At 43.2% G+C, this 141,385-nt stretch overlaps 2 protein-coding genes across 6 annotated transcripts; both read left to right on the forward strand.

The window, feature by feature from the left end:
* Nucleotides 1–21,920: 21,920 nt before the first annotated feature.
* On the forward strand, nt 21,921–45,924 carry LOC140457977 (nuclear transcription factor Y subunit beta-like). Of its 4 annotated transcripts, none has more exons than XM_072551874.1 (7): nt 21,921–21,941; nt 31,818–31,911; nt 34,545–34,678; nt 39,572–39,769; nt 40,540–40,624; nt 43,030–43,109; nt 45,379–45,924. In XM_072551874.1, the coding sequence occupies exons 2-7, from the start codon at nt 31,818–31,820 to the stop codon at nt 45,409–45,411; spliced, it is 624 nt and encodes a 207-aa protein (XP_072407975.1). In that variant the 5' UTR covers nt 21,921–21,941; the 3' UTR covers nt 45,412–45,924. The 4 variants fall into 4 exon arrangements, with proteins under 4 accessions (XP_072407975.1, XP_072407973.1, XP_072407976.1 ...); XM_072551872.1 differs by lacking the exon at nt 21,921–21,941 and adding an exon at nt 22,074–22,226; XM_072551873.1 differs by lacking the exon at nt 21,921–21,941 and adding an exon at nt 23,305–23,327.
* Nucleotides 45,925–70,951: 25,027 nt separating this feature from the next.
* Nucleotides 70,952–105,055, forward strand: LOC140457979 (thioredoxin reductase 1, cytoplasmic-like). 2 transcript variants are annotated; one of them, XM_072551876.1, is made up of 14 exons: nt 70,952–71,114; nt 75,393–75,508; nt 80,590–80,662; nt 82,086–82,205; nt 85,266–85,408; nt 87,021–87,136; nt 90,795–91,020; nt 92,116–92,208; nt 92,449–92,525; nt 95,746–95,902; nt 97,503–97,610; nt 97,688–97,783; nt 100,166–100,300; nt 103,226–105,055. In XM_072551876.1, the coding sequence occupies exons 2-14, from the start codon at nt 75,422–75,424 to the stop codon at nt 103,286–103,288; spliced, it is 1,494 nt and encodes a 497-aa protein (XP_072407977.1). In that variant the 5' UTR covers nt 70,952–71,114; nt 75,393–75,421; the 3' UTR covers nt 103,289–105,055. The 2 variants fall into 2 exon arrangements, with proteins under 2 accessions (XP_072407977.1, XP_072407978.1); XM_072551877.1 differs by lacking the exon at nt 70,952–71,114 and adding an exon at nt 74,742–75,105.
* Nucleotides 105,056–141,385: the final 36,330 nt, after the last annotated feature.

Consider the following 141,385-nt stretch of genomic DNA (forward strand, 5'->3'; position numbering starts at 1 on the left):
AGGAAAATGCTTGTTTTATTTTTGTCTAAAATGATTTAAATGCATTTATATTTTAAATACAATTAGATTTGGTTGAGTCAGAACTCAATAAACATTAGGGAGGACGAAATGAAAGCATGTGATGATTGAGTTAGATAAAAGGATGATCCTTTTATGGAAGATGTTTTTAAAAAACCATCTTGAATCATATGGCTTGATTGGCCTGTGTCTGTGCTATAGATTCTAATTCAATATGTAAAATAGCCTCAACTTGACCAAGTTTGAACAAAGATTGGATTTTTAAACCAGCAATTTATCTGGTTAAATCCTAAGTTTTACTGCTGACTTAAAAATATATAAATATTTACTGTATATGCTGGAGCGCTTGCTTAGAGCATTTCTGAGATCCAGATTCTCGCAATGTGAAGCATTGGTCAGTGTGAGATGGCACACGGGCTAGGGCAGTTTTGTAAACAGTATGCAACTTTGCAGGAACTTTTTGCAGGTTGCCAACATTTCAGGAAAGGACTTCCACACTGTTTCAGTAACACCATTTAGTATTTTTAAAATGTGTATTGCTGCGTTGGTGTTTGTGGTAAATGTGAAGGCAAGTATGTGTGAGGTGCTGGTTGGCCTTTTTAAATAGTTGTATGTGTAAATATAACATGACAAATATTTACATTTCATGGCTTTCCCAGCCATTTTGTGACCTAAGTCGCAGCTAAGAAGAAAATTTACTCTGCTTTGGTGGCATAGCCATCAAATTGGAAGTTTTAACTTCACTTATTGAGACACAGTTATGCAAGATGTGATGGAAGAAATTAGGCATTCGTTTTAACCATCCAAACTGTTGTAAGTCATATTTCTACATTAAAATAGGACATGTTCCAAGTCCTTTATAGTTGTCGATCAAAGTTAACTTTGTAAAGGATTTTTAAAATATAAAGAATGGCTCAAAATAAGGTGAAATTGTCAGAAACATTAGTGAATGTTTTGCCAACTGCTCAAGAGTTTGGCCCTTTAGTTACAAAACTTGTAACTAAAGAACTTGTGTTCTTCAGCTGGTATCATTTTTTACAAAACATTTGAAGAGCCTGCACTTTCTGGTGCAGCCGAAAAATGCTTATATACCACAACGTGGTGCTCGGGTTCTAACTTGTATATATCAAGCTGTGAAGCTGCCCATCTTTAAATGAGCAACATGATAGCACTCATGTCAGGTAAAACACAGCTATCAAAGCTTTGTGTTTCACCAGGAAAAGTGTAATGTAGATTTATTTCTTTGGTCATATTTTACTGCTTGTTTGTGCTTTGTAGGAAAAAGTATTATCTTTGTACATTCTCAACAGTTTAAAAAAATATTGCCAATAACTTTTTATCCTACTTACCATTTTCTCTTCTGTCAGTTAATTACACAAAAATAAAGGATTTATATTATGCCAGTGTTTGTAGTATCCCATGTTTCACTGTCTTCAGTTTCTTGAATATTTGTCACCTATGGACCTTCAACACAAACTGGCGCTCTCAGGAAGCCAAGTAAGTTTGTTACGAAAAGCTCTTCTGAACATTTTTTTAAATACAGTATTGTCTGATTGGTGTCTTTTAAAATTCAAAACAATTGTACTTCCTTATTGGTTTTTAACTGCGGCCTCAAGATGTTTTGGACTAAATTACCAATGTATCTGTCACGATCTATATTTGTTTCTAAGCCAGCAAAAAACACTGATCACATCGTGGTTGTCACATTGCTATTCATGGACCTTGGTCTTGTACACATTATTGTCCCATTTCACAGCCACAAAAACGAGCACAAATCCAATCCAACCATTTGACATCTCCTCTGAAATGCAATGGAAGGCATCACGGACAGTTTTATCAAATCTTGCCAATAACCTGCTTGCAGAAGCTTCTTTTGGGTTTTACCAGGACTATTCTGCTCCATACTTTATTGCAAACTCGATCCAAAATTCGGAGGAAAAATGGCTGAATTCTACAGGTGAATGTGCCTACCCTTGATAATCAAGAGCTTTCTCCCCTTGACATTACCATCACCGAATCCTTGTCTACATTAACAACCCAGGACTTATTGGTCACCAGCTACATAAATGCTAGTTTCCAGAGCAGGACAAAGTTGGGTGTTCTGAGGTGAGTAACTCCTCTAATCTGCCTTCCAGTCAGTGGAAACATTTTGAATCATAAATCAGGAATTTGATAGAATACTCCCTGCTGGCCTTGATGAGTACAGCTGAAATAACACACTCAACGCACCATCCAACAAAAAAGACACTGTGTTCACCACCTTACACCTTCTTTCTTTTCACTACACTGTGGTTAAATTGTAACTATGTACAAGATATGCTGTACAGTGAGCAGAGGGATGAATATAAATATTTCCTTCATCCTGGTATTAACATTAATCTGTCTTTTTTTCTTGATGCGATTAGTCTAATCTCCATACTCTCGTCTTTTCAAACATTGAAGTGCACAATATGTGAGAAATAATTTTGAGAAAATGGAACTGGTGATTACATGGTTTAAAAACCACACAACACCAGGTTTGAGTCCAACAGTTATATAGACGAAAGAGCAGTGCTCTGAAAGCTAGTACTTCCAAATAAACCTGTTGGACTATAATCTGGTGTGATTTTTAACTTTTTCCACCCCAGTCCAACACTTGCACCTCCATATCATAATTATTACATGTTCTAACTGTTAATTTCTAAGTAGTGATGAGAAATGACAGGAGAATTTATTTTTAATTTTGTAAAGGATTTTTTAAAAATAAAGTAGGGATTAAAAACAACTAGTTCTAGTTAACTTTTCTAATTGATACCAGTCTGAGGATATACAGAAGGATGAACTATCCAGGAGCTAACTGTACCGATTCTAGGTTAGAGTTGTGCTGGAAAAGCAGAACAGTTCAGGCAGCATCCGAGGAGCAGGAAAATCAACGTATTGGGCAAAAGCCCTTCATCAGGAAGAGAGGCTTAGCTAACTGTACCGAGCCATATCGACTGATCAAATGAGTTGACATGCTGGACGTGATTCTGATATGTGTAGCCAAGGGTAACAGCACCTGCTCAAATAAGTCAGGCCAAGTGGTGCAGATGAGTATAACTTGTGTACTTCAATATCTAACCACAAACTATATTTACTGCCTATATAAATCTTGTATAAACTATGTTTACTTGTAAGCACACTGACTCATCAGCACATTTACTCTTAATTTTGTCCATGTTATTTACTCCAAGAGTGACCACACTTTAAAGGCCACGGCTGTCATTGGCCATAAATCCCTTTGGAACATCATGAGATGCACAGTCTTGTCAAACCCTCCTTTTTTTTTCTCCAGGACTATTAGTTGTGGCTTTATTTGCCTGGGTCCCTGGAACACCTCTACTCAAAATCTGCATCGTTTAACAACAAAGCTTTTGGTTCTTCAAACACTCAACTGTTTTTGACTCGGGACTAGCCTTTCGCCACATGTCTGTGAATTACTTTCCAAATGCATTTTCTGTTAAAGTTACTGTATAATGCAAAACGTGGATCAGGGATGGACAGGACTGGCAGCTTAATATTCCAGGATACAAATGCTACAGGAACAACAGAAAGGGAGGTAAGAGAAGGAGGGGGACTGGCGTTTTTGATGAGGGGTAGCATTACAGCTGTACTGAGTGAGGATATTCCCAGAAATACATCCAGGGAAATTATTTGGGTGGAACTGAGAAATAAGAAAGGGATGATCAAGTTATTGGAGTTGTATTGTAGACCTCTAATAGTCAGAGGGAAATTGAGAAAAAAATATTTGTAAGGAGATTTCAGTTATCTGGAAGAATAATAGGGTGGTTATGGTAGAGGATTTTAACTTTCCAAACATAGACTGGGACTGCCATAGTGTTAAGGGTCTAGATGGAGAGGAATTTAAATGTGTACAAGACAATTCAGTATGTGGATGTACCTACTAAAGAAGGTGCCAAACTTGACCTACTCTTGGGAAATAAGGCAGGGCAGATGACTGAGGAGTCAATGGGGGAGCACTATGGGGCCAGTGACCATAATTCTATTAGTTTTAAAATAGTGATGTAGAATGATAGACCAGATCTAAAAGTTGGAAGTTCTAATTTGGTGAATGGCCAAGTTTGACGGTATGAGGCAAGAACTTTCAAAAGCTGATTGGGTGCAGATATTCACAGGTAAAGGGACGGCTGGAAAATGGGAAGCCTTCAGAAATGAGATAACGAGAGTCCAGAGAAAATATATTCCTGTCCGGGTGAAAGGAAAGGCTGGTAGGTATAGGGAATGCTGGATGACAAGAGAAATTGAGGGTTTGGTTAAGAAAAGGAGGAAGCATATGTCTGGTATAGACAGAATAGATCAACTGAATCCTTAGAACAGTATAAAGGCAGTAGGAGTATTCTTAACAGGGAAATCAGGAGGGCAAAAGGGGGACATGAGATAGCTTTGGCAAATAGAATTAAGGAGAGTCGAAAGTGATTTTACAAATACATTTCGGACAAAAGGGTAACTAGGAAGAGAATAGGGCCCCTCAAAGATCAGCAAGGTGGCCTTTGTGTGGAGCAGCCGGAGATGTGGGAGATACTAAATGAGTATTTTGCATCGGTGTTTACTGTGGAAAAGGACATGGAAGATATAGAATAGAGGGGAAAAATAGATGGTGATATCTTGAAAAATGTCCGTATTACAGATGGGGAAATGCTGGATGTCTTGAAATGCATAAAAGTGGATAAATCCCCAGGCCTGATCAGGTGTACCCGAGAACACTGTGGGAACCAAGGGAAATGATTGGGCCTCTTACTGAGGTATTTGTGTCAGCGATAGTCACAGGTAAGGTGCCGGAAGACTGGAGGTTGGCTAACGTGGTGCCACTATTTAAGAAAGGTGATAAGGACAAGTCAGGGAACTATAGATTAGTGAGCCTGACGTCGGTGGTGGGCAAGTTGTTGGACGGAATCCTGAGGGACAGATGTACATGTATTTGGAAAGGCAAGGTCTGATTAGGGATAGTCAATATGGTTTTGTGTGTGGGAAATCATGTCTCAGAAACTTGATTGAGTTTTTTTGAAAAAGTAACAGAGGGTCGATGAGGGCAGAGCAATAGATATGATTTTTATGGACTTCAGTAAGGCGTTCGACAACGTTTCCCATGGGAGACTCGTGGGCAAGGTTAGATCTCATGGAATACAGGGTGAACTAGCCATTTAGATACAGAACTGGCTCAAAGATAGAAGACAGGGTGGTGGTGGAGGGTTGCTTTTCAGACTGGAGACCTGTGACCAGTGGAGTGCCACAAGGATCGGTGCTGGGTCTACTACTTTTCAACTTTTTTATAAATGATTTGATGTGACCATAATAGGTACAGTTAGTAAGTTTGTAGATGACACCAAAATTGGAGGTGTAGTGGACAGCCAAGCGAGTTACCTCAGATTACAACGGGATCTTGACCAGATGGGCCAATGGGCTGAGGAGTGGCAGATGGAGTTTAATTCAGATAAATGCGAGGTGCTGCATTTTGGAAAGCAAATCTTAGCAGGACATATACACTAAATGGTAAGGTCCTGGGGAGTGTTGCTGAACCAAGAGACCTTGGAGTACAGGTTCAAAGCTCCTTGAAAGTGGAGTCGCAGGTAGATAGGATAGTGAAGAAGGTGTTTGGTATGTTTTCCTTTATTGGTCAGAGTATTGAGTACTGGAGTTGGGAGGTCATGTTGCAGCTGTACAGGACATTGGTTAGGCCACTGTTGGAATATTGCGTGCAATTCTGGTCTCCTTCCTATCGGAAAGAATGTTGTGAAACTTGAAATGGTTCAGAAAAGATTTACAAGAATGTTGCCAGGGTTGGAGGATTTAAGCTATAGGGAGAGGTTGAATAGGCTGGGGCTGTTTTCCTTGGAGCGTCAGAGGCTGAGGGGTGGCCTTATAGATGTTTACAAAATCATGAAGGGCATGGATAGGATTAATAGACAAAGTCTTTTCCCAGGAGTGGGGGAGTCCAGAACTAGAGGGTGTAGGTTTACGGTGAGAAGGAAAAGATATAAAAGAGACCTAAGGGGCACCTTTTTCACGCAGAGGGTGGTGCGGGTATGGAATGAGCTGCCAGAGGAAGTGGTGGAGGCTGGTACAATTTCAACATTTAAAAGGCATCAGGGTGGGTATATGAATAGAAAGGGTTTGGAGGGATATGGGCTGGGTGCTGGCAGGTGGGACTAGATCGGGTTGGGTTGGGATATCTGGTCGGCATGGACTGGTTGGAACAAAGGGTCTGTCTTCCATGTTGTACATCTGACTCTAAGAAGTTGAAAATAACACATTGTGGACAGATAAGTGGGAGAGATACTGTAGGCATTTTGTAATTTAGGCAGCCTTCTGAAGTGTCTACTCTGTTTAAAGAATTAATTTATTCCATTTCCTTCTAGTTCCCTAATTGTCCAATGGCTAGTCTTGAATAAAAATTATTAAAGAACTTAATGATTAAATGCAGCACTTAGAAAGTTTCTTCTGTGAGCTCCTTGCCAGGGCAATCTGCGCCTCCACCTGTTGATGTGTTTAATCCTTTCTTCCCCCTTCATTGCCTGCACAATTCAATTCAGTTTTAATTTTTAAATGTGTATCATTGTGTGTTTCGTACCATCTCCACAACTTGCATTAGTGTCGTACCTTTTAACGTAGTGAAACTTTCTAAGGCGTTTCACAGGAGTGTTCTCAAAAAGATCTTATACTGCAGTGGTAATGTCCCTACATCTAGGCCAGAAACTCTGATTTGAAGTCCCACCTCACAATGTGATGGCCATAAAATGTCCAAACAGGTTGATACAAAATAAAATGCTGATCCCTTGCAAGTGTTTTCAATACATCCTTATGCTTTACCTTCATGAGACTGTAACAAACAGTCCACTAGCGGTCACCCACAATTTCTAACTCTGCTGCGGAACTGCCACCATCCATCTGAATAATTGAGAATTGTTGAGTCAGAAAAGAGTTATACCAAAATTGTTTGAGGTGGATTTAGAAAACTACATCATTCTGCAGGAAACTCTGTATGTGTGTTAGCTTAATAGAGGAATAATAGTGTATCCATGTGCATCTTTCTCAGACAAATCAACTCACCCTGTTATAATCTAGAATAATGCAAAAAATGGACTATTAATGATAGATATGGGTGAGTGATGAAGTCAGTGCGCTAAATAGATGGAATGCATTTATATGATGCTTTTCATGATCCCTGGAGCAATAAATAGTTTTAAAGTGTAATCACTGTTGTAATTATCAGGGCTGTCAATTTGGACACAGTAAACTCCCATAAAAAGCAATGTTAACATGACCAGATTATTTGTTTTGTGATGTTGGCTGTTTTCTCTGTTTTCTTAAATAGGGCGACAAAAGTATTAGGTCTCCCTTTTAGTGCAGATCTAAGCAGAAGATGCAAATCAGGAAACAAATTGAAGTGTTGGCATACTTTTCTGCCACCTGTTTTACTTCTATAACTGTAGCCTGCATGATTTGCATGACTAGAAGTGTCTTCCAAATATGCAAAACCCTTTTCAAAATGACTCAAAAGTAGCTGAGAAGAGCAGTAGCTATTTGACAATAACGGCTTACTGAGGGAGGAGCATCAAACTGATTAAACAAGGTGCTACTGCAGAGAACAGCAGAGAACTGTGAACATAGCCCAGTCCATGACCAACACCAACCTTCCTTCCAGTGCCTCCGTCCAAACTTCCCACTGCCTTGGGAAAGTAGCCAACATCATCAAAGTCCACGCTCTTCCATTGAGTGCAAGATACAGAAGTTCGAGAAAACTTTCCAACAGATTTAAGAACACTATTATCAAACTTCTGAAATGGACGTTTCATATATTGTTGATCTTTCTCTGCACATCCTCTGTAGTTGTAACACTGTATTCTGTGTTTTGTGTTCTATTATCCTCATATATGATGATGATGATAATCAAGTCGCATCCTCCTTTGGATAGGGAAAGGTTCTACAGCACATCCATACATACTGTAACTGCAGCTAGTCATTCCCACTAACAGCATGCATTAATGAGATCACGATTACAAAGGCTCACATTAATACCTGCATACCCAAATGTGAGAGGAGAGGCTGTAATTCATCTGGGAAAGGATTGGCAAACAAACTGCTGGTGAAAATAGCTTAAAACTAATGGCTTAAGCACAGTCAGAAGTTCATGTTACAGAATCACAATTGTTACAGTGCAGAAGGAGGCCATTCGCCCTATCATACCTGTGTCGGCTCTTCAAATCAGAATAGTTATCCAGTGCCAATCTCCTGCTTTATCCCCAACCCTTGCACACTATTTCTAACTGAAAGACGTCTTGAATGCCTCTATTGAAGCTGCCTCCATCACGTTCCCAGGCTCATAGGCTCCGACTGATGACGAACTTATGCTTGAAAGGTAGACTCTCCTCCTCAGATGCTGCCTGATCGGCTGGGCTTTTCTAGCACCACACTTTTTGACACTGATCTCCAGCATCTGCAGTCCTCACTAGCTGATGTTGTGGTTATCACAGAGATATGGTTGTAAGAGGAGCAGGGCTGGGGATTAAATATTCAAGAGTACATATTCAAGGACAGACAAATGGGCAGAGGGGGCGGGGTTCCCTTATTCATAAGAAATGAAATTAAAGCAATGGTAAGAGTCCGAAGACATAGAATCTGTGTGGGTGGAGTTGAGGAACCACAAAGGGCAAAAGACCCTGGTGGGTGTTGCATTCAGGCTCCTAGCAGTAGTCAGGATGTGGGGAAGAAAATAAATCGGGAGAGAGAAATGACGTGTAAGAAAGGCAGTATTAGAATAATCGCAGGGACTTCATGTGGACTGGGAAAATCAGGCTAGTAGTGAATCTCAAAAGGAATTCATGGAGTGTCTATGAGAGAGTTTCTTTGGAGCAGCCTATGGTTGAGTCCACTGAGGAACAGACAGTTCTGGATTTAGTGATGTGTAATGAGGAAGACATGATGATGCAGCTTCAGGTGAAGGAGCCCCAACCGGACATTGACCATAATATGATAGAATTCACTCTGCTGTTTGAGAAAGAGAAGATGGAATCAGATGCAGCAGTAATACAATTGATTAAAGGTAACGACAAAAACATGAGGCAGGAGCTGGCTTGGTTAGAAGGGAAGCCTAGCAGGGAAGATGGTGGAACAGCAATGGCAAGACTTTTGCGGTGGAAGGGAGGGTATTTGGGATGACCCACAGAAATTCATCTCAGGAAAAAGGGACAGACGAAGGGGAGGTTGAGGTAACCGTGGCTCAGGAGGGAAATCAGGGACAGCATGAAAGTGAAAGAAGAAGCATACAAGGTGGTAAGGATTGGTGGGAATCCAGAGGATTGGGAAGTCATAGAGTCTTAGATGTGTGCAGTATGGAAATAGACTCTTCAGTTCAATTTGTCCATGCTGACCAGATATCCTAATCTAATCTAGTCCCATTTGCCAGCACTTGACCCATATCCCTCTAAACTCTTTCTATTCATATACCTAACCAGCTGCCTTTTAAATGCTGTAATTGTACCAGCCACCACCACTTCCTCTGGCACTACACTCTGTGTGAAAAAGGTGCCCCTTGCGTCCCTGCTCACCCTGAACCTATGCCCTGTAGTTCTGGACTCCCCCCATCTCGGGGAAAAGACCTTGTCTATTTATCCTATCCATGCTCCTCATGATTTTATAAACATCCAAAAGGTCACCCCTCAACCTCTGATGCTCCAGGGAAAACAGCCGCAGCCTATTCAACCTCTCCCTATAGCTTAAATCCTCCAACCCTGGCAACATCCTTGTAAATCTTTTCTAAACCCTTTCAAGTTGCACAACGTCCTTCTGGTAGGAAGGAGACCAGAATTATATGCAATATTCCAAAAGTGGCCAAACCAGTATCCTATAAGCCTGCAACATGACCTCCCAACTCCTCTACTCAATACTCTGACCAATAAAGGAAAGCATACCAAACGCCGCCTTCACTATCCTGCAACTCTACTTTCAAGGAGCAATGAACCTGCACTCTAAGGTCTCTTGGTTCAGTAACACTCCCTCGGACCTTACCATTAAGTGTCTAAGCCTGCTCTGATTTACTTTTCCAAAATGCAGCACCTCGCATTTATCTAAATTAAACTCCATCTACCACTCCTCAGTCCATTGGCCCATCTGATCAAAATTCCGTTGTAATCTGAGGTATTTTTCTTCCACTACACCTCCAATTTTGGTGTAATCTGCAGACTTACTAACTATATCTCCAATGTTCACATCCAAATCATTTATATAAATGTTGAAAAGTAATGGACCCAGTGGACTGAGCCTTGTGGCACACGACTGGTCACAGGCCTCCAGTCTGAAAAGCAAGCTTCCACCTTCAAGCCAGTTCTGTATCCAAATGGCTCGTTCTCCCTGTATTCTGTGAGATCTAACCTTGGTAACCAGTCTCCCATGAGGAACCTTGTTGAATGCCTTACTGAAGTCCATAAAGATCGTGTGCTTCGCTCTGCCCTCATCAATCTACTTTGTTACTTCTTCAAAAAACGCAAAATGAAGTTCATGAGACATGATTTCCCACACACACAGCCATGCTGACTATCACTAACCAGTCCTTGCCTTTCCAAATACATGTACATCCTGTCCCTCAGCATTCCCTCCAACAACAACATCACAGATGTTAGGCTCACCAGTCTATAGTTCCCTGGCATTTCCTTCCCACCTTTCTTAAATAGTGGCACCATATTAGCCAACTTCCAGTCTTCCAGCACGTCACCTGCAACTATCAATGTTATAAATATCTCAGTAAGGGTCCCAGCAATCACTTCCCTTGCTTCCCACAGATTTCTCAGGTACTGGGGATTTTTGATTTTGAAACACTTTTATGTGTTTCAAGACATCCAGCACCACCTCCTCTGTAATATGGTAATTTTTGAAGATGTCAGCAACCTCATCAAAGGTACAATTGAGGTCATTTAACAAATTGACAAATCAAAGAGGCAATACAACTTTTAAATATTTAACACATCTTTTTAAAATATATCTTGAGAAAATTGTCCTGTGCTGCTCAGGGTTCTGAAAGCAAACATGTCAAAATAAAGATCATGTTCTGGAGTTTCCCCTCTCAACTTGTCATTCTGTTTCTCTTTCCACCTTTGTGATGTTCCTTAGAATCCACCTGCTTAACCAAGCCTTTGTTCGTCTTAGAAGGAGAAAGCAGCAGTGTGGTAATTTTACTGGACTGGTAATGCAGCAGCTAATGCTGTGAGGACATGGGATAAAGTCCCAGCATTGCAAGAGGTGGAATTGAAATGAAGTTCATTAAAACCTGGAACTGAAAGCTCATCTCAGTAACAAGGCCACCAAAAAAATCCATCATCAGTTGTCTTAAAAACGCATCTGGTTCACTAATATCCTTTATGGAAGGAAGTCTGCTGTCCTTCCTGGTTTGACCTACGTGTGACTCCAGACCACAGCAGTGTGGTTGACTCTTAACTGCCCTCTGAAATGGAAGAGCAATTCGCTCAGTTCAAGAGAAATTAGAGCTGGGCAGCAAATGCTGGTGTTGACAGTGACATTGATATCTCATGAAAGAATTGAAAAGGGTCTGCTGCAATTTATCATGAAACTCAGTGCTTTTGAGAAAATTTGTAGCTCAGGTTGAGGTTCTGGATGTAGGTTTGCTCACTGAGCTGGAAGGTTCATTTCCAGATGTTTCATCACCCTGCTAGGTAAGATCTTCAGTGGGCCTCCGGATGAAGCATTATTGATAATTCCTGCTGTCTATTTATGTATTTGGGTTTCTTTGGGTTGATGATGTCATTTCCTGTACTTTTTCTCAGTGGGTGGTAAATGGGATCTAACTCGATGTGTTTGTTGATAGAATTCCGGTTGGAATGCCATACTTCTAGGAATTCTCGTGCGTGTCTCTGGCTTGTCCTAGGATGGATATGTTGTCCCAGTCGAAGTAGTGTCCTTCCTCATCTGTATGTAAGGATTCTACAAAACGACATGACCCTCTCAGTAGTATCCTTACATACAGATGAGGAACGACATCACTTCGATTGGGACAACGCATCCATTCTAGGACAAGCCAAACAGAGACATGCACAAAAATTCCTAGAAGCATGACATTCCAACTTGAACTCTATCAAAAAACACATCGAGTTAGACCCCCTCTACCACCCCCAGAGAAAAAGAACAGGAAATGACATCAAAACAGGAAATGATGTCACCTCAGGAAAGGTCATCACCAACCCAAAGAAACCCAAACATATAAATAGGAAGCAGGAATTATCAACAGTGCTTTGCCCAGAGGCCCACTGAAGATCTTACCTAGTAGTGTGACAAAACGTCTGGAAATGAACCTTCCAGCTCTGCGAGCAAACCTACGTGAAACTCAGTGTTGTATACTATTTTATTATACCGCTGTGAAACGCCTTGAGATGTTAAAGGTGCTACATAACAGCAATTCATTACTGTTGAAACTGATTTCTTTCCGACTAGTTTCTGAATAAAGCAACAAGGCCACACTGAAGTCATCACAACAATGTTAATACGAGATCTTCATCTGCTCACATGAAGTTCTCCACCATTTGAAAGGAGATTGTAGTTTAAATAAGTAAACCAGAAGTGGCAATTGATCCCTAGTGGCCCTATAGTTTTCTGATGAATCAGCTTTACACTGTTCAGAATATAATATGAAGAAAACATAACCACGCTGATGAACATCTCATGAAGTTGGATATCACTACAAGGTCTTCATATGCTAATGGGAAACTTTCTGTTAATTAAACCAAACACCCAGAAAAGTTCACCTAGCCTCGTTAGCTGTTAAAATATGAGGGACCGAGAACTCTCAAATTCCACTATTTAAAGAAAATAATACCATTTTATTCTTTAACTCTAAAAGTGAACATTAAACAACAACTACTTACAACTCTGAGCCCCCCTTTCTCTTAACTGCTTGTTATCTGCCTCCAACTCTATAACTGTACTGTTCCAATAAAATTACAACAACTTAATTTCAAAACTACACAGCGGCTGTTGTCGTCGGTGTTTGTATTCTTTTGACAGAAGACCTCCTTGGGTCGTTTTCTGTCATTTTACTGTGAAGATGGTTCACATGAGAAAAGGTACCTCTGATAGAGAGTGTTTTTGAATGGCCGTCTTTCTTGATGGCAGTTACTCTCTGTCGGTGACAGTTACTCTCTGAAAATAAGTAAAACAGAAGTGGCGATTGATCCCTCGTGGCCCTATAGTTTCCTCAAGAATTTGCTTTTCACAGTTCAAAGCATAATATGAAGAAAATGTATCAGCGTTGATGACCATCTCACGAAGATGAATGTCACTTCAACAGTCATATTGCCCAAATAAATCTTTTCTTCAGAAACAGTAACTCTCAGCCATTAAATGTCCAGATAAAGAGCAGAGTCTTCAGAAATGCTTTTCTGCTGGAACAGCATCTAAAATTGCATGATTATAAAACCTTCAGCAACTTCCTGTACTTTTCAGGGATTGTAATCTCCTTGTCAGTCGTCTGTAACAGTAAAAACACAACTCCTTTCTCTTTTGTGGCAATTCATCCTGAATCTACCACACAATAGACCACTCTGTTCAATGCATTCACACACCAGTTCATGTTGTACACGAGCCTCCTCCCCATTCTCTTCAACTAGTCCTGTCAGTGATTCCTTCTATCCCTTTCATCCTCACTCTTATCCAGCTCCCCAGTAAATGCTGGTCGCCTCAATCACTCCACATTTTTCCCAATGTCAGGGTGATGAGGTTTGCTCTGAATTTCCTGTGTGATTCAGAGGTGCCTGCCTTATTTCTGTGTCAGAATCACAAACCCTAGATCACATCTGAATCCTTGTTTCTCGCAGTACCAAAATGGAGCTGCACAGTTGTTGGAGACACCCTTCAGATGAACCAAGGTGGATGCCAAAACTCCTGTGGAGCTGGTCAATGAGAAGGCAGATGAAGAGGTTTCCCGGCACAACAATCAAAATATACCTTCAACCAATATTGGTGAAACACTCATTACCTGCCCTCTTCACATCATTCCTGGCTATTGGACTGGTCTCAGTATTTACCAAAGCAATTTTTAAAAAAAATCATTTATGGGATTTGGGCATTGTTGCCTCTGCCCACATTTATCACCTCCCCTTAGCTGCCCTTGAGAAGGTGGTGGTGAGATGCTTTCCAGAGCTACTGCAGTCCATTTGGTGTAGGTGGAATGTCATCAAGGAGGAATTACAGAATTACAGTGAAACTAAAGGATAGATTTCCAGTTCAGGAAGGTGAGTGACTTTGACAGAAACCTGCGGCTGGTGGTGTTGCCCATGTTTCTGCTGTCTTTGTCCTTCTAGATGGTAATTGGTCTGGGTCTGGAAGGTGCTGTCTGATGATCTTTGGTGAATTTCTGCAGTGCATCTTGTAGATAGTACACACTGCTACTGAGTGTCAGTGGTGGAGGGAGTGGATACTTGTGGATGTGATGACAATCAAGCGGGCTGCTTTGTCCTGGATGATGTCGAGCTTCTTGAGTGCTGCTTCAATCCAGGCAAGTGGGGGGTCGTTCCATCACACTCCTAACTTGTGGCTTGTAGATGGTGGACAGGCTTTGAGGAGTCAGGGTGTGAGTTACCCATTGCAATATATCCAACCTCTGACCAGATTTTATTCATTTCATAATCATATATTGATATGGTTAAAAATCACACAACACCAAGTTATAGTCCAACGGGTTCATTTTGAAGTACAAGCTTTCGGAGTGACCACCCCAGTCCAACACTGGCACCTCCACATCATATATTGAACTGACCAATGGAGTTGTATTTCTGGTCAATCAAAAACCTCAGGATGCTAATAATTGGGGATTCACTAATGGTAATACCATTGAATGTCAAGGAACAATGGTTAGATTCTCTCTTGCTCTGTATGGTCATTGCCTGGCATTTCTGTGTCTCGAACATCACTTGTCACTTTTCAGCCAATTCTGGATATTTTCCAGATCTTGTTGCATTCAAACATGGGCTGCTTCAGTGACTGAGGAGTTGTGAATGGTGCGGCACATTGCGCAAACATCAGCGAACATCCCCACTTCTGACCTTACGATGGAGGGAAAGTCATTGGTGAAGCAGTTGAAGGTGTTTGGGCCTAGGACACTACCCTGAGGAACTCCTGCAGAAATGTTCCAGAACTGAGATGACTGACCTCCAACAACCACACCCATCGATGGGCCGAATGGCCTTACTTCCACTCCTACGTCTTATGGTCTTATACGGGGAGAATGTGGGTAAGTGGAGTTGAAGTGCCCATCAGCCATGATTAAATGGCGGAGTGGACTCAATGGGCCGAATGGCCTTACTTCCACTCCTATGTCTTATGGTCTTATGGTCTTATCTTCCTATGTACCAGGTATGATTCCAACCAACGGGGAAACTCCTCCCACTCCTCCATTCGCATTGACACTTGTCTTGCTCAGACCTTAAATGCCACCTTCAGTTGGATGAGCCTAATGCTGTCTCTCTTTCCTCAGTCCGGGGGCATTTCAGTTGTAGTTAATACATTTAAGATTATTGAGAGAGTGGTGTAATTATAATATTTGAAGTTTCAATTTGCAACCCTTAAGATACCCTTAGCAAAATACAACTGCAAGTTAAAATCCATAAATTACCCAGATTTTTGATAATCTTTCCCCCAGTCAGTCTGTTCAGAGAGGCCATTACACACCTGGGAATAAGTGAGACTTGAACCAAGGTTTACTGGTCCAGAGATAGCGACACTACCAATCTACCACAAAAACCCCTTCTGCAATCAGTTGTTATTTGAGCCTTAGGCAGGTTCAATATTTTCATCTAAAATCACTTAATTGTGATGAGCTTTGTTTTTATTTTACTTTTATTTTAGTCATGTATGATGTCTGTCGTTGATGTAGGCATTATGGTGGGGCAAACGTATAAAACCTTTCACTGTATTTTTCATGTAAACGTTCACGTGACAATAAATTTCTATTCGATTTGCTTCCGTCTCCAATGAACGGCATCTCAGTAACAGCATTCCCGTCTGAGCCAAAGATGCTGCAGAGATATATGGGCATGGTCTAATTGGACGCCCCAGTGTGCTCCTGAACTGTTGGAGATGCCTCCTTTCGGAGGTCTCCTCTCAGTCGGAATTAAAAGGTCCCAAGATCACTATTTAAAGAGCAGCAGAGCAATTCGCCCTGGTATCCTAGTCAATAATGACTCATCGATGTTAAAACAAATGATCTGATCCTTATTTCACTGCTTTTATGGGAGATACTATTGTGTGCAACTTGTATGCTGCATCTCCTGTTACAATAGTCGCTGCACTTCACAAGTGATTCATTGGTTGGAAAGCACTTTTTGAATGTTCTGAGGGGTTGAGAAAGGCACCATACAGCTGTACATTTTTCCTCTCCTCCTCCAGCTCTTCGGCCATGCTGTTAGGGTAATCAATTCTCATATGTCCTTAAATTACCAAGACTCCCTAGGCCATTTGGACACTTCCTGGACTTTATTTTCCAGCTCACTCACCATCCTGACTTGGAAATATATCACCATTCCTTCAATGTCACTGGGTCCAAATCCTGGAGTTCCCTGTCTTACTAGCATTATTGATGTATCTACACCAAATGGACTGCAGCGGTTTCAGAAAGCATCTCACCACCATCTTCTCAAGGACAGTTAGTGTTGGCCCAGCCAACACAGCCCACATCCAAGGACAAATAACAAAAGACTGGCAAAGGTGTCCATGTTTCCCTTACCGCTCCGAAAACCAAAACATGAGTCAGGTTTCCATAAATACAAGGACAAATAACTCACCAAGAATAGAACATGTTCATCAATTGCAAATTCACAAAAGGTAACCTCTACCTACAGCTGTTATAAGGAAAAAAAGAGTTGGTTAGCTCAGTTGGCTGGATGGCTGGTTTGCAACACAACAGTATGGGTTCAATTCCCACACTGTCTTTCCTTTATTCATTCATGGATGGGGGCATTGCTGCTAGGTCAGCATTTATTGTCCATCCCCAATTGCCCAGAGGGCAGTTAAGTGTCAACTACATTGCTGTGGGACAGAAGTCACAGGTAGACCAGACCAGGTAAGGATGATAGTTTCCTTCCCTCAAGAGCATTAGTGAACCAGGGTTTTTCTGACAATCAACAATGGATTCATGGTCATCATTAGATTCTTAATTCCAGACTTTTATTGAAAACAAATACCACCATCTACTGTGGTGGGATTCAAATCTGGCTCACCAGAACATTCCACAGCTACACTGGCACCATTCCTCCGCTACATCGATGACTGTATCTGCACTACCTTGTGCTCCCATGAGGAGGTTGAACAGTTCATCAACTTCACAAACACCTTCTACCCTGTCCCCAAGTTCACATGGACCATCTTAGACACCTCCCTCCCCTTCCTGGACTGCTCCATCTCCATTTCCGGTGACCAACTCAACAGGGACATCTCCTTCAAACCCACCGTCTCCTACAGCTATCTGGACTACTGAACATCGCAGATGGACTCATTTTTCAAGGGCCGCAATTTCCCCTCTCACATGGTCAATGATGCCCTCCAGCGCATCTCCTCCACTTCCTGCACCTCTACCCTTGAAACCGAGCCCTCCCAACTCAACAAGGACAGAACCCCCAATCCTCACCTCCCAACCCACCAACCTCGGGATACAACGCATCACCCTCCACCATTTCTGCCACCTACAAACAGACCCCACCACCAGAGATATATTTCCCTCCCCTCCCCATTCTGCGGTCTGCAGAGACCATTCCCTCCGCAACTCCCTTGTTGGATCCATGCCCCCCCCCCCCCCCCCCCCCCGCCAACCTCCTCTCGCTCCCAGCACTTTTCCTTGCCACCACAAGAGGTGTAAAACCTGTGCCCACACCACCCCCCTCACCTCCATCCAAAGCCCCAAAGGAGCCTTCCACATCCGACAGAGATTTTCCTGCACTTCCACACGTCATTTACTCTGTCTGCTGCTCTCGATGTGGTCTACATTGGGGGGACAGGATCAACTTGCAGAATATTTCAGAGGATATCTCTGGGACACACTCACCCAACAACCTCACCGCCTTGTGGCTGAACATTTCAATTCCCCCTCCCACTCCACTGAGGACATGCAAGTCTTGGGCCTCCTCCATCGCCGATTCTAACCCCCCGACCCTGGAGGAAGAACGCCTCATCTTCTGTCTTGGGACCCTCCAACCACATAGGGTCAATGTCGATTTCACTAGTTTCCTCATCTCCTCACCCCCCACCCTATCCTAGATCCAACCCTTCAACTCAGCATCGCCCTCTTAACATTTCCTACCTGTCCATCTTCCTTCCCATCTATCTGCTCCAACCTATCACCCTCACCTTCATCTACGTATTGCATTCCCAGCTACCTTCCCGCCAGCCCAACCCCCCCCCCCCTCCCATTTATCCCTCAGCCCCCTTGGGCCTCTCCCACATTCCTGATGAAGAGCTTTTGCTTGAAATGTTGATTCTCCTGCTCCTTGGCTGCTGCCTTACTGGCTGTGCTTTTCCAGCACCACACCTTTTGACTCCCCAGAACATTCCCTGGGTTTCTGGATTAACCGGCCAGTGATAATACCACTAGGTCACCATCTCCCAGAAGCCACCATGAAAGTTCTGCCTTCTCAACCTCACCCCTCGCCAGAGGTGTATTGACCCTCAGACTAAAATTACCAAATGTCGTCTCTCTCTAATGAGACAGCAGCCCTCTGGGAATATGGAGACTTGAACTACCGGCAAAGCAATTGATTGCACACACTTCTGAAAACAGACTTTGGACCAAAGGAACACAGTAACTTGCAATTGCACAAATCGGTTTCACTGAGATTTTCACACGCAAAACCAGCTCCGTCTCTGTGAAGCTCCTGAAAATGAATGAGCATGAATCCTCCTGAAGAACAGCATGCATGAAGCACCTCAAACTTTGGCCTGAAACATTGCTCCATAAAATGAATGAGTGTGTTCAGGGTTTAACCTGGAGGGCAGTGGCCATCACAATTCTATCATGAGGTTCCAACTCTGAGTGGAAAATGTGTTGCTGGAAAAGTGCAGCAGGTCGGGCAGCATCCAAGGAACAGGAGAATCGACGTTTCGGGCATGAGCCCTTCTTCAGGAATCCTCATTTTCTCCTCCAATTCTGAGTGATCCATCATTGACCAAGTCCCTCAGGTGCAAAGGACAGGCCAATCTCAATCAAAACAAAATTATGGAGAATTATCTGATAGAACAGCAAATCTGCATACTGACAAAACTGCCCCGACCGAAACTCATACGTGCAAATCCACGATTCGCTGGTGTAATTGACAAACTGTACTTTCATTTGCAAGACTTTTGCCACTCACCGTAGCCTCCTTGTGCCCTCTTCATAACTTAGTTGAGTCCTTTGTCACATTCTAGCTGTCACGGATCAATAGACTGCTGGCTCTGGTTCATGACCAACGTTAAAAAAATCACATAACACCAGGTCATAGTCCAACAGGTTTAATTGGAAGTACAACTTTTAGAGCACTGCCCCTTCATCAGGTACCTGAGTTTTTCCAGCATCGGTCTGTGTTTGTTTCAGGTTTAAAGCATTTGTAGTATATTGCTTTTATTTGAAATTGGCAAAACTCTCCACACATATGGCGTTGAGGAATGACCCTTAAAGACACCCATTTATAATATTACAAAAAGACCTTAAAAATGTTCAAACAGACCTTTAAAGTATACTAGTCTTATTCTAATAAACATAGATATATTATTTCTGTGAACTCTTTTGTCAAAGTGTAAAAGTAAAATCCTGCCGATGCTGGAAATCTGGCATGATATCGGCCACCCTGATTTCTTTACTCCTCTCACCCTGTGTAGCCTGTCTCCTTCTGAACTTGCTGCACTCTGTTCCCTCAGCTTATTATCAAAGCTGCTAATGAGGTTACTGCAGTTGCTGTCTGACATGCTGAGCTCTATCTGGCAGAGCCTGAGAGCCAACTTTCTGTATCTTCCTTCTGTCTCCCTGATCATGACCCCACCACCGAACATCAGGCTGTTTTATCCAGGACTGGCACAGGGCTTACCCCCTCCGGAGATCCCTCCTCCCTGGTTTCCCACCTTCATAGTCTCCTAGCCCTGCACACTTCCAGCTAGTATTTCCACTCAGCATTTCTATCTCTTCCAACTTACCATCATCAGTCCCTTCAACTGTGATGATGCTGTGGCTTTAAGAGCCAGGAAGCAATTTGTGAGGCCTTGGTTTTTTTTTTAAAAGTTGGAACAACATAAGCAGCCTGAACGGGTGGGGTCAAGTTCCCACAGAACCACGGATTTTAAAGTTTAGCTCTCAGCAGTTGCTGTTGGGGTCTTGAAGAAGTGGAAGCTATTTATTTTCCATCTCTCAGTTGTAGCCAAAAGCTCGGGGGGGGGGGGGGGGGGGAAATCTCTGTCTGCTACGGGAGTTGTATGTGAAACAGTCTGTTTTCTGAATTTGCCTTTTTCCAAGGGTGGTTTATGGGATGTTACTATTTTGGAACAGTTAATCAGTAATAGTTACTATATGTACTATTCTGTTAAGTTTTCAAATAGACTTAAGTTATTCCAATTTTTCCTTTCTTCCCTACCAATCAACCCCACTGCCCCATGGCCCAACTTTTCAACTCCCCCTCCCACTCTGCCGAGAACATGCAGGTCCTGGGCCTTCTCCACCACCGCTCCCTTACCACCCAACGCCTGGAGGAAGAACGCCTCATCTTCCGCCTTGGAACACTTCAACCCCGTGGCATCAATGTAGACTTCACCAGTTTCCTCAATTCCCCTCCCCCCACCTTACCCCAGTTCCTAACTTCCAGCTCAGCACCACCCTCATGACCTGTCCCACCTGCCAAAATCTCCCTTCCCACCTATCCACTCCACCCTCCCCATTGATCTATCACCTTCATCCCCACCCCCATTCACCTACTGTACTCTATGCTCCCTCATCCACAGACCCCCCCCCCCCCCCCCCCCCCCATTTATCTCTCCACTCTGCAGGCTCCCTGCCTCCATTCCTGATGAAGGGCTTTTGCCTGAAACATCGATTTTCGTGCTCTTGGATGCTGCCTGACCTGCTGTGCTTTTCCAACACCACTCTAATCTAGACTCTGCTTTCCAGCATCTGCAGTCCTCATTTTTGACATAGAGGGTGAGCCAAGACTGAAGCTCCGAGCTGAGGACATAGAGGGTGATCCAAGACTGAAGCTCCGAGCTGGGGACACAGAGGGTGATCCAAGACTGAAGCTCCGAGCTGGGGACACAGAGGGTGATCCAAAACTGAAGCTCCGAGCTGGGGACACAGAGGGGGAGGCAAGACTGAAGCTCCGAGCTGGGGACACAGAGGGGGAGGCAAGACTGAAGCTCCGAGCTGGAGACACAGAGGGTGATCCAAGACTGAAGCCCCGAGCTGGGGACACAGAGGGGGAGCCAAGACTGAAGCTCCGAGCTGGGGACACAGAGGGTGATCCAAGACTGAAGCTCCGAGCTGGGGACACAGAGGGGGAGGCAAGACTGAAGCTCCGAGCTGGAGACACAGAGGGGGAGGCAAGACTGAAGCTCCGAGCTGGAGACACAGAGGGGGAGGCAAGACTGAAGCTCCGAGCTGGAGACACAGAGGGGGAGGCAAGACTGAAGCTCCGAGCTGGAGACACAGAGGGGGAGGCAAGACTGAAGCCCCGAGCTGGGGACACAGAGGGGGAGCCAAGACTGAAGCCCCGAGCTGGGGACACAGAGGGTGATCCCAGAGCTGGGGGGAGGGGGGGAAATGAGGAGAAGATAAACTGCAGCTTCGAGCTGAGGTCCGAGACCAGAGGAGCTGGAGGTAGAGCTCCGAGCGAAGGGGCTGTGGAGGCGAGGGAGCAGCCTCGAGACGGAGCTCCGCGGTGAGGATCCGGTGGGCGGGGGGGGGGGGGGGGGGGGAGATGGAGCGGCCTGGAGGCGGGGCTCCGGGCTGAGGGGGCGGGCTCGGTGTGGGGGATGGGGACGGGAGGCGGGCCCGCAGGGAGATGGGGAGGAGCCGGAATGGCCGGGCTGGCGGAGGCGGCGGGAGGAGCGGTGGATCCTGGAAGTGCAGCTCCGCGCTGGGACTGGCTCCTTCGCAGCCATTTTGTCCAACCACAGCCGCCTCTGCAACTAACCAACCAGGGCTCCGGCAGCGCTTCAATAAGGTTTGTCCCCGGCTCGGCCAATGATTCGCTACCGATCGCTGCAGCTTCCCGCCCGCCTGCCCGCCCGCAGCCCGCGCGACCGCCCGCCAACCAACCCCGCTCCCAGCGCCGACCCGCCTGCAGCCTCTCGGCCTGGAGCCGCACTCCGAGCCCGAGGCCTCGGCCTGTCCGCCAGCCAGCCCGCCCTGCCGCGGGGCTGCATCCCCCAGCTCCGTGTCCCCCCCCCCCCCCCGGACACGGGCAATGGGGCAGGGGCTCCCAGCGGAGGGGCCTTTGTGTGTGAATCATCACATCCCCTTCCCCCCGGGGGGGACTGCTGTGGGACACCGAGGATGGTCGGTGGTACAGACCCCCCCCCCCCCCCAAATACACTCTTCCCCAGACTCTCTTCCCCATCCCACCCCCATCCCACAACCTTCCTGGCCCCACTCTCCCATTTGTCCCCACACTCCCCTCCCCATTTGACCCCATGCTCCCCCATTTGACCCCATGCTCCCCCATTTGACCCCACACTCCCCTCTCCATTTGACCCCATGCTCCCCCATTTGACCCCACACTCCCCTCCCCATTTGTCCCCACGCTCCCCTCCCCAATTGACCCCACACTCCTCCCCTCCATTCAACCCCACACTCCCCCATTTGTCCCCACTCTCCCCATTTGACCCCACGCTCCCTTCCCCCATTTGACCCCACGCTCCCTTCCCCCATTTGACCCCACACTCCCCTCCCCATTTGTCCCCACGCTCCCCTCCCCCAATTGACCCCACACTCCTCCCCTCCATTCAACCCCACACTCCCCCATTTGTCCCCACTCTCCCCATTTGACCCCACGCTCCCTTCCCCCATTTGACCCCACACTCCCCTCCCCCATTCGACACCTACATTCCTCTACCCTATTCCCCAGATTCTCCCTTCTACCCCACTCCTTCCCCTGCCACCGTATTCTTCCCCAATACTCACTTGTCCACCATTGTCTGCTTTTCTTGCCAATATTTTGCAAACCATTTGTTATCTATAGCATAGTGGTTATAATGTTACTTCTGACTGGGAAAGAGTGTTTAGAAGTGACTTAAATTTCAAACTGTATGGCTGGTGGAAGGAGGTATCGAGCAACTACTTAATATTCAAAGTGCTGGAGAAACCTAGGTCTGGCAGCATCTGCAGGGCAATAAACTTAACGTCATGCCAGTGACTACTTTGCAACTATTCTGAAGGTTATATTTGTCTCGACATTAATTCTTGTCCAGCAATGCTGCCGTACCTATTGATCTCTCCAGCACCTAATGTTTTTGCTTCAGACTTTCAGCATCCAGAGTATTTTGCCTTTAAATAAGTTAATGGAAATGAATATGTGTGAAGACATATTAACTATTAATATTTTTGTGCTACATTTTCTCGATTAGGTTATTTAACCTGTTGTGCTGCCAGACGTTATGTATTTGTGCTTGGAAATTCCTAGATGTTTTTATTTAAATGAAATAACTCACCATAACAGGAATAATTAATTTAATTCGTGTGTCAAAAATGTAATCTATTTGATTATTGCTAACATATGAAGTGCCTTACAGGCTGGGAGTCATTTTTGAAGTACAGTCACTGTTGTAACAAGAAATACAGGGGAATAAAAACACATACAGAAACCAACTTGCACCCAGGGTACCAAATTCTTTTCTCTGCTGGTTTAAAGGCAAATATTTGTTGGGTTGTCAGCAAGAATTGTTCCTCAAAGTCGCGATGGGATCTTTTTCGGTGTACTCAAAGAGTAGTTGGGATCTTACTTTAATGTCACTTCTGAAACAACTAATCTCAAACAGTCCTGCAGTACTACACCTGGGTGTCAGCTTAGATAAAGTGCTGAAGACTCTGCTGCTGTTTGACAGGTGGGAGTGGTATCGCTGAACACCTTCAGTAGAACAGAAGGCAGTGTTTTTTGATGGATTTGCTGCATTTGTGGTTCATGTGTCTGAAAACTCAACTAAAGTTTGGTTACAGGTGTATCGAGGGTAGAGATGGAAAAACTGATCTGATGGTCTTTTGTGAATTTATATTTGCAAACATTTTGTTACAGGCTACATGATGGGGCACAAGTAGGAACTTAAATTTTATTAGTAGATTTTACAACCTCCCAGTGTTCCAAAGAGTATGAATTACTATTAACACTGTAAACTGGTCTCCGTGCTCACTCACACAATGTCCTACAACTGGCAATAATGTGAATAGGGTGGCTAATTGTTTATGGAAAAGATGGTTGAGAAGGAAATGTTCATTGGGATGGTGGGAGATCGATCTCTTGTGCTTCCTCACCCCGCCCCCCCCATCCTTCTGAATTCCAGTGAGTAGTGTCCCAACCTGTTTAATCTTTGCTCAGGAAAAACATCTCCGTACCAGGGATCTTCTGAGTGGACCTTCTCTGAACTGCCTCCAATGAAATGATATCTTCCCTTAAACAGAGGGATCAAAACTGCTCTCAGTGCTCCAGATGTGGTCTCACCCGCGCCTTGTACAGTTGCAGTAAGACTTCCCTGCTCTTGTACTCTACCCCCCCCCCCCCCCCGAGATATGGGCCAACATTCCATTATCGTTCCTTAGCTGCTGCAGCTGTGTGCTAGCTTTCTCCAACACCACCCCCCCCATTCCTTTGCTGCTTTCTGCAGCTTTTCTCCATTTAAATAATACGTTGTTCTCTTTGTTTTCCTTTCTAAAATGAACAACTTCGCCTTTTCTCACATTATACTCCATTTGCAATTTTTTTACCCACTCAAACAATCAATATTGCTCTAAACTGTTTGTGTCCCCTGGCCTTTCCACCCCTTTTTGTCTTCTGCAAATTTGGTTACAGTACTTTCACTCGCTCCAAGTCATTAATATATATTTGAAACAGTTGAGGTCTGATCCCTGTGGAACCCCACTGGTTACAGGTCACCAACCTGAAAAAGAACTCCTAATCTCCATTCACTGTTTCCTGCCGATGAGTCAATTTTCTTTCCATGCCAATATACTACCTCCAACACTTTGGGCTTTTATCATCTGACTTAATCTTGATTTTCCAATTCTCTGGTACTACTTCAGGATTCAAGAATTATTTTGGAAAATTGCAACCAATGCATCCACCATCTCAGTAGCTGTCTCTTTTAGGATTCAAGGGTGTAAGCCATCTAGGCCAGGGGACTTATCTGCCTTTAACCCCATTAGATTGTCTAGTAAGATCAATAAGGTTGTTCTATTATCGAGTTTCCTTACACTTTTAAAGTTCCTTGGTACAATATGACATTCTCACATTCTGACCCTATTATCTTCTGGTGACAATCAACCCCATTTTTCTATGCAGCTGAACCAAACCACCTTACTATTTAGTTCAAAACCCTAGTTATGCAATTCACCAGGACTCTGATCCCAACATGATGCAGGTGGAGCCTGTCCCATTAGAAGAGTTCACGTCTTCTCCAGTACCGGTGCCAATATCCCATGAATTTAAATCCATTCCTCTTACACCAATCTTTGAGCCAAGTGTTTACCTCTTTAATCTATTAACCCTGTGCCAATTAGTTCATGGCTCAGATAGTCATCTGGAGATCATTACTTTTTTGGTTCTGCTTTGTCTGATTTAGCCCCTAGCTGCTGGTATTCCCTCAGCAGAGCTTCTTTTCTCCTCCAACCTAAATCATTGGTACCCACGCGGACCACAACAACTGGATCTTCCCCTCTCTCCCCGAGGAACTCTGCAGCCCAGCTGAGAGATCCTGAACACCAGGCAGGCAGCACGGCCTTTGGGACTGCCTCCTGAAACACAGCATCTAGGTAACTCTTCACCCCTCCCTGATGTGTCAGTGTTTGAAGCTCAGACTCCAGCTCACCAACTCTGACCCGCAACCAACACTTGATCCAAATCTGGTCACTCTGAACCTCACTGGGATCCACCAACTCCCACATCACGCGAGTACAACACATCACCTGGCGTTGTCTCGATTTTATTTATTTGGTTATTAATTTATTTGTCCTACTGTTCTTTTAGTGTGTAGTCTGTAAATAATTTTTCTTATTTATCTGCAATCTGAAAGTAATAGTCCAGTCAGCAGCTGTTACTAACCAATGAACTTATGGGTTTCCTTCTTGACAAGTTAAAACTAGTTTTAGCAAGACCTCCCTATTTTTATAGTCCATTCCCTTTGAAATAAAGGTTGATGGCCTGTTTGTCTTCCTTATTACGTACTGAAGTTGCTAGAACTTTGGGATTTATGTATTAGGACGCCCAAATCCTGCTGCTTTAGCTTTTAGTTTCTTTCTCTATTTAAATAATATTCAACATCTGTATTCATCATAGAATCCCTACAATGTGGAAGCAGAACATTTGGTCCATCGAATCCACACCAACCCACCAGGACGCTTCCCCTCCCCACAAATCCCTGCAACCTCACCTCAGTGGGACTGTGGGAGGAAACTGGAGCACCTGGAGGAAACCCATGCAGACATAGGGAGAACGTGCAAATTCCACACAGACAGTAGCCTGAGGGTGGAATCAAACCCAGGTCCTGGTGCTGTGAGGCAGCAGGGCTAACCACTGAGCCACCGTGCCATCAAAGTGCATAACCTCTCATTTTCCCACAAACTGTCAAGCTTTATGCTGCTTGCTTAACTTATCTGCATCCCTCTGTAGATTCTTTGTGTCATCCTCACCACATGCCTTCCCATCTATTTTTGTCTTCTGCAAACTTGGTGATAGTGCATTCACTTTTTGCTCATCCAAGTCGTCAATATATAGCACTGATCCCTGTGGGACTCTGTTACTTACAGGTTGCTATCCTGAAAATGTCCCGGTTATTCTGCTTTCAGTTAGTCAATCCTCTATCCATGTTAATATACCACCTCCTGTTAGGTTCTTTTCCTGAGCTTTCACACACGAGATGCAATTTGCACACACTAACTTCTGCAAACAGTTAAAGTTTATTAAAGCCAGCACAAGCTAGGTGACCTCCTTTGACCCTCTTCGCAGGCATGCAAAGTCGAGTCAAAGAGGCCTTGAACAAAGAAACACATCCCCCTTATACAGGTCAGTTGGTAATGCTCACAGGCACTCTGGCCACCCCCCACCCGCCCATAACCACATGTTACCCCAGGTACAATGGTAGGATGAGATCATCCTCAGAGATAATGTAAAAGTAAATGCCCAAATCATATTATGTAGACAATTTCCTGACTCCGTGATTCCCCAAGACAATGTAGGTGTGATATGTCCTAGCTTCGGGACAGCCCTGCAAACAGGTTCTGGCTCCGCTACCTCCCTGGACAATGTAGGCGTGATATACTTCAGTTTCGGGGGATTATCACGCAAGCAAATTTGATTGGCTGGTGGATGGCTATGAAAGCATTTCTGAGTGGAAGGGACTGAATGAGAGTTTAATTTGATAATAGCAGTAGAATAGTAGTAAATGGCTGCCCAGGTGAAGTGTGGATTACAATGGATAGTCAACCACATTCCTGCATGCTGTCTGTGAGACAGAATGTCTCCCTCATCCACTTCCAGACTGTTCAGCTTCTTGGAGAAAGACAGTACAGTTTAACCCTTTAACATTACATTAATGTCCAGAGAGATAGTACAATCTAATCTTTTAACATTACACTCCAACACAATGGAGACTCATCTTATTAAGTAACCTCATGTGTGGTTCCTCATCAAACCCTTCTGAATCTTCAGTGTTAAGTCCAATTCTGGGAGATGAGTGATTTTAAACAAAAAAAAGCCTTTTTCACACACTCAGGAATGCACTGTTGCAAGTATGGCAGAAGCAGGTTCAATTGAGGTATTCAAGAGGGAATTGGATGATTATTTGGATAAAAGTGATGTGCAAGCATATGGGGAAAGAAACAGGAGATTGGCACTAGGTAACGATTTGAAGAGCTGGCGCAGACACAATGGCCAAATGACTTCCTCCGCAATAAGGTTTCTGTGACACTTCAAACTGAGTTAGAATTGATTTATGGTTTGTGATTGTCTGACATATAAATCAAACAGGAAATTTACTGTTTATCCAGACAGTGGCGAAAATGTAGAGTGGTGGAGGCAACCAGCATAGATGCACATAAAGGATGAAGAAATGGAAGGATACACACCGGGGTGTGAGGGAGGTGAAGAGGGGTGGGCAGTATGAGTAACTTGGGCAGAGTGGTCTGTTTCTGTCTTGTAAATTGGCAGAGAAATGAATCCCTGATGAAGGGCTTTTGCCCGAAACGTCGATTTTACTGCTCCTCGGGTGCTGCCTGAACTGCTGTGCTCTTCCAGCCCCACTAATCCAGAGAAATGGATCGGATGCACCTGCTTTCTTTTGCTAGTTGCAGATGACTAGCAATGCGAACCCAGCTGGAGGAGTGCCTGAATGTTGTGGCAGCTTCTCTCAGTTTTAGAAGAGCACAGGAAGTTGCTGGGGTCTTGCAATCGTGTTGTTAGAGACACTCCTGCCAAAGAAGCACTTCTGAAGATTCTACTGTTTATCATAGCGTGCTTACTACAAATAATGACTTATGTTGTTTGAGAGTTACAATTTCCTGAATTAAAGATTAATTTGCTTAACGTGAATCTGATAAAATGGCATTCATCTTGTGGAGACTTTTCATAGGTAGCATCTTAAAATATGTCCAGAGGCAAGTAGTATACTTGAGAGTTTCAGCATCAGATAAACTGAGGGACAGACAGGCTGAGTTAGGGGATTAGAATATGGCAGATGGAATGTGATATGGATTAGTAAGGTTATCCACTTTGATGGAAGGCATGGATGTACAGTATACTGCTCATGGTGAGAGATTCAGAAGTGTTACTGTTCACAGGTGGCTGGGCGTTCTTGTTCATCCATCATGGCAAACTAACCTGCAGCAAGCAGTCAGCTGAAGGAACCAGGGGACGTGGCTTCAGAATAATGACCTCACTTAGGGCTATGATGAGGCTGGATTTCTTCACTCAGAGGGTAGTCAGTGTTTGAGGTTCTCTACCCCAGAGGGTTGTGGTAATTCAGTCATTGACATAGGCTGAAAGATTTCTACATGCTAATGACATCAAAGAATATGGGAATAGCACAGGAAAATGGTGTTGACGGAGATGACCTTTCCTGATGAAGGGTTTTTGCCCGAAACGTTGATTTTCCTGCTCCTCGGATGCTGCCTGACCTGCTGTACTTTTCCAGCACCACTCTAATTTTGACTAATAATAGTGAATGCGGATGATGTAGCCATAATTCTTCCTAAAGAATTCATCATTTGAACAGGTTTTTTAAAAAACCTGTTTATTCAGGCATTATGAAGCCCTTCCAGGGCGTGTGGGGTCTTCAACCTGTGCTTTCTGGTCCAGATTTAGGAACCCCATGACTACACCACAAAAACCCCGTGAAGTCTTTGTAGGTTAGAAAACAGTTTCATAGCAATCAGTCATTCGGAAATGCTTGATATGTAGCTTCTAATGAGTAACGAGTTAAAGGGTTATGGGGAGTGTGCAGGAAAGTGGAGTTGAAGCTGAGATGGCAACATAAAATGATATTAAATGGCAGAGCAGGCTCAGGGCTGAATGACCTACTCCCAGTGATGTTCTTCTTGCTTATCAACAATTATGGTGATTTCTGTGAATGGCTACAAATTGTGTAATCACTTGACTTTTAAGAATAGATTTTTATACTTAGTTTCTAATCTAGTCAGTAGGGATAGTTTGTGCTGGATCCAAACAAAGCTTCACAAGCAATTTCCAAGCAAGTGAATTGATATATCTGACAACAATTACAGAGAAGGAAATCCCAACATTGCAGTTTGGTTGGTGTAGATGTTGATGTTTTAACATGCATGTTATTCAACTTTTATGAATCATCTTAATTTTCTGACTTTGTTCTGAAGCTGTTCTGACCAGTGCAGGGGCGCAATTAACATTTGTGTTTTTTAAAAAAGTATTTAAAATATATTGGATTCAATGTTTAACATACGAGATGTCCACTCATTTTCTTTTTTTTTAAGAACTCAACCATAACTTAGGTCTGATATTTCATCACAGACTTGGCGGGGGAGTGTTGCATTATTGGAGGTGGCATGTTTGAGGTGAAACATTAAACCAAGGCCACATTTACATTTATGTAAGGAATATACTCAATCCCATATAACTATGTGAAACGCAGGTGTTGTGGTCAATGGTCACCTTCCCCACCAAGAACAATGGCTCAGTGGTTAGCACTGCTGCCTCACAGCACCAGGGTTCAATCCCAGCCTCGGGCGATTGTATGTATGGAGTTTGTTGATAGAGTTCCGGTTGGAATGCCATGCTTCTAGGAATTCTCGTGCGTGCCTCTGTTTGGCTTGTCCTAGGATGCATGTGTTGTCCCAAAGTGGTGTCCGTCCCTATCCATATATAAGGATACTAGTGAGAACTCTATCAACAAACACATCAAGCCAGACCCCATCTCCACACCCTGAGAAAAAGAACAGGAAATGAAATCACCGGAAATGAAATCACCAACCCAAAGAAACCCAAACATATAAATAGAAAGTAGGAATTATCAGCAGTGCTTGGCCTGGAGTCCCACTGAAGATGTTACCTAGTATGGTGACGAAATGAATCTTCAAGCTCAGCGAGCAAACCTACATCCAGAACCCCAACCTGAGCAATAAATCTTCTCAAAACTCGCTCTTCATGAGAATCTCCAAATCTGTTCATTGCCTAAACTGTTAGTGTTTACAGCCTTGTATGTAACAGCTTGTTTCCAAATCTTTTCTGTTTTTATTAACATTTGTTTAATCAGTTTTCCTGGATAGTTACTGCTTCCTGTCCTACTTTGCTGTGCAATAAACTCTGTTCCTCCCACTTAAAGCATGCAGTCAGTTAAAACAAGTTTGATGCTCTTCATTCAGTAAACTTATTATAAACTCAACGATAAAATATCTACAACAAACACAAAACGCTACAGAAACTCAACAGATCTGGAGAATATATTGCTTTTATAAAATATCTGTACTTTTTAAACACACTCATTTTGAAAACCAGTTGAGCCCTGCAAATCATACAGTGAAATCATAAAGTTAAATGCATGGCGGAATGATGTGACAACACTCCAGTTTGTTTCCTGATTTGTATCTTATGCTTAGATTTGCAGCCATAAGAATATTTTAAGGATATTTACATGTTTGAAGAAGGACGAGCTGACTGACCTTGTCCCTCACCAAGATCACAGAAAAGGATGGTCTGGCCATGATCACATTACTGTTTGTGCAAATTGATAGTCATGATAACTACTTTATGACAGTGACTACACTTCCAAATTGGCTGTAAAGCATTGAGGTTTACAGGTATTGTGAAAGGTGCTATATAAATAAAATAAAGTCTTTCTATTTAATAAATTTACTCCATCGCTTGACTCTCCCAGTCATTAATAACCTGTATTTTGGGTTGTTCAAGATTATAATGGTGAGTTGTGTTGTATAAATAAGATGCACATGGATACAATGCTATTCCACAAATAAATCAGATCAAGTATTCAGCTGCATGCAGAAACCTGAGTTTATTTTATGAATCAACCGTAAAAACATTTTGGTGTAACTGTTTCTGACTCAGCAATTCTCGATATTTCAGATGGATGGTGACAGTTCCACGACAGATGCTTCACAGTTAGGAATTGCAGGTGACTACATTAGTGGAAGTCACTACGTGTTACAGTCTCATGAAGGTACGGGTTAGTGTTTTGCTACTTCATAAAGATGTGTCAAATACACTTGCATGATAGCACCTTACCCTCTCCTCCATTGTCAGCATTTTGCAGGGACCGTCCTGGTTCACTCTTCCATCACATCTATCATTTCCTTATCCCCTATCTCCACCCTCCCACATGGCAACTTCCCATGCCATCTCAGAAGTTATAACATGTGTCCTTTCACCACCTTCCTCCTCAGTGTTAGCCCCGATGCTTGTGTCTCTGCAATGAGATGTGACTCCAAGGCAAGAGTGCTTGGATTCGGTGAAAATCCATGATCTGTTGCTGTTATACAGATGTCAATGCAGTGACAGCCAGTGCCCAGGAAATTGCTTCTGTTTAAAGTCATACAGAATATAAAGTCGTGATCAGTTTACCGCAGAGGTGTATTGTTCATATAACGATGTGAGACTGAATATTTGGGAGCTGCATGTTATACTGCAGATCCACTGAACATTTTGAGGAGGAACTAATAATTTGCCCAGTGATTTAATCACAGGTGGTTAAGGTGATTTTGTTTTTAAAGTGATTTATGACCCAGCAATAGTGATAGAAGTTCTCTGTCCAGTGAATGTAGTGGGTTTGAACTAACATTAGTGCTGGAAGATTTTGTCCTGTCATCAAGAGTCATAAGTCCAAAATTCACAAATTATCCCAGTGAATCCTTTGGAACTGTAGAAAACTGGTCCTGAAGGGTAATGTGGGGAAAAAATGACATACTAATCTGTGAGAGAATGCGTTTTCAAAGGAATGGTTGGCTTGGAGTAGATGCCTTTTCAGTTTAATGACACCAAGCTCGAGCTTAAGTATTAACCGTCTTGTATACAGTGAGATGAATGAAGGCTTGTACACACATCAAATGTGTAGAAGTAAATTGAGGCCCGCGAGAGAGGTTGCAGCAGGGATTCACATCAGAGTGATACCAGGGATGAGGGAACATTGGTTTTGTACAGCAATTAAAGAAACTGGGGTTGACCCCTTTGAACAGAGAAGGTGCAGGAGAGATTTAAATTGGGGCGATCACATTGAATGATGTTGTTGGAGTAGCTGGGGGAAAACTATCTATTGACAAGAGTCAGGCTACTGACATTTGATCGAACATAATTGACAAGAAAACCAGAGGGGAGATGACAATCTGTGATGCAGTAGCATGTGATCCAGCTGAGAACTTAGAAATTCTTGGACCACTCGTAGGTTGTAAAATAGCACTCTTTTATTGTTATCAAGCCGGCTGAGAGATCAATAGAAAAAGACTAGGTTATCAATCAGATACGACCTAGAATATGCTAATAAATGATCTCTAATTCTTAGTGAAGAGGCAGCATAATTCATACCCTTACTCTGTGTATTCATATTGTTTTTTTTCCAATTCCCGCCATATAATGTTTCTAGTCTTAATTAGGTTCTCATGAGGTAATTAATACTTAGTGTTGTTTCACATATAAAAGAAACAATGCTATTAATATGGTGTTATTTGCATGACTGAGATAATACTTAGATTATAATCAGTATTACGTTATAGTGACTGTCTGGGAAACAGACAGATACTTGATTATGCCAAGATTCATGCGTTCCTTATTCCATTCTCATCATCACTATGTTTAGCCATTTTAAAAGGCAAGTTGTTATTGCAAAAAGGAGACTTAGAAAATGGAGGACTTTAGCTGTTATTTCTCCAATACTTTATCATTCCCTCCTCTTGACCATTTCATGATCAACTGGGCCACTTCTAAAGTTTACGACAAATGCAGCCAAATGCAACATTTGAATGCAAGAATGCAGGTGATTTACACTAAGTAACGTAGAACCAAAATGTTAAAAATACCCCCAATATTCCCAAAGAGGTCCTTAGATAGCCACCATCCTGTAATACTGTTGAATTCTTCAAAATCTATATCTCTGAGTTTCTGAACCTCTTGAGTAATGTCTGGAGAGATCAGTGACACTGGCGGATCTATCAGGAATAAAGGTACAACATTCCTTTCCTACAAAGGCACAAACGCCGCCCTCCTTAGCTAGTAGAAAGTCCAAGGCCAAACGATTCTGAAGGGCTACCGTCCTGATCGCGACCACTTCAGCATGGTATTCGTCAGGGCATTTGCAGTATCATTGGCGACAATTTCCAGTATTGTTCTTAATCCGCCTAATTTGGTGCCCTTTAGTTAAAGCCAATGGGGAAAACCATCCCAATAAATGTGAGATAGGCAGGGAGGTACCTCTTGGTCTTCGGAGGTGAAGGCAACCTGTCTAAAACACGATTAAGGGGAACCACATACCCAATATAATATGATCCCCACCAGTTTGAGGGGAACCACATATAGCCTTTGAGTCTGCAAATAAAATAGGTGCTGTTATAGGTGGTAATACTTCATCGCAGCTGAAAAGGTAACGGAAGGAGATTCAACAGAATCCTTCAAAATGGAGCAGCGTGTGTACATGAAAAGGAAAATATTTCAGAAAACTGGGAAACAGCAAAGGAGCGGAGCTAATTGGATAGCTCATTTAAGGATTCGATGAGATGTCTGGCTCAGTTTCCAGTGCACCTTTTTGCTGTGAAGCTTGTTTTGATTATTTTTTGCGGAATTCTGTAATAATCTGTTTTATTGCAGGAGACGCTGATGAGGGGCTTGGTGACCATGATGACACAAATGGCTCCAAAGAGTCCTACAGGGAACAAGACATCTATCTTCCGATTGCCAATGTTGCCCGGATAATGAAATCAGCCGTACCTGCAACAGGGAAGGTAGTGCATAAACTTTATTGCTTGACGCTAAAACTCTCGAGTAAGCCCTTCCTGTAAACATCCTACTTATTTCCTGTTGCTCTTGTTTGGGTTAAAGCAAAACAGCTGTAAATTTGAATAGACTGAAGATTAAAATTAACGAACTGCAATGGAAATAGCAAGAATGGTCCAGTTATTGCATTGTATTGTGTAGCAGAATACTTCTGTTAGAGTAAAACATTGTATCCTCAATCTTGCTCTGAACAACATCATGAAGGTCATAACTTGCATGTCACCTGATCATCTTGAGATAACTGGAAGTGCTGATGATTAAAGCTTTGATCAGTGAGATTTCAACGAGAATATTTCCAACCGAGCAAATTGTACTTCAGAGTACTTCACTGTTTGTGATGTTCCTCACACAACCAACAAGTTAATTTTTGTTTCAATGATAATTTTCAAATTGAATTCATACCCATTGTCATTTGCTTGTAAATCCCATCAGACAGCATTTAAGGAGCCTCATTTCTGATGAAGGGTTCCTGACTGAAATGTCGATTCTCTTGCTCCTCAGCTGCTGCCTGACCTGCGCTTTTCCAGCACCACACTCTTGACTCTGATCTCCAGCATCTGCAATCCTCACTTTCTCGTAGCATTTAAAATATTCTGAGAGTAAAAGCAACAGTTGAATGCAAATTGCTCAGAAACAATTTTCTTACAACGGATAAAAGCTGTAGTTACTTTCCAGTTTCCATGGATCTGTCTCAGGCACACTCCTTCCTTTCTTATCTGCCATGAGTCAGGGACAACATCACATCAGAGAAAAAGCATACAATATGGTGAAAATGAGTGAGAAGCCAGATGGTTGGGAAGCCTTTTAAAAGCCAGCAGAGGGAGTTGATGAAATGACAGTAAGATAGCTTATGTAAAAAGATTTCACTGTTTTATAAAAAATATATAAACGTCTAAGAGAGAGAGAGAGAGAGAGAGGCAAGAGTCAATACTAGACTGCTGGAAAGTAAGGCTGGAGAAGTAGTAATGAGGAGCAAAGAAGTAGCAAAGGAACTAAATAGGTACCTTGCATTGTTCTTCATGGTGGAAGGCACCAGCACAAGATAGTCAGAGCAGAAGTGAGCATAATGGCCACCACTAAGGTGGCAATTAGGAATTTGAAAGGTCTGAAGGTGCATAAATCACATTGACCAGATGGATTACACCCTAAGTTTCTGAAAGAGATAACTGAGATTGCCGAGGTATTGGTGATGATTTTTCAGGAATTGTGAGTCAGGAAGGGTGCCAGAGGACTGTCAAATGGCTAAAGGAAACAGCCCTCTTGAGGGAGGCAGAAGATGGGAAACTATAGGCCAGTTAACTTGACCTTGGCCATTGGTAAGATTTGAGAGTCCACAATTAAGGATGAAATTTGGAAGTGCGTGGCAAAATAGGGTTGAATCAGCATGGCTTTCTCAAAGGGGAGGATGATACACTTTGGTAGGAAGATAGAGTTGTAGATATTTTGTAGGCCTGGATGGACTGGACATGATGTTTCCACGTGTAGGAGAGACTAGAACCCAAGGGCATTACCTCCATGAAGGGATGACCCTTTCGAACTGAGATGAGGAAGAATTTCTTCAGCCAGACGGTGGTTAATCTATAGAACTCAGTGCCACTGAAGGCTGTGGAGAGCAAATCATTGAGTGTATTTCAGACAGAGATAGATAGGTTCTTGATTGGTAAGGGGATTAATGGTTACAGGGAGAAGACAGGAGAATGGGGTTGAGATAAATATCAGATGTGGCAAAGCAGACTCAGTGGGCCAAATGGCCAAGCTCTGCTCCTATATCTACAGTTTTATGGTCATCCACCTCCTGCTCACTGACATTATTGAAAAGCCAATTTTCACGTGTGGATGACCTTCAGATCTCGGCCTGTTTCTGCCCCCTCACGCTGTTCCTGAATTATCCTTGTGATGTTACATTCATTTGATGCCTTGGAAAGATCGCAACTTCTTTAAGCTCAATGTCCTAAAGACTAAAGTCTTTGTCATTCATTCCAAATGCTGTGATAGTGATTCCTTCCCTTTCCCCATTCCCAGTTAAAAATCACACAACACCAGGTTATAGTCCAACAGATTTAACTGGAAGCACTAGCTTTTGGAGTGCTGCTCCTTCATCAGGTGGTTGTGGAGTACACAATTGTAAGACACAGAATTTATAGCAAAGCATTTAGCAGCGCTCCAAAAGCTAGTGCTTCCAATTAAACCTGTTGGACTATAACCTGTGTTGTGTCATTTTTAACTTTGTACACCCCAGTCCAACACCGGCATCTCCAAATCATGACTCCTATTCCCAGTGACTGTCTCAAACATTGTAACTGTGATATCCCACTCATCCTTGGGAATCTCGTCAGACCATGGACTGTCACCACAATAGAGCTTCTTTACATTGTTTGTTTCACATAATGTCGGAACATAAGAATTAGGAGTGGGAGTAGGCAATTCAGCCCTTCGAACCTGTTCCATCATTTAGCATGATCACCATTGATATCCTGGTCTCAATTCCACATTCCCACCTTATCCCGACTACTCTTCATTCTGCTTTTCATCAGAAGTCTGTCTCTTTCTTTCTTGAATCTGTTGATTGATTCTGTCCGGTACAGTGATTTCCACAGATTCACAACCCACTGAGAGAAGTAGTTTCTCCTCACCTCAGATTTGAACCTAATCCCTCTCGCTGTATATCAATGATGTCTTGTTCAAGACTGTCCCATGTGAGGAACCATCTGTTCAATGTCTACCTTATCAGTTCCCTTTAGCATTTTAAATTCCTCAATCAGAACCCCCTCATTCTTCTGAACTCTAGCGAATACAAACCCGGGATCTTCAACTGCTCCTTGTATGGCAGCCCTTTTATCCCTGGAATCAACCCGGTGAACCACCTCCAAACCGCCTCCAGTGCCATCACATCCTTCAAGCATAGAGACCAAACCTAGACACAGTATTCCAGATGTCATCTCACCAACACCTTTATATAATTGTAGCAACACTTCTTTACTTTTATAATCCAGTCCTTTTGCAATAAATGCTAGGATTATATTTGCCTTTCTCATTACATGCTGCTCCCATGTGTCCATTTTTTGCCTCCAATTTAAATAGTAATTTGCCCTTTTAGTATTCCTTCAATTCACATTAATTTCAACAAGAATCTCTTGCAAACACTTCGCTACACTACATTCATTGCTACCCACCTAACTTCTTTCAAATACTCCTTGGTTTCACGGTTGGATTATGCTTTGGTGTCTCCTACCTCTGCAGTCCCAATGCATTAGTCTTTCCTAAAACAGTCCATTCCTTTCATTCTAGCCTGCAAATGGATTTCTTCACCTGCCTTTGTCCCTTTAGTGGCCAGAATGCATTCTCTGGTGTTCTTTCCTTGAACATCACCTTTTAAAAAAAACTTTCAACAAGCTTCCCAACGTCCTTCCTAACCCCTGCCTTCCTGATTTGGCGTTTGATTTCCTTCTGATTTTTGAAGCACAGTGGGTCATTAGAGTCATAGAGACGTACAATAAGGGAACAGACCCTTTGGTCCAACCCGTCAATGCCTACCAGATATCCCAACCCAATCTAGTCCCATCTGCCAGCACCTGGCCCATATCCCTCCAAACCCTTCCTATTCATATACCCATCCAAATGCCTCTTAAATGTTGCAATTGTACCAGCCTCCACCACTTCCTCTGGCAGCTCCTTCCATATACATACCACCCTCTGCATGAAAAAGTTGCCCCTTAGGTCTCTTTTATATCTTTCCCCTCTCACCCTAAACCTATGCCCTCTAGTTCTGGACTCCCCGACCCCAGAGAAAAGACTTTGCCTATTTACCCTATCCACAAGGTCTCAATGTTTAAAGCATAACATCAATCCAAGCTGTTGCAAAATAAAATATAGCATAAATAAAACTAATAACAGTGTTATTCTTGGAAGATCCATGGACTCTGTTTTTTACATTCAAAAATAATCATCTTCAAAGGGGCATCTCTTGATGAAATATGAACAATGCAAGAATTAATTGTGCTAGTTAGATTGATGTGCACTCTCTGTCTGCAGCAATACTAGAAGCTAGTAAGTGCATTTCAACTTGGGGTTAGTTTGTTGATGAATTGAAGTGGCAATTCTCCCTTGCTGACACCTCTACTGACATTGGGTACCTTCCCTGACTGGGATTGTATCTTTGCATTTATGTGACACCAGTGTGATCCAAACGCAATTAAGCATTTTTGAAGTGCAGTCGCTATTACTATCGGCAAACCATGGGGTAGATAATTTGTACACGGCAAGCTCCCATGAAGGACTGTTCTGTTCTGTTCTGTTACTCTGTACAGCTGTAAGGTATGATTTGCCTGGATAGCATGCAAAACAATACTTTTAACTGTATCTCAGTACATGTAACAATCATAAATCAAACCAAATCGGATGAATGAGCAAGTTGTTGATTTCTGTAAGCCGAGATGCCAGGAGAATTCTCTCTCTGTCTCTGAAAGTTTTTGTGGTAGATTTGCTTGAATAGGGAGTGGAGTCTCAATTTGACATCTCCAACAATCTCTTGATGTGAATTATGCTTTGAACACAAAGGGGAAACTGCTCTGAAACAGAAAAGATTATTATTTGGACTAGAGTTATTCAGTGCATTGTACTTTCATCATTCATAAAGAAAGCACTTACTCTCTTTTGCACATCCTTCCTTCAATCTAGTTCAAAGCACTTCAAAGCCAATAAAATCCTATGAAGTTATTCTAGAGATCGTGACTTCCTGTGCTTGACTGAACTATACATTACAGACATTTTATAAAAAGCATTGATGTGAAGTTGCAGTGTCACTGTCTCTCAGTATTCCTAACGAAGTTGTCTTTGACTAGATCGCTAAAGATGCAAAAGAATGCGTTCAAGAGTGCGTGAGTGAGTTTATCAGCTTTATAACGTCTGAGGCTAGTGAGCGATGTCATCAAGAGAAACGCAAAACCATCAACGGCGAAGATATCCTTTTTGCCATGTCTACACTAGGCTTCGATAGTTACGTGGAACCTTTAAAACTCTACCTGCAAAAGTTCAGAGAGGTGAAACTGCTTTCACTTTTGCATTACATAGAAAGGGAGTATCAAGTAGTCGTGTCCATTGTTGGTTTGCTGGTAAATAATTAGCTTCTCTGCATTTGATTTCCGAGGAAGCGGGCTACTACACTCCTCATGGAGTGTTTGTGCTATCAGCCTACAAAAGAAAAATATGCTTCCTTCTGATTTTATCAACCTGGTAGTGAGCTGCCTGCTCTAAACTGTCATGATCAACCCATCTGAAATGAGCTGTGTAGGAAGCACAAACACAGACCCATGGTCCTTCAGTCCATCACTGTGGCACCTCACTGATTGAACGTGTCCAAAAATTCTCCTATACTCGTTTTTTTGTTTCTCTTGTGGCCTCACTCCTCTCCAATCTCGGCTGGGCCCCTTGTGCATCGCCTGGTTATAATTGTTCCATCATTGGCAGCCATGCCATCAGCTGTCTGGGTCCTTGTGTTCTAGATTTCTCCTCCTAAACCTCTGGCTCTCTCTTCTCCTTCAACAAAGTCCTGAAAACTGAACTTTTTGACTAAGTTTTGGGATCACATGTCTAATCTCTCTCTACCTGGATCAGTGTTAAGTGTTGCTCTGTAGCACTACTGTGAAGCGCCTTGGGATGTTTTAACCACATTAAAGGTGCTATATAAATGCAAGTTGTTGTGAAGAGAGTACCGAACCCTTGCTAGCACACTTTTAGAAAGTAAACCTTTTTTTTTTACCAATTGCATTTTTCATTAAAATAAAAATTAAAACTGAATTGAATTGTGCAGGCAATGAAGGGGGAGAAAGGATTAAACACATCAACAGGTGGAGGCACAGATGGCCTGGGCGAGGAGCTCACAGAAGAAACTTTCTGTAAGTGCTGCATTTGACCATTGAGTTCTTCTTATTAAAACAAACTTTTATTCTACACTATCTATTGGAACAAGGAGGAACTGGAATAAATTATTTCAAACAAAGATTGGTCACTTCAGAAGGCCACCTTAATGACAAAGTACCGACAATCTTGCTGTCTAACCCATCTGTGTTGCTATTATTCAACTTGCATTATACAGTAACTTTAACAGAAAATGCATTTGGAAAGTAATTGGAGAGATGGAGGAAGAGAGGAAACCTGATCGAGGTGAACAAAATAATGAGTGGAATAGATAAAGTCAATAGCCAGAGACTTTTCCCCAGGGCAGGATTGACTGGTACGAGGAGTCATAGTTTGAAGATATTAGGGGAAGGTATAAAGGAGGCATCAGAGGTAGGTTCTTCATGCAGAGAGTTGTGAATGCATGGAATGCGTTGCCAGCTGTGGTGGTGGAAGCGAAGTCATTGGGGACATTTAAGCGACTGCTGGACATGCACATGGATAGCAGTGAGTTGAGGGGTGCGTAGGTCAAGGTACTACATTTTACATTAGGATTAAACCTCGGCACAACATCGTGGGCCAAAGGGCCTGTTCTGTGCTGTACTTTTCTATGTTCTAAACGATGCAGGTTTCAACAAGTGATGTTGAAGAGCTTGTGAGGTTTGCAAAGAGTGGGACCTAGATAGATGAATGGACAAGTGATAGTCCAGGGGCATAAGGGCAGGTTTGACAAGATATTCATCAGGTGAAGGAGATGATTATTTCTCCAAACTTGTCCTATATTCTTCGTGGAGATTTTATGCAGGTGCAGACCAGGTTGTTGGATGTCAAAGGATCTGGACTCCTAACCTTCCTTGAAGTAATGACAACTGGATTTACCAGGGACTGCTTCCACTTCTAATGGACAGTAGTGAGAATAGTGATTTGTCTTTAAAGCTGTTGGAAAATTGGGACATAAAGTGATTCTGCGATTTACTTCTGCCCTTTACAGTGCAATCTCTAGTTTTACCTAATTATTAAATGACTTCAGCATAGAAAGTGGTCCTTCAGCCCATCATGACTGGCATTTTGCAAGAGCAGCTCAGTTGGTCCCAGTGTTTCACTTTGCCCCATCACCTCCATTTTTCTCCCCCATCAGATAGTTATCACCATGCCCTTTTCAAAGCCGTGGTTGAATCTGCTGCAACTGCAGTCTCAGGCAGTGCATTCCCAGATCTAACCACGAGCTGCTTATAAAGCATGTTTCCTTTTTTGCTAATCTCCTTAAATCTGCAGCCTCTGGTTTTTGACCCTTCCAGCAACAGTTCCTCTACTATCCAGATCCTTCATTTTAAACTGGTCCTTCAGATTGCCCCTCAGTCTCCTCTCCCTGAAGGACGAAAACTGCATTCAATTGTCAGACATTCCTCATCTGTTAAATTTTAAATCAAGGGTATAAGGTTGGGGGGGGGGTGGGGGGTGGGGGGGTGAAATTAATTTAAAAAGTACTGTTAATCAACCATGCTACCGAAAATACTTTGCTTTCGGTTCCTGATTTCCAAGCTTCAGTTGACATTAAGCATGAGATGGTTGTAAAATATGGTGAGATGTGGCTCATACATAAGCTAAGTGACTTGCACAGAGGTCTTGGGGCAAATGACCAGTTTCTGTGCTGTAAGCTTCATGTTATGGGCGGCACGGTGGCACAGTGGTTAGCACTGCTGCCTCACAGCACCAGAGATCCGGTTCAATTCCCGCCTCAGGCGACTGTCTGTGTTGAGTTTGCACATTCTCCCCGTGTCTGTGTGGGTTTCCTCCGGGTGCTCCGGTTTCCTCCCACAGTCTAAAAATGTGCAGGTTAGTTGAATTGGCCATGCTAAATTGCCCGTAGTGTTAGGTAAGGGGTAAATGTAGGGGAATAGTTCGTGGTGGGTTGTGCTTCGGTGGGTCGGTGTGGACTTGTTGGGCCGAAGGGCCTGTTTCCACACTGTAAGTAATCTAATCTAATCTAATGTTATATGATGTTCTTCTGGTCAGGAACATGTTCCACTGAACATTTTTTTAAAATTCCAAGGTGTCTGTTACGCAGCTATAGTTTCTTAGAAACTTTTATCTGAAATCTTTGTTTCATAGTTTCTTAGAATATTTTATCTTAAATTTATGTTTTAGTTTCTTAGAAAAGTTTATTGAAATTTTTGTTTTCTAAAAGTTTCTAAATATCGTAAAGTACCTCCTGAGTTTGTGGTGTAGCCTCTGCTTGAAGGGTCTCCTGTAGATTGCAGGTTCTGAATATTAAATTCTGGGAGAGAATTGCTCGATCTAGTGTGTGCTTTTGTTTAACGCACAATATTAATTTCAGTTTGGCTGCTAAAAAAACAAATGCACTTTTCAGAATTTTTCATACATTTCTTATTGCTATCAACAGCTAATCAGTTGACAACAGGATTAATCACTACAGATGGTCCACCACAAAACGTTATGGTTTATACCACATCTTATCAACAGGTGAGTGCTCCTCTCTTCAATACTCAAACTTATTTTAATGCAGCAGTAATGGCTATTTGTAGTTTACAACATTGTTCCTCATTTACTTGGTCTGATTTATTCTCTTTAAATCATGGAGTTAAATCATAGAATCATCCAGTACAAAAAGGCAGTCATTTGGCCCATGGTGTATGTACTGGCTCTCTGAAAGAATTGACCAGTCAGTCCCACCACCCACCTTCCCTTTCCCCAGCAAACACTTCTCTTGAATTTCTCTTGTGCCGTTCACCAGTTCATGAAATTGCAAAGGGATTTATGGCCACTGGTATACTCTTGAAATAAAGTCACAATAGTAGAAAATGCAGCAGCCAGTTTACACACAACAAGATGATAATGACCAGTTGGCGTTTTTGTCAGGACACTGGAGAGTGATCTACTGCTCATCGATTTAGTTTGACATCCTCATGCTAATATGTCCTTTGAAAGAATCTTATCTGACAGTACTGCAATAGGCATGTCAGCCTAGATACTGTGCAGAAACCAACTATTTTCTGACGTGAAAGTGCTCTCATTGAACCATTATGTTCTTTAAGTATATGAATGTACGTTTTAAAGTAAATGCAGTTTGTGGCTTGATAGCAAACGACCGAAGCCTATCAAGGTTAAAATTGCAGAATGAGGGGTCATACTTAAGGATGCAAGGTTTGCCATTTAGGACTGAAATGAGGAGAAATTTCTTCATCCAGAGAGAGGTGAACCTGAGGAATTCTTTACAACAGAAAGTGGTTGAGGCCAAAATGTTGAATGTTTTCAAGAAGGAAATCGATGTAGTTTTTAGGGCTGAACGGATCAAAGGGTAGGAGAGAGCAGGAGCAGGGGATTGGGTTAGATGATGAGTCAAGATCATATTGAATGACAGAGAAGGTTTGTAGTGCTGAATGGCCTACTCTTACTTCTATTTTCTCTCTAAATCTACAGAGTTGTTGACGTGACTATAATTTTAAAAAAAGTTTGTGATTTGTAAGCACCCACCAGCTAATTGGTAAGGCAGGCAGTAAATGCAGTTTATGTAGTTATCTATGAAAGTTGTAGGTCCAGGGTCTGGTCTGGTGTGTGCCCTACTGTCACTCATTGCAGTGGGTGGAGTTTCAGTGAGTTGCTTTATTTTTTTATCCCTGATTAAGGGAGAGTCTGAACCTCCAGGGGGTGTGTCTGGAGGCATGAGGTCTTTGCGAAATGCAGTAAAAACTTAGAACTGTCATTCTCCCACCCTATAATTAAAAGATGTTGAGGCTGGGGATTAAAGAGATTTTGTAAGGGAAGGGTATTGAGGGATATAGTGCTGGGGCAGATTAATGGAATAGAGGTACAGACAAGCTGTGAGCTAATTGAATATTGGTTGATAGCCAGCAATTTTTAACTCCTAGTTAAAATTAAATTTCTCCCATTGTTCTCATCATGACTTCTGAAGAAATTTAGAACACAGTTTAATTTTGTTTTCCAAAATTTGGTTCTTTTAATCTAATTTTCATGACCATCATTGTTGTTAGAAATCTGTATCTCTTCCACTTCAGATATTAGTGTTTGAAAAGGTAAGAATATGGAGTGTAAAGAGAAAAGATAGATTAATGTCTTTTCCGTGGAGGAAACTAAAGGAAGGTTTCACTTTTACACATCAACCCTGTGTGTGCTGATCTGTGACTTTCAGTGAAGCAGTTTTAAATTCCTCAGCCTTATTTTCAAATCCATCCAGGACCTTACCCCTCTTCTTGAATTTCCTTCAGTCCCACAATTCTCTGAGATACCTTTGCCCCCACTAATGTTGACCTCTTGAGCATTGAGAGCCTTTGTCATAGTCTGAAAGCTTCCCAATCAGACTTGTTACCATTTCTATCCGATGTATAAGCCTATAATACTTTATAAAGTCTTTAAACCCCATTCCCCGGACACCACCTAATTTCTGCATCTCTTCAAACCTACATCTTTGACCAAGCATTTAGATATTTGCCCTGGTTGCTCATTATATGACTCATTGTCAAATGTTGTTGAAGCACATTGGGGTGATTAAAGGCACTATATAAATACAAGTTGCTGTTGTCTGACCCAATGTGTTTCTCCGTATTTTTGATTTTGCTTCAGGCTTTCTAGCACTGTTTACTGGATGTTTACTCTGTTTGAATTCAGTTCAGTTTTACAATTGCCTGTTTGCGAGCTTTCATTTTTAAAATAAGCCATTTGTTTGAAACTCTGTTCTTAGTGGAACTGACTGACTCCCCTTTGGTTCTGGCAGATTTCAGGCGTACAGCCCATACAGTTCTCCTGATGGCAACCACTGATGACTTAGAAACATATCAATCTCCTTGATAACAAGATAACTGGCTGAAAGAAAGGAAAAAAGAATTGGAAAAGATGAGAGCAGTTGAATGGCTGGCTGACCGAAGAGGATGATCTCTAGCTGCTCTTGTATTATATTCTTCTGAATAGTTGTAGATGCTTTGACAGGTTCCTGGGGTGTGACCAAGAAATCCAGTTTCTGACCCCACCTGAAGGATCATTTCTTATTTACCAGTTTTTAAAAACTGAATCTTTATAATGTATCACAGTTACAAAGTACTTTTGTTTTGTACAAGAGTTGTTGGGTTTTGTGTGGATACATGCAGGAAGCTGATGTCATTGGCCGCTGTGTGTCTGATTTATTACTGTCAGAACTTACTGGGCAGTATCTTATTTTCATATTGAATCATGTTGCTCCTTTTGTAATTCAGATAAGTAATTTCACTAGATGTACCCTTTTAATAAAACAGGTGTATAATAAATTGTTTTTGAGAGTACAGAAGCTGGTGTTTCTGTCCCACACAATTCACAGGTTGGAGCTCGCTCTGTGTAATTGGTTTGTTCAGCACAATTTGAAGTGAATTTCTCACGCCCCCCCTTCCAACTAAAAGTGGCTATCTCATGGTGATTTATAATGCTGCATTTGCAGATTTGCTCTGAGTGCAAACATTCAAAAACAGTCAATTGTAGCTGATAAAGTTATGGATGTGTAAGATTAAATTGGTTTATAAAGTAGATGGAAATGGTAATAAATCTCAGGATTGGGAAGCTTTTAGACTATGACAAAGGAGCAAGAAACTTGAGCAAGACTAGAATATGAATGCAATTTAGCAAAACATGGACTGCAAAAGCTTCTGCAGGTAAAAAGAAATGTAAAATGTTTCAATGTTTAAAAAAGAAATATTTGGCTATGATGAGTTCTGTAACTCAGAGGACTGTGGAGGATTTTTGAGATTGCTAAAATGTTGTGTATAATGTAAAGGGTTATGGCAACATTGTGCGTAAAAGGAAGTGTCTGATCAGCCATGATTGTATTCAGTGACAAAGTAGGATTGTCTGGCCTGTACCTATGTTCTTATTCAAAAATTGAATGTGAGGGATATAATTGAACATTCAGATGTATAATATCAAGCAGTGTCAGTAGATGATTTATGAAGACTAAATCACGCTGAACAAATCTAATACAGCTCTTGAAGAGGTAACAGGCAGCATTGATAAAAGAGAGCTAGAAGATTTGGATTTCCAAAAGGTACTGCACACAAGGCCAGATAAGAGCCATGGTGTTGGGGTTGTATGTTCACATGGATAGGGGATTGTCTAACTAAGAGAGTTGGGATAACGGGACATATTCAGGATGTAACTAGTGGAATGCCATAGGGATTGGTGCTGGGACTGATTAATTTTATTGACCTGGAAGTGAACGTACCATCGCCAAGTCTGAAGATGACACACTAATATGGGAATGCAAAAACTCTCAGGGCTCTAAACAGGTTTAAGTGAGTGGGCAAACACTTGACAGGTGGAATGTAATTTTCAAAAATTAGGTTATGCCTTTGGCAGAAAGCATAGAGGAGCTGAAAGTTATTTAGATGGAGAAATTCTCCAGAAAGCTACAACAGAAAAGAGTTTGAGCATCCTGAAGTGAATCACTTAAAACCAGCATCCACATTCAGTGGATAATAGGGAAGACAAATGTACTGTTGGGCTTTATTTCAAAGGAGATGAAGTATTAAAATAAGATTTTGCAAAACCACACAAGGCACTAATCAGACCATACTTGGAATACGTGAACAGTTCTGGTCCCCTTATTCAAGGAAGGATATACTGGCCTTGGATGCGGTCTAGAGGATGTTCATTGGATTGATTGCAGAAATTGAGAGGGTTGGGCCTAGAGTTTAGAAAAATGAGTGAAGATCTTATTGAAGCAGAGAGGATAGGGCATTTGACAAAGTGGATACAAGAGGTTGTTTTCTGTTGTGGGATTGTCTGAGTAAGGAGTAGTCTATTTAATACAGAGTGGAGGGTTTGTTTTTCCTTTGAGGATTGTGAATGTGACAATTCCTTACCTATCAAGCCTGAAGTAGACAGTGGAATTTTAATCAGGGAACCAAGATAAAGCAGAAAAATGGAATTGAGAATGATCAGATCAACCATGGTCTCGTTGAATGGCACAGCAGACTCAATGGGCCAAATGGCTTACTTCTGTTCTTGTGTTATAAACCATCTATGCCTTTGATTTGGTTTTGAAGTGAGTGACTAGAACATAAAACTGAATTTAACAGTTACACTTGTTGAGTAACTTTTATAAAACAGTTGAGTTCTTTGTATATTTCTTAAAATTTCCTTCTCCACTTTGACCCTAAAAGAAACGAATGCAACCTGACACAGGTAGGACTACTGCTGATTTCTAAATCTCCTAATTCCCATGAAGCAGTCCAGTTAACTTAGACAAAACAAGCCTTGGGAAAAAAAAGGTTTTGTGACACAGCTGTATTCCATATTGATCACACCACTCTAATGTAAGATTGGGATGAGCATCGGTTCTCACATGCTCAGGGCTTAATCCAAGAATCTGCAGGGAAGGATGAGATGTGACCATCTTGTGGAGGTGGTGGGTAGTGTTAAACAAAAGTGATTGGACTGTTTGTTCTGGACTATTTTCATCAGGTCAGACATGAGGATGTTAATTGATGATTTTTCAATGGACTGTTTATGCAGTGGCCCAGTGGTTAGCACTGCTGCCTCACAATACCAAGATCCCAGGTTCAATTCCAGCCTCGGGTGACTGTGCAAACTCCAACAGACATTCTCCCAGCGTCTGTGTGGATTTCCTCCGGGTGCTCCAGTTTCCTCCCACAGTCTAAAGCTGTGCAGGTCAGGTGAATTGGCCATGGTAAATTGCTCGTAGTGTTAGATTCATTAGTCAGAAAATGGGTCTGGATGGGTTACTCTTCGGAGGGTCGGTGTTGATTGGTTGGGCTGAAGGGCCTGTTCCACACTGTAGGTAATCTAAAAAAAAATTTCATCAATTAACATCCTCATATCTGACCTGTTGATTGTTCAATGTTGAAAAATGTGTTGCTGGAAAAGCGCAGCGGGTCAGGCAGCATCAAAGGAGCAGGAGAATCTATGTTTCGGGCATAAGCCCTTCTTCAGGACAAATTGGGCAATTGTTCAATGTTGACCATCTGTAATTCTTCACACTGAAGCAGCCTCTCCATACACAACAAGATCTGGGTAATGTTTAGGTTTTGGTTGATGCGGGACATCATCAAGGTTATTGCTCAGCAAGTGCTACCTGATAGAACTGTTGATGACCCTTTGTATCACTTTATTGATATTTGAGAGCTGATTGATGGGACAGTAACTGGTTGAGTTAGATTTGTCCCACTGTTTGCATTCAGGACAAATTGGGCAATTTTTCGCATCACCAAGCAGGTATGAGTATAGCATTCTGTGGAAGTTAACAGCTTGTTAACACAAAACACATGGATATTGGAATCGAAACACCAAAGCTGTAAATACTCAACAGATAAGTTAGCAACTCTGTGTGGAGGAACTGTAAATTAATGTTTCAGATCAAAATGACCTTCGCTGAAGACAGGAATTTTTCAGGCATCTGATCCTAGGTAATGACATTTCTGAATGCTCTGTGAAGCTTTGAAGTTCAATAGTGCAATAGAAAGTCAGGATGAACAGAAATGATGAATTTGCTAAGTTGCCACCAACAGATAACCTTCAGCCCTTCTGGGCTCTAGTACTCTTTATGTTCAATTTTAGCACCCTCTACTGTCCCTTGCATGCAGTTTCAACCTTTCCCCATGACATGCAGATCTATACTTAAGAATATTTGTAGCATTCAGCTCTTGTTTATTCATAGGAAGCTTGTTCTGAATCATCACTTTTAATAATCCCTCCTTGGGATACTGGTGTTGATAGTCAAGCTGGTATTTATTGACCATAGCTCATAGCCCTTGAAAAGGCTGGTGAGTGCAATCTTGGAACACTTCAGTTCTGGTCTCCACACTATAGGAAAGATGTTATTAAACTTGAAAGAATGCAGGAAAGATTTACAAGGATGTTGCCAGGGTTGGAGGGTTTGAGCTAGAGGGAGAGATTGAATAGATTGGGGCTGTTTTCCCTGGAGCGTCAGAGGCTGAGGGGTGATCTTATCGAAGTTTATAAAGTCATAAAGGGCATGGATAGGTTGAATAGGTTTTTTCCCAGAGCCGGGGAGTCTGAAAATAGAGGACGTAGGTTTAAGGTGAGAGGGGAAAGATTTAAAAGGGATAAGGGGCGACTTTTTCACGCAGAGGGTGGTGCATATATGGAATGAGCTGCCAGAGGAATTGGTGGAGGCTGGTACAATTACAACATTTAAAAGGTATCTGAATGGATATATGAATAGGAAGGGTTTAGAGGAATATGAGCCAAATGTTGGCAAATGGGACTAGATTAATTTAGCATAGCTAGTCGGCATGGATGAGTTTGACCATAGGATCTGTTTCCGTGCTGTGACTCCATGACTACAGCCCATACGGTGACTATATTGTAGCAGTTGATGTGATATAATTTCATAGGGCAGTTATGAATTATTACACCACTATGGTTCAGCTATCACATATGGACCAGATGAGATAAATTGGTTTCCTTCTCTATGAGGATAAGTGATGCAGTTTTTGTTTTAATGCCAATTTGATACCTTAACGGTCAACATTACTGATAGTAACTTTACATCGCATTTAAAACAATACTGTTTTGTTTTTAGACTGAAGCATTCAGTCTAAAAAGACAATTTGGAACATTTCTAAGTAAAATTGCCCCACATATTTAAACCATGGTCATCTCTGCATGATGCAATGTATAAAATATACAGCATCAGCTCCAGAATCACAGCCACCCTTATCAACCATCATATGTGGATTAGTGACTGGCTTTACAGCCAATAACATTCTCCCCTTACAGAGAATTTAGAGTGATCAAAACCCTCGATGAAGTGAGATAGAGTCATACAGTCATCCAGGACAGTCATAGAGACATACAGTACGGAAACAGATCCAACTTGTCCATGCGGACCAGATATCCCAACTCAATCTAGTCCCACCTGCCAGCGCCTGGCCCGTATCCCTCCAAACCCTTCCTATTCATATACCCATCCAGACACCTTTTAAATGTTGCAATTGTACCTGCCTCCACCACTTCCACAGGCAGCTCATTCCATTACATACTACCCTCGGTGTGAAAGATTTGCCCCTTAGGTCTCTTTTATAGTTTTCCCCCTCACCCTAAACCCATGCCCTCTAGTTGTGGACTCCCCCACCCCAGGGAAGAGACTTTGACTGTTTATCTTATCCATGCCCCTCATGATTTTATAAACCTCTATAAAATCACCCCTCAGCCTCCAATACTCCAGGGAAAACAGCCCCAGCCTGTTCAGCCTCTCCCTTTGCTCAAATCCTCCAATCCTGGCAATGAATGACTTAAAGTGAAAAATCATAGCCTACGTCCAGAATAATCCAGACATGGCCCTCGTTAAAAACACAAAAGTTATTTTATTCAAGTATATCACAAAATAATTAATATACATATTGAAGTTAACAATGGAGTTACCAGTTCTCTGTCTTGGCATTTCCTATATCACATGGTGTTGTCACAATGTTGGTTGATCACCCCTTTCCATCTCCACTTGTAAGGACTGTGTCTTTTCAGTTTTGTAACTTTAAAAACTGTAGACTGCAATGAGAAATAACTTTTTTTTAAACTTTGATGCTTATTGGAAACTATGTTTTTTGTGGCTCTGAGTTCCAACAGATGATCAGGAGCCAATGAGTTATTCCCAAGTGAAGCTGATTGGCTCTGAATTAACTGAGCAGGTTGGAATTGGAAACAAGTTACATAGGCACAGAGAGAGACAGCAAAAACACAGACAGATGTTTTGTTCTCTTCAGCAGAAACTGCATGTTCTCTGTAGTAAAATACTTAGATTGAACTTGAGGAATTAACAGTTACTTCTTCTGCAGCAGTTGTGAGCTTAGACTTTTGAATTGATAAATCAGAGACATTTTCCGATTGAATCAGCCACTCTGTACATTTCACAAACCAAAGGAAGCTTATAGACAAAGACTAGCTGGCTAGCTGAAGAAGGATCATCTCAACATTGAAATTGGGAAGTAAAGAGCACTGACCACATTTTCCAATTTATCCTCAGCTAATAATCTATTTTCCCTATCTGATTACATGTATGTCAGAGGATTAGAGTTTTCATTAGTAGTGTTAGTAGTTTCTATCAGTTTACCTGTAACTATAGTCTAATTACTCACGAACAATTTTTGTCTAGTATAGAAACTGAGTCTATGCTTTCTGTCAACCTGGATTTGAAAATCAAGTAAACTGGTGTACTGCGCTTTCCTTAAAACATTTCAAGTGTCGGTACAACTTTGGGAATAGCAGAGCTCAATTTACATTGCACTATCCCAGTGGGTCATGACCCTTATCAACCATCATCTGTGGATTGGTGATTGGTTTTACAGGCAATAACATTCTCCACTTACAAAGATGAGGAACCAGCTACAATATGGCGACACGGTAGCTCAGTGGTGTGCATTGCTGCCTCACAGTGCCAGGGGCCCGGGTTCAATTCCAATTTGTGTGGGGTTTGCACATTGTCCCTGTGTCTGTGTGGGTTTCCTCTGGGAGCTCCAGTTTCCTCCCAAAATCTAAAGATGTGCAGATTAGTTGAGTTGGCCATGCTAAATTGCCCATGGTGCTCAGGTATGTGTCGTTTAGGTGCATTAGTCAGGGGTAAATATAGGATAATAGGGTAGGGGAATGGGTCTGGATGAGTGGGCCAGTGACTGGGTTCTTCTGGGTCCAGGAAATCCTGAAGTGGGACTCCAACACAAAGCACCCCACCTTAGATAAAAGCAAAATGCTGCAGATGATGGAAATCTGAAGTAAAAACAGCAAATCCCACCAGGTCTCAGAGGAAAAGAGTCATTTCGGAATTGAAATGTTCACTCTGTTTCTCTCTCTCCCCAGATGCTGCCAGACCTATTGAGTTTCTCCGGCAATTTCTGTTTTTGTTTCTGATTTCTAGCATCTGCAGTTATTTGGCTTTAAATTCATTGCCTTTACTGACAGATCAGCTCCCCCTCCTTTGCCTAAAACTTCTCTCTTTCTCTCTCTGTGCTCGAAATTTATGTTTTTCGAAATTACTGGAGTTGAAACACAATCCCTAACGGCAGCTGCTAAACAAGTAATCAACTCATGGCTTTCCGATAATATCGCTCTCCCACTTTCATTCAACTCAGGACAGAGCCCCCACACAGATCCAACACCTTTTGTCCCCAAGTAACTTCAAGTAAAATGCTCAATTAACAAAAATCCCTAGACGTTATGCATGCTAAACCCTTAACATGCAAAGCTCTTACCTCTTTTTTTCAAACTCAGAATTAGCACCTTCTGCAGAAAGAACATTCGCTGACCACACGTCCAGTTCTGAGGCAGGGTCACCAGAACCGTTAACTCTGATTTCTCTTCACAGATGTTGCCAGACCTGCTAAGCTTTTCCAACGATTTCTGTTTTTGTTTCTAACTACGTGTCAGGTTTGTCACCTTTCCTGGGGTCCTAACCTGCCTGTTCCTCGAGGTGATACGGACTGCCTGTCCTGGCATTCTCACTTCATCTTTCTCAGCCAAACAGAGCTGGACAGAAATCTTCATCTGTTTTAGCAGTTCAAGTAGACATAGGTGGAAAAAGCCCTGATTTTTGTTTTAAGAATTCAGGAAGGAAACATCAGGAACTAGCCCGTGTTTGTATGTCTCAGAGAGAGACAGAATGGGGAAAATCACATCAGGTGAGTGTGCAGAAATTCACAGAGACGCGACCTTGTCAGTTGAGGAGAAATTTTCAAATGATCGTAGTAATGGTGCACTGGGACTGAGTGTCTGTAAAGAATATTATTGGGAAAATGGGTCGAATCTTTTTTTGTGCTATTTATGATAAGTTCTTTCCAAATTGCCAAATATATGTAAAGCTTTGTTATTTCTTTGTCTGTTCTGTAATTAACCTGTGCCCTTTGATAAAGAGTACATAGGAAGTCTCATGTGAATATGCTCTGAGCTAAAAGCGTGGTGCTGGAAAAGCACAGCCAGTCAGGCAGCATCCGAGGAATGGAAGAGTTGATGTTTCAAGCATAAGCTCATAATTCCTGATAAAGGGCTTATGCCCAAAACGTCGACTCTCCTGTTTCTCGGATGCTGCTGTGCTTTTCCAGCACCACACTTTTTGACTCTGCTCTCCAGTGGCTGCAGTCCTCACTTTGTCCTGTGCTCAGAGACTGCTCAGCATGGAAACTAAATTGCGTGAATTAGAATTTAGGATCTATCAAGCCAAGTTTGATTCAGGGGTTTGACCTGTCCTATATTACCATCAGCTAGAATTACAAACAGAATTATTCAAAGACAAATTTTTAAAATACACAAAATTTTCGATGTTTTGATTTCTCTTGTAGATTTGGCTGCATCAGTATCCTCCTGATTAATCTTTAATTGCTGTAGACTCCAGGTAAATCCTGAGGATTTGTCAATCCTTCTTCAAAGTCATCAACAGGAGGCTAAAGAAAGCTCATTTAGGAGTACAATGGAAACCAAAGAAACTCTACCTGATAATCAGGTTCCGGGAGATATGAATTGAATTAGTTTATTGTCACGTGTACTCACATGAGTACGGTGAAAAGTTTATAAGCCACTCCTTTTGGCGCCACCTTCAGTGCAAAGGTACCTATCTACAGATTCTTGAGTACAAATTCTTGGGAGAAAAGAAAAATTAGAACGTAACAAAATAAAAAATCCAGCATTACACACATTCAAAAGTACAAAATCATAGTCATAAATTAGAAAAATAGAGAGATAAAAAGTTCACAATCGTAGTCCTTTTGTAATAAAGGGAAAACAGAATTTAAGGCAAAGTCCACTTAATCCATCTCATGGCTCGTTTATGACAAAGAAGGAGGCCATTCAGCCCTTTGAGGCATGGAACCATCCTGTCAAACCAATTCCTGTCCCTATCCTAGCTCCTTTGCATTTTTACTTCTCAGGTGCCCATTCAATTTAATTTTAAAATTATGAATTGTCTCCACTGCAGGGATTCCATGGTCTATGACTTCCAACATCAATTATTCTTCGCTGATGAAAGCCCCTGCCTCATGACTTTTCTCCTGTCTCTATTTTTCGATAAAACATTTCCCACCACTTCCCCCCATCCCACATTAACTCATTTTCTCCCCTTTTTGCCTTATGTTTGTTCTCAGGAAGTTGTCTTCTTTATGTGAGGAGCACATTGGAAGAAAAATTGGCAAGTTGCATGCAGGAGGCACAATGAATGTGACTCAATGCTTGCTTTACATTTTAATTCACAAAATATACAAGGGGTGTGTATTGCACCATTATTCTCACACAAGTTGATTCAATTTGAAGTGAATAAGGCTCCTTTAGGTGTCCTTCTGATGATTGATATCCTTATTACATATTAGCACCGGAGAACACTGGCATCACATTACATTTGTGGTTAAACTCGTAAGCTTTCCAAATCTGCTGAAAGCTATGCAGGAACACTCCTTTCAGCCTGATGTAGATCAAGGAGCTGTTCCACATTCTCTCTATTCCTTTAGAGCTGAACCAAGTTGGTAGATTTCAGAGTGTCTTTCGATACAGTTCAGTTACCTTTCTGTAAGTGAAAGATACTGTACTGAATCCCTTGTACTGAAAATGTTGTCAAGTCTGGAAATCTGTGATTTAGTCATTTTTGTGCAGGTACACGTCAGCTGGAAAGCTAACTCTGATCTCTCCAGCAGTGACATATCTAGTGCCAACTTAGATCTGGAAGGACATAGTGTTTACATTGGACCAGGTCAACCTGAAGGTCATGGTATAGATAATGATTACTTTCTGTCTCTGGTTTATGAACAGGAAACTTAATCAGAATTATCACTTTGCAGTTGCATCTTGCGATCCCTGTTGTAATAGCATACGTGCAAAGCACGAAGTGCAAAATAATTAAGAGATTTGAGAGAATCGAGGTGAAGGAACTGTTTCCTCGAGGCATAACCTTAAAATTAAACCCAGGCCATGTTTGAGCAAGAAGGAGTTTTGTGGAGTGGAAATCTGAAACTCTCACACTAAAGGATGATGGATGCCACAGAGCAACTGGAGATTTGAGACTGATACTTTTTTTTTGTTTGTCCATGGGATGTGGGTGTTACTGCCTTAGTCATTGTTTATTGCCCATCCCTAACTGCTACAGTTAAAGTGGTGGTGGGTGGCCTTCTCAAACTGCTGCAGCCCCTGGGAGTGTAGGTACACCCACAGTGATGGGAGGGAGGGTGTTTCAGGATTCTGATCCAGCAACAGTGAAGGTTTGAAGATTGTAGGGAATATGGAACAATGATGGGTTGAGGCACAGATTAAGTGGGTCCAGTTGAAAGGCAAGAGGCTACCTGGCCGATCCAGCTAAAATGAGCAGGTTCAACTGTACCATTCCTCACTTCTGTGGTAACAGGATCATGAAGAACAGATACATGGTTAATCCACTGAGAAGGCTGTTCATGGTCATAGCGTCCATTCCAGTCAAGGGCCATGGCCTTTTTGAGCTGGGTAAGAATTTAGAAAACCAAATAAAAAGCTCCTTCATCCAGCATCTGTGGAGAGAGATCAGAGTTAAGGTTTAGGGTCAAGTGACCTTTGCTCAGAAGAAGGGTCCCCAGACCTGAGACGTTGACTCTGATTTTTTAGATTACTTACAGTGTGGAAACAGGCCCTTCAGCCCAATAAGTCCACACCATCCCTCCGAAGAGCAACCCACCCAGACCCATTCCCCTACACCTAACACTACGGGCAATTTAACATGGCCAATTCACCTGACCTGTACATTTTCTTTTGGACTGTGGGAGGAAACCGGAGCACCCGGAGGAAACCCATGCAGACACGGGAGAATGTGCAAACTCCACACAGACAGTTGCCTGAAAAAGGAATTGAACCCGGGTCTCTGACGCTGTGAAGCAGCAGTGCTAACCACTGTGCCTACCCAATTTCTCTCCACAGATGCTGCCAGACCTGCTGAGCTTTTCCAGCAATTTCTGTTTTTGTTTCTGATTTACAGCGTGCGCAGTTTTTTTCAGTTTATATTAAGCTCCTTTGTCCAACAGATTCCATTTGTATTTGCATTCGCTTTTGGCAATTTGGAGTGAATTTAGTTTCTGTACTGTGACCAGCATTCCCTCTAGATTCCTTTCTGACTGCGACTTTTGGAACTGGAAGTCCACACCTCGATTGGATTGCTGATGCCAGTCATAGAATCCCTACAGTGTGGAAACAGGCTGTTCAGTCCAACAAGTCCACACCAACCGTCCGAAGAGTAAGCCACCCAGACTCATTCCTCTACCCTATTACTCCTGATTAATGCACCTAGCTTACACATCCCTGAATACTGTGGGCAATTTAGCATAGCCAATTCACCCGACCTGCACATCTTTGGACTGTGGGAGGAAACCAGAGCACCCGGAGGAAACCCATGCAGACACAGGGCTGGAATTGTACCCAGATCCCTGGCGCTGTGAGGCAGCAGTGCACACCACTGAGCAACTGTGTCGCTGTCACACTGCACAGAACCTTGGAGCAGGATCTCTGGACATTGACGTAACCGTTCTTTGTGGGATCTTGCTATGTCAAATCGGCTCCCATTGCTCGCCCACATTTCAGCAGTGACCACACCTCATGTAGCACCTCTTTGGCCACCAAGTGATTTTTGTTAAGACATCCTGAACATATACAAATGGCAAAGCATTTGTTTGCTGGCTTCAATTAAATGTTTCACAAATGAGAGCGATTTGGAACAGATGCTCCAGATGCATTTCCTGATGGTGATGCGCAAAATAGATTGCAATTCAATGTGTATTCTAACCGAAGCAGGAGGCCCAATGAGATGTGACAGGGGGAAGCCAGCTTATTAATTGACTCCCAGTATAGCAACACTGGGATTTTAAATTTCTTCAGACGTTCCCAGATCCTCACCCTCCACCTTTATCAATCCTTATTTGTGTAACCTCATTAAGACCCTCTGAAATGTCCACACCTTTTATCCTGGCCTCACGCACACCCCTAATTGCCTTTGCTTTGGGAGGTTATACCTTCAGTTGTCTTGGTCTGCAGCTCCCTCTATAAACCTCTTTGCGTCCCCACTTCTTTCTTTCATATAAAATGTTCCATAAAATCTATCTTTTTGGGAAGCTACGGTATCCTTATGTGATTTAGTAGTGAATTTCTGTTTTGATTTGTGTTCCAAATTTCACATGCCTTCCTCTCCCCAATATTCTTTGATTCCCCTGCCTAACAAAAGCTGCTTTATAAATGCTGGTTGCTGTTTACTTCGGAGCTCCACAGTTTTTGTAAGAATCTCCTCCTTGAGGATATTGCCAGGAAATTTCTGTTTCTGCTTCTAGCTTGGATAGGGTGTACCAGTGGTATGTGGCATGCACATCAAGAGATGGGCATCCAGACCTTACCAAGGCTGAATATTTGCTTTATCTGAGGGCCTGGAAACAACCTGAACCAGAGCAAGTATAGAATCCCCACAGCATGGAAAGAGGCTATTCAGCCCATTGAATCTCCACCAACCCTCTGAAGAGCATCCCACCCAGAAACACCCTATCCCTGTAACCGTCTTTCCCCCCAGCTGATGCACTTAACCTACACATCCCTGGACACAGGTCAGGCAGCATCCGAGGAGCAGGAGAGACGACGTTTCGAGCATAAGCTCTTCATCAGGATTGTGGGGGAGGCCCAAGGGGGGTGAAAGATAAATCTTTGGATTGTGGGAGGAAACCCACACAGACATGGGGGGAATGTGCAAACTCCACACAGACAATCACCCGAGGCTGGAATTAAGCACAGATCCCTGGTGTTGTGAGCAGCACTGCTGACCACTGAGCTGCCTATCGGTGGCAAAGTTTCCTTGTGCATGTAGCAGTCAGGAGCCAACAAGACTTCTCAGTGACCTTTCAGCCTACTGAGCTCTTCCTTGGATGGCTCAGTGGTTAGCACTGCTGCCTCACAGCCCCAGGGACCCAGGTTTGATTCCAACCTTGGGTGACTGTCTGTGTGGAGTTTGCACATTCTCCCCATGTCTGTGTGGGTTTCCTCCGGGTGCTCCAGTTTCCTCTCACAATTCAAAGATGTGCAGGTTAGGTGAATTGGCCATGCTAAATTGTCTGTGTTGTTAGGTGCATTAGTCACAGGTAAATGTAGGGGAATTGGTCTGGGTGGGTTACTCATCAGAGGGTAGGTGTGGACTCAATGTGTGGGAAATAGAACCCACTCACTTGAATAATTTCAATCTGAGACAAGATCTGAAACAACAGTATTGTTTATTATACGTTTGCAAGCGTGGTGCCTAAAATAGCCACGCAGAGTTTAGCAAGTACATATCTTATATAGGATTCGTTTCTCTTTCCCTCCTCCCACTACTCCAAACCCAGCGCCCGTTACTATTGTTTAGCTCTTGCCGTATCCGGCCTTGTGCATAATAAAGTATAAGTTTTACTTAGCCATTTCACCACATCCTGCTGTGGTCCATTGTTAGGTATATCCTCCTTCACTACCATCTGTTTCCCTTACTGGTAACATTTCCTCCCATTCTTCATCCAAACTGAGCCTTATGACCTTTTAATTATGGTTTGTTTTTGTCTTTGCAGTAGCGGGAAACAGATGCTTCTAACTACTGTTTGTACAGACATATCTAGCTTAACCTACAACCCCGTCTCCTCACAGCACCTTATCTATTTGTCTGTAACATCTACCATTGTTTGCAGGCACATTTCATTCTTGTATGCACATTTTAGCTAATACGAAAACAATTATGTATTTCCTTCACATAGTTTTCATTCTTGTTGACTCAGCTCTTGGTTGAAACAATTATGTACTGGTATGAGTTCAGTGGGTGGCACGGTGGCACAGTGGTTAGCACTGCTGCCTCACAGCGCCAGAGACCTGGGTTCAATTCCAGCCTCAGGCGACTCTCTGTGTGGAGTTTGCACATTCTCCCCGTGTCTGCGTGGGTTTCCTCTGGGTGCTCTGGTTTCCTCCCACTGTCCCAAGATGTGCAGGTTAGGTGAATTGACCATGCTAAATTGCCTGTAGTGTTAGGTGAAGGGGTAAATGTAGGGCAATGGGTCTGGGTGGGTTGCGCTTTGGTGGGTCAGTGTGGACCTGTTGAGCCGAAGGGCCTGTCTCCACACTGTAAGTAATCTAATCTAATTTACCTTGCATAAGTAATTATGGTTGCAGAAGTAACACTACTTTACCTATATCCCACAATTGGGTCAAAGAGCCTGTTTCCATACTGTAGGGAATCTAATCTAGTATTTGATTGTGGGACTGAAAGAAAAAAAAACTTGCATCTATATTGCACCTTTGATGGCCACTGGACGTTTCAGAAAGCATTACAGCCACAGTGTATGGTTACTGTTGCAAAGCAGTAGCCAGCTTTGCGCACAGCAAGTTCCCACAAGCAATGAGGCAGTTCCCAGATAATTTGTTGATGTGATGTTGGTTGAGGGATTGATTTTGGCCAGAACACCATGAATAACCCCTCTTCAAAATTCTGCCCCAGAGTATTCCACCCACGAAGACAGCTGGGACCCCCATTGAGATCTCACCCATTAAATTCGGACAGTGTAGCACTGTCTGTATACCACGCTGGAGTTTCAAACTTGATGATACACTTCAGCCCTGGAGCATGACATAAGTCCTGAACCTTAAGACTTGAGAATCGAGGCTTCAACGAACTTAGCCACAGCCGACATCTGCCTGGGTGAAATTTTCTGCTGTATCGTCGGGGTTGATTCAGAGCAGAATAGTATCAGTGCTCCCTTACGCAGGACTGATGGTGTTAACTTGCTGGAACATGATTGTAGCTTTTTGCATTGTCATCGTGAGTCTGGCAGTCAGGCTAAACCTCCAGGGTGTAGCTTCTAATACGTTTGAACTTTGAATGCACTCAATGTTGAGAAAGGGAAGAGGCTGTGTACTCTCAGTAGTTGCTTGCAAGCTGGCAAGTCATCTATCAAAAGATTAGTGCCTACAATAGAAAACCTGCCTGGGTTTTGATGTTATTGTATATTGAACAACAGCTTGTATTCGTAACCCCTTTAAATTCCCTTAGCTTCTTCCTTTCTCACTCCCTCTCTCTTTCCATCTCAAAGCTGTTCACGGGAGAGTTGACAAACAAGATTTGCCATGAATACATGAGTGAATAGGGAAAGTCAACAACAAAAGCATCATAGAATCCCCACAGTGTGGAAGCAGGCCATTTGGCCCATTGAGTCCACACTGACCCTCTGAAGAACATTGCATCTAGACCCACCCCACTATCCATTCCCTCTAACCCTGCCTTTCCCATGGCTAATCCACCTACCCTGCACATAATGGGAAATTTCCCAAGGGCAATTCACCTAACCTGCACATCTTTGGACTGTGGGAGGAAACCGGTGCGCCCGGAGGAAACCCACGCAGACACGGGGAGAATGTGCAAACTCCACACAGTCAGTCACCCGAGGCTGGAATCAAACCCGGGTCCCTATCACTGTGAAGGCAGCAGTGCTAACCACTGAGCCACTGACCTGCCAAAAGTTTGGCCAAAGAGGTTTTAAAGGAAAAAGGAGAGCTGGATAGACTTAGGGAGAGAATTCTGAGTTAAGGAATCCAGCAAAAGTGCAGTTAAAGGCACAGTTTCCAATAATGGACTGACTAAAATTAAGGATAGTTACATGCCCAGGATTGGATGAGTGCTGATAACTTGGAGAGTTTTGTGGGGGTTGGAGAACATTATGGAGATACAGGAGGGGCAAGGCCATGGATGCATTTATAAGTGAGGTTGAGAATTTGAATATGAATGCTTTGTTTGAATGGGAGACTGTGAGTGAGTGAGCTCAGTGTGATGGGTGAATGGGATGGTTGAGGACACAGACCACAGGCTTGCAGAGTGAGAACTGGAGGGTCACCCAGCAGTAATGAGAACGTCTCAGGTTACGTAATAGGGCATTTTTTTTTTACATTCACTTAGATTAGATTGGATTACTCACAGTGTTGAAACAGGCCCTTTGGCCCAACAAGTCCACATTGACCTGCCGAAGCACACCCACCCAGACCCATTCCCCTACGTTTACGCCTTCACCTAACACTACAGGCAATTTAGCATGGCCAATTCACCTAACCTGCACATTTTTGGACTGTGGGAGGAAACCGGAGCACCCGGAGGAAACCCACGCAGACACAGGGAGAATGTACAAACTCCACACAGTCAGTCACCTGGTGTTGGGGCCTGAGGTGGGAATTGAACCCGGGTCTCTGGCACTGTGAGGCACAGTGGCACATGGGGCGTCGTTGACTGGGCAGCGTTTATTGCCCGTCCTTAGTTTCCTCTTGAGAAGGTGGTGATGAGCTGCTTTCTTGAACTGCTGCAGTCCACATGCTGTAGGTAGACCCACAATGCCCCTAGTGAGAGAATTCCAGGATTTTGACCCAGCGACAGTGAAGGAACCGTGATATATTTCCAGATCAGGTGCCTTGAAGGGGAATTGGCAGGTGGTGTTCCCATGTATCTGTTGCCCTTGTTTTTTGAGATGGAAGTGATCATGGGTCTGGAAGGTGCTGTCTTAAGATGTTTGGTACATTCCTGCAGTACTGCTACTGAACGCTGAAGATGGAGGGAGTGGATATTTGTGGGTGTGATGCCAATCAACTGGGCTGCTTTGCCCTGGATGGTATCAAGCTTCTTGAATGTTGTTGGTACTGCACTCATCAGGCAAGTAAGGAATATTCCATCACACTCCTGACTTGTGCCTTGTGGATAGGCTTTGGGGAGTCAGGAGGTGAGTTACTCGCCACAGTATCCCCAGCCTCTGACCTGCTTTCATAACCACTGTTTATGTGGTGAGTCCAGTTGAGTATCTGGTCACTGGTAACCCCCATGAGGTTGATGTTTAAAGAAGCCTGGTGCCCAGCTAGTTAGGGAATTGTGTACTGTGGAGCAATGGTAATGTTATTGGTTCTGGTAAGGCTCAGATTAATGCTTTTTGGTGGTGGTGGTGGGGGGGGGTGGGGGGTGGGGGGTGAAGGGGAGGTGATGGGGAGAACAGCTTCAAATTCTACCACAGCAATTAATTTACATTCAATTAATGAAGTCTGGAAGTGAAATGTAGTGTTGGTTACGGTCATCACGAAACGATCACTGATTGCTGTAAAAACCCATCTGATTCACAAATATCCTTCAGGGGAGGACATCTGCCCTCATTACCTGGCCTGGCCTACATGTGACTGCAAATCGACAGCAATACGCTCTCAAACAAAATTAGGGAGGGATAATAAAGACTGGAATTGCCACAACGCCCACATTCTGAAAGCAGTTGAGTGTTTCCCAGAAGGAGATAGATAATAGTTCTTAGGGCTAAAGGGCCCAAAGGATATGGGGAGAAAGCAGGAACAGGGGACTGAGTTGGATGACCATCATGAACATATTAAATGGAAGAGCTGGTTCAAAGGGCCAACTCCTGCTCCTCATGTCTATGTTTCTAGGAATGAATTAATAAAAGTTGGATCAGGTGAAGTGCCGGGTTTTAAAGATTGCCTTAAAAGAGGGAAAGAGAGATTTGTGAAGGGAATTTTCCTGTCATAGAGATGTACAGCACGGAAACAGACCCTTCGGTCCAACCTGTCCATGCCCACCAGATATCCCAACCCAATCTAGTCCCATCTGCCAGCACCCGGCCCATATCCCTCCAAACCCTTCCTATTCATATACCCATCCAAATGCCTCTTAAATGTTGCAATTGTTGCAGCCTTCGCTACTTCCTCTGGCAGCTCATTCCATACACACACCACTCTCTGTGTGAAACAGTTGCCCCTTAGGTCTCTTTTATATCTTTCCCCTCTCATTCTAAACCTAAGCCCGCTAGTTCTGGACTCCCTGACCCCAGGGCAAAGACTTTGTCTATTTATCCTATCCATCCCCCTCATAATTTTGTAAACCTCTGTAAGGTCACCCCTCAGCCTCCGACACTCCAGGGAAAACAGCCCCAGCCTGTTCAGCCTCTCCCTACAGCTCAGATTCTCCAACCCTGGCAACATCCTTGTAAATCTTTTCTGAACCCTTTCATGTTTCACAACATCTTTCCGATAGGAAGGAGACCAGAATTGCACGCAATATTCCAACAGTGGCCTAAACAATGTCCTGTACAGCCGCAACATGACCTCCCAACTCCTGTACTCAATACTATGACCAATAAAGGAAAGCATACCAAAAGCCTTCTTCACTATCCTACCTACCTACGACTCCACTTTCAAGGAACTATGAACCTGCACTCCAAGGTCTCTTTGTTCAGCAACACTCCCTAGGACCTTATCATTAAGTGTATAAGTCCTGCTAAGGTTTGCTTTCCCAAAATGCAACACCTCACATTTATCTAAATTAAACTCCACCTGCCACTCCTTAGCCCATTGGCCCATCTGGATCAGATCCTGTTGTAATCTGAGGTAACCCTCTTCGCTGTCCACTATACCTCCAATTTTGGTGTCATCTGCAAACTTGCTAACTGCTTACATCCAAATCATTTATGTAAATGTCCTCACCATGGGGAAGAAACATTCAATGTAGGCTTCAGAATAGCATGGTGTCTACAGCAGGATCACTGGAATGTATGCATATTTTAATGCAGTTAAAGAGCTCAAACACTGAGCTGCACATATAGCTGTTCAACAGTGAATCAAGCAGCCTTTGAGAATGCACTTGGTGCTGCTGCCTCAAGCTCTCGATAGTAACAATATCCTTCCACTGAATGTGCCACTGAAAATATAGCACCTCAAGCATCATGTCTCCACCAGAGCAGGAAGTTATCTGGGGGAGGTGGCAAGGATTACAGCGGAAGACATAGGCTTTAGGGGAGGTGGGGATTTGTAGCAAGGTGGAACTGGTTGTTGGTGTTGGTTTTTGGAGGTAGTTTCCAATAACCTGTGACTCAGCCACTGCTGTCAACTGCAGAAAGAGAGAGAAATACAATTCACAGAATCATTGCATTATTACAGTGCAGATGGGGGGCATTCAGCCTACTTTGCCTGTACCATTATTATAATCATTATCATCATCCAGTCCAACTCTGTTACCTAGTACAAATTTCCTACCTTTTTCCTGTATCCTGAACCACCATTACTATCCAGAACATCATCCAATTCCCTCTTGAATCCTCAATTGAAACTGCCTCCATTTCAAGGCAGCACATTCCACACCCAAATGACTCGCTGTTTAGAAGTGTTTTTCTTACATCAATCTTGCTTCATTTTCACATCATTTGGAAACTCTGCCCTCTTGTTCTTCATTCTTTTACAAGCAGAAACAACTTCTCCCTTTCTATTCTGAGCAGCCTGCTCATGCTTTTGACAACCTCACCCAGATCTCCTCTCAGCCTTATTCTCGACAGTCCCAACTTCTTCAATCTGTCTTCCTCACTGAAGTTTCTCATTCCCGGAAAGATTCTTGTAAATCACTCCTGCTCCTTCTCCAGTGCGTTCACATCTTTCCAATGATGTGGTGCCCACAACTGTACACAATCCTCCAGGTGGAGTCTAACAAGTGTCTTCAATGCCACCTCCTTTCTCTAGTTGCAAGAGGTGTGACTATGAGCAGCAAATTTTAGGGTTGGCAGATTTTGCAGAGGCATCGCAACGATAACTTGTCATTACTGAATGGCATTGACATGAAAGAGTGCCCTTCCATCTTCCCCCTCCCAATCAACTGAGAGAGGCCCAATCAGATGTAAGTTGATACTGAGCCATTGGGGGCCATTGGGAATGGCCTGGCAGCACTATCGCTGGACTGTTAATCCGAAGAGAAAATGAGGACTCCAGATACTGGAGATCAGAGTCAGAACATTTGGCACTGGAAACGCACAGCAGGTCAGGCAACATCTGGGGAGCAGGAGAGTCAATGCTTTGCTTATAAGCCATACATCAGGAATGTGGAGATGGTGGGGGGGGGGGGGGGGCAAAGGGGGCTGAGACATAAATAGGAGGGGGGTGGGGCTGGGGGAAAGGTAGCTTGGAATGTGATAGTTAGATGAAGGTTGGGGGTGATGGTGTTTAGTCAGAGCGAAGGGTGGAGCGGATAGGTGGGAAGGAAGATGGACAGGTAGGATAGATAAAGAGGATGGTGTCCACCTTTATCCACTTATTGCATTCCCAGCTACCTCCCCCACAGCTTCACCCCCTCCCATTTATCTCTCAGCCCTCTTGGGCTCTCCCTCCCCCACATTCCTAATGAAGAGCTTACGTGTGAAATGTCGACTCTCCTGCTCCTCAGCTGCTGCCTGCCCGGCTGTGCTTTTCCAGCACCACACTGTAATGTTCTGGGGACTGGGTTCGAATTTGAATTCAATAAAAAATCTGGAATTAAGAGTCTAATGATGACCATAAATCCATTGTTGACTGTTGGAAAAACCCATCTGATTCACTCATGTCCTTCAGAGGAGGAAACTGCCATCCTTACCTGGTCTAGCCTACATGTGACTCCAGACCCAGGTCAATGTGGTTAGCCCTTATGAGCCTTCTGGAATGAGTGAGAGCCAGCAATACTCTCATCCCGTGGTTGAATAATAAAAATAAAGCTAAGTGGCTAAAAGCTGTGTCAAAAAGATAAATTTTAAAGACAAGCAGATTGAGGAAGAGAGGTTAGCGGAACAATACAGCTGAAAAGACACCCCACCCCCATTGATGGGGTAAATAGAATGGAAGGATGCCCATGTTCAGAGAAATGTAGAACCCTTAGAAAATGGTACGGCTAGATGAGGTTCTGAGAATGGCAGTAACAAAGGCATGGTGTGATTTGAACATGATTTTGAGTGTTTTAAAACTGGGGGATCTAGGAGCCAACGCAGGTGGGCAAGCACAGGTTAATACTCTTGGGACAGCAGTTCAAATCTCACCTCAGCAGCTCAATTTAATTCATAAATCTAAAATTACAAAGCTAGTCTCTGAAATGGTGACCATGAATTATAAAAAAAGCATCTGGTCCACTAATGTCCTTTAGGAAATTTGTCATCCTTACACAATTTGGCCTCCAAGTGACTCCAGACCCACAGCAATGTGGTTGATTCTTTACTGCCCTCTGAAATTCTCTTGCAAGCCTTCAGTTCAAGGGCAATTAAGGATGGGCAATACATATTCATTGTTGCTAGTGATCCCCCCCCGTCCCCCCCCCCATCCCATGAAAGAATAAAGAGAATAAAAGTTCCATATAAATGCAAGGATTAGTGGTTATACATTCTGATCTTTACATCTCCCCAGCCACATTGTGAAAGTACCTAATTAGATTACTTACAGTGTGGAAACAGGCCCTTCGGCCCAACAAGTCCACACCGCCCCGCCGAAGCGTAACCCACCCATACCCCTACATCTACATTTACCCCTTACCTAACACTATGGGCAATTTAGCATGGCCAATTCACCTGGCCTGCACATCTTTGGACTGTGGGAGGAAACCGGAGCACCCGGAGGAAACCCACGCAGACACGGGGAGAACGTGCAAACTCCACACAGTCAGTTGCCTGAGGCGGGAATTGAACCCAGGTCTCAGGCGCTGTGAGGCAGCAGTGCTAACCACTGTGCCACCGTGCCGCCTGAATGTTATGAAGTTCTTCATTCATAAAATTACTGAGGATTAATCTTAAAAAGAATTGTGGACCGTGGTGCATTTGGATACACAAACCTATTTTTCAAAAAAAAAGATGTTGGGACTTTATTTAAAAAGGATACTTCTTGAAAGTCACATGGTTTAAGCCAATTCCTCAGCCTTGTTTACTGGAAAGCACATGTCTGGGTCTATGGCTGTTTTAGATATTGTTCAGAGTTCCGTTAGGGTACAGCCTGCAAAGGGAGACAAAAGCTACTGAGCTCATCCTCTACCTTTCTGTATGAACCCTTTGTTGTATCCAGTGGGATAACTGAAACACTGAGTCAACTGTTCTCTTGAAAGTCTACTGAAGGAGTTAAGCTCAATTAAATGAACTGCATTTGAAGATGCCAGTGACAAATGTCTGAGTTTAGTGACGACCCGAATCAGGATGATGATTGAAGGCCATCTTGAACATCCCATATTTCATCTTCTTTTTCCTTTAGGAACTAACTACTATGGGCCAATGTCATTTTTTTCTGACAAAATTAATCTCCAGAGAGATTATTTTTCTTTAATCAGTGGTGAATACTGAAGAAACCCCTGGTTGATGGATCGTTTTATTCTAAATCTAATAAACTGATCATATCAGGAATTGTGTAAAACATTGAAACATTAGTATTGTGACAGGTGGAGTAATGGGGGACAAGAAAAAGTTAGTGCATTGATCCAAACTCGGTCAGAGCACGATTTACTCAATTGTAATCCTCTCTGATTGTAAACAATATGGGGGCTATCATGCAGCCTTGCTTGACCCCAATGTGGACTTTGTAGGGATTTGCAGTCATAAAGTTATAGAGTCATAGAGATGAACAGCATGGAAACAGACCCTTCGGTCCAATCTGTCCATGTCGACAAGATATCCCAACCCAATCTAGTCCCACCTGCCAGCACTTGGCCCATATCCCTCCAAACCCTTCCTATTCAAATACCCATCCAGATGCCTTTTAAATGCTGTAATTATATCAGCCTCCACCACTTCCTCTGGCAGCTCATTCCATACATGCACCACCCTTTTAAAAAACAGTTACCCCTTAGGACTCTTTTATATCTTTCCCCGTTAAGTAAATAAAAGGGTGACTTGGTGACAGGATACCAATCAAAATAAACATTTAATTAAATGGTCACTGGGTTCTAATGGAGGTTGATAGCAGCGTGGCTCTCTCAGTTTTTAAAAATTTCTTTCTGGACTCCAACCCCTAGATTTGCGTAACTCCTGAGCTAGACTGAGAACCTGCATCGAGGAACCTTTACAGATTAAGGTTACAACTTCGGTTCCGATCTCATATGAGAAGCAGCTGGTTCAATTCCCACTGATTGTAGTAAAAAGCTCGAGCCCAAGTCTGATGGGGTGAAATAGGTTGAGAAAGATTCACCTAGACTGGCTCAACATTTTTGTACAGAAAACAGCTGCCTGAGTGAAGACCTAATTAAGTACCCGGAGGTCTTTCAGAAAGGTCTAGGGACTATCAAAGGAGCCATGGGCCCCTTACAAATTGACCAGGAAACAAGGCCCACCTGGTGCCACTTGCCCTACGTGCAAAATTAGAGGCAGAATTCAAGAGGCTGGAAAGTGAAGTAATCGTCAAACCAGTAAGTTTGTAGAATGGGCAGCTCTGGTTGTACCAATTGTGAAGTCTGATAGGTCAGTTCATCTTTGGTTTTAAACATTGGTAAATCACTGCTCACAGTTCGATAAATACCCAATCCCTCACGTAGAGGACTTGTACACAAAGCTGACATGGGGGCTGTCCCTCATAAAGCTGGACATGAGTTCTGTGCACTTGCAATTGCGGTTAGATGAGGATTCCCAAAAGTGTGCTACAATTAATACCCATAAGGGTTTGTACCAACATACAAAATATCATCAGCTTGCGCTATTTTTCAGTGGATTATGAAGAATATTTTAAAAGGTCTACCCCAGGTCACCATTTATTTGGATGATGTGCTAATAACAGGGAAGACCAATAAAGAGCACTTAGAGAACTTCGACATAATCCTTAGATGTTTCTCTAAGGAGGGTATAAGCTTTAGAAGGGAAAAAATGTTGTCAAGATTGGGTTACACCCGTTGGAAGATAAAGCGAGGGTGATTAAAGATGCCTTGGTTCCAACCTCTCTGCTGGAGCTTCAGTCATTCCTTGGATTAGTGAATTATTGCGGAAAGTTCATACATAACCTGGCCTCCTTCCTGACATCCTTACACCTACTATTGAAAAAGGGTCAGATTTGGAAATGGTCTCGTATCCAAGAAGTAGCCTTTAGGGAAGTGGAGAAGGAGCTATCATTGTCTCTGAGGTATTAGCACCCTCTCATTCCAAGCAAGAGCTGGCGCTGACATGCGATGCCTCCCCCCCCTCCCCCCCCCCCCCCCAACGGTATCAGGGTAGTGTTGACTCACAGATGGCACAATGGAGAGAAAGGCCCAATAGCTTATGCTTCCTGGACTTTGGCTGATGCAGAGTGTAAATATGCCCAGAGAGAAAAAGAATTTTGGAAGTCATCTTTGGTATGAGGAAGTTCCACCAATACCTTTACAGAGGTAAGTTTGGAATAGTGACAGACCACAAACCCCTGCTAGAGCTCCTCAAAGAGGTCAAAGCCATACCGCCCACAGATTCAGGTCGAATTCAGTGGTGGGCTCTCATTCTAAGTGCGGACAATGACAAGTTGGAACGCTGCCCAGGAGGCCGAGTAGCAAATATGGATGTCTTAAGCTGCTTCTGGCTGGGAGAGACATCACCAGTGGTGCCACCATTGGAAGAGGTAAAAACAATGACTGCAGATGCTGGAAACCAGATTCTGGATTAGTGGTGCTGGAAGAGCACAGCAGTTCAGGCAGCATCCAAGTAGCTTCAAAATCGACGTTTCGGGCAAAAGCCCTTCATCAGGAATAAAGGCAGTGAGCCTGAAGCGTGGAGAGATAAGCTAAAGGAGGGTGGGGATGGGGAGAAAGTAGCATAGAGTACAATGGGTGAGTGGGGGAGGGGATGAAGGTGGAAAAGGAGATAGGCAGGTAGGACAAGTCCGGACAAGTCATGGGGACAGTTACTGAGCTGGAAGTTTAGAACTAGGGTGAGGTGGGGGAAGGGGAAATGAGGAAACTGTTGAAGTCCACAACAGGTGGACTTCAACAGTTTCCTCATTTCCCCTTCCCCCACCTCACCCTAGTTCTAAACTTCCAGCTCAGTAACTCAGTAACTGTCCCCATGACTTGTCCGGAATTGTCCTACCTGCCTATCTCCTTTTCCACCATTGGAAGAGTCAGTTTTAAACTTTCTAGACACCCTCAGGTCACTGCTGATATGTCACACCACCAGGGAGAGGTAGAACCCAGCTACCATCAGTTCTGAGGAAGGGCCACTCCACCAGAAACACTAATGGTGATTTCTCCCCACAGATGCTACCATGTTCAGAAGCTGAACTTTTCCAGCAACTTGTGTCCTTGTAATAGGTAGAATCTCAATTACTTTGAAGACAGGTATCTCACCGGTGGTCCAACAGACAATATTCAATCAAGGTCAGTGAAATACAATATTCCCAGTAAGGATTTGACTACAGCCCAAATAGATTGTGTGAGTGATGAGGTGAGCTGAGGAATTCTGCTGAGTCATGTGGGCTTGGTTTTTTTTTGAAGATGGGGGAGGGGAAAGAGACGAGCTGATTCTCGCCAGTCATCACAGCAATGAGGTGTGCATGTGAGAGCGGCCAATGTGAGCTGGCTTCCAGGGGAAGTGAGCTAGACAGGTTGGAGTGTCAGTGATCACAGGCGGCAGAGACTCCTCCCCTGATGAGGTTGTAAAAAGCTGCTGGCTGGGATTTGTTTCGTCAGTGAGAGGGGCAGAGCGATTTGAGTGAAGCGCTCAGAAACCTTGCACCCGATGTGTTTGTCAGAAAGGTGCTGTCGGTGAGACTCAGCAGGTAGGGAGTTACATTTTGCTGTGTTCAGACTAGGGACTACGCAGTGAATGTTATAAAGACTTCATTATTTCCGGGGGGGGGAAAGCCATTTTTGTGTAAATTTTAAGAAAAGCACGCATTCTTTTCTTCTCTTAATGGGTAATGTTTTTTTAGAACCGGTGTCTTTTAGTCGGTGTGTGATTTAGGAGAGGCAGAAAGCTCTGAATCGTGTGTGTGTGTGTGTGTGTGTTTCAATGCTATTTCCGCAGGAGAGCGAGTTTGTGTGTAAGGGAAATCGTGTAGCAATATGGAGCTTTCACATTGATCACTGCCAGATTTAACCCCTTGCCTTCTCCAGCAGCAAGCTGTTGGCTCTCGCTAAGGTCCATATCTCGCACGTGTTAATTGCAGGGTTTCTCTGGGAAGACTGCACACGCTAACGGGGAAATAACCTGAGGGTTTTTATTTTCTAGATAGAGGGAACTTGCCCATTGAGACGTGAAGTCTGAAGCGCGCTGCGTATTCCACTTTCTTCAAATGCACAATCTGACCAGAACCAGCAGGGTTAAAAAAAAATGCAGCTTCGGAGAGAAATATTTGGTCTCCTCCCAATGTGCCTTTCCCAAGGAAGGGTTGAATTTGAGAGTATGGTTACATGTCGAGCTGTACAATGAAGGGTCGCTGCTTTGTACTGCATACTATATCGGAATTAATTTGCACTTCCTTTCTCTTGATAGTGACAAAGCAAAGATTGTCTCTACCAAGCAAGTGACAAGAACGAGTAGGCTAGAAAACCTTTTTTTTAAATCGAAGGTGGGGATGTTTAGGGAAAGCGAAGATCGCAGACAATGAAAACATTCGGCCTGTTGTGCCTATACTGGCCCTCTAGCCAATCGTCTGTCTTTCCTTCCTATTCTTTGTGACCTTGGTATTTTGCCCTACCCTGAGTGACACTTTCAATTCCCTTTGAAAGCTTGCCTGGAATTTCTCTTTAATACACAAACAAAGCATTCCTGATCATAACATCTCTCCTTTTTTATAAATATAAAAAAATTGTCATTAGTAGTCTCTCTGTCACTTGACCAATGGGACAGTTTAACTTGTCCAGCTATTGGTGAACTGGGTACAATGTTGAATGTTACGCCCTACTCAATTTAAAATGGAAATAGGTTAGCTGATTTTACATTGTCTAAATTTAACTGATTCCATTGTTAGCCACCTACTATCAATCAGTGCAAATCTAATTTTAAACTTACTCACCGGACAGAACTTTGATCAGCATGTTTTATATCCTTCATCCACCCCCACACCCTTCCTTCATTTTATTGAATGGGGAGAGATGTCAAGCTGCTCAATTACTGAGCACTAGCAAAGTTCTTATCAGTGATCTTTGTGCATGGTTCGGAGGAGGCAATTTCAATATGGAAATAAGTTCATGAGGAGTTCACTGATTTTTATCCCCAGGAAACTGTACTTATAGCCTCATAGTAGTTTTACAATATACTTTATTCATAAGTGCAAATGTTCCAAATCTGATCTGAAAAGTCTATGCCCGAGGAAAGAAATGAAACAAAACATTGGAGTTTTGACACTTTTAGCTCAAGTTGCAGGAAACAAAGGCATTTTATACTTGTACGGAAAACTATATTAATGTTAGTGTTGGGCACAGAAGCTCTGACTAGTGAATGAGGTCCTCGCTGTGAAATGTCTACCTGCAGGATCACATTCCCTTCTGTGTCTCTCAGAACCAGACCTGAAGTGGGATTGGTAGCAGCCTGAGATGACATCATCTGGAGTAGGGTGATTGGGAAGTATTTTAAACCCACCCACTAATTCATCAAAGGACTTATGAAAGAAAAGTGCTGGGCTTCTCCTCTCTAAGCAATATCCTGGACAGAATTTGTAGCTTTTTATTGTCTGAATGATTGATTTGAGGTGTGGGTCACTTCACTAGTTTAATTGTAAACTTTGAATTTGGGATTATTATCCCACGCTCCCCCTGAAGGAAGCTGCTCAGCTTATGGTTGAATTACCAGGAGGTAGGTACCCTGGTGGAAAAACTAGAACAAAGCAGTCTTTCTCCTAACTAAAATATTGCATCTAATAACCTTGCTAGCCAGTTTGATATTTTTCTGATTTTGTTTTTTCCCCCACTTAAATTCACTGTTCAGATTGTGTACTTTCAAATTGCTTTTTTACTTTCCAGTTTTTTAAATTCCTTATTACAGTTCTGCTTATGTGATTTTTGAAACTTAAATGTTTAGGCTTAGTCATGGTTTATGCAAGAATTCAATTGTGAAATAAGATCCTTTGATGGTGAAATAGAATATGAATGTTCTGTAAGTGTGGGAGTGAGTGTTCAGTTCCTGTATTGGATCAGATATAACTACATTTGTGGGTTTGTAAAACTAACACAAGTTCTGCCTGGGATATTAATATTGAGCAATTGGTTGAAAAGGTGCCTTTAAATGGGTAACTTTTTTAACACCATTTTATTTTGACTTTCAGTTTTATGGTTTTTTGACTTTGGATGTGTGTAAAAGGTATAGTTAATAAGTTTGCAGATGACACCAAAAAAAGACATTGAAGAAGGTTACCTCAGATTACAACAGGATCTTAATCAGATGGGCCAAGGAGTGGCAGGTGGAGTTTAATTTAGATAAATGAGGTACTGCATTTTGGAAAAGCAAATCTTTTAATGGTAAGGTCCTAGAGAATGTTACTGAACAAAGAGACCTTGGAGTGCAGGTTCATAGTTCCTTGAAAGTGGAGTCGCAGGTAGATAGGATAGTGAAGAAGGTGTTTGGTATGCTTTCCTTTATTGGACAGAGTATGGAGTACAGGAGTTGGGAGGTCATGTTGCGGCTATACAGGACATTGGTTAGGCCACTATTGGAATATTGTGCAATTCTGGTCTCCTTCCTATCGGAAAGATGTTGTGAAACTTGAAAGGGTTCAGCAAAGATTTAGATTTCCTACAGTATGGAAACAGGCCCTTCGGCCCAACAAGTCCACACTGACCCTCTGAAGAGCAACCCACCAGACTTATTCCCCTCCGTTTACCCCTGACTAATGTACCTAATACTATGGGCAATTTAGCATGGCCAATTCACCTAACCTGCACAAAGGATGTTGCCAGGATTGGAGGATTTGAGCTATAGGGAGAGGGTGAATAGGGTGGGGCTGTTTTCCCTGGAATGTTGGAGGCTGAGGGGTGACCTTTTTATAGAAGCTTATAAAATCATGAGGGGCATGGACAGGGTAAATAGACAAAGTCTTTTCTTTGTGGTGCGGGGAGTCCAGAGCTAGAGGGCATAGGTTTAGTGTGAAAGAGGAAAGATGAGACGTAAGGGGCAACTTTTTTCAGAGGGTGGTACGTGTATGGAATGAGCTGCCAGATGAAACGAAGGCTGGTATAATTGCAACATTTAAAAGGCAACATGGGTATATGAATAAGAGTTTCGAGGGATATGGGCTGGGTGCTGGCAGGTGGGACGAGATTGGATTGGAATATCTGGTCGGTGTGGACAAGTTGGACTGAAGGGTCTGTTTCGGTGCTGTATGTCTCTGACTCTCATTCTATAAATGGAGACCATTTCTTATTGTCCTGCTCTTGACCATTTCTATTGTTTTCCAATGGCCACCCCCACTCCAGTTTTCATAGAATCCCTATAATGTGGAAACGGGCCCTTCGGCCCAACAAGTGCGCACCCACCCTCCTAACATTAACCCACCCAGACCCATTCCCTGAACCTATTACTCTCCATTTACCCCTGACTAATGTACCTAACCTACACATCCCTGAACACTATGGGCAATCTAGCATGGCCATTTCACCTAACCTGTGCATCTTTGGACTGGGAGGTAACCGGAGCACCTGGAGGAAACCCCGCACAGGGCGAATGTGCAAACTCCACACAGCCAGTCATCCGAGGCTGGAATCGAACCTAGGTCTGTGGTGCTGAGAGGCAGCTATGCAAGCCACTGTGCTGCCCCTTTGCATCATTCAAAGGTATGAACATCTTAAACCCTCTGTTGTCTGAATTACTGTTTTGAAGTTTGGCTCCATGCAAGGTGGAAAGATAATGTATTAGGTAATCGGAGTTAAAATCAATAGATACATTCTGCACAAGCCTGATCTTTGGGCAGGGAGGAAACCATTGTTCTCATACAGCAATGCATTCTTTTTGACCATGTCAATTTCACAATTGTGATTTAATGGAGTAATTATAGGGAATTGGTTGTGTGAGGAGGAGAAATAGTGTTAACTTCTCCGTTAATTTCCCCCTCCTGCTGAAGTTTACGAAGAAGGCGTACCTCGGTTGGTGATGAATGAAGCTGGTGAAACAGAGGGACCCTATGACTATGATCTGATTGTCATTGGAGGAGGCTCTGGAGGCCTTTCAGCTTCAAAGGTATGGCATGAGTCACGGTGATGGCCCTCTTTTTTTTTTTGAGCCTGTAGTTTCGTACAAAGATTTGTTAATGTGTGAGGTGTCTGACACTGAACTGAGGTGAATGAATACAATCCATAATCTTTCACACCGAGGATCACTTGTAACAATGCACAGAAAATATGCAATAAGAGTATCCCACTCATGAGTATGGAATAACACCCAAACTAATTAAGTGAAGCGTGGATGGTGCTGTAATGCTAACATCACCATTCTGGTTGACTAAACTATTAGATATTGAATTCAGATTTTACCAGAGGTCTGGACTCTAATCTCCCCTAATGGTGACCATGTGAACCCTGTTGATTTTAAGTTCATCTGGTTCACTAACTTTTCTACCGGGGAAAAGAAGCTGCTTACCTTACTGCCCTGGCCTGCATGTGACTCCTGACTGGTGGCTAACTTGGATGGGCAATAAAGGCAGATCAAGCCAGAGATGCCTACACCCCATGAAATTAAAGAAAAAAGGTCAGGTCAACTAATATATTTTTGGTTACAATATTTTAAAGAACTTCTCGAGATCCTAACAATAGAGAGGCAATTAACTGAGTTTGGTTCTCTCTTTTTGAAAAAGTGATTTAAGACAATTGTAGCAAGAGGTTTCATGCTTTTTAAAAAATGGTCTGTTTGGTTTTGATGGTCTGAGACCATCAACTGCCATCAAAACCAATTACATTCATAAGACAACCTTTAGCAACGTATTGCCATCATTGTCCAATACAGCCTGCACGTCACATTGGCCCCATAGCAGGTCTCTGTGTAAAAGTCAGTCAAGACAAGCAGGTAGCTGTAGACCAGTGCGTGGAAAGTTTGCAAAAGTCATGCAACAGCTGAATGTGTCCACATTATGGAGGTGGTGAAGGAGAGTTAGAGCGACATGTGGCTGAATCCGGTGGAAGGGCTTCCAGTAAACTTCTCGTAGTGGGAACAGGTCAGGGAAAATAAAGGGAATTCCTAAGAGCTGTGGCATTAGTTTAGTCTCAGGAAAAAAAGTGAAGAACCTTTTCAGGGCCTTAAAGTGTAAAGGTGACTTTTCTGTTAAACAGAATGGGAGATTTTCAGGTGGCAATATTTTCTGTTTTAATTCTTGTGCAGTAGGATAATGTTTAAAGTGTGAAACCTTGTACTAGAATTGTCTTAATCATTTTTCCAAAAGAGAACCAAATTTGGAAAATTGTCTCCCTTGAGATCCTAACAAGGGAGAGCTTCTTTAAAATATTGTAATGAAAAATACACTAGTTGGCCTGACCTTTTTTGGCACCACCAAAATTGTCCCCATAAGACATAGGGAGCAGAAATTAGGCCAGTCAGTCCATCAACTCTTCGCCACTATTCAATCATGGCTGATAAATTTCTCAACCCCCTTCTGTTGCTTTATCTCTGTAACCCTTGGTCCTCTTGATACTTGAACCTATCTATCTCAGTCTTAAATATACTCCAATGACGTGGCCTCAATTTTTTTTTCTGTATTATTGAATTGAATTTTATTTGCTGGACCTTTTTTTTCAGTGATAAGTAACACTTAGCACCTGGAAACTAACTGACTGGAAATCTGAAATCAGGTACTTGCCTCTGAAAGCAGTTTTAATGGGTTTTCAGTATTTGAGTTGTCTGCACTTGCTTGAGACGCCTGATGTTAGTACCAGTCTCCTTCCAGAACTGGATTAGTGGTGCTAGAAGAGCACAGCAGTTCAGGCAGCATCCAAGGAGCAGTGAAATTGATGTTTCGGGCAAAAGCCCTTCATCAGGAATAAAGGCAGTGAGCCTGAAGCGTGGAGAGATGAGCTAGAGGAGGGTGAGGGTGGGGAGAGAGTAGCATAGAGTACAGTGGGGGAGGGGATGAAGGGGTCAGGGAGGAGAGGGTGGAGTGGATAGGTGGAAAAGGAGATAGGCAGGTGGGACAGTGCTCAGCTGGAAGTTTGGAACTAGGGTGAGGTGGGGGAAGGGGAAATGAGGAAACTGTTGAAGTCCACGTTGATGCCCTGGGGTTGAAGTATTCCGAGGCGGAAGATGAGGTGTTTTTCTTCCAGGCGTCTGGTGAGGGAGCGGCAGTGAAGGAGGCCCAGGACCTTCCTGTCCTCGGCAGAGTGGGAGGGGGAGTTGAAATGTTGGGCCATGGGGCGGTGTGGTTGATTGGTGCGGGTGTCCCGGAGATGTTCCCTAAAGCGCTCTGCTAGGAGGCGCCCAGTCTCCCCAATGTAGAGGAGACCACATCAGGAGCAACGGATACGATAACTGATATTAGTGGATGTGGAAGGCTCCTTTTAGGGCCTTGGATAGAGGTGAGGGAGGAAGTGTGGGTGCAGGTTTTACAGTTCCTGCGGTGGCAGGGAAGGTGCCAGGGTGGAATCCTCCCACTTCCTCTCTACCAAAGAGGTAGACATGGGCACATGTATGGGCCCCAGCTATGCCTGTCTCTTTGTTGGCTACGTAGAGCAGTTGATCTTCCGTAATTACACCGGCACCTCTCCCCACATCTTCCTCCGTTACATTGGCTCCACCTCATCCTCCTGTGAGGAGGTTGAGCAATTCATCAACTTCACCAACACATTCCACCCTGACCTTAAATTTACCTGGACTATCTGACACCTCCCTCTCCTTCTTGGACCTCTCCATCTCCATTAATGACAACCGACTTGACACTGACACTTTTTACAAACCCACCAACTCCCACAGCTACCTGGATTACACCACTTCCCACCCTACCTCTTGCAAAAACTGCCATCCCGTATTCCAATTCCTCCGCCTCTGCTGTATCTGCTCCCAGGAGGACCAGTTTCACCACAGAACGCACCAAATGGCCTCTCTCTTTAGAGACCACAATTTCCCTTCCCACGTGGTTAAAGATGTCCTCCAACGCATCTCGTCCACATCCACACCTCTGCCCTCAGACCCCACCCTTCCAACTGTAACAAGGACAGAACGCTCCTGGTGCTCACCTTCCACCCTACCAACCTTCACATAAACCAAATCATCTGCGACATTTCCGTCACATCCAAACAGACCCCACCACCAGGAATATATTTCCTCCCCACCCCTTTCCGCCTTCCGCAAAGACCCGTTCCCTCTGTGACTACCTGGTCAGGTCCACCCCCCTAAAACCCACCCTCTCATCCTGGCACCTTCCTCTGCCACCACAGGAACTGTAAAACCTGTGCCCACACCTCCTCCCTCACCTCCATCCAAGGCCCTAAAGGAGCCTTCCGCAATCATCAAAGTTTTACCTGCACATCCACCAATATCATTTATTGTATCCGTTGCGATCTCCTCTAAATTGGGGAGACTGGGCACCTCCTAGCAGAGCGCTTTAGGGAACATCTCCGGGACACCCGCACCAATCAACCACCGCCCCGTGGCCCAACATTTCAACTCCCCCTCCCACTCTGCCGAGGACATGGAGGTCCTGGGCCTCCTTCACCGCCGCTCCCTCACCACCAGACGCCTGGAGGAAGAACGCCTCATCTTCCGCCTCGGAACACTTCAACCCCAGGGCATCAATATGGAGTTCAACAGTTTCCTCTTTTTTTTTTTCCCCCACACCCCTCTCCTCCCCCCTTTCCTCCTCCTCCCTCCCCCCCCCCCCCCCCCCCCCCCCCTCAACTCAGCACTGTCCCATGACTTGTCCGGACTTGTCCTACCTGCCTATCTCCTTTTCCACCTATCCACTCCACCCTCTCCTCCTTGACCTACACCTTATTTCCCCCCCCCCCCCCCCCCCCCCCCCAATTGTACTCTCTGCTACTTTCTCCCCACCCCCCACCCTCCTCTAGCTTATCTCTCCACGCTTCAGGCTCACTGCCTTTATTCCTGATGAAGGGCTTTTGCCCAAAACGTTGACTTCGAAGCTCCTTGGATGTTGCCTGAACTGCTGTGCTCTTCCAGCACCACCTAATCCAGAATCTGGTTTTCCAGCATCTGCAGTCATTGTTTTTTTACCTTTTACCTTCCAGAGAAGTTTGGCTGAAGTCTAGACTGTGGTTTTCAGAGGGTCTGTTTTCTTATTTTCCCTGCCCCCTGCCCCCACAAAAAAGAAAATCAGATATCATGCACATTGGTTGTTATGTTTTAAAAATTAAACCTGATTAATTGACTAAAATGTTTTGGGGTTGTCACAGGCAGAACTAAATTTTCGGTGCTTATTTAATGGACACTAAGGCATTCAAATGCATTTTTTTTTAAATGTCTGGGAATGCACATTTTGCAAGTAAAGCCATTCCATCCCTCTGGAAAAGGATGAGGGCAATGAATATGCATGAGTGCAATTGGGGGTGCTAAAAGTTTTTTAAACAGTTGTGACCTTCCTGGGAGGATATGTACCACTTCATATGTTGATCTGAACTATGCCACAGTGGGATGAGTTGCATGAGGTTTGTTCAAGGCTGAATTAAGTGGTTTTTGTTTTACAAGTAGTTTTTTTGTTTTCACCTTACTAGGTTTATCAGGCACCAATGAGGCCATTCCTAGAGAACTGTCCAGTTTTGCCATCCTTACTCTAGGAATGAGCTCTTAGACCTGTGTAAGCACATTTGTAGACCCTTCAGTCCAACACATCCATGCTGATCAGCTATCCTAAATTAATCTACTCTCATTCGCCCTGAGGGTGTGCAACCAAGGCTCACTAAATGAGCTCTCATGAGACAACCCTCTAGGAATGAATCTTCCTTTTTTTTTTGAAGAAATTAGGCACTCCAATAAAACACAAAGTCTTGACCTTGACAGAATGGATGCGAAGCGTTTCTCTGGGTTGACCATTACAAGAATGTCTATTCAGAGACTGCTAACCACTTAAGATGAGTGAGGAGTTACTCCTTCATTCAAAGGGTTGTGAATCATTGGAATTCTGTTACCCAGAGGACTCTAGATGTTTAATCATGAGTATATTGAAGACCCCAGAGCTTTTTAGATACTGTAGTAATGTAGGGGAAAATGTTAAAGGGCCAAATGTAGTCTCCAGCTCCTGTTGTCGTGTGTAAGTACTGTGTTTTTAGTGGATTTTCCTTTTGCTACATGACTAAATATGCATTGTGTGCTCTCTTACTCAGGAAGCTGCCAAATATGGGAAGAAAGTTTTGGTCTTGGATTATGTTACTCCCACACCTCTTGGGACCACATGGGGTAAATGTTTACTAGTTTTCTACAGTTTAAAATCATGCGAAAAAGTAATTTTAGATTTCTAAAGATTTTGGCTAGAATCATTCTAGTGTTTTGGGCATTAGACAAATGTCCTCTCCTGAAGGACATAAGAACTGTTTGAAGATGAAAGCCAGCAATCCTTTTTGGTTTTGCTGTTGACTGTCCTGAGAACCACACGTTTTTTTTTTGCAATAGAGTTGCTGATCTATCTGTATGCCTGATGACAAACTTTCTACACTGTATTAGCTCTTAACCAAGTCTCTCCTTCTGAAAGAAATCTATATACTTAATTTGCATTTGAATCCATAATAACTCCCTCCACTATCATTCCTGATGAGTTTATGCTCAAAACGTCGACACTCTAGCTCCTCAGATACTGCCTTACCTGCTGTGCTCTTCTAGCACCACAAACCAATTCTGATCTCCAGCCTCTGCAGTCCTCCCTTTTCTCCTTCCACCACCTACCCAGGCTGATCAATTCTGTTTGATCATTACTTCTATTAGAATGTTTCTCAATGTTTGTTCTCTCCCACTTGGCCCTGCAGCTTTTAAGACCTCCGGCTCCATCCTGATATGCCTTCAGTGTGACCGGTTTGTGATATGGGTGGGCAATAGAACCTCTGACTCCATGAAGTAGGGGTGTCCTGATGTCTGATGTGATGAATCCATGCAGAATGCTATCCAGTGATCAATCATGTACTGAAACCTTCAGGATGTATACTTGCAAGCAAAGCCATTGTCTCCCTCCTGGAAAAGGATGAGTGCAGTGACAGTAACACTTGCCCCAAATAAATTGAAAGCCAGTGCACTGAGGCTTCACTGCCTGGAGTGTGTCTTGTCACTCTTTGTACAGACAGTGACACTGGGAATATGTGAGCTAATGGTCTGACCCTTTGCAGTCCTTTATTGACTCTCTGGAGGAAGAGACACTTAACACTGGCAGCTGAGCTTGCAGAATGGCAGAGGATGACGTTGTGGGACACAGTTAATATCTGGAATGCATTGCCTGAGGGGGTAGCAGATTCAACAGTTTTTTTTATTTCAACTATAACATCCAATCCCATTTGGAAGTAATTGCAGAGTTTTTGCAGAGTAATTGGAGAAAAATTAGGACGACTAATGCTACTGAAAGAGCCAGCATTGGCCTGCGAGGGCTGATTAACAACACCCTGAATATGGTGTGCTTGATTCTGGCTGCACTGCTGGTTGGTAGGATTCCCAATGAGCAGCATGTGTTGAAAATTTGACTCTGGAGTGTTTTTTTTTGTTTTGAGGCTGAATCTGCTTAAATATTTCTAAATTTTGAATTTTTGTATCTGAAGTTTAAAAACATTATGGAAAGTCTGTGAAATCTTTGTTTGGAAGTTTGTTTGACACTTTTTTATTTGTTGCACCCCTTTATCAGGTCTTGGGGGGACATGTGTCAATGTGGGTTGTATCCCCAAGAAGTTGATGCATCAAGCTGCAATTCTACACCAGAACATAGAGGACGCCAGGACATTTGGCTGGACGTTTGATGAGAAAGGTCTGCTCATCGAAGACTTGTGACACTGTGATTTGTGTATCAGAGAATGCTTTAGTACACTGTTCGTGTTTGCTATCATTGTGTATCCAAGCTTGTTTATTGCAATAGAATTTTTCCCACCCTCTTTCCTGTCTCTCTTTGCCTTGTTGTTCAAAGTCTTATCCAAGCTACTACGTACTCCACTATTCCAACACTGTCTTCTCCTGAGCTCACCACCTACTTCCACCTCTCTAACTGGAACTGTCCAACTTTACTCCCATAATCTGAAATTTTACCAGCTGCCACTTATCTGTTAACCCACTGCTTGCCAGCCTACAATTTTTTCCACCTTGGGACCCTTCAACCACTTGGCATTAATGTCAACTTCACTGGTTTCCAAATTTTCCTCCTCTCGCCTCATCCCAGATCCAACTCTCCAATTTGGCACTGTCATCTTTACCTGCCCCACTTGTCCATCTTTCTTCCCGCCTATTTGCTCCACCCTCCTGATCAACCTATCACAGTCTCTCCCCTACCTGCATCCACCTATTGCTTTTCCAGCTACCTTCCTCACCCATCCTGCCCCGTGCCCCCCACCCCACCAATCCTCCTATTTATCTCTCAGCCCCATTCCTGGCCCCACATGCCTGAGGGAAGGCTTATGCCCAAAACATGGACTCCCCTGCTCCTCAGATGCTGTCTGACCTGCTGTGCTCTTTCAGTGCTGTACTTTTCGACTCTGACTCTCCTGCATCTGCATTCTCGCTTTCTCCCTTGTCAGACTTCCCATCAATTTTCAGTCATTCTGCTTTTAAGGCCTCACCCTCTTTACCTCTGACGCACTCCCAACCCTGTTCCTTTGAGATGGTGCTGGGTCAGTTTTGGCGCCTCACACATTCCCAGATTTATCATCGATAAATTGGCGGCTTTCCTGTCTATCAGCTGTCTGATTGAAGGGGAGTTGAATCCTCCCTTTTTAAGAAGTTGGGGGTTGGAGGAGGCAGGTTGCAGAATTCTAGCTTTGTTTTGAGTTGAAATAGGACATTCTCTTGTTCTTCCATTACACTGAATCAATGGTGCTTAGTTGAACAGTATACCTCTGGTTCTACAATCCCAAATTGGATGTACTCTTTAACTGTGGAGCAAAGCTTCCAAAACTTCAAATCAATCTGGAGGGACCAATAATCCAACCCTCTAATGTTCCTGCAGATAGTTCTAATCAAGTCGGGTTCCAGAATAAAATCCAGCCTGATTTTAGAATTAAATTTTGGTTAATAGCAGGTATGTAGTTTTAAGGCTGCAGAATTTCTTTACTGCATGTGGCCAAAAAAAGTTTTCTAGCTAGAACCTTTTTTAAAAAAAAAAACTTCGTTATACCCATAAGACTAGTTTAATTGACTTCCCAATGTTGTCAATTATGATTTCAAATCCAGAAAAATTACACTTTTCTGAAGTATTTACTTTTAATGTAGCTGGTTCTCAGATCTCTTCCACAAACTGATTTTATCATCCTGATAAATACAGAACAACCTTGATTATCCAAATGAGACAGGCATGGAGTATTTTTTTTTCAGATAACTGAGTTTGAATAACAGATTATTTGGATAATGGATAGCATTTTTACCAGGCCCTTGATCTTGTTGGGATAATCGATGTTCAGATAATCGTGGTTGTTCTGTACACAAAGAGCTTGGCCTTCTTTTTTTTTTTCAATCCTTTTTGTAATGTGCAGATTTTAAATACTTGTGGCCTGGAAGTAAAACTAAAACATTTTCTACTGCAGTAACTGCCTTTTCTATACTTTTTTTTTAATAAGTGAGAAACTACACTTATTGACCCTGGTCAAGTTTCCTCCAAATTGCCCTGCTCTGTCTTGGTTTTCCAAACTAAAATCAACCCTTTGGATTAAACCCAAAACATGTCCATTGGCTTTCTGTTTACACTAAACCAGCATGTTACAAATCTTCCATTAACACTCCATGGTGCTTCTGCACTTGCTCGAGCAACATTAGCCCAGTGTCTCACATGTCTGAAAACAAAATGTTGGAGGTCATGCAATCTCTATGGAAAGAGGGAAAGGGAACACTAAATCCAGATGACACTTCATCAGAAGTGATGCCCTGATTCTCCTGCTCCTTGGATGCTGCATGACCTGCGCTTTGCTAGCACTACGCTCTTTGGTACTTCAGCACTGGCATGAACTGTGGGGGGGGGGGAGGGGGAGAGGCACTACTTATGCAATAGTTGAGGTGTGAGAGAGGGCGCTAATAGTGCAGATTAAGTGGCTGGAATGTGAGACTGTCAGGACCATGGTGTCTCTAATGGGAAAGAGTTCCACTGGAGTAGGACAAGGTCAGAAGGGACATGACCGAGAATGCAACAAGTAAAGCTAAGAGGAGAAATGGGAGGGAGCTCAGTCTGAAGGTGCAGAACTAAGTCCAGAAGGTTGTGAAGTGCCTGATCTGAAGATGAGATGTCCTCCAGTTTGTGCTGTGATTTTGCTGGAGCATTGCAGAATGTCTAGGAGAGAGATGGGCAAGAAAGTTGGGGGTCATGCTCATACTCTAAAAGTAGTTACCCAATGAAGAGTTAACATAGCTTGTTTTTAAAATGCTTCAGAAAAGTAACCAACCCCTTTATAAAACTTTAAAATCCAAACTGTTGATATGATGTAACCTTTTCATCAGCACTATTCCAAACTGTCACTCAAATTATGGCAAAGGGAATAGGTTCCTGACCTTCCAGTATTGCTACATTTAAAATTTTGGATGACTTTTTTTGTTCAGAGTTCTGACTGAGACCAAATTGCTAAAGGCCAGTATGTAGTATATTTGTTAATTTGAGACTTATCAGCTGTGGATGCAAAGGATAATGGTGTCTGGAAGAGTTTAGGAAAATTGGGAGCACCCTAAACGAGTGTCCAACTCCATAATCTATTGCAAACTACCTCTGCCTTGTTAAACTTTGTACTTTCTTGCATTAAGAGAATTATAGTCAAATGTTACAATGACTTGCCACGGAGTTCTCCTCTTGGGCATAAAGATTCTATTCAAAAGTAACATGCATTTGTTTTCTCAACAGTTCACCATAATTGGACAGCTATGAGAAATGCTATTAAAGATTACATAGGCTCCTTGAATTGGGGCTACAGAGTTTCTTTGAAAGACAATGGTGTTACCTATGTGAATGCTTATGGAGAATTTGTCGGCCCTCACAAGATTAAGGTACTAGCTCCATGAATTGTAAATGCACCAAATTATTTCTCTTAGTGTTAGTGAATGTATCTAGTGAAACCAACCGGGAGTTTAACTTTTAAGCAAGATGTTTCTGTATTGATCGCCTCAACAAATCACCCAGGGTTCTTGGCAGTGCCTCACAACCAGCTTAAAGGGGCAAGAATGCCATTCTCTCCAAGCTTCCCATCTTGACTTGGACATCCATTGCCATTCTTTCCATTTATTAGGTCAAACCCTGGACTTCTGCATCTGAGTACTGGAAGTAGCCTTAGTGACAATTCCAACACCTTGACCTTGTTACAGACTCTGTATAATTGGGTTGGGTCTTGCCTTCTTCCATCCAATGGATTCATCTGAATGCATTTAGATATGGACATGTTGGCCAACCCAGCATCCAGGAGATGAGTTATCGTGAACTATTGCCAATGCGTGGTGTGCTGCACGCTGCTTTTGGGGATGGATCTCTGGGATGTTTGACCCAACAATAGAGTTCCAAAACAAGGTAGCAATTTGAGGTTGTGTTCCTGTGCATCTGCTGCACTAAGGGCTAGTCACTGCTTTCTGTGACTTGATTCCCTTTGACAGACTTGCTTACCTTCAGTCTTTCAGATTGACCATTATGAAGCTTTAGTGAGTCTGAGCAGATGTAAAAGATGAACCCTGGTCTCTCACCTGAAGTGGCTGGAAAGTTACAGCTCTCTGCTACTGGGAAATCACTTGCTTTTGTGATGGACTTGTGCCTTTGTTACTATTGCTATCTTCATGAGGAATGCCTGATCACACCTACCTTTCAAACAGTTGTAGGAATCCCAGAGATATTAATGCATTTTGAGCCCTTGAACTGCCAGCAGCGCTGAGAACTGGTCAAGATTATATCAGTCTTGTGTCAACCCCTGTTAAATTGGGAGCCTCCCCCACCCCACCTTCCAGTTTGCTGACCCCATTAATTCTCATTGTATTTAAATGAGACTAGCACACAATGAAGATTTTAGAGTGCACTGTGGCCTTCTTGCACTTTCCTACTGAATTGGACTGTTTCATGGCAGATTACACCATTTTAAGCAGTAAGTTAAAGTACAACTTGGCTAATTTTTTTAAAGTGCTCAATGGAAAGTACCTTTTTATCAAATGTGACTTTTCGGGGGCATTTTAGATTTGAAGGAAATGCTTGGAATGCTACAAATAGAGATGGAAGAGGAGATCTGTTCTACCCTTCAGTGAGATCACTGTTGACCTGTGACTTCATTATACTTGCCTTTGACCCATCTGTCTACATTTATTTAAATTTGTTACTCTAATTTATTATTTCAAACCAGGGGCCACTTGTACCAGAGTCCTGCAATCCCTCTGGCATGAGGGGTTTCCCAATTTTCCTCCAAGATCTGCTTCAAACTTTGGACTACATCCCCTCTGGTTTGAGTTAGTAGAAGTTAATTTTGATCTCTCTTGTGTCAAGTTTTTAATAAAACTTTTTTTTTGATCAAATTGTCCCTTGACCACCTAGATTGTAGGGAGTAAAACCTCATTTTGTTTAATTGTGTCCTGTCCACGTATGACCATTATAAACTTCTAACTGAATCCTTTTGCCCTCTTTTTATAGGCAACAAATAAAAAGGGGAAGGAGACCTTTTACACAGGAGAAACATTCATTGTAGCCACTGGAGAGAGGCCTCGGTACCTGGGAGTACCTGGTGATAAGGAGTACTGTATCACAAGGTATGGCTACTAACAACCAGTTATCAATTATTGGTATTTACACATGAATACAGTGTGAGCAAGAAGCAATAAACAGCTTGTCAGGCAGGAGCAGAATAGTTCAAGTATAGTTCCCAGTGTCATGATTTGGGTGGCCAAGTGGTGTCACAATGACCAGCTGTGGAGCTTACCAGCCCCCATCCACATTGATGGGTCTTCTCTCCTCCATCACCCCCCTCCCCACCCACTTTTTTTCTTCTCTTTCAGAGGGGCTGTGACCATTTTAAGCCTCAAAATGGAGTCCCGTTTGGGAAGAACAGTCTAGGCCAGTACTAGACACTGGATTCGAAAATATCACCACTGAGAATTCCAAGTTGGCACCTGCAGGATAGAAGCAGCCATTACTAGGGAGAGGTGGCTAAGCTCAATGCAAACTGGAGGAACGGCATTTTATCTTCCGAGTAGGCACGTTACAGCCTGCCGGTCTCAACATTGAATTCAACAACTTCAGATGATCCCATCTCGATCCCTCTGTTTTCATTCTGCTCTGTAATTTTATTTCATTTTATTTATCATTTTATATTTTTTCACTTCTGTACCTCTATTTCTTGTCTCTTTCTCTTGTTCCCCACTCTGTCATCACCTTTTTCCCTCTCCTCTCTTCCCCCTTTGCTACCCATCTCCGCTGTTTTCCATTTTTCCTCTGCTTCACCCATCCTCCCCCACATATTTTGTCATGTAGCACTGGCTTCAGCCTTGGTCGTTCACAGCTCATAATCTCTCTATGCACTGTCATTATCGCCTCTTTTATTGCTACCTTTGCTTCTGGAGCCATGACTCCCCTTCTCTCATTCTGGATTAGTGGTGCTGGAAGAGCACAGCAGTTCAGGCAGCATTCAAGGAGCAGCAAAATCAACGTTTTGGGCAAAAGCCCTTCATCAGGAATAAAGGCAGAGAGCCTGAAGTGTGGAGAGATAAGCTAGGGGAGGGTGGGGGTGGAGAGAAAGTAGCATAGAGTACAATAGGTGAGTGGGGGAGGGGATGAAGGTGATAGGTCAGGGAGGAGAGGGTGGAGTAGATAGGTGGAAAAGGAGATGGGCAGGTTGGACAAGACATGGGGACAGTGCTGAGCTGGAAGTTTGGAACTAGGGTGAGGTGGGAAAGGGGAAATGAGGAAACTGTTGAAGTCCACATTGATGCCCTGGGGGTGAAGTGTTCCGAGGCAGAAGGTGAGGCGTTCTTCCTCCAGGCGTCTGGTGGTGAGGGAACGGCGGTGAAGGAGGCCCAGGACCTCCATGTCCTCAGCAGAGTGGGAGGGGGAGTTGAAATGTTGGGCCACAGGGTGATGGGGTTGATTGGTGCGGGTGTCCCGGAGATGTTCCCTAAAGCGCTCTGCTAGGAGGTGCCCAGTCTCCCCACCTCCCTATTTCCCCCTTTTTTTTTTTTCTTTTGTAGCTTTGACAAAGGGTCAGTTAGACTCGCAACGTTAGCTCTTTTCTCTCCTTGCAGATTCTGCCAGCCCTGAGATTTTCCAGCATTTTCTCTTTCGATTACTAGGGAGACATTGGCATAAGATAAAAGGGCAAGTTTTAAAGGAGATGAGGCTGGAAAGTGCTCAGTGTGCTGCCAGAGGGTGTGATGGTAATGGATACAGTAGCAATGTTTAAGATGCATCTTGACAGATAAATGAATAGGCAAGGAGTAGAGGCTATAGCAGCATAGAGGTGAAAGGCATAATGTGTCAGCATTGCCTTTTTGGGCTGAAGGGCCTGCTCCTGTGCTGTACTGTCTTTATTCCATTTACTTTGAAATTAGCCAGATTATAGATTAGAATCCCTGGATTGTGGGAGGAAACCAGAGCATCTGGGGGAAACCCACACAGACAGGGAGAATGTGCAAACTCAACACAGTTGGCTTAGGCTGGAATCAAACTCCCTGATGCTTTGAGACAGCAGTGCTAACCACTGAGCCACCATGCTGTCCTTGCAGCGAGAGAAAGAGGGACATTATCGCCTTAAAAATCCAACAGAAGCAAATCTGCCATCTTTTCCTGGTCTGGTTTCCATGTGACTCCAGACCATTTTAGAATGGCTACTTGGTTCCATTCAGAAAGCTGCTTGCTTCCACCCCTCTTTTAAATTTTTCAGGGTGGTCAAGAATGCTGATAAATGCTGCACCCACATTGCACAGAATGCTTTTTAAACCAGTCTGCCCCTCAATGAGCTGTTGTCTGAAAATACCAGACTGTTCACTGAATTCTGCATCTGATTTCCATCAAAGGAAGCAGTTAATCATGCTCCAGTAATTGTTACAGTAGTTCCCAGCCTCTTCAGCTTGAAAGCAGCCATCACTGAAACAACAGCACACCCACTTGTTTCAGCTGAGCGGATTGCTCGGTTGATCATAGATTTTACTATGGAATGGTAGCAATGCAGACGGTGATCATTTTGAGCCCCCTCTGTTACCCAGCTGCCCCTCCACCTACACACCCATCTCTTGCATAGAGGTTGGCTTTTCTGGCCTAGTCTGACCACAGCCAGTTGCTGGTGGCAAGAGGAAAAAGTCACTCCATCATAAGAACAACATGGTGCACCATTCACCTGGTCTCAGTCCGGTTTTTAAACTGGGGCAGCAATGTTATCCACTTTGCCACCTTCCAAATGTCTGATTGTGAAGAGCACTTTATAAGTGAGGATGTTTCCCTTTCTGCTTATTTTCACTGCCCATTCTAGTGATGACTGCATTAGGCAATGATCCATATTGGAATGGTGGGGAACTGTAAACCCAGAGATACTGTTTTTAGTGAAGACATGTTCATTCCCACATCATGGGAGTGGGATATACTTTAGAGTTCAATATGGGTCATGAGTTTGTAGCTTTGGTCCAAATGGGTGGCTTACCCAGTAGAGCAGTGATGTCTACAGTAATTGTAGCTGCTATCCTTGTCAGTTTTGAAGTACCTTTAGTAATTGTTTTAAAATCACAACTGTTCCACTTTGCTGAAGATGAGCAATTTAGATATCATTAAAATTTGAATGGCTAGGTACAAGCTACAGGAACTACTTTCCCATTCCCAATTCCCATTCCAATGTTAAGAATAGGTCATTCTCCAACATTTGGGAGAGTAGGAGGTAATGCAGGTAGGGGGTCTGTCCCTGGTGTCCCAGTGAGTGTTTAACCCTGCCATTGGCATCACTAAATGGATTTTGTCTTTTTTTTTTCCCCCCATTTACTGTTGGAACTGGCTGCTGCATTACAACAGTGTTTTTCCTTCAGCTGTATGGCAGCATTTCAGATCATAGTCTGCTCTCGCACAGTCAGGATTCTATTTGGCCTGACCCTCCTGAAGACCAATTGCCTCCATCCTATCCCTGTAACTCTGCATTTCCCATGGCCTTCTCACCTGGCCCAGACACTATGGGGTAATGCAGCATAGCCAATCCACCTAACCACATACCTTTTGGATGGTGGGAGGAAACCACAGCACCCAGAAGAAACCCATGTCACTGGGAGAACATGCAACTCCATGTAGATACTCACCTGAGAAAAGCATTGAACCCTGGTGCAGTGGGGCAGCAATACTGACCACTATGCCATCTTCAAAATGTCTGATTGTGAACAGCACTTCATAAATGAGGATGTTTCCCTCACTGCTTTCTATTTTCATCACCCATTCTAGTGACGATCTCTTCTCACTGCCTTACTGTCCTGGGAAGACCTTGGTAATTGGAGCATCCTATGTTGCATTGGAGTGTGCGGGGTTTCTTGCTGGAATTGGGCTGGATGTGACTGTGATGGTTCGTTCCATCCTACTGCGGGGATTTGACCAGCAAATGGCAGAATTGATTGGAGACTACATGGAGACCCATGGGGTGACAATCATTCGGCAGTTTGTACCAACTAAGGTAAGCTTTGTAACTGTTTCTAGCTGGGGTGTGCATCAGATGGCGTTAGGGCAGTGCTGAAGATTGCTGTTAATGTTTGTTATAGCTTATAAAGTAATGATTCTTAAACAGGGTTTATGTTGGAGATTGGTGCTTATTGTAAGCTGCTATAGTCTCTGGTTAGGAAATCCGGAAGATAGCTCTGATTTTGAAGGAGTCTGATCTATTATCTGCCTCCAATAGACTCATAAAGCTTATTGCATGAACGCATTTAAATTGCATCCAAAATAAAAGCCTCCATTTTGGATTCACACATGGCAGGTCTATAGTTAGACTCAGAACTTTTTGGTCCATCATTCCTAATTACCTCTCCCTGGATATTTCAATTTGAGTTCTGTTTGAGGGGGCAGGTGTTTCCTCCATTTTCATTTGGCCAATATTTTATCAACTAAATCACTTAAAAATACTCTGGTTACTACCATTAGGTGTGGCAGCTTGTTGCATGCAAATTGGTTGTCAAACTTTTCTTCCATTTTTAATCTTTTGGTTTTGTTTCTGGAGGAACCTGGTTGTCACAACTTGTTTGGGAGCTATGTAAACAGGTTCACTCCTGGAGAGCAATCCCCCCTGGGTATGAAAGGCTGAGGGGATCAGATGGAGGTTTTCAAAATAATGAGTGGGCTAAGTAGAGGTAGATGGGGTGAAGCTGTTCCTGTTGTAAAGGCAATGAGCATAGACTTTATTGATTTGCAAGAGTGAGAATTGTTCAGAGTTGGGATCTGGAATGCACAGTTTGGAAATGCAGTAAAGACTGGTTCAATTGATCCATTCAAGCAAGGGTTAGATGGTTTCTATCCAAATGTGCAAAGCTGTCGGTGGGGGGGGGGGTGAAGCAGGAGATTAGCACAAAGTAATGCTTCCTTGAATTTGTGGTGATGGGTGAATGGCCCCTGTTAGTGCCAAACTTTTTGGGTTTTTTTGTAGTACTTCTAGTACTTTGGATTGGATTTAATGTTCAAGTGAATTGTATTGTACAGAGAAGTAAAATCGCCATGAAGTGGCAGGATGTGATTTGTTTTTGTTCGAATAAAGTTGCTTGTATCCTCCTGTTTGTAGATTGAGCAAATTGAAGCTGGAACTCCAGGGAAGTTGAAAGTAACAGCTCAATCCACAGATGGCACAGACCAAATGGCAGAGGAATATAACACAGTAAGTGATAAAGGATGAAACTCTACTGTTTGTCAGTAGAAGCAATTGTCTGCCTGGATGTGAATAACAGACACCGATCAAAAATTGTAGCTCAGTATTTGACCCAGTTGCTCAAGACTGCTGTTTCTCTTGTAGCTGAGCCATCGTGTAAATGAAAAGTTCTATTCATGTTGTTTTTTATTAAAAGTCACTTGCATTGGAATCCTTTTTGTGAAAACGTGTGCTGCTTTTTTCCTCAAGGTATTACTGGCAATCGGGAGGGATGCCAGCACTAAAAATATTGGCTTGGAGAAAGTTGGAGTAAAGGTCATTGAAAAGTAAGATAATACTGTTTGCTTATTTATATAATGCTGGTAACAACGGTTTCAATCTTCTGTGGAGAATGTCATTCTTCAGAGCAAATACACCATTATTTTTTTTTTTTTTGCAAATATTCACCAGATTCTAGTCTGTGTTCTAATCAAACTTGCTCTGTAAACTGTCAGTTTTTTGTTTTGCGCCCTCAATCCCTCCATTCCTCCCCGCTTTGCACCCCCCCCCCCCAAGTGAAACATTTAACACTCATTTGAGTGAATACTCAACACTAGTTTTATTTCAAAGCTACTTTTTTCTCTAGCATTCAGATCACATGGGTTTGTCCCTTTTTTTTTCTTTCGAAGGCAATTGCAGTTGGCCTTTTTAATGGCATCTGTTAAATGGTAGCCTGACACATTCCCTTATTATTATTGCCTTGTTTGCGGGAGCTTATGTGAACTGGTGTTGTGCTCCCTGCACTACAACAGTGACTATGTTTTCATGAAGTATTTATTGGTTGAAAAATGCCTCTGCATGTCTTGTGATTCAACAAGGTGCTACATAAATCCAATCTGGGCAGGATGAAATGGTTAAGCCCGTTTTGAAAAAGTCTCCATTAAAGAGCAAGCTGTAAATGTGCTTTCAGCTGTTCAAATGCAAAATGTTCTGACTCATTAATTTGGCTTTGTTTTTAAAATAGTGAGGTGACTTTACTGTCTGTGTCGTGTCTGAAGGAGTTTTCTTCCATAGCTTTGCATTTTGACACTCTCTCCTGTTGACGCCTTAACCTCTATTCCCATTGCAACTTGTTCATCTCTCATTGGTGATTTATTCTCAAATCTGACTTGTTTGGGTTGGGTTCTCCAGGGAGAGATTGACAGCCGGTACTAATGCAGTAACCATAACATTCGTTTAGGCACCTGTGAACTGCTGTCTCTCCCTCCGAAATATTGTCAACGAAGACTGTATTGATAACATGAAAAACGTTTTTTTTGCACAGAACTGGTCCTTCAGCCCACTATGTTGTGCCGACCACTGATCCTCATGTATGCACCCTCAAATTTGTGACTATATGCACATCCAGTAGTCTCTTGTGTCCCCAATGACCTTGCTTCCACAACTACTGCTGGCAACGCATTCCATGCTCTCAACTGTGTAAAGAACCTGCCTCGACATCCCCTCTATACTTTCCTCCAACCAGCTTAAAACTATGACCCCTCGTGTTAGTTATTTCTGCCCTGGGAAATAGTCTCTGGCTATCGACTCTATCTGTGCCTCTCGTCTTGTATACCGCAATTAGGTCCCCTCTCCTCCTCCTCCTCCTTTTCTCCAATGAAAAAAGTCTGAGCTCTGTCAACCTCTCTTTATAAGATTAGACTGGACTGCCTCTAGTCCAGGCAGCATCCTGGTAAACCACCTCTGAACCCTCTCCAAAGCATCCACATCTTTCCTATAATAGGGCGACCAGAACTGGACGCAGTATTCCAAGTGCAGTCTAACCAAAGTGTTTTTTTATATATAGAGCTGCAACAAGATCTCACGACTCTTAAACTTAATCCCCCTGTTAATGAAAGCCAAAACACCATATGCTTTCTTAACAACCCTGTCCACTTGGGTGGCCACTTTAAGGGATCTATGTACCTGCACACCAAGATCCCGCTGTTCCTCCAAACTGCCAAGAATCCTATCCTTAATCCTGTACTCAGCTTTCAAATTTGACCTTCCAAAATGCATCACCTCTCATTTTATCCAGGTTGAACTCCCATCTGCCACCTCTCAGCCCATCTCTGCATCCTATCAATGTCCCGCTGCAGCCTACAACAGCCCTGTATACTGTCAACGACCCCTCCAATCTTTGTGTCGTCTGCAAACTTGCTGACCTATCCTTCAATCCCCTCATCCAAGTCATTAATAAAAATTACCAATAGAGGCCCAAGGACAGAGCCCTGTGGAACAACATTCACCACAGACTTTCAGGCAAAATATTTTCCTTCTACTACCACTTGCTGTCTTCTGTTGGCCAGCCAATTCTGTATCCAGACAGCTAAGTTCCCCTGTATCCCATTCCTCCTGACCTTCTGAATGAGCCTGCCATGGGGAACCTTATCAAATGCCTTGCTGAAATCCATATACACCACATCCACAGCTCGACCCTCATCAACTTTTCTAGTCACATCCTCAAAGAACTCTAAGGTTTGTGAGGCATGACCTGGCCTTCTCAAAGCCGTGTTGACTGCATTTAATCAAGCCATGCTATTCCAGATGGTCATAAATCCTATCCCTCCGAACCCTTTCTAACACCTTGCAGACGACAGACGTGAGACTGACTGGTCTGTAATTGCCAGGGATTTCCCTATTTCCTTTCTTGAAAAGAGGAATTACATTTGCCTCTCTCCAGTCCTCAGGTACAACTCCAGTGGAGAGTGAGGATGCAAAGATCTTCGCAAGTGGCGAAGCAATTGCATTTCTCGTTTCCTAAAGCAGCCGAGGACAAATCTGGTCCGGGCCTGGCGACTTGTCAATCTTGATGTTTGACAAAATTTTCAGTACATCAGCTACCTCTATCTCTCTCTCTCTCTCTCTCTTCCAGCATGCACACCTGCTCTTCAAAGGTTTCGTTCACTACAAAGTTTCTTTCTTAAGACAGAAGCAAAAAAACTCATTTAAGGCTTCCCCTACCTCAGACTCCCCACACACATTCCCTACGCTATCCCTGATCGGCCCTACTCTTTCTTTGACCATTCTCTCTTATTTCTTACATGTGTAAAATGCCTTTGTGTTCTCCCTAATCTGTTCTGCCAAGTCTTTCTCATGTCCCCTCCTGGCTCTCCTCAGACCATTTTTGAGCTCCTTTTTCTCACCTGCCTCTAATCCTCTAGAGCTGAGCTTGACCCTAGCTTCCTCATCCTTATGTAAGCTACCTTTTTTCCTTTTGACGAGAAGCTCCACTGCTCTAGTCATCCAAGGTTCCTTTTATTTAACCACTTCTTGCCTGTCTCAGAGGGACATATTTATTCCATGCTTCCTAACTCCTTCTAATTGCATCATAGTTTCCTCTTTCCCCAATTAAATATCCTCCCATTTTTGCCTAATCCCCTCCTTCTCCATAGCTATGTAGAATTTTTGATGCTGAATCTAAATTAAAACATCAGTGCTAGAACTTGCTAAGGTCAGGCTGAGGGGTTTGTTTTTCTTGGTTTCACTATGACATCAGAATTGACTCTTTTTTTTTTTGTCTTTTAGGACTGGTAAGATTCCTGTCGATGAACTAGAACGAACAAATATACCCCATGTTTATGCCATTGGTGACATTTTGGAGGGGAAGTTGCAGCTCACACCAGTGGCTATTCAGGCTGGCCGCTTGCTTGCTGGCAGGTTGTATGGAGGATCCACCATCCAGGTACAAACTCAAATTCTGAATTGCTGGCCTTTTTTTTTTTTTTTTTGCAGAGTACACAAATTACATCCATAGCAGGTTTTTTCTTCAGAGTAAAGATTTCAATGTGCACGTTGTGAACTAGATTTCCCAATCGGCAACTTCCTGTTTACTTGGCTGATCGTTAATGGATTGTTCCATTTGTTTGAAGTGTTCAATGTCTGCCAACTTTCCTCCAAGTCAAACCATAGAATTCTTCCATGCAATGGGCTGTTGAGGCTAAATTTAGGGATGAAGGGTTTTATACCTGAAACGTTGACTCTCCTGCTCCTCGGGTGCTGCCTGGTCTTGTGCTTTTCCAGCACCACACTTTTCAACTCAAATTTAGGGCTGTGATGCAAATTTCTAATTTTAAGGGAATCTGGTTATCAGATTGATCACTATCTCCTTGCATGGCCCAGCAGACTCACTAGGGCTGAATGACTGACTACCTTCTGCTCCTGTGTCTTATGGTCTTAATCTGTTTTTTTTCCCCTTTTTTTTTTGATTTTTAAATAATGGTTAAAGAACTTGCTTTAGTGGTATTTAGAATGATGGCATAGTGGGTAGTTTACTGAAATAGTAGACAAGAGACTTCCAATGCTTTTGGAAACAAGTCTAAGTTCCACAGTAGATATTAAATTTTAAATTTATGTAATTAAATATTTTAATTCTGGTTCATGAATCTGGTATGTAGTTCACTAATGGTCTCACAACCATGTTTTAAAGGCAGCTTTTGGGGGGGGTGAAGTCTCTGTATCCTGTATAAGTCAAGGTCCACAGTCTGAAATGCCCCAGCAAGTTACTAAAGTTGCATCAAAGCACTAGTTGTATTGTCACATTTTTCTGCACCTGTACCATAGACCATTGTTCATTTCACTACTATTTTTGAGGGAAATTGGGAATCAGTAATAAATACTCATTTTGCCAATGATTGCCATGTCCCAAGAAAAGAGTTTAAGTTTTCCTCTTTAAGAATTCCCAAAGTGCTTTACAACAGTTTCCAGCCAATATGCTGGAGTGGAGGAAGTGAATGTGAAGGAGTTCTTTAATTTTTTTTATTTTAAAACTCTTCCTAACTTTTTTATCACAAGGTTTAATTCAAATCCACAATTTTCTATCGTTCACTTTTTTTGCACTTCATTTATGCTGCAAATATATTAATGGAAAGCAGGCTAGAATTGCAGAATGTGGTCTTCCAGTGTAGGTAAAACTCCATTCCACATTTAATCAACCCTATACTTGGTCATGGTCTGGTGGCCCTGCAAGTAACTAGGATCTCCAACAACACAAAAGTACTTCTGTGTCCAAATATGTCACTGCATGATAAATAGACTTAACCATTTAGGTTCCAGGTTCTGAAGATTTATGCCTAACCCCTCCAACTTGTAAGGTGCTCCTGCATGTAAAAATAACCTCTGATCTAGTTTTGTCACCTGCTTTGGTGTTTATTTTTTATTTTGGGCTAAATACAAGCTGCTTCTGCAAACAAGCTGACTTCTCTTTAAGAAGTCCCCATAAGAAGGCAGCAGTGTACACTGAGTCTGACTGTTCCACTGATGCTGACTTTGTTGCTTATCAACAGTGTGACTATGTGAATGTACCCACCACTGTCTTCACCCCCTTGGAATATGGAGCCTGTGGTTTTGCCGAGGAGAAAGCTTTGGAAATATATGGAACAGAGAATTTGGATGTAAGTCATCAGATTGGGTGGGGAAAATGCTGCTTGTTGTATCCAGAAACTGACTTTTTTATTTTTTGCATCTACAGGTCTATCACAGTTACTTTTGGCCTCTGGAGTGGACTATCCCATCCAGGGATAACAACAAATGTTATGCCAAGATTATCTGCAACAAGCAAGATAACGTATGTTCCTCCATTAGATATGTGGGTGTTTTGGCTGGAAGCTATTTTAGAGTGGTCTCTGATTTGGGAAAAGACACATTATACTGAGTACTGGCCTAGATTTGAGCACTCTGGTTTCTGCAGTGGCCCTTGAATCCACAAGCCTTTCTGAGATGGAGTGCTTTTCCCTGATGTAGCTGCTGTCCATTGCAGAGGCAAGTAAGATGGGGGTGCTGTCTGCCTTGCCCATTTTAAAGAGCCCTAGTCAGATGTACAGCATGGAAACGGACCCTTCGGTCCAACTTGTCCATGCTGACCAGATATCCTAACTTAATCTAGTCCCATTTGGCCCTATAAACCCTTCCTATTTACATACCCATACAGATGCCTTTTTAAATACTGTAATTGTACCAGCCGCCTCCTTTCTCTGGCAGCTTGTTCCATACATGCACTGCCTTCTGTGTGAAAATGTTGCCCCTTTAGACCCTTTTAAATTTCCCCCCCCCCTCACCGTAAACCATGCCCACTAGTTCTGGACTCCCACCCCAAGGAAAGAACCTTGTCTATTTATCCTATCCATGCCCCTCATGATTTATAAACCTCTATAGGGTCACCCCTCAGCATCCAATGCTCCAGGGGAAACAGCCCAGCCTATTCAGCCTCTCCTTGTACCTCAAACTCTCCATTCCTGACAATGGTCTTGTAAATCTCTTCTGAACCCTTTCAAGTTTCACAGCATCCCTCCCACAGAATTGCATGCAATGTTCCAAAAGTGGCTGAAGCAATATCTTGTACAGCTGCAATTCCTATGCTCAGTGATCCTTCCTTCCAATAAAGGAAGGCGTACCAAATGCCTCCTTCTCAATCCTATCTACCTGTGACTCTACTTTCAAGGAGCAATGAACCTGCACTGCAAGGTCTTTGTTCAGCAACAGGGGTAAAAGAAGGAGCAACTAAAAAGTGGGCCAAGTTACCCCTTGTAACTTCACTCTTCGAGTAAGATGTGATCTAAGCCTCCACTGCACATGCCTGACCCTCCTGATCAATCAAGAATTGATCTTCCCTTTTTTAAATATTCAGATTCTGCCTCCAGTGTCCCTTTTCTTTTTTTTAAAGCAAGTGTTCCATATAGCTGCTATTCTCCACCACCTTTTTTTTTAAAAATCTGCCTTAAGTGGGCATCTCCTGGTTCCACACTCTTACAGAGAACCTTCCACTGTCAAGATCTTTCAGTTGGTGATCTCAATGGTAGCCATGATGTGGAGGTGGACAAAGTTCTAAACATTTCTCAGCACCAGCTTTCAGGGCACTGCTCTTTCATCAGGTGGGGCAGGGTCATAAGACACAATTTAAAGATCAAAGTGTCATACAACTGATGCAAGGTAATGAACAATCCTAGATTGCTGTTAAGCCTTCAATTACTTAAAATGAGGATGAAGTCTGTCCTATGATCCTGCCCCACTAGCTACCTGATAAAGAGGCTGTGCTCTGAAAGCTTGTACTTTCAAATAAACCTGTGGGCTATAACCTGGTGTTGTGATTTTTAACTTTGTCCACCCCAGTCCAACACTGCACCAAATCTTTCCGGACTTAGCGGTTGTTCAATCAAGTCACTTGTTACTCTTAACTCCAGGTACAGTCTGAACCTGTCCAATCCTTCCTTCTAACACTACCTGCCCACTCCAGGCATTTAGTCCAGACAACCTTTTGAACTGCTTCCAAACCCTTTTGTTCCCTCTTTTATTTTTTTAAAATGTCGGGAGACCAATACTCTGTGTATGTGGTCCTACTCGTGCCCTGTATAGCTGATGCATTCACGCTACTGTTTTGTATTGGGTTCAGCACCTTCAAATTGTGAAGTCATTCCTTCCCTTTCTGTTACATCCTCTGCCACCACCTGCCTACATTTCTCCACACCCCAGTGGGATTGTCTGCCCTTCCCAATCTGGCTGTTAGATGCCACTGTTCTGCCATTCTCTCATTCTGATCACTAAATCTGGGCTATTAACAACAATTCTTCCCCCCTGCACTCCAACCGCGCCCCCCCCCCCCCCCACCAAAAAAACTATTGCATAAATATTGCCCCCCTCCACACTCTAACTCTGAACAGTTAGCTCTCCATGGATGCTGTCTGACCCACTGATCTCCAGCACTTTGTTTTCAATACAGATTCCAGCATCTGTGGTAACTTGCTCCTTTTTTTGGTATCTAGTTTCTCTCTGAACAAATGATAAAGTTCTATTAGCTTTCTATTCAATAGATCTCTGCTCCCTGTTTATCCTTTCAAAATTCCTTTTGTGGCCTGTTTCATTGTTCTCCCATCTAGTGTCGGAGTGAGAAAGGAACATTTATGTTTACAGCCAAGAGGAAAATCAGATTTAAGTGTGTTGTGCTTTCTTTCAGAATCGGGTAATAGGTTTCCATGTATTGGGTCCGAATGCAGGAGAAATCACTCAGGGATTTGCAGCTGCAATAAAATGTGGATTGACCAAGGAACAATTGGACAGTACAATAGGAATTCACCCAGTCTGTGCAGAGGTATTTGCGCAACATTAAAGCTCTGTAATGCTGTTCATTTTGAGGTGCTTGTTAATTGGTTTTTTTTAAATAGTGTGGCTCGCTAATAGGTACAACCTCAACCTGCTCTACATAATATTCTTGTGTAGTCAAACATTCCATATATTTCATGGGAGTAAATATCAAATAAGTTGACTTTGATCCAGAGGCCTTTGGTTGAATCAAAAGATTTTGAAACTTTGCTTTGAAGCATAAAGGCATTGAGAAAATTGATGCCAATAACTAAGTTGCGTGACCATCCACTGTATAGTTTAAAGGAATTCAACAACAGGGTAGATCTGTGGGACAGTTTACCCTTCCTGGTGGGAGTAGTTGAGAACCAAGAAATAGTCAAAGCTATTGGCTGTTTGGAGTCAATTTGGGAATGAAATCTAAACCAGCACACTCCAGAAGGCTTTGGCTGCTGGATGCCACGTGGGCTTTATCAATCTCAGACATGAAGATATTATTGAGAAATACCCAATTTATAAGGGTGAATTATTGACTACCTGCTCAACTGGGTTAGCCTGAGGAACTGAACAGCTTCTGTTGACAAACTTTCATTATTAAATCAAAAAAGTGAAACCATTCAAAAATTCAATGTCTTCTGACTTTCTTCTAATATTACTACTTGGTAAACAATTAACATCTAAATTCCAATTGTAAAATTTTTGCACTCTTATTTTGCAGTGCTGCTCGCTTAATGTACAGGCACCAAGTGCAATGTTTGAATCAATAAGAAAGAACTGAATACTGACTAAGTTTGGTTCTCTGCCTATGATGCCCTTGACTTCAAGGTGCCAGTATTGGATTAGTAGACCAGGTCAGAAGTCACAGGTTATAGTCTGACAGGTTTATTTGAAGTCTCAAACTTTCAGAGCACTGTTCCTGCAGGTGACAAAGGAACAGTGCTCCAACAGCTTGTGACTTCAAATAAACCTGTTCACCTATAACCTGGTGTCGTGTGACTTCTGCCTTTACAATACACTTGGCATTACTGTTTTAATTGACAAGTATAAGCCCTCTGCAGCTAGCATCTCACTGCTTTCTGCTGTGACATGATTAATTGCTCTGTCACAATCAACCAGCTTGGAGAAATTTCCAAATGCATGCTTATTAGCATTCACTGTTTTGAAAAGCATGAATATTCAATTAGCAACTTGCCTCAAACACCTGAAACTCAGATTAATGCTGAGGTGGCTAGACTTTTTCTCATCTTTTTTTAAACCTTTTTAAGAAATGTTTCAACTAATTATCTATCTGTATTGATTTAATTCTGTTTGCATTTGGATCAAAAATTAATTCTTGGATTTTCTTTCTTTTGCAAGGAGTTTCTTTTGAACATTTCTTTTTCAGTCTGCAACTTCAAAAGGCCTGCTATTTCTTTTGTTTTTTAAAAAAAATTACTTTTGTATTCCTCAAAGTTTTTTTTATTTTGGTTTCCTAAATATGCCATAAATCTTGGCATGCTTTTAATTGAGTGAACTGAGCCTGTACACTAGAGTTTAGGATGTAATTACAATCAAGCCAAGGAATTAGTCTGACTCAATGGAGTGTGGGTGAAGGTGGCAGAAGTACCAGGTATGCTTCAACAGGAGTGTCAAACTGGTGAAGCGACAAAATAAGACTACTTACTTTTGAAAATTCAAGCCACAAGTGATTCAGATGGGGATAAACTATTTCACAACGAGATCCGATCTCTGCTCTACAGAGCGATGTCCATTCACAAATGCCATTCAATAATGAAAGCGGGAGGAGGGTCCAAAATATCCCCAGCCTCCAGGATGGAGGAGCCTAGCACTTCAGTGCCAGATGAGGCTGAAACACTTGCAACCATCTTGGCCAGAAATGCCAAGTGGAACTGCAGGCCAGATACCAAACCATGGTCTGTCAGAATACAGGAAGGAGGTGGATTGCTTGATGTAATGATGATCTAGGTCAGCAAAGCAAAAAGCCTGATCTCCTTCCTGAAAAGGATGGACACTCTCCTATCTACATCAACTGAGTTGAGGAAAGAGGGTTGAAAGTGTCAAGTTTCTAGGAGTGATAACCACCAAGCTGTCCTGGGCCTCCCATGTAGATACAATGGTCAAAAGGCACAACAGTGCATCTCCCCTTACTTGGGCTTGGACAATTTGGCATGTCCATAAGGATCCTCACTAACCTTTTTACAGATGCACCATAGAAAAAGCATACTACCTGAATGCATAATGGCTTGGTACAGCAACTGCTCTGCCCAGGACTGTAAGAAACCACAGAAGACTGTACTACACAGACCCTCATGGAGAGCAACCTCCCATCCATGGATTCTTTGTTCTTCCCATTGCTGTGGGAAGGCTGCAGACATCTAAGACCCATCCTACCCCGTAACACTCTCCTACAGCCACCCCTCTCAGGTGGAGGATACAGAAGCTTGAACATGTGCACCAGGTTCAAGAACAGTACAGACTGTCAATGTAGAGTGGGTTTGGACCCAATCAAGGGGCTGCTTTATTGTAGACTGTGTCCAGCTGCTTGTATTGGAGCTGCACCAGACAAATGAAGAAAATTGCCACCCTCACTCATGACTCATATAGTAGATATAATAGATACATGAAAGCAGAAGCTGCTTAAATGAGAAGGGGAAGCCTCTGCTGCTCTGCAGATGTGTATAAGGAAGACTCCTTGTGGGGAGCAGGTTGTCTTTAGACAATACGGAGACATTTTAGACATAATTGATTTGTGGCTTCCCTCCAGGTTAAAGAAAGGTCAGCAGACTCTCCATTATTTAGGACAGTTACTGTTGGATCTACTGAGTGTCTCCCACAATGTTTTGCAAGATAAACCATATTTGATCTATTCCACTTGTGCTGTAGATAAGTGTTCACTACAACCAATTTTAATGGGTTTTTTTTTCTTTTCTTTTAGGTATTCACCACACTATCTGTGACAAAGATGTCTGGTGGTAATATTGAACAGTCTGGCTGCTGAGGTTAAACCCTGCTGTTGTCACTGTTCGCCACAATGGATCGTTTTTGTCTCCGCACTCAACATTTCAGATTGTGATAGCCCATCAATCTTCGTGTTAAAGATGCTGCAGCAGCGGGCTCTGCAGTGTGAGACAATGTGAACGTCCATTTGGCAACTAGTACAATAGCGGGGTTATTCAGAATCCAATGCAATAAGCTGCTGCTCTGTAGGAGCATCAACCCTGATGCTTTCATGAAGTCCTGGCCTGGAACCAGTTTCGAATGGAAGGCTGCGATGGAAAACCTATGAGCACAGTTTAGCAATTTTTAGCTAACTCAGACATAAAGGGCTTCCACTATCATGAGAGAACTCTGGCAGACCAAAATTAGAAACTAGAAGGGAAAACATTAGTTTACTTTCCATTGTCTGGACACTGGCGTTTCCTTCCTTTTTCTATACAATACTATAGATTACACCATCTTTTCACATTGTGTTTAAATGAAATGTTTGTTTTAGACAACATTTTGATACTGAAGCTGAATATATTTATTGGTCTAATAGGAGTGAAGTTTTGCCCTGGGTAATTGATGAATACTCAGGCCACTTCAGCCCCTGTTCAACCATTTTTTGGGCAGCATGTGAAACCAGTTTTTAATTGGTTGTTTTTAACTGCCCACCACTCTCTCTATCACCGATATCTTTTAGACTTTGGGCATTAACTCATTGATTCCCAAAACATATCCTTCCTCAGACATGTTGTTGAATCTAGGATGAGGCCTCCAAGATGTTTGTTTACAGTAGATTTTTAATGTACTAGTCTGTTGCCCTTTTTCTCTTTTTCTACGAATAAAATGGTTTAGATAGCTATTTGACACATCACAAACTCCCTGCCTTCTGAAGGCAAAACCCGTGGGCTGTGAATTAGACATGTAAATGATCACTTAATGTGAGAGTGGGTTGGAATGTTTGTGTAAAGTGGTTTTTGTCCACACCTTTCGCTAAGTGAGACTTTGTTTTGCTTCAGAATCCAGGCAGGTTTTGAATTTGACTTTTATCGTGTGAAGCTAAACTACTTTGTGCTGCTAGTGCAACCTTGAGTTTGTAACCTCAGGCTTAGAATTACAACTTTTGAGCCAAGGAACAGACATTTGAGATGCCATTACAGCCTCTGGGCACAGTCCCCCTGTGCTGGTGCATCAGTTTTGTGTACAAATGCAGCCATTGTTTAACTTTCAAGACTGTGTGTGAGAGAGAGAGAGAGATGTATTGGAGGAACTCAAATTAACTATTGCAATTGTTGATCCTAAATCATGAATGTGATCTTTTCCATCCTTTTTTTGATTTATTGCACTCCACGTTTTGTAGTTTCAAACACCATTACCCAGTCAGAGCGCACATCTGTAGTTCATGTTGGCTGCATATAGACAGTACAGTTGGCACTCGTTTGCTTGAGGACCTTTGACCTCAGTGCCTACCTGCAAATATTTACAAGTTTACAAGAATTTCTACACTCTAGGTGTTGACAGCTTAATACTATATTTGGTACAATAATCTGTGATTAGAAATGTGGAAGTAAATTATTTGATTGTACTTCCCATCAGAAGTGTTTTGTGGTCTCCTTTATCAATGTTCAATCAAAATTGTATCATTCTTTTTGAAGAAAAGTTACTTCTCTTCTGCATCTGTCTCAAGTAACTTAATTTTGCCATGTATACACTTTAAAATGTCCCTGATGTACTGTTATTACAAAGTTGAAATTTGTCTTGCATAATAAAAACTTGAAACAAATCATGTGCCTGTTTTCATCACTAATGTCAGTGAAGGTTAATGAGTAGTGGGGTTAGATGGTAGCATGGAAGGGCAGCCAGGAGCTGTAACAAGTGAAGTGTACAATGGAAAGCTGATGTTGTGGGTTTTTTTTTTCTGCCCTCTGCTTTTCTTTCTTGTGTTTTTTTTTGTCAGATCACAAGCCGCTGCAGAGGTTTGCCAACTTTTTTTTTTCCCCTGGATGAATTTGTGCAGAATCAAGTCCTGATTAGATTAGTGTGGAAACAGGCCCTTCAGCCCAGCAAGTCCACACTGACCCTCCGAAGAGCAACCCACCCAGACCCATTCCCCTCCATTTTACCCCTTCACCTAACACTGGAATTTAGCATGAGAAATTTGCCTAACCTGCACATTTTTGGACTGTGGGGGAGGAAACCGGAGCACCTGGAGGAAACCCGCAGACCTGGGGAGAATGTGCAAACTCCTTACCCAGTTGCCTGAGGTGGGAATTGAGCCCACGTCTCTGGTGCTGTGACGCAGCAGTGCTAACCACTGTGTCAACATGCTGCTTCTTGGGAAGAGCAAGTTTTAAAAATTTCTCAACACCAGGTTTAGTCCCACAGGTTTATTTTGGAAGGACTAGTTGCTTCTTTGTAGTGGGAGTATAAGCTTTATATTCCACAACCTCCTGAGGAAGGAGCAGCACTCCGAAAGCTAGTGCTTCCAAGTAAACCTGTTGGACTATAACCTGGTGTGTGATTTTTGTACTTCGTACACCCCAGTCCAACACTGGCCTCTCCAAATCACTCTTGGGAGGAGAACAAGATGCTTCTGAGGTGTCCTTAACCATTGCCTATTGTCCTGTCCTGTCCTTACCACATGCCTACTGCAGTGAAGTAACATTCCTGAATTTTGTTTTTGTGATTGGTGACTGCTTTCTGATCAGCCATGCATCTCTCTGCCCTGGGAAGTTCCTCCCAATGCTAATCTCACAATCAAAATCACACCAAGAGCGTAACCTTTTAAAGTGGTTGGGTTGGGTTGGGTTGGGGGGGGGGGGGGCGGTGAAAAGAGGGGCGGGTGAAGAGAACTAGCACAGTGGTTAGCAGTGCTGCCATGCAGTACCAGGGGCCTGGGTTTGGTTCAAGCCTTGGGCGAGTGTGCGAACTTCACAAACACAAACCTTCTACCCATGTCTCTGTGGGCTTCCTCTGAAATGCTGGGAAACCAGGGCACCCAAAGATGTGCAGGTTAAGTAGATTGGCCATGCTAAGTTGCCCTATAGTGTCCAAGGCCACACAGGATAGATGGATGAGCTGTGGGCAATGCAGGGCAGCAGAAAGAGGGGGGTGGGTCTGGGTGGGATTATCTCCAAAAAGTTAATGTGGACTCAATGAACCAAATGACTTCTTTCTGAACTGTAGGTATTCTAATCTATGATCTTCCCTTGCTATTTGGATGAACCTTGATTTGAATGCATTTGTTGATCATTACACTGGCTGTTCTAACAGAAGTGGGTTTTGGGTGATCCTCTGAACTTTGTAGCATTGGGATGCAGTTCCAAGAATTTGAGGCCTAAGTAACTAGACATAGTCACAAGTAGTGGAGTCAAAATGCTGATGTTTCTGTGGCCGGAAGTGGAGCTCATTTTCGTACAAGAGGAGATTAGAGACTTGGTGTACAGCTGGAGGCAAGGTTTAGGGATCTCTGCAGTGATATCTTGTCAATGATAAATGCTGGAGAAACTGTTTTCTGTTTTAAGTTTGAGGGGCAATGAAAGATGTTGAATAGAAGCCAATGTGTGGTAATGGTTATAGTGAAGATAAAGCATCAATCTAGGTAAGTGCCAGTAAAGCAAATCAGTGACTAACCAAGAAACTGGGAACAGTGCAGCAAATCTCCAAACAGGCTGGTGAGTTCACTGACTGCGGACCATGGAATATTAGGGTCTGAAGGCTATAAAAGTGTCTCAAAGCAAAATGAGGTGCTGTTCATCCAGCTTGTCTTGTCATTCTCTGGATTACTGGCCCAGATTTAAGACAAATGTGATAGTATTGCAGTGCTAAGAAACTGGAAGGTCATAGTCCTGTTTATGGATTGGACAGAGGTATTCTGCAAAACACTCACCCAGTCTGCTCAATCCTCACTACACATACTACTTCCCCCCCCCCCCCCCCCCCCCACCCCCCTCATATACAGGGTGCACATACTCTCATTCTTAAATATGTTCTCTTCCTCTCCTCTTTCCCTCCCCAAATCCATGTGCACAAACTCTCACGTGCTCACTTTCTCTGTGTGCACTCACACCCACACCCCACCACCACCAGGGGTAGTTTTGAATTTGCGGATAAGTTCTATTTTGTTCAGAAAGCGCACAACCTGTAGACAGTCAGTCAGTCAGTCAATGTGGCATTTTATAAATTCCTACTTTGAAAATAAAACCGGTCTGGCTCTAGGATGAGATGCCAACAGACTTGGAACATGGCGCCGCACCCAAACTGCATTGTCTGACCTCAGCCTGAAGTTATCTTGAGGCAGGAATTTACATATTAATCAATTGAAACCTGCAACTCCATTCTAACTGATGAAAGACTTAATAGCCATCTAATGTTTGCTCAATATATCTGCATAAGTTGTATGACCCTTTGATCTTATTTTATAAATTATGTCCAATGTACAGTGTTCTGTCTCACTAGCTGCCGGAGGAAGGAGCAGAGGCTCTGAAAGCTTGCGGTTTCAAATAAACCTGTTGGACTATAACCCAGTGTCACATGACTTTTGATAATGTAGAGGAGACTGCATTCTGAAAAGTGGGTTTTGTAGTGTAGATTGGAAGATTGCAAGTTAAACAGTTGCTTCATTGATGAGTGAGGCCTTGGAGAGTGAGGAGGTAAAAGAGCAAGTATTTAATTCTGCAATTGCACTGGTGCTGTGGGTGAGGACAGGCCAAGTGACATGTTGGGGGTAGTGGAATGGGACAGGTTGCAGAGGAAGCAGTTCCTTCAAAATGAAGAGCAGGTTTATTTGGTGGTGGTATGCAGCAGATAGTAGATGACAATCCTTTTGAAAGCAACACTTTGATACAGCCTACCAATTGCGGAGATGTTTGGCCTATGTTCCTGGCATCACACCAGCACAAACTCGTCACATTGCGTCTTTGTGTGGTAGGCAAAATGTGTTTTTAGTTTAGACATCCTGTTAGTGGGAAAAACCACACATGGTGTTTACTGCATGGTGGCAGAGTGAGATAGCCAGCTTTGTGAGGTGTTCCCGTTTCTGAGGTACCTTTCCTTTCCAGTACGATTGTGGGTCTGAAATGCACTTGCGTGGTGAAGGCGGGTTTTAATGGAGGCATCCAAAAGGGTGGCAGCTGATCAGACTGATATTTGCAGTGCAACATCATACAGGCTTATATGGGGGGTGTTTAGGAGATCGACACTGTGATTCTCCTGCAGAGAGCTAGTGTGGACAAGGGTCTCTGATTGTATTAAACCTGAGACTGTGCATGAACGAGCACTGTGAGAGGAGATTGATGGTTAGTACTGGGATCCCAGTGACTAAGGGTCAGAGTTGGGGGCTTCAGTGACGCACCTGTCAGTTTATGTATCTGAGTGAGTTATAGTTCAAAATTAACGTTGATTATGCTAGGAAACGGATAATGAACCAACAATTTCAGATTTTCAATAATTTTTTGACAAATTTGTTATATTGAAGAATTTCAGTGTATTGATATTGAAATGTATTTCACATCCAGTGTTACAACTGTCACAATTCCGAATAAAAGTTAACTTTTTAGAAGAAGTAAAATATGCAGCTACAGCCGACATGAATATTGAGTGGTAAATATTAGTAAAAGACATTTCATAAACATCCGCTGATTTTTAGAACAGAATTAGGTTTAGTTATGAATATTAATAAATGAATATTGATACAAAAGCTTTCTAAAGCAATAGAAAGGCTTAGTTTGCTTATTTACATAATAATAGCATTAACTTCAATTAAAAATGCATTTAATGTGATAGATTGGGAAATGCCATGCTTCCGTGTAATAAATTAATGTTAAAATTAGCCACGTTTTTTGATGTCCTCATTATTCTAGAATAATTTGCCAAATGAAAATATTCAGCTCCTTAATCTCAAAGCAAGGCTAAAGATATGAATGTTATTAGTGCAAATTAAATATCACAATGTATTCAGTTTCATGCGATCAATGAGCTGTTTTCTTTCCTAAAACGGAAGTACAATTTAAAATGGATAAAAAAGCCACTTTCCTCATAGACAGTTTGCAGATACACACCCTGAATGTTATAAAATCATAGATTCCCAACAGTGTTGAAGCAGGTCATTCAGCCCATCGAGTCCACGCTTACCCTCTAAAGAGCAACCCAAACCTATATTTCCCCACTACTGATCCACCTAATCTGCACATCTTTGGACACAGACACAGGGAGAATGTGAAAACTGCGCATAGACAGTCACTCGAGGCTGGGATCGAACCTGGGTCCCTGGCACTGTGAGACAGCAGTACTAACCGCTGAGCCACAGTGCCATAATATTATTGCCCTCTCCCTCTATTAAAAAGCCCAATTAAGAGAGTAAGTACTACTCAATCAGGCCAACAAAGAGTCAGCCTAGGCTCTTCCCTGTCTTCATGCCCATCGTCACTGAGCAGACACTAAAGGAATCTTTAAGCAAGTCCCTGAACTATGAAGTACTAGTCTGGCCCTTACCTCTCGTATTGTATCCAATTCTGGGCACCACACTTTCAGCAGGATGTGAAGGTTTTAGACATGATGCAGAAAACAAAACAAGAGGATGATTTAAGAAACTAAGTTCTCCAGTTTCTGGGATACTTGTGAGAAGCTGGGGTTGGTCACCTTAGAGGAGATTTGATAGAAGTGTTAAAAATCTGATGCAACTAAAGTGTTGATAGAAATTGGGGAATAAGACATACTTTTCATTCCTCCTTGAGGACTCCTCTTAAGATTTTCTCATTTGATGTTTGTGGGCTACTTTTTCATTCTTAATTCCTTTATCAGTTCATTCAGTTGAATAGTAACCTTAACTTCAGTGCTTTTTGTTGTCATAATGGATATTTGGACTCACACAGAGGCAGAATTAGAAGAATTCAGCAATATCATCAAACACCAGAAGGCATTAAGTTCAAGATACCTCACAGGGTAGTTTAAAGTCAACCATGTTGCTATGGGTTTGCAGTCATATGTAGACCAGACCAGACAAAGATGGCAGATGTCCTTCCCGAAAGGGAGTCAGTGACCCAGGTGGGCTTTTATGACAAACACTGATACCTTCATTGCATCATTACTGAGATGGATTTCCAATTCATGAATTAAATTAAAATTTCCACCAGTTGTCATGGTGGGTGGCACAGTGACTCAGTGGATAGCACTGCTGCTTCACAGCACGGGGACCTGGATTTGAATTCACCCTTGGGTGATTGCATGGACTTTGCACATTCTCCCTGTGTCTGCGTGGGTTTCTTCCAGGTGCTTCAGTTTTCTCCCACAATCCAACGATGTGCAGGTTAGGTGGATTGGACATGGGGAAATGTGGGGCTACAGGGATGGGGTGAGGGCTGGGTCTGGGTGGGATGCTCAGTGTGGACTCAATGGGCCAAATGACCTCTTTCCACAGTGGAGGGATTCTATGATGGGGTTTCAACCACCCACCTCAGGCTGACCCCTGGATTAATAGTCAAGGAGCATTGCTATTATGTTACTGTTTAGAAATTGGAAACAAATATATGATAGTCACTAATAATTCCAATAGGGAACCTGAGAGAATCATCTTTTATACAGAGGGCGATGACAATGTAAATTGCACTACTAGAGGGAGGGAGGGTATGTTAGTGGGGGAGGAATAGGTAACACATGAGGACGAAAGGAAGGTTACATTGATGAGGTTGTATGAAGAGAGATGGTGAGAGGTTCATGTGGAACATAAATATTCTGGCCTGTTGGCTGAATGACCTATTTTTGAATTATAAATACAATGAAATGCAATGAATGTATTTATTGAAATAGTCCCTTTTGTATTTTATGGGACATTTTCCAGTCCTTGACCATAGCCTTGGCATTGCAGCTACACATTTAAATACTTCTTAAATGTTTTGATTCCCTCCATGCTTTGGGTGTACAAAAATTCCCTCAAATCCCATCTGGAATTACATTCCAAGATGGTAGCTCCAGCAAGATAGGCAACATTCGGGGTTCTGAGCCCAATAGTATTAACGTACCAATGGATAGATACCAGAGTTTAAAGGTTGATCTATAGAGTCAAAGCCCATTGATGACTTGTTCCCCAGATATGTATACTCACAATCAAATACTCATCTGATTGCCCTCAATTAACTTATAGTTAACACTTGTTCCAGAGTTCAACTTATCCTCTAGTACCTCTGCCATCTCTACAAGGTAGCAGCAAAAATGTTCAAGTAATCTGTTACAGGTTATGTTGGTTGAGTACAACTACAGAGGTCCATGTTCGTACAGAAAATGTAAGATCACCAAGGATAATTAAGAAATGATTTGTTTCTCTGGATGGACAGTATTTTCCAAAACAGAAACAAGGCCTGTCATATGAATTCTATATGCAATTCACAGTTGAAAACCTGGATTTCAAACCCCCAGCATCTCCATTACGTGTAATGCCTTTGACAACAACTCTCATATCCACCCAGTCTTTGACACTTCCAACAGCAGGAGGATGGCTAGAGCTGAGAGGATTTGTCTACAGAAACTCACCAAAGAGAATCTTTTCTTTCAAGTGTGCAGCAAGGTTCCTCTCCCTCAATTGTGAATGTTAAATTCATCAGGGAAAAATTGGTGATGACCTGGCACTGTCTTTTCTGCAAAAAAACTGCCAGACAGCTGACCAATTCAACTTTGGGAAAGCCTACTCACAAATTGAAACATTTGTGGAACCTTTGTCCTACTGTGTGCATATGGGAGCATCTGTGAATGTAGGAGGAGAGTGCATGTGTCTTTGTGTATATGCACGTTTCTGCACGTGTCTTTGTGTATATACACACACACACACACGTATAGAATATATACATAAAATACACATGTGTACATATGTATGTATAAATGTACATGTGAACATGTGTTTTCTACTCTATGAGAACAGAGTGTTGTTTGGTTGGCAAGTAGACAATGATTGGTAGGGGTGTTGTCATGGAGAATGCATCAGTTAGATGACGACTGACAATTAACTGCCAAACTTTGATTAAATTTAAACCAGGCAGGTTGACTCTGAATGGATGAGAAATTGGCCTGAGGAATGTGAAAGCACATGTTGGAATGTGTGTGTGTAAGTGTGCCATGTGAGATATTCTTTAAATGAATCTAGTATTATGTAAAAGACTACTACCTGGTTTCCTACTTTAGCTTCAGAATGAATTAACCATAAGTGTGTGCGCATGTGCCTTTGGTGTATATGCAAAGCATAAAGTTATTTTGGAAAGTATTGAAAATATTTACTTTGGTAACTGTTTATTTTAATATATGTAAATTGGCTGAACGTATTGTTCATAATTGCTTATCTCTTCAGAAGGAATCAAGGCTGGTCACGTTTTACTGCTGTAGTCAATAAATGGATTGGTTTGATAATGTCTGCATAACACTGTGAATAGCTTAGTTAATTTCTTGATCAAAATAATGAACAGGTTCACAGCGAACCTCATAAATTAATCATGAGAGAATGGCCTCTGGCCAAGGGGGCACAATTGCTGTATTGTAAGAATTGTAAGGATACATGTGCATTTTCTCCAGTTGAAATCTAAAATAAAAAGTAGTAATTTTAGGACTCATAAGGAATGAATAGAATCTGTGGTTGACAGGAAATCTGGTGGGAAAATCACTCTGTAAATGTAGAAAAATACTGATCATGCTGTTTCTGATTGCAGCTGAACTGAGCAGAGAAATCCTGCCCTCATAGTTGGATAACATTACTCCAAAATGGAAACTTAAGGTGATTGCTGACTCAGTAACAAGTTGCGCTTGATGCATCCATCAGGACATTTCAAGAATACAAATGTTACAGGTATTAAGACTGGGTGAGCTTGGGCTGATTTGTTGACATGTGAACCCTAATTGGTAGCAATATTGCCATGAAGAATACACCAGTTAGGTAATGATTGACAGTTAACTGCCAAACTTTGCTTAAATTTAAACCAGGCAAGTTGGCTTTGATTGGTCACGATATGGGACTGAAGAATCATAGCTAGGGATGTGTTGTTACTATTTTAAGGCAAAATGGGTGCAATGTGTATACACATTCTTTTTGTCTGCAAAGAACAAGTCCCTGTGTATTAGTAGCTTGCAGGATACTCATGTGTGCCACAATCTGGGCCCAAATTACAACCTGGTAATTATAGACCAGTGAGACTTTCTTCGGTTGTGGGTAAAGTATTGGAAAAGGCTATAAGTAATAGGATTTATAATCATCTAGAGAGGAATACGTTGATTAGGGATAGTCAACATGGTTTTCATGAAGGGTAGGTCATGCCTCACAAACCTTATTGAGTATTTTGAGAAGGTGACCAAACAGAATGACGGTAAAGCGGTTGATGTGGTGTATATGGATCTCAGTAAAGTGTTTGATAAGGTTCCCCATGGTAGGCTGTTCCACAAAATATGGAGGCATGGGATTTAGTGGTTTGGATCAGAAATTGGCTAGCTGAAAGAAGACAGTGGTTGGTGGTTGGTGGGAAATGTTCATCCTGGAGTTCAGTTACTAGTGGTGTACAGCAAGGATCTGTTTTGGGGCCACTGCTGTTTGTCATTTTTATAAACGACCTGAATGAGGGTATAGAAGGATGGAGTAGTAAATTTGTAGATGACACTAAGATAGGCAGAATTATGGATAGTGCCGAAGGATGTTGTGGTTTACAGAGGGACATAGATTAGATGGAGAGCCGGACAGAGAGGTGGAAAATGGAGTTTAATGCAGAAAAGTGTGAGGTGATTTACTTTGGAAGGAATAACAGGAATGCAGAATATTGGGTTAATGGTAAGATTCTTGGTAGTGTAGATGAACCGAGAGATCTTGGTGTCCATTTACATAGATCCCTGAAAGTTGTCACCCAGGTTGATAAGGTTGTTAAGAAGGCATGCGGTGTGTTAGCTTTTATTGCGTGAGGGTTTGAGTTTCGGAACCATGAGGTCATGCTGCAGCTGTACAAAACTCTGGTGCGGCCTCACTTGGAGTACTGTGTACAGTTCTTGTCACCGCATTATAGGAAGGATGTGGAAGCTTTAGGAAGAGTTCAAAGTAGGTTTACTAGGGTGTTGCCTGGTATGGAAGGAAGGTCTTATGAGGAAAGGCTGAGGGACTTGAGGCTGTTTTTGTTAGAAAGAAGAAGGTGGAGAGGTGACTCAATTGAGACATACAAGATAATCAGAGGGTTAGATAGGGTGGACAGTGAGAGCCTTTTTCCTCGGATGGTGATGGCTAGCATGGGGGGGGACATAGCTTTAAATTGAGGGGTGATAGATTTAGGACAGATGTCAGAGATAGTTTCTTTACTCAGAGAGTAGTAGGAACGTGGAGCGGTCTGCCTAAAACAGTAGTAGATTCGTCAATTTTAAGGGCATGTAAATGGTCATTGGATCAACATATGAATGAAAATGGAATAGTGTAGGTTAGATGGGCTTCAGATTGGCTTCACAGGTCGGCGCAACATCGAGGGCTGAAGGGCCTGTACTGCGGTGTAATGTTCTATGTTCTATTAAAGTAGGTTCTCAGCAGAATTCTTAGCATTCTACGCTTGCTGTATACAATTAACACTCCCTTCTTATTTAGGGTAAAGACATGTTCCCCTTTATATCAGTATCCTTGTGAATTGTCTCCTGATGAGTGTAAAAGAAAAAGCTTTGACAAAATGTTATCAGCAAAACTGAAACTCTATGCAACCAAATGACCTTTAATGCAGAAAAAATGTTCCATTCTATATTGTAAGAGCATTGAGTTAGAACATAGAACATAGACCATTACAGTGCAGTACAGGCCCTTCAGCCCTCGATGCTGCACTGCCCTGTGAAACCAATCTGAAGCCCACCTAACCTACACTACTCCAGTTTCATCCTTGTGTTTATCCAATGACCATTTAAATGCCCTTAAAGTTGGTGAGTTAACTATGGTTGTAGGCAAGTTGATCAATTTAAGGTTTGGACAGATGGATATGGATAGATTTATTTAAAGCAAGTAGATTAAGTGTTACAGAAACAAGATGGGTTGTCAGAGCTAAGATAGACATCAGCTTTGATCTAACCGAATGGCAGGGGAGAACATGCTTAAATGGTTGAATGGCCGCTTCCTCATCTCACTTTGTCACCTTCTGCGGTTAAGTGAAACATCTTGGGATGCTTTACTGCCTTTAGGGCGCTATAGAAATGCAGGTTATTGTATGCCAATATCCACATTTAAAATTGAAGGAGAGGATTATCTTTTGGCTGGTTAGACAGCATCTTAGCAAGTGCCCACTCCAAATCCAGCAATCCATCAGTGCACAACTGAATCCGCCATTTGGCCTTTTTGCTCCCTAATTTTGAATCAATCGCTCTCCATATGTTTACTCTGGGAGTTTTGGGTTCCTAAACCTGATTAGAAGAAGAGAAATTGCTGGAGAAACTCAGCAGCATCTGCCGAGAGAAAGCAGGACTAACGTTTTGAGTCCAGTGACCCTTCTTCTGAACTCAAAATGAGTTACTGGATTCGAAACGCTAACTCTGCTTTCTGTCCACAGATGCTGCCTGATCTACTGAGTTTCTCCAGCAACAAATCTGGTTTTGTTGCAGATTTCCAGCATCTGCGGTTCTTTGTTTGATTTTCCAGATCAAGAAAACTGGCTGACGTCCATGGGATAGCGTGTTTCTGGCTAAGTCTATAAGGACTGATTTACAAACTGATTAACTATCAATCATCTCACCCTGCTAACTGATTTCGCAATCCCTTTCAGCTGCAGCAGCGTTTGGTGTAAAATATTAACAGGATTTTATGGGACTACTCCAATCTGTTTTTCAGAACACAAGTACAAAATCAATAGCACCTTAAATAAACATTAACATACTCATTATTACTTTGTACCTGAGAGTTACGATTCTTCAAGTGTCACCAATTTTAAATCTGGTTCCTAATCAGTGGGGATAGTGTTCCTAAAATCCATATGTTTTGCCAATCTTTCCCAAATGCTTAAGCAGATTAATATCAAAATGTTAAAGTTCAGAAAGAGGCTATTAAGCCCATCATGTCTGTGATGATTCTCAAAAGACATCCAGCTTGTGGTAGAAGTGTTTTCCTGTTTTAATGACCGGCAGCCCCCTCCCCGTGAGGCAGGGTGGTGGGGGGGGGGGGGGGGGGGGGGTGTCAATTATCTGAAAACAAAATCAGATCAGTGCTAGAGGGCATAGGTTTAGGGTCAGAGGGGGAAGATTTACAAGGGATCCAAGGGGCAACTATTCCATGCAGAGGGTGCTGCGTGTATGGAACGAACTGCCAGAGGAAGTGATGGAGGCCAGTACAATTGCAACATTTAAAAGACACCTGGATGGGTACATGAACAGGAAGGATTTAGAGGGATATGGGCCAAATGCTGGGCTAGGTCAGATTGGGATGTTTGGTTGGAATGGATGAGTTGGACTGTTTCTGTGCTTTACATCTCCATGGCTGTAACACCAAACTTGGAGTGCTGTAGGAATACAGCTAGCCAATGAGATTGCTGCTCCAAGAGCCAGCATTGACTTGATGGAGGGTAAGACTTTCTTTTCTTCTCTATAACTATAATTCGTGTAGTAAGGGATGGCGTAGATAGTTTTTCTTTAACTTAACCTGGAATGAGAGGATTGTCTTTTGACAAAATTTAGACTGATCTTTCCACATCACTGGCCTTTTTGAGCTCAACGTGTTTTCCCAATTGGTTCAAGTTTAAAATTTGGGTCCCCCTCCTTTTCTTTAACCCATGGGTGTTATCCCATTCGATTGCCCAACGTTGTCACATTGGTGGGGCCACTTTTAGAATGTTGCATACAGTTCTAGTCACCTTGTTATAGGAAGGATGTTAGTAAATTGGAGAGGGTGCAGAAAAGATTTACAAGGATGTTACCGGAACAGGAGGGTTTGAGTTATAAGGAAAGGTTGGATGGACTGGGAGTTTCTCCCCCGGAGGATAGGGGGTTGAGGGGCTGACCTTAGAGAGTTTTATAAAATCACGAGGGGCCTAGCTAAGGTGAATAGCCAAGGTATTTTCCTCAGAGTGGGGGCACTCAAAACAAAAGGGCACATTTTTAAGGTGATAGGGAAAAGGTTTAAAAGGGACCTGAGGGAGACCTTTTTCATACAGAAGGTGGTTTGTATATGGAATGAACTGCCAGAGGAAGTGATAGAGGCAGATACAGTTACAACATTTAAAAGACATTTGGACAGGTATATGAAAAGGAAGGGTTGAGTGGGATATGGGCCAAACGCAGGCAAGTGGGATTAGTTCAGTTGACATGGATGAGTTGGACTGAAGGGTCTGTTTCCGTGCTGTATGACTCTATGACTCTTTGACTCTCTCGTCCAAACTACTCTAACCTCTGCCTTCTGAGTGCTCTCTGCTTCCTCTGCCCCACAGTGTGTGACCCCTGCTCACTCTGAAATTCTCTCCCTGGCCCATCCTGGCCCACTCTCCTCCTTCACAAAATAAGGAAAATTCTGTTAGAGCCAAAATGAAACTGCAGATACTGGCATCCAAACTCGGCAAACAAGAGGCTGGAAGAACACTGTGAGCCAAGCACCATCAGGAGCTGGAGAAGTCAGCAACCTTGGGTGTTAGTTTTTGTTTCTGGGTCCGCCCTACCCACCGGCCTTCCAACTCATCCCTCAGCATTGTGAAGCACAAAATCCATCAACTGCCTCGTGACTAACAACAACTTGCATTTGCATAGAGCCTTTCACACAGAAAGATCCGTCTGGTTCACTGATGTCCTTTAGGGAAGGAATGTACTGTCTTTAGCTGGTCTGGACTGCATATGATTCCAAACCACAGCAATAGTGTTGACTCTTGGGGATGGGTAATTAACGCTGCCTAGCCAGTGGTGTTCACATCCCACAAATGAATTTTAAAATAAATTCTAAGAGGAGTTCAGGAGTGTCTTAAAAGGAGGAAACTAGAGAGTTGGGAAGGCTTAGTGATAGAAATCCTGATCTTGAATCCCTGGCATCTGAAGGGACCAATGATGGACAGGTTAAAATTGAAGTTAAGCAAGACGCAATGTGGGAGCGCTGAGTCAGTAGAGGCTGGAGGGGATTAGTGAAGTGGAAAGCTGCAGAGCGATAAGAATTGAAAAATTGAGGATGCTGAACACAGCAGATGCATTATGCAAATGCCAGTTTGTTGCTGCTACTCAATAGATTTTCTTGGCTGGGAGAACCTGAGAGCTGCTGAGGCCAAACCTACCTATTTGTAGCGAATGCCATCTGCAGAAACAGCATGTGATGTTGAATAGATTGAGCTGGCTACTGCCTGGTGTAATGAAAAGCATGTGATTTCTCTAAGTAAAAAGGTGATTTCTGTAGTCCATTGCAAATACTGTATAAGAAGAATGGTTCTGATGATGTTACTTCCAATGCCCCTGGATCACAGATCTTTTTTTATAACTGAACCAATTCACCAGAGTATTCGCTTTAAAGTCTGTGCAAACGGTTGTCTCTGTTACTGCCAGAGGGTATCGCTGATCCACCAGTGAGTGTATTATAAAAGGAGGCAGTGCTTAATTAGAGAAAAATATACTTTTCTAATAAGCTCAAATAAGGGGCTTTGAATTTGAGTGCTTTGCCACATCAAAAGGCCTTGTAAAAGCAGAATTGGGCCTGTTTCATTTTACGATGCAGACATGACCTTATGCTTACATCTACCTCCCCAATAAAACTGTTGTTTGGCCTGCCGCTGGTTCCTAAAGGCAATGTGAAATTTTCTGACACGTGCTTCGCTGCAAAGAAACGTGTTCTGTAGGAGCAGAGGTAGAGCCATTCAGCCCATCGAGTCTGCCCTGCTGTTCAGTGAGCTCATGGCTGATCCGATGATCCTTGACTCCACTTGCCCTTAATTCCTTTACTGATTAGAAGCCTGTCTATCTCAACCTTGACTATGCTGTGAGGGTGAACCTAGAATGTCCTCTGTGGAAAGGTAGGCCACAGACTCATCACCTCACTGTAACGTTCGACAGACCTTTCCAAAGCTGGCAATCACAAGCTGAGGAGATTTTAGGATCCTGAGCTCAAACTGGGCACTGAATGGCTTTGAAGCTCCTTTACACCCTTGTCTTTTTGATTAACAGATAGAACTATGAGGTCTGATTGCGGCTGCAAAAATATAAAGCTTTTGATAAGGTGGATGCTTGCTTTTTTTTCTTCAAAAGCAAATCCTTTGGTTTTAACACTTTCCAACCGCATTGGGTTTCTCCCTCTCGCCCTGCTCAAGAGCTGAATCCCCTGTCTAGACTCAGGAGTTTAAACACTGCAGCCTCACCCCAGGGTTAAAGGCGGTAAAATGGGAGGCACAACAGGAAACAATTTGGGAAGCTGCTCCCGGCTCCGAAATCCTCACCCGCAGATCTCTCTGCCTCTTGACCCCCACCGTGCTCCTTGTTTAAGAAACCCCTCAACAGTGCTTCCATTTGCAATGGTTGGAGCGTGGAGATCTCAGTAACAAGATCAGCCAAGTGGACCTCATAGAATATGAGTTCCCTGACTGGGACTTTTAACCTGGTCCAATCAGGGAGCCCTGGCTGACACATAGAAACAGGGGTGTCAGAGGTTCTGCTCAGTCGAGGAGCTGGCTCTGATCAAGCTGGGTCAGTTTAATGTATGACACATATGTAAATAAAAGGTGATTTGGTGACAGGTGCCCAGCCTTCATGGAGTTAACTCAGGGATCATTTGTAATCCTTCCAAGTTTCTAAATGACCAACAAAACTTGTAAATGTGAATTCTGAAGTGGGTGCAATCAGGCTTCAAAGAGATTTAAACAGACTTAGCGAATGGATAAGATCACTGCAGAGGGGATGCAATGCGGATACGTAAGAGGTTGGTAGGAGGAGTGGAGTCGTTCTTAAATGCTGAAAGTCTGGAAAGTAGTGACTCCAAAGGGACCTGGGTTTCCTTTCTTAAATCTCCAAAGGCTAGAATACAGATACAGCAAGTAATTCAGAAAGCAAAGTGTCTGTCAACCCTCATCACACGAGGATTTGAGACAGCAGCAAAGAGGTCTTGCTTCAATTGTAAGGAACACTAGTGGGCCTGAAATATTGTGGGCAGTTCTGCTCCTCTTGCCGAAGGAAAGATAAAGTTATCATAGAGAGAGTGCAGTGGAGGTTCACAAGGCTGTTTCCTGGGACTGTGGGACATTCCCCTGAGGAGTGATTGAGGAAACTGGGCCTATGTTCTTTGGAGTTTTGAAGAATGAGAGGCAATCTCAAAGAAACTTCCAACACTCCTAAAAGAGCTCAACAGAGTGGAGTCATAGAGTCATAGAGATGTACAGCACGGCAACAGACCCTTTGGTCCAACCCGTCCATGCCGACCAGATATCCCAACCCAATCTAATCCCATTTGCCAGCACTTGGCCCATACCTGCTCCAAACACTTCATTTTCATATACCCATCCAGATGCCTTTTAAACCAGCCTCCAACACTTCCTCTGGCAGCTCATTCCATACACACACCACCCTCTGTGAGAAAAAGTTGCCCCTTAGCTCCCTTTCATTTCTTCAGAAGGGAGTGTTCTCCTGGCTGTGGGGTCTAGAACCAGGCGACACATTCTCAGAATAAAGAGCAAGCTCTTCAGGATTGAGATGAGGAGAATCTGCTTCACTCAGATGGTGGTGAATCTGTGTCATTCTTCGGAGGTTGGGGATGTTCAGTCATTGAGTGTGTTCAAGACAGAGATTGATAGATTTATAATTACTAATGATATCAATGGATGTGGAGATAGTTTTTATTTATTCTTTATTCATGGGGTCTGGGCACCACTGGCAAGGCCAGCATACCTTGCCCATCCCTAATTGCCCAGAGGGCAGTTCAGAGTCAACCATGTTGCTGTGGGTCTGGAGTCACATGTAGGCCAGACCGGGTAAAAATGGCGGTTTCCTTCCCTAAAGGACATTAGTGAACCAGATGAGTTCACAAATGGTAGTGCAGGAGTATGGCGTTGGGGTAGATGATCAGCCAATGATCTGGAATGACGGAGTAGATTGAAAGGGCAGAATGGCCTACACCTGTTCCTATGATTCTAAAGCATTCCTCTTCCACCAAGCTTTTTCTCTTTGGCTCTAATATTTCATCCTGTCTGAACATTCTTTGCATTGAATTCAATTGAATTTATTGTCACGTGTACCATGGCATAGTGAAAATCTTTGTTTTGTGAGCAATACAGGCAGATCACAGAGTTAAGTAACATAGATAGTAAATAATAGGTGAACAGCGGCAAAAACAAAAACACAGCTACAGGCGAATGTTAATAATTTGTGAATTCATTCAGTATTCTAACAACAGTAGGGTAGAAACTGTTTCAAAACCGGCTGGTGCGTGCGTTCAGGCTTCTGTACCTTCTCCCCAATGGTAGAGGTTGTAGAAAAATATTGCCAGGGTGAGATGGAATATGAAATATTCATGTAATATGAAATTGAATTTTGCTTGACTGTGCTTCTGTGAAGTGATTTTACTAATCTAAATAAGCTACATAAATGCAGATAGTTAAAAATCACACAACACCAGGTTATAGTCCAACAGGTTTATTTGGAAGCACTAGCTTTCGGAGCGCTGCTCCTTCATCTGGGTGTTGATGAAGGAGCAGTGCTGTGAAAGCTAGTGCTTCCAAATAAATCTGTTGGGCTATAATCTGGCGTTGTGGCTTTTAACTATGTACACGTCAGTCCAACACCGGCATCTCCAAATCATAAATGCAAGTAGTTATTGTTGCTGAGATTGACCCTGCCATTTACCATGTCTACACACTGTCAGTTCTATTTATCAGCAGGAGGGTCCTCCTCTCTTTCTAAACCAAAAATCAGAAATATGTGCGATTCTACCTTGCACCAGCCAAATCAAACATTGCTAAATGCCTTTCTGATGTCCCAAAACTGTTCGAACATTTGTAGTTTCCTGCAGTACTGGCTACATTCGGTAGATGGAGCTCTTCCTGCAGTTTATCGATAAGTGAGAGGTGCCTGCTTTCAATTGAATACATTTCTCTGGATCATTTCACTGCTGTATTTCAAGATCTGTACAATTTCCAGCAATCTGTACACAAAAGAAAGTTAGTAAAGAAGGTGGAGGGGTGATCTGATTGAGGAAATTAAAAAGTTAAAAGGATTCAATGGGGTAAGACAGAGAGAAACCATTTCTGCTGGCATGGACATCAGGTTGAATAGGAGAGGGGGAGAATAACTAGTGAAGATGGTGGAGTACTGCTAACTCGGGAATGTGGTGATGTGGTAACTAGAGAAGGGGGTAGTGCAGTGGTAACTAGGGAATGCAGTGATATAGGGTTAACTAGAGATGGTGGTGTAGTGTTAACTAGGGAAGGTGGAGGAGTAGTGATTACTAGGGAAGGTGGTGGTTTAATGGTAATTAGAGAAGGCAGTTGTACGGTGTTAACAGTGAAGGCGATGGTGTAATGGTAACTAAAGGAGGTGGTGTAGTAATAGTAACTAGAGAAGGCGATTGTGGAGTGGTGACTAGGGAAGGTGGTGTGTAGTGTTAACTAGGGAAAGTAGTGGTGCAGTGGTAACTAGAGAAGGCGGTGGTATAGTGGTAACTAGGGAATGCAGTGATATAGGGTTAACTAGAGATGGTGGTGTAGTGTTAACTAGGGAAGGTGGAGGAGTAGTGATTACTAGGGAAGGTGGTGGTTTAATGGTAATTAGAGAAGGCAGTGGTACGGTGTTAACAGTGAAGGCGATGGTGTAATGGTAACTAAAGGAGGTGGTGTAGTAATAGTAACTAGAGAAGGCGATTGTGGAGTGGTGACTAGGGAAGGTGGTGTGTAGTGTTAACTAGGGAAAGTAGTGGTGCAGTGGTAACTAGAGAAGGCGGTGGTATAGTGGTAACTAGGGAAGGCAGTGATGCAGTGGTAACTAGAGGAGGTGGTGGTTTAGTGATAATTAGAGAAGGCAGTGGTGTAATGGTAACTAGTGATAATGTCACTGCACCAACAATGTAGAGGTCAAGACCAGTGGTTCAAACCCTACCATGGCAACTTGTAGAAATTGGAAGCATTTCAATGATTGAAATCAATTCATAAATTGGGAATGTTAAATCAGTGATGGCCATTGTGATGGTCACTATAAAAATCCATCTGGCTTATTAATGCCCTTTAAGGAAGGAATTCTGCCATCCTTACCTGATCTGGCCTATGTGTGACTCCCGATCCTCATAGCAATGTGATTCATTCTGTAATGGCTGTATCAAGCATGGGTAACGTTTGGTGGTGTAATGGTAATATCACTGGGGTAGGAACCTGGCTAATCTTCTGAGGACTTAGGTTTGAATCTCCCCATTGGCAGATGGTAAAGATGGAATTTACGACTGAAGCATTCCAGAGGGGCATTGGATGATTGTTTCGATAGAAGTGGTGTGCATGGGTCCGCAAAAAGGCAGGAGATGGGTAACAGAACAATGGGCTGAATGGCCTCATTCTGCTCCACAACAATTCTGTGAAATACTGGCTTTTAATAAACTAAATCTTAAGATCAGAACAGTTGAAAGGGGAGGTCAGGAAACACTTTATCACACAAAGGGTAAAAGAAAATCTCTTCCAAAATCTAATCTGTTCTGTTGTAGCCAACCTCGAGCGACTGACTGTGTGGAGTTTGCACATTCTCCCCGTGTCTGTGTGGGTTTCCTCTGGGTGCTCCGGTTTCCTCCCACAGTCCAAAGATGTGCAGGTCAGGTGAATTGGCCATGGTAAATTGCCCATAGTGTCAGGGATGTGTAGGTTGGGTACATTAGTCAGGGGAAATGTAGGGGAATGGGTCTGGGTGGGTTAGTCTTCAGAGGGTTGGTGTAGACCTGTTGGGCCGAAGGGCCTGTTTCTTTACTGCAGGGATTCTACCCTATTGTAAAAGTCTGTGATATTGTTGTGTTATGATCAGGGGCAGAATGTAATTACTCCCTTAAGAGCCTTGCTCATGGTATTATCATTATTTAAGACTATGTGACCTGGGGGTGTAGAGATCTCACTGAACCTAGCTCCAACTTAACTTGAATGACGTGAAGCAACTAAGAAGAGTGTTTATATCCAGAATCATAATGTTACCCCAGATACATTGGTGTCTGTGAAAAGGTAATAAATGTCTACTGAATTCTTCAATCCCACACACAGTGCCTTATTGTATGAGGCACAACATAAACATTGCTGTATTAGATAAAATATCCTGCCAAGGTGAATTCACATCAGGAGAAATTGAAGCTTTCAATATTGAGATTTTGTTAGGTAAAGGTGCAATGTTATAAGTCATTTAGAAGTCAGAAGAAGTAAGAGTGGCACCAATCCAGACAGTCCCTCCTTACCCCTATCGCCCTGTGGGTTCATTTCCCTCAATTTCTCTTTTTGAAGTCATTAATTGTCTCCATTTCCACCTCCTTCAAGAGTTGTAGGTTGCTGTATTAAAAAGTGTCTGGAGTAAATGTTGGAAAGTGGAGTGAGGTACAGCATGGTGGAGCAGCCTCAAAGGGCGGAATGGCCTCCGCCTGTTTCTATAAATGCAGAACTCACCGGATAAAAGTGCACCTTCACCCTTACAATATTTATATGTGGTTTGGAAATAATTTCCAATGAGCTGGAGTGAGTATGCGGCCAAACTTTCAATAAAGATTCTCTTATGAATCATTTAACTCTCTGACCAGATGAAAGCAAATATTATTCCTGACCAATTTCTGACACGATTTAAAAAAAAATTTCCAATATTAAACTTTACCCATCATGAGTAACCTACACCTACCTAACTGGAAATGAGTGACCTCTGCAAATCTCTGGTCCAGTTAGTGTAGCATCAGAGTATTGGTCTGTAACACAGTCTTGGACACACACACACGCACACACACACACACATGCACGCACACACACACATGTGCTCACTCGTGAGTGTGCGCACACACACCCACACTCTCTCCAGGTTATATGAATTTGAGATGATCTCTTTGAAACGTGCAAAATTCTTACAGAGTTAAACAGGTTCAATGTGGGAAGAAGATTTTCCCTTTATTGGGAGTTGGGGTTGGTAGCTGAGGGGCTTCTAGAACCAAGAAACACTGTCTCAGATTAAGGGACGGGCCACTTCAGACTTACGTTAAATTCTTTGCCCAGAAAATGGTGAATCCTGGTAATTCTCCGCCCCTCCCCCCACCCCAATGAATGCATGGGCTCAGTCACAAAACTTGGTTAAGACAGTAATCGATTTGACGTCCAGGTATTAAAGCTATGAAAGTGTATGAGGATAGTGCAGGAAAATGGTATTGTGGTAGAATACCAGCCATTATGTAGTTGAATGATAGAGCAGGCTTGATGGGCTGAATGGCCTACTTCTTGTACTATTTCCTACATTCTTTCATGGGAACCCCTTCCTTCATTTGGCTCCTCCTTACACTTCATCTCTGTTGCTGGACGTGTTGATCCTGAGAGGGTTGGCGCTGCTAGGTCTTTGACCTGGATATTTTTAGCCATGTTCTGGATATGACTCTATTTCTGTATATTCTGGCTCCCTCAGTCTTTGACCAGTTTGTAGCCCCAACCCTGCAGATCTTCTATACTTGGTGGGCAATTGGGAAGCTTACAATGTGGCTGTCGTATGTTTGCCTGTAGCTTCTCAGTTGAGTGGTAACATGGAGTTTGTTCAGAGAAGAGGTTCCCCTCTTTTACCAAACTACAGGACAACTTGCAGCCCGTTCCTGGTCACCGCTGACACTCAGTTGCGACAGTGTGTACCATCCACACAATGCACTGTAGAAATTCACCAAAGTTCCTCAGACACCATTTTCCAAAACCCACAACCACTTCCATCGAGAAGGACAAGGGCAGCAGATACATGGATAAGCTGCAAGTTCCCCTCCCATCTAGTCACCATCCCGATTCGGAAATATGTCGCTGCTCCTTCAGTGTCACTGGGTCAAAATCCTGGAACTCCCTCTGTAAGGGCATTGTGGGTCAACCCACAGCACATGGACTGCAGCAGTTCAAGAATGCGGTTCACGCCCACCATCTCAAGAGGCAACTAGGGGCGGGCAATAAATGTTGGCCCAGTCAGTGACCCAACATCTCATGAGTGAATTCAATATCCCCAGTTCCCGTCTGCAGCGCTCGGAAAACTTTCTCTTCAGAATTGATGTCAGTTTGAGAGTAGCAACATTGTTCAGATCCTCCTGTGAAACACTGGGGAGAAACATACGTCTGTGAACATGGACTGTCTGGTCTAAGCACTGAGGGAAGGGTGATGCGCTAGGCCTCATTAACAGCAGTTCTGAGAATATCACCCGGTTACTGAGTCAGACCATATTGAACCTTTGGACCATAATATTTTAAATTAATGGTCACTTGGAAACTAATAACCCAGTACTAAAGAACTCTGTGAGTTGAACTTAATGAGTAAAGTGCTGCTGTTACAGGTCATTATGCTATAACGAGTGTTTCACTAATGTGAATTCACTATAACGAGGTTGACAAATTGGGGACACTATTTCTAAAGTGCAAACTTTTTAAATGTGTCTTGGTTATAATGTGATTTCGGCCCCATTAGTTTAAATGGTGCCGCTAATACGCAATTTACTTATAACACAGCATTGCACAAGAACGCAACTACCGCGTTATAGCAGAATTGACTGTATATAAGAATTTCTCATATTCAGACTTTAAAATGTTTGAAACAAAGATTGGCAGGAGGTTGGAAGAACACAACAAGCCAGGCAGCATCAAGAGGTGCAGAACAAAGAACAAAGAAAATTTACAGCCCACGAACAGGCCCTTCGGCCCTCTAAGCCTGAGCCGATCCAAATGTACTGTCTAAACCTACCACCCAATTCTTAAGCATCTGTATCCCTCTGCTCCCCACCTACTCCTCCAACTGTCCAGACGCACCTGACTGAACTTATCGTGCCTGCCTCTACTACCTCTGTTTGGAACACGTTCCAGGCACCTACCAGCCTCTGTGTAAAGTACTATACCCCTTAAATCTTTCACCTCTCATCATGAAAGTGTGACCTCTCGTTATTGAATCCTTCACCCTGGGAAAAGCTTGTCTCTATCCACCCTGTCTATACCCGTCATGATTTTATAAACCTCAATCAGGTCCCCCCTCAAACTCCTTTTTTCTAATGAAAATAATCCTAACCTACTCAACCTCTCTTCATATCGAGCACCTTCCATACCAGGCAACATCCTTGTAAACCTTCTCTGCATCCTCTCCAAAGCGTCCACATCCTTTTGGTAATGTGGTGACCAGAACTGTACACAGTATTCGAAATGCGGCCGAACCAATGTCTTGTACAATTTTAACATGACCTGCCAGCTCTTACACTCAATATCCCGTCTGATGAAGGCAAGCACACCATATGCCTTCTTGACCACTCTATCCACCTGTGCAGCAACCTTCAGGGTACAACGGACCTGAACTCCCAGATCTCACTGCTCATCAACCTTTCCCAAGGCTCTTCCAGTTACTGTATAATTTGCTCTAGAATTCGACTTCCCAAAATGCGTCACCTCACATTTGCCTGGATTGAACTCCATCTGCCACTTCTCCGCCCAACTCTCCAGTCTATCTATATTCTCCTGTATTTTCTGACAGTCCCTTACGCTTTCTGCTACTCCACCAATCTTTGTGTCATCTGCAAACTTGCTGATCATACCAACAGTGCCCTCTTCCAGATCATTTAGGTATATTACAAACAACAGTGGCCCCAACACTGATCCCTGTGGAACACCACTGGTCACCTTTCTCCATTTCGAGAAACTCCCTTCAACTACTACTCTCTGTCTCCTGTTGCTCAATCAGTTCTTTATCCACCTAGCTAGAACACCCTGCACACCATGTGACTTCACTTTTTCCATTAGTTTACCATGGGGAATGTTATCAAATGCCTTATTAAAGTCCATGTATATGACATCTACAGCTCTTCCTTCATCTATCACTTGGTCACTTCCTCAAAGTCAATGTTTCGGTGTGTGACCCTTTTTCAGGACTGGGGGTGGGTGCGGGAGGAGCTGCAGATAAAGAGGGTGGCGGGTGCAGGGTGGTGAAGTGGTGATAGATGAAGACAGGTAGAGGGTATGACCTAGGTAAAAACAAGGACTGCAGATGCTGGAGATCAGAGTCTAGATCAGAGTGGTGCTGGAAAAGCACAGCAGGTCAGGCAGCATCCGAGGAGCAGGAAAATCGACGTTTTGGGCAAAAGCCCTTCATCAGGAATAGAGGCAGGGTGCCTGCAGGGTGGAGAGATAAATGAGAGAGGGGGTGGGGGTGGGGAGAAAGTAGCATAGAGTACAATGGGTGAGTGGGGGAGGGGATAAATGTGATAGGTCAGAGAGGAGAGTGGAGTGGATAGGTGGAAAGGAAGATAGGCAGGTAGGACAAGTCATGAGGGTAGTGCTGAGCTGGAAGGTTGGAATTGGGGGTGAGGTGGGGGAAAGGCAAATGAGGAAACTGGTGAAGTCCACATTGAGGCCCTGGGGGTTGAAGTGTTCCGAGGCGAAAGATGAGGCATTCTTCCTCCAGGCGTCTGGTGGTGAGGGAGCGGCGGTGAAGGAGGCCCAGGACCTGCATGTCCTCATCAGAGTGGGAGGGGGAGTTGAAATGTTGGGCCACAGGGTGTTGGGGTTGATTGGTGCGGGTGTCCCTGAGATGTTCTCTAAAGCACTCTGCTAGGAGGTGTCCAGTCTCCCCAATGTAGAGGAGACCTCATCGGGAGCAACAGATACAATAAATGACATTGGTGGATGTGCAGGTAAAACTTTGATGGATGTGGGTTCAGGTTTTGCAATTCCTGCGGTGGCAGGGAAGGTGCCAGGATGGGAGGGTGGGTTGTAGGAGGGTGTGGACCTGACCAGGTAGTCACGAAGGGAACAGTTTTTGCGGAAGGCAGAAATGGGTGGGGAGGGAAATATATCCCTGGTGGTGGGGTCTGTTTGGAGGTGGCAGAAATGTCGGTGGATGATGTGGTTCATGCAAAGGTTGGTAGGGTGGAAGGTGAGTACCGGGGAGGGGGGTGGGGGGGGGGATGGGTTCTGTCCTTGTTACAGTTGGAGGGGTAGTCAATGGGAGGAAGGAATCCAGTTGGTGGCAGGGAGGGGCTGGGAAGGGAGTCAGAAGATGTGAAAGAAGGTTATTTGAAATTGGAGAACTCAATCTTGAGTCCTCCAGGTTGTAGGCTGTCCAGGGGGAAGATGAGGTGCTGTTCCTCCAATAGGAGCTGTGGTTTGTTTTGGCAATGGAGGAGGCCATGGATGGTCATGTCAGAAAGGGAGTGGTTGGGGGGATTGACTGGGAGGTCTGGTTGGCCCCTACAGGCCTGGCTGCGATGCTCGATGAGCTGTTCCCGAAGTTCCTGTTCAATCTCCCTGATGTAGAGAAGACCACATTGGGAGCACATTTTGTCTGAAACAAAGATTAGGCATATTCCTGTGGTTCAGGGCAATCCCCCCAACCACTCCCTTTCCAACATGACCATCCATGGCCTCCTCCATTGCCAAAACAAACCACAGCTCCTATTGGAGGAACAACACCTCATCTTCCCCCTGGGCAGCCTACAGCCTGGAGGACTCAACATTGAGTTCTCCAATTTCAAATAACCTCCCTTCCCATCCTCTGACTCCCTTCCCAGCCCCTCCCTCTCCCTTCCACTCCTCCCTGCCACCAACCGGATTCCTTCCTCCCATTGACCACCCCTCCAATTGTAACAAGAACAGAACCCCCCCTATCATTCCTATGAGTTAAGGAGATGAGAATGCTATTTCATCCCTCAGACCTGCTCTGCTGTACATGAAACCAGGAGTAGGGCAGGGCCATTCAGCCCATCAAATTTGCTCTGTCTTTCAGTTAGATCATGTTTGTGTTTTGATTTCCACCTTCTTATTTAAGTACCATTTCCCTTAATTTCCCAGCTATCTTCCTCTGCCTTAAGAACAATCGATGACCTCACCTTCACCACTTTCTGATTCCATGTTCCAAGGTCACACAACCCTCTCAGATTTAAAAAAAATTCTACTCACCTCCGTCCAGAAAGGGTGACCTCTAATGGACTCCTCATGAGAGAAAATAACTTTCCTACTCTCCACCATTGGCAGCACGGTGGCACAGTGGTTAGCACTGCTGCCTCACAGCGCCAGCGACCCAGGTTCAATTCCTGCCTCAGGCGACTGACTGTGTGGAGTTTGCACATTCTCCCCGTGTCTGCGTGGGTTTCCTCCCACAATCCAAAGATGTGCAGGTCAGGTGAATTGGCCATGCTAAATTGCCCGTAGTGTTAGGTAAGGGGTAAATGTAGGAGTATGGGTGGGATGCTCTTCGGCGGGGCGGTGTGGACTTGTTGGGCCGAAGGGCCTGTTTCCACACTGTAAGTAATCTAATCTAATCTTGCCATGACTGTTCAGGATCTTATACATGTCAATCAAGAGGGTCGCGCTGAAGCCTGGGGCAGCTGCGCCAAGGCGCGGTGGGGAAAGACCACCGTGTAACATCTGCCTGGTAAAAACAATGACTGCAGATGCTGGAAACCAGATTCTGAATTAGTGGTGCTGGAAGAGCACAGCAGTTCAGGCAGCATCCATCTGCCTGCCTAAGAAGAACAGGGGGCCCAAGCAGTCACTTGGGCTCTGCTGACACCTCAGCAGAAGAGCTGGATATAGGAAAAATAAATTCTGATGTCTGTATGTAAAGCAATGTAATGTGTGCGCAAGAATGGCATGACCAATTGTATAGAGATCCAAATAATTTTATGAATAAAGTATATTTTTGAAATAAACAAAATGTCAATCAGGCCACTGATCACTCTTTCTGAGATCCAGTGAAAAAACAAGCCCAGCTTGTCCAACCACTTTGGAGGAGACAATCTGCTCATTCCAGGTATCAATCTCCTTGACCAAACTGCCTCCAATGTATTTACACTCTTCCTCACACAAGGAGACCGAAACCACTCACCGCTAGATCAGATTACTCTCATTCCTGCCTATCCCCGATAGCCCTTCATCCACTTGCTTCCCAACAATCTATTTACCTCCATCTTAAAAATATATGAAGGGTCTGTTTCTACTGCCTTTTGAGGAAATCAGTTCCAAACACTGAGGAAGTTTCTCTTTATTGTAAAGGGGTGCCCGATTATTTTGGATGGGAGAAGATGGACGAACAAAATGATAGGCTTAATGGGAGCTTTCCTCCATGAGTTTGATGGCCAGAGTGTAGTGGTGGGAGGGTGAGGAGGCAGTGCTATAATCAGGGGGGAGTGTGGTGGGGGTAACCCACTGCCCACCTGCCTCCACCCGAATTCACCTTGGCAAGAAACCCATGGACTGTCTTACAGGCATAGAGACATAGAGAAGTTCAGCACGGAAACAGACCCTTCGGTCCAACCCATCCATGCCAACCAGATATCCCAACTCAATCTAGTCCCATTTGCCAGCATTTGGCTCATATCCCTCCGAACGCTTCCTATTCATATACCCATCCAGATGCCTTTTAAATGCTCTAATTGTACCAGCCTTCTCTGGCAGTTCATTCTGCGTGAAAAAGTTGCCCCTTGCATCCCTTTTAAATCTTTCTCCTCTCACTTTTAGCCTATGCCCTCCAATTCTGGTCTCCCCCACCCCAGGGAAAAGACCTTGTCTATATATCCTATCCTATGCCCCTCATGATTTTATAAACCTCTATAAGGTCACCCCTCAGGCTCTGATGTCTTCTTGCCCCGATGCTATTGGAGTCCATTAAGAGGGCAATTGCTGCAGTTAATGCTCCTTGAGGATCTCATTTCTCCACTGCTGGTCTTAGCCTAGCAGTTTGGGATGGGACAGGGCCTGGAACATGGGAAACATCACAATCACTTCCCAGTGTGTGCTTGCCACTAGCTCGGGTACGGGTCTGGGATGCAGTGCAAGTGCAATCAAGGGAGCTATTGAGGGGCAGAAAGGAATGTCATTGAGAGTCACCAATGTGCCCTTCCCAATCCACCCCTAGCACACTCTTTCCCCACCATCACTGCCTGATGCCTTTGTCCCTCTTTCTCCAGGGCCTCAGGTGGGTGCAGTGCCAATAGTGGCCACCGCCTCTTGGTGGCGTTGCTGCGCAAGTGGAGCTGCTGGCCTCTGAGGGTTTCTCAGCGGGAGGGGTCTCCCCTCTGGGGTCTTCGGTCCCAGTGGAGAGTCTAACTGCTGGCTTGCCAGATTTGCATAGGATGCAGTAGGCAACTTTGAATGGATGCAACACTGGCGTTTCATCAGCTCTTGAGCAGTTCTGCCCAATAGACCAGGTTAGATCAGATAGATGCCATTTACTCACCCTCACTGTTCCTTTAAATGTACCCATCCACCCCCTATTGCGCTGTGAGTTACATATGTTCAAAATTCATTCTTTGTGAGATTTGGGCATCGTTAGCAAGATTGACAATTATTGTCCATTCCAAATTGTCCCCTCACTCCCTCGTGGTTTGACACAACTGAGGCCTGGCTACTTCAGGGGGTTTAAAAAAAGCATCAATCACGTTGATTTGAGACTGGAGTCACGTGTAGGCCACACTGGGTAAGGAAGACAGGTTTTCTTCCCTAAACGATATTAATGAACCAATGCAACAGTCTGACACAACTACATTTATCAGTATAAAGCTCTCTTGCTAATTTCCAGAGCTTTGAAACAGAATTTGATTTCTCAAACTGTACTGCTGGGATGCATTCTCTGTATTGCCAGTCTGGTAAATAAAAAGTAAAATAATTATGTCATTTAATACTGAAAAGAAAATGACAACATCATCATCATTCCAGTGCTCCATGCACAAAGTTGTCAAAATGAAGGACTTACATTTACAAGGTCATCTTTATGATGCTTTAAAGTGCTTTACAGATAATGAAGAGATACTGTCTAAAGGAGCCGATGTACACACAGAAAACTTGCACAAGCAGCAATGCAGTAATGACCAGTTCATTTGTTTCAATGATGTTGGCTGCAGAAAAAATATTGACCAGGACACTCCTGGGGGAACTCTCCCCCTCTTTTCCCAAATAATCCCATGGTATTGTTTACGTCCACCACTCCATACAGTGGGGGCCTCAGTGTAATGTCTGATTTGATAGACAGCACCTCTGAAAATGCGACCCTCCCTCAGTCGCACACTGAAAAACCCCACCAATGGGACAGTGAGGACTGCAGATGCTCGAGATCAGAGTCGCCATCGAAGTGTGTGGTGCTGGAAAATCACAGCAGGTCAGGCAGCATCTGAGGAGAGCCATCATTTCAGGCATAAGCTGTTCCCGAAAAGTCGATTCTTCTGCTTCTCAGATGCTGCCTGACCTGCTGTGCTTTTCCAGTGCCACACTTTTCGATGCTGAAATACCCCACCAGCCCCTTGTTCAAACCAAAAACTAACATTACATTTGTCTGCTTTGATGTAACTAATCCAATACTTTATCCACTGTAAACAACCTGCCCTCTAAAGCACACCTGAACTCAAGTATTGTAGTCAGATTTTGCAAAAATAAAATCCTTTAATTTCGATGCAATGGAAACACCAATAGGTTGACAGCCAAATCAGAAAAATTTACAAAGTAGACAGTGAAGTGTTGTTTAGGACTTTTTAAATTAGATTGTTTATATAAACTTGTTCACCTGTTTTGGCCAGATCAGCTTCTGTCAATGTGATGGTGGGAAACAGATAGTCAGGAGATTTAATATTTCATGGATTTGAACACAGAGAATCTAGTTAAATTTTAATGCAATTCTGACACTGTTTTTGAGCTTGAGGCATTTCTAATTTTTTCAATACTTTAGATGCAATTTGATGAGTATACAAAGGTGACAGGTGGGGTGTGGTGAAGTAGACGGTGCATTTATGTGGATCTGTTTAGTACCCATTAACTGTTGCTGCTCACACACACATAAACATACACTTAGGATCACAATGTAAATAACATACACAATACAGACAGACACACACATAACAGACATAAGACATGCAGATGCACAGACAAACAATTTATGTATAATTTAACATCTCAACATCTGTGTGCCACACACACACACACAGACTTACAGTGAACAGAAAGGACCATGGAGTAGAGGACTTAAAAGGAAATGTAGGCCATTCAGCCTTTCAAGCTAGCTCTGTCCCTCATTAACTCATGGCTGTTCTGATAATGGTCACAATCCCACTTTCCCATCTACCATCCATAATCCTAGACTCCTCTCTCAGCCAAAAATCTATCTGTTAAAAATATTTAATCACCCTGATTCTGCTACGTTCTGGGAAAGAGAATTTCACAGACAAATTATCATCTGAGAGGGACCAAGTATCTCCACCTCCATCTTAAATGGCAGAGCCTTTATTTTTAAACTGTGTCCCTAATTCCAGTTGTTTCCAGAATAGGAACCATCACCAGCACTGGATATCAAGGCAGCATTTGACTGAGTGTGGCATCAAGGGGCCCTGGTTTAGCTTGAAGCAGGAAGTATGAGGGAAGCTCTGCACTGGTTGGAGACAGGTCAACCAGGATGTGAATGGGGAAGAGTAGTTTTCTCATCTCAGTTCCGAACATCACTGCAGGACTTCCTCAGGGTAATATCCAAAACCCAAACACCCTCAGCTGCTTCATCAATGACCTTCCCTTCATCATAAAGTCAGAAGTGGGGATGTTCACTGTTGATTGAACAATGTTCAGCACCATTCATGACTCCTCCTTGGACTGAAGCAGTCCATGTTTAAATGCGTCAACACCGGAATAACATCCAAGCTTGGGCTGACATGTGGCAAGTAACATGCTCACTATACAAATGCCAGACTATGACCATCTCCAATAAGAGACAATCTAACCACTGCCCCAGACATTCAATGGTGTGACCATCACTGAATCTCCCACTATAAATATCCTGGGTGTTATCATTGACCAGAAACTCAGCTGAACTCTCCGCACAAACACTGTGGCTACAAGGACAAATCAGAGGCTAGGAATACTGCAGCAAGTAACTTACCTCCTGGCTCCCTAAAGCCTGTTCACCATCTACAAGGCTCAAGTCAGGAATGTGATGGAATTCTCCTCACTTACCTGGATGACCGCATCCTCAAGAAACTGGACACCATCCAGAACAATGTAGCCTCCTAGATAGGCAATACATCCACAAACGTTCACTCCCTCCACTTCCATCACCAACACTCAGTAACAGCAATGGGTACTATCTACAAGGTTAGTTGCAACAACTCACCAAAACTCCTTCGACAGCACCTTCCAAACTCACAACTTCTACCCCTTCGAAGGACAAAGCCAGCAGGTGCAGTTAGCAAGCTCCCCTCCAAGCCATTCACCATCCTGACTTGGAAATATTTTTTCAATATCATCAGGTCAAAAATCTGGAACTCACTTCCCAACAGCACTGAAGGGCACTTACACCACATAGCTGTTCAAGAAGGCAATTCACCGCCATGTTCTCAAGGGCCATTACAGATAGATAATAAATTCTGGCTGAGCTTGTAATGTTCATTTTTGATGAATGGGTAAAGATAGCAATGCCCAAGGTGGCACAGTGACTCAGTGGTTAGCACTGCTGTCTTACAGTGCCAGGGTCCTGGGTTTGATTCCCACTTCCGGGTGACTGTCTGTATGGAGTTTGCACATTCTTCCTGTGTCTGTATGGGTTTCCTCCCACAGTCCAAAGATGTGCAGGTCAGGTGAATTGGCTGTGCTAAGTTGCTATAGTGTTAGATGCATTAGTCAGGAGTAAATGTAGGGAAATGGTTCTGGGTGGGTTACTCTTCAGAGCATCGGTGTGGACTTGTTGGGCTGAAGGACATGTTTCCACACTGTAGGAAAACTAATCAATGGCCCCATGATACTAAGCACAATCTTCTCCAGTGGGGTTAAATGCTACATAGGTTCCCAATCCCATCTAGTTCTGCTCCATTCCGTGTAGTTTTGAGAGACAGAGCAATCTAATTTTTAGCCAGTCAGTACAGAAGGCTGAGGGGGCCTTGACTGAGATTCTGAGGGGTATAGATAGGGTAGAGAGTCAGAAGCTAAATGGGTCAGTAACCAGGTCGTAGAATTTTAAGGTATAGTGCAGTAGGTTTAGATGGGATTTGAGACTTATTTTCACCCAGAGGATGGTGGGTATCTGGAACTCACTGCCTGTAAGGATGGTGAAGGCGAGAACCTTAAAGATGATCAGTAATTTCCACTCAGAGTCATAGAGTCATAGAGATGTACAGTGTGAGGTCATAGTCAGGGACTGTTTAGATGAGCACTTGCAACACCATAGCAACAGAGGCAAATGCTGGAAAATGGGGCTAGAGTTGATAGATGTTTGACGAGGTGCATGGATACAATGGGCTGAAGGGCCTCTCTCTGGGCTGCCAAACTACTATATCTCTATGACAGAATATAGAGATGAAGAGCGACAGGAGGAATTATAAATTACCAATGTTGGGAAACTGACCAGATTTCACTAATGACAACATTTATTTTTAAGGAAAGGTCACTGGACCTGAATCGTTAACTCTGATTTCTCTCCACAGATGCTCGAGACCTGCTGAGCTTTTCCAGCAATTTCTGTTTTGCGTTCTGATTTACAGCATCGCAGTCTACCATTTGTTAGAGTGCAGAACACCACCAGGGGACAGGTGAATCTGGCTTTGATTTTATTACAATGAAGCTTTAAAACTGAATTCTGTCTTTAACTGTGAAAACACAGATTTCCAGCAGGTTGCCAGGTTAAACAAAGTGAGAGGACAGGGGTGGGTGAAGGGGGGAGGGGGGGAGGTTATGGTGGTGTTGGATTGAGAAGTTCACAGTTCCAAAAATGTGTACAATTTGGAGAGGTAGGATAACTTCTGCTGTGCCTAACCTGAAGATTTGTAGTAGCTGTACATCAGTTGATAGTACTCTTCCCTTTAGGCTGCTAGGTAATGCATTCAAGTTCCATCCAGTACTCAAGTACATAAGATGCAGACTGACACTTCAGTGCAGTACTGAGGCAGTGCTGCACTGTTAATGCTGCCACTTGTCAGATGAGATCCTTGCTACAGCATGTGGGATGATTGTGCACCTCTACTGACTTCTGATCACCAACAGGAGGAACAGCAACAATTGCAGGAAGATCAGCACCAGGTTTCTATTGACCCAATGACCTACCTGCTCTTGAGATAGAAATATTCACCTTGAGACATTGAGAATTAGAACTGCATACCTTGTTAAACACGGACCCTTCCTCATTATCTCTTTTGAGCAGACTCCCTCTGCTGGTACGTGTCTGCAGCAGCCTCAAGTGGACGAAATGCACAATGCAATTTTCAATGCACGACACTGCCCTCCCACAGGATGGTAGAGATGGGCACAGAGCTCCAGTTTACTGGCTGTGCCTCCTGTGGGCCATATTCAGGCAGAGGTTTGTGGACATTACTCGGCACGTGTGCTTCAAAAGGCTCTGACGTTTCTGGCAGTTAATGGCCAATATTTCCAATCTTCCAAAAAAAGCCATTCTGCCAAGGGATCAGATGGTTATGGATTGTTTAAGGTGGACAATGTCATAACATCCTGAATTTCTTCACCTCCATTCCCTTCCAGGGTACTGGCAGGTGACATCTGCAGTACTCCCCAATGGATTGCACACCAGGGCACTCTCCCTGTGGGCATATACAACCCATTGCATAATGCCCAGAGATGAGTCTGAGAGCCAGGTCACAGTCTTTGCACGTTTTGGCAGTTGCATCCATTCTCAGTTTGCCACAGTCCCCTTTAACCAGTGGAGGGCATGTGATTCCCATCGCCTCCACCCTCACGTCTCCTGATTCAACTGGAACAAACGCTGATCCAAACCCCAGACAGCAGCGCAGCCTTCAATACTGGGGTCGGAAGCAAGAGCTGGTGGGAGGGTTTTGAGGAGTGATGTCCCAAGTAATAATTTTTATTTCAAATCTGCATTTTAGTGGCCAACGAGTTCGGCTGTTAGTTGAGAAGATGTTATGATATATTCACAAGAAGTAGGCAAAAGAGTAGGCTGTTTAAGCACTCAACATTCAGAAGATCAGAAGACATAGGAGCAGAAATTAGGCCATTCAGCCCATTGTGTCTGCTCCACCATTCAATCATAGCTGATGGGTTTTTCAACCACATTCTCCTGCTTTCTTGCCATAACCTTTGATCTCCTTGGCAATCAAGAACTTATCTCCCTCTATTTTAAATATACTCAATGACCAGGCATCTACAGCCTTCTGTGGCAATGAATTCCACAGATTCACCACTCTCTGGCTGAAGAAGTTTCTCCTTACCTCCGTTCTAAAGGGTCTTCTCTTTACTCTACAGCTGTGCCCTTGCGTCATTGTCTCTCCTGTCAATGGAAACTCTTGGAGTCCCGAAATCCATTAATCTCTGTCTTGAGTACATTCATTGACTGAGCAGCCATGGGCAGTCCTGGATAAAGGGAAAATGGGAGTGGGTTTAAATCAGGATCGCTTTCCTCCTATTAAGCTTGAGACAGTGAGGTATCCTTCGGTTTAATTAGATTATTACAGTGTGGAAACAGGCTCTTCGGCCCAACAAGTCCACACTGACCCTCCGAAGAGCAACCCACCCAGACTCATTCCCCTACATTTACCCCTTCACCTAACACTACGGGGAATTTAGCATGGCCAATCCACCTAACCTGCATATTTTTGGACTGTGGGAGGAAACCAGAGCACCTGAAGGAAACCCACGCAGACATGGAGAGAATGTGCAAACTCCACATAGACAGTCGCCTGAGGCGGGAATTGAACCCGGGTCTCTGGCACTGTGAGGCAGCAGTGCTATTGCCATCCCTTCCTGAAATAAGTAAAGGGTGTTCCTCAAATTCTGATTTTCAGAATCCAAATTATATCCTAAAAACACGGCAAAGTCCTTTAAGGCGATGGCACTTATTAATAGCAACATTCAAAATGCTGTGGAATTGCTTTGCTGCTCCATCCACACACACAAATATACAGGAAATTAAGGAAGACACACCCAGATAGGAGATAGGTTATGGACTAGAAATTTCAGTAAGTGCAGAAATTTTAAAAATCAGTTCACCTGGAATCATAGAGTCACACAGACACTTTGGTCAAACCAGTCCATGCTGACCATAATCCCAAACTAATCTAGTCCCATTTGCCAGCACATATCCCTCTAAACCCTTCTTGATCATAAATCCATCCAGATGCTTTTTAAATGTTGTAATCGAACCTGCCTTCACCACTTCTTTTGATAGTTCATTCCCCACATGAACTAGTCATTGTGTAAAAAAAAGTTACCTCTCAAGTCTTTTTTAAACCTTTCTCCTCTCACCTTAAAAATCCAAGTCTTAAAGTCCTCCACCTCAGGGAAAAGACACCTGCCATTCATCTTATCTAGGGTCATAGAGATGTACAGCACGGAAACAGACCCTTCGGTCCAACCTGTCCATGCCGACCAGATATCCCAACCCAATCTAGTCCCACCTGCCAGCACCTGGCCCATATCCCTCCAAACCCTTCCTATTCATATACTCATCCAAATGCCTCTTAAATGTTGCAATTGTACCAGCCTCCACCACATCCTCTGGCAGCCCATTCCATACACGTACCACCCTCTGTGTGAAAAAGTTGCCCCATAGGTCTCTTTTATATCTTTCCCTTCTCACCCTAAACCTATGCCCTCTAGTTCTGGACTCCCTCACCCCAGGGAAAAGACTTTGTCTATTTACCCTATACATGCCCCTCATAATTTATTAAACCTCTATAAGGTCACCCCTCAGCCTCCGACACTCAAGGGAAAACAGCCCCAGCCGTTTCAGCCTCTCCCTATAGCTCAAATCCTCCAACCCTGGCAACATCCTTGTAAATCTTTTCCGAACCCTTTCAAGTTTCAAACATCTTTCCGATAGGAAGGAGATCGGAACTGCATGCAATATTCCAACAGTGGCCTAACCAATGTCCTGTACAGATGCAACATGACCTTCCAACTCCTGTACTCAATACTCTGACCAATAAAGGAAAGCATACCAAACCTCTTCTTTAGTATCCTATCTACCTGCGACTCCACTTTCAAGGAGCTATGAACCTGCACTCCAAGGTCTCTTTGTTCAGCAACATTCCCTAGGACCTTACCATTAAGTGTATACGTCCTGCTAAGATTTGCTTTTCCAAAATGCAGCACCTCGCATTTATCTGAATTAAACTCCATCTGCCACTTCTCAGTCCATTGGCCCATCTGTTCAAGATCCTGTTGTAATCTGAGGTAACCCTCTTCACTGTCCACTACAACTCCAATTTTGGTGTCATCTGCAAACTTACTAACTGTACCTCTTATGCTCGCATCCAAATCATTTATGTAAATGACAAAAAGTAGAGGACCCAGCACTGATCCTTGTGGAACTCCACTGGTCACAGGCCTCCAGTCTGAATAACAACCCTCTACTACCACCCTCTGTCTTTTACCTTTGAGCCAGTTCTGTATCCAAATGGCTAGTTTTCCCTGTATTCAATGAGATCTAACCATGCTAACCAGTCTCCCATGGGAAACCTTGTTGAACGCCTTACTGAAGTCCATATAGATCACATGTACTGCTCTGCCCTCATCAATCCTCTTTGTTACTTCCTCAAAAAACTCAAATCAAGTTTGTGAGACATGATTTCCCACGCACAAAGCCGTGTTGACTATCCCGTGTTGACTATGTATTTCCAAATACATATACAACCTGTCCCTCAGAATTCCCTCCAACAACTTGCCCACCACCGAGGTCAGGCTCACCGATCTATAGTTCCCTGGCTTGTCCTTACCGCCCTTCTTAAAAAGTGGCACCACGTTAGCCAACCTCCAGTCTTCTAACACCTCACCTGTGACTATTGATGATACAAATAGCTCAGCAAGAGGCCCAGTAATCACTTCTCTAGCTTCCCATAGAGTTCTTGGGTACACCTGGTACACCCTGGGGATTTATCCACCTTTACCCATTTCAAGACATCCAGCACTTCCTCCTCTGTAATTTGGACGTTTTGCAAGGTGTCACCATCTATTTTCCTGCAGTCTATATCTTCCATATTCTTTTCCACACTAAATACTGATGCAAAATACTTGTTTAGTATCTCCTCCATTTTCTGTGGCTCCACACAAAGGTG

This window comes from Chiloscyllium punctatum, chromosome 32 (genome assembly GCF_047496795.1).
Source record: "Chiloscyllium punctatum isolate Juve2018m chromosome 32, sChiPun1.3, whole genome shotgun sequence".
Lineage (NCBI taxonomy): Eukaryota > Metazoa > Chordata > Chondrichthyes > Orectolobiformes > Hemiscylliidae > Chiloscyllium > Chiloscyllium punctatum.

Excerpts from the sequence above, each read along its gene's own strand:
- LOC140457977 (XM_072551874.1), top strand. The coding sequence starts at position 31,818 with ATGGATGGTGACAGTTCCACGACAGATGCTTCACAGTTAGGAATTGCA. Across the intron at positions 39,770-40,539 it reads ACCTGCAAAAGTTCAGAGAG|GCAATGAAGGGGGAGAAAGG; the intron begins GTGAAACTGCTT and ends TGAATTGTGCAG. Across the intron at positions 40,625-43,029 it reads GCTCACAGAAGAAACTTTCT|CTAATCAGTTGACAACAGGA; the intron begins GTAAGTGCTGCA and ends TGCTATCAACAG.
- LOC140457979 (XM_072551876.1), top strand. The coding sequence starts at position 75,422 with ATGAATGAAGCTGGTGAAACAGAGGGACCCTATGACTATGATCTGATT. Across the intron at positions 82,206-85,265 it reads CTGGACGTTTGATGAGAAAG|TTCACCATAATTGGACAGCT; the intron begins GTCTGCTCATCG and ends TTTTCTCAACAG. Across the intron at positions 87,137-90,794 it reads AAGGAGTACTGTATCACAAG|TGACGATCTCTTCTCACTGC; the intron begins GTATGGCTACTA and ends CACCCATTCTAG.